Here is a 126,452-nt window from a genome sequence, read left to right on the forward strand (position 1 = left end):
GGTGGGATAAAACAGGTAATAAGAGAACAAACTAATGGACTGGATGCTGTAGAGAGTGATAGGTACCAGGAAGGAGTACCAGATAGGAGGGAGAGTGTCTGCGGAGTTGAAAGTTCTCCTTGAGGAGTTTGGGAGAGGCTTAAATGAGGAGAAGCAGACACCCATGCATGTGTAGATCTGGAAGCAGAATATTCTAGATGGAAGGGTCAGTTTATGCAGAGAGCATGAAGCAGGAGTGACCTAGAAGAACACCACCGTTGATGGAGAGAATGAGAGGAGATGTGATCTAATAGATGGGCAGGAGCAGGTCACTCGGAGCTCTGTAGGCCATGGCGCAGGGTGTAGATTTTATTCTAAGTGTGATGAGAAGCCACAGAGCTTGGAGCAGAAGAGAGACATGACATGATGCACATCTTGTACAGTTTACTTTAGCTGCCGTGGGTGGAGATGCAAGAGGGCATGCTGGCCCCTCTGGTGTGAGTGGTACGCATTAAGAGATGAGGATGTCTTGGGCAAGGGTGGTCTCCGTGGAGGCAGAGAGCCCTCAGTGGGCTCAGGGTGCACCCTGCAGATGGACCTACAGGACTTGACCAACTCCATGCGGGCAGGAAGAGAGGAAGGGAGTCGAAGGAAATCTCTTGGATTTTGTACAGTACATGGTGATGCCATGAACTGAGACTGAAGGACTGGGGACAAGAGAGAAAGACTTCTGGGGAGGAAAAGGTTTTGAATTAGCCATATTACATTTGAGATGACAGTGGACAGGCAAATGTAAATGTCAGATTTGCAATTAGAGATTTGAATTTGAAGCTCAGTGGGGAGGTCAGAGATAAAAATAGAAATTTGGGAGGAATGGATGTGTAGTTGGTTTTTAAAACCATGACACTTGGTAAAGTCCCATGGAGATTGTCTGCTTTTTTTTTTAACAGGCAATATCTAAATCAAAATGAAACAAAACACCTGCAACATTTCATTTCAGTCATTGTTTTACCTTCAGACTTTCAAGTACCATTCTCTTTCAAGGCCATTGCTGTTAAATACATATGTCATTGGATGTTTTCACATCCCCTGTTACTTACTATCAGGAACGTCCTTCACTTCAAGTCTTGATCGGTTTCTCTATCTCTAGTTTTGTTTCTGTACCTTCAGACCCTCAGACAAAGGCAGCTGATGCTCCATAATTCCCTGAGGCCACGAGTGTCTTAATGAGGACCCAGAAGAAGCATCTTAAGAGTTAGATAATAATTTATTTGAGCATAAGCAGGAAGATCCATATTTAGATAATTCTCTTCCCACAGCATCATTATCTCAATGCTTCTGCTGACAGCCTTAGAGATAATAGCATTCAAAATGTAAATAATGAAACAATACACATGGTAATGAGGGAGACTCAGAAAATACAGTAGTAATGAAAAAATAACAAGATAGTGATTCTAATATTGTAAATACACAAGTTTGCATTAGTGACAGATTATCTCTGTAATGCCAAGCTGAAATAATTTCGAAGCCAGTGTAACAACTGCTGAACAACATACAAGGTGTCAATCCAGTTCCAGTTAATACATTTAGAGAATTAGGCAGGCTCTGAATAATTATGAGCATAGGCGGATCTGGAATGGGCAGGTTGCTGCAAAGTATGGGAGTGGCAGACCGCACAGCAGCTAACATAAAGAGCACTTCTAGGCAGGTGCATATAGGAAATCAGAGGCAGAAAAATATAAAAAAAAAAAAAATCAAAAGCCACAGACTTGGTTACATATGCAAAAAACCCATTGGAACCACTCTGTTGAATAGGCTGAAATCTGTTTTCTACAAATAGGAAAGGGCTTAATTATTTTCCAACCCTACTCTTCCAATGTGCTCTGTTGGATTTCTGTTTCCCTATCCCTTGGTTGCCTTGCTGGCAGAATTCATGCTTTTCCAATATTAGCAGAGTCACATCTTATTAATAGAGACTCATATTGGGGTAGTAAAAGTTTCAGTGTTGTCTAAATCAATCTCACGTTTAGTTCACAGCCTCTCACTTCCTGTTGTCTTAGGCCTGATCAGAGGGCCGGGCTTGTTGTGTTCTCTCACTTCTCTTCGTTCTTCACTTCAACCCCAAATATCACCCCTGGGTCTTCCAAGGGGAAGGAGAAGGCTGACCGAAGGAAGGCTTGACTTGTTGGGATTCAACATTGTTGTCTCTGTGGGGCAGAGGTTCAGATGTTGGATCCTTCATGGGACATATTTATGTGGTACCTTGGAAGTCCTCTGAGAGCTCTGACTTGGGCCATTTGTCCTCAGTCATTTGAGATGCACACACCCCAGTATTATACCTCCAAGTTTCTTAATGCCGGAGTCCCTGTGACCCAACAAGCTGCCTTCTTGGGCAAGATATATCCACTTCCTAATCCCTGGAATCTGAATGTTAATGGTAAATGGGATTTTGTAGATGTGAATAAATTAAGGATCTTGAGATGGAGAGATTAGCCTGGATTATCCAGGTGGATCCAGTGTAATTACAAGGGTCCTTATGAGAGGGAGGTGGAGGGTTGGAGTCATATCGAGAACATGTAAAGACAGAAGGAGAGGTCAGAGAGGACAGAAGATGCTACACTGCTGGCTTTGAAGATGTAGGAAGGGAACATGAGCCAAGGAATGTAAGCAGTCTCTAGGAGCTGGAAAAGACAAGTTCACAGATTCTCCCCTAGAGCTCTAGAATGAAAGTGGCCCTGCAGACCCATTTTAGCCTTCTGACCTGCAGAACTCTAAGAGAATAAATTTGTGTTGTTTTACACCAAGAAATTGGTGGAATCCCTTGCAGTAGTAATGGGAAACCAGTACAGGTACTTTCCAGATGGCTTGGGTTTTGCATGATATCCTTCTGAGCTGGCCTTGCCAAATGATCAGAGCACAGACTGGTCCCACAGCTGCTCCCCCTCCTCACCCCAGTACAACGGCTGTGGTTGATCTCCATATTCAGAATCCTGAAGGGAGAGGCAGGCACCAGTTTCAAGGTGCTCCATTGCCTCCCAAACCCAAGGGAAGCATGTCAAACTCTCCCAAGAATATTTTCACAGTGGATTTGAACTGCAGCTTATGACTACTCACAGTGAAGGGAAATGGGCATCTCTTTTCCTTGCCCGTCTAATTATCATGAGTAGTCTGCAGAACCTTCCCTACTTTCTTTAAAAGGGGAGAGTCCTCTCCACTTCACCCTATTGAGAAAAGAAAAGTCAAAATGTGTCCAAGACCTGGTAACTACTTAATCTCTATGGTTCCCCTGGGAATTGCTAGTCAGTTAATTATATGGGCTCTTTGGGGTGTTTGGAGGTGAGGACTGATTTTTGTCAACTCTTAATAATTCACATGGATGTATTTGGCAGCTTTTTTGGGTAAGATTTTATTTATTTATTTATTTATTTATTTATTTATTTATTTATTTAGCGAGTGCACACAAGTGGGGGAGGGGCAGAGGGAGAGGGAGTGAGAAAATCTCGAGGAGACTCCACACTGAACACAGAGCCGACACGGGGCTTGATCCCACAACCTTGAGATCATGACCTGAACCGAAATCAAGAGTCAAATCACTTAAGTGACTGAGCCACCTAGGCACCCCTATTTGGCAGCGTTTTATAATATAAGGCAATTTATTGGTTTTTGTCCTGTTTAGGACTGAATCTCAAATTCCAAGGTAACAGGACAAGTTCCATTTAACATGTTGTTGAACAATTTGTATGTTAAGTTCAAGGCTGATTTTCTAAATAGAGAGAATGGTTGTATACCCTGGGATTTGAGAATTCTAGGAGAGTCATTTTTATTTAAAATATGTATATTTCTGCTTAAAATTCTTTAGCCAGTGTCTACGTCTTTGGGTTAACAATCTACAAAGAACTTCTTGAAAAATGCAGCAGAGTGGGATTGTGAATAACTGAGTAAGGATCGATCTTTCTTACTACTGTGTTCACCAACTTGGTGATGGTAGTATTTTTCTAGTGACTAGCATGGTACCTGATGCTAAAGAGACACCCAGCACATGTTTGTTGAATAACTGAATGAATAAATGAATCATTATATCTATTTGTGTATGAATAAATAACCTACCAGCACCTCTAATAATGTGTCATACAACAGCTTGATCTGGGAATGACTACTTAGGCTGAAGGCTGAAATAAGACATTCTTAAAAGCTGGCAGGAAGCCAAAGGACTCTGGAATGCGGGATGTTGGGGAGAATATGCAGGAGGGAGGTGTGAGCCTGATGACAACTTCATCTGCTTTGGACTTTCCTTCTTGTTTTTGACTTTGGCTGCTAAGAATCTGCAAATGTTGATCGACGCATTTATTATACCATGCCTAGAACAGTAGTGAGAAGGCTTTGGGTAAAACAAAACACTTTAAAAATAATTGTGTTATTTCCCCCACCACCTGAAAGACTAAATTTGGGTTCCGTCTTGATCTGGAGTATTGGTGTCTGGCTATCCAGCCATTTGGGAGTCATTTCCCTAGAAACTCTGTATCATCCATAGGTGATGGGGCTAGAACTCTTGGCTGAGCTTCTGGGGACCACAAGGGGTCATTTGGAAGCTTTTATTTGGTTTATTTATTTATTTATTTTTTTCAAATGCTTTTATTTGGTTTAGTAATGAGGCTCCTTGCTTTATATTAAAAGTGAAGCACCGTAGATGTGTTACCCATGTTTCTGTCTTATCTACATTCTGTCCTTCCATGCCATCTTACAGTTTTTGACTCAGATTTTTTAGACGATTGTAATATGTAAAAAATTCAATACTATAAAGGTTTCTAATGACCAAATGTTTTAACTAGGATATTTAGAGTATTCTAACCAGTCAACACTTAGATCAAGTTTTAAGTCAGAATCATAATTATTAATCAGTGTGTAGGAACCAGGCACAGATATATAAGATTATTTTACTTTTGAGACATTTATTTAAGCTATGCTCTGAGGATAGCATTTCATTATGTTTAATACTTAATGTAAACATTTTTTCTCACTGATGTGTTTAGCTATATCACGAAGTTATTAATGTCTGATTATATTGATAATTTAGTGATTTAAAAAACTGAGCTCAATTTGTGTCAGAAAAAAATAGATTTAATTTTCTATTTCATGTCATGCTTCCTAAAGTTAGTGAGTGATATATTGGTATAATTTCATATTTTGCTTAGATAGATTTACCTTAGTCCATGTATGCATTACTGGTTTTAAATTATTTAAATATAATAAAATCAACTTATGCTTAGAGTAAAATTGAATATAATCAAAGCCTTTTTTGAAAATGGAAAAAGACCCTTTGTCTTTCTTAAATGTGAGAATTACCTTGTGAACTCTTTTATAGTCGTACTGGCAAAGCACAGATATGCTGGTTAATAAACACTGCTGGATGCTATTACTACAATGAATGAAATATTGAACTAGTTGAAATGTATCCAGGAAGTGAATTGTAGTACATATTGTGAGGTACTAAGTCAAAGAATTTTTAAACTTGTCAGTTACCCTTGACACAGCTACATGTACTATTTAAACAAGATATTATAGCTCTAAATTACCAGATGTTTTACCATGGGGGCAAAAAGTAAATAATTAAAAGGGTATTAAATTTGTGTAGCTGTGGGTCAATGAATGATTTCTGAATAATAGATTTTTTTTATGGAGGAAAGAAGAGTAGGGGAAGGAGATTAAAATTTAAAAAGTGAAACAACATGCTCAGTGAGAGATCTTGGGCTTTGGACCTGGCAGATGGCTTTTCACCTTTGCTTGCCTCTTAGTAGCTGTGCGTACTTGACAATTTATTACTCTCTTGTGCCTTAGTTTCTTCAGTATTAGAGAAAATAATTCCTGCCTTCCAGGGCATTTATAAAAACTAAATAATGTATATAAAGTAAATTGCTCAGGGCCTAGCACTATACTTTTGGCATAAAAGTATTCCTTTCTCCCCTCTGAAGAAGCCTATTCAGTCCAAAGGGAATCATAAAATTATAGAATTTTAGAGATGTTTGGCTCATTTAGAAATTACCTATTGCAATTCCTTTTAATGTGGAGATACAAAATAGGCTTTGGGGGCCAGAAGCAGTCCATGAAGAGAGAAAGAGGAGGAATTTATCTGCCTCGTCTCATTTCACATATCATTTCTCAGTGGTGAAATTTACTCTACAGGAAGCTCAGGTTCTCACACTTCCAGGTGGGCTTATCCAGCAGCCTGGTGTCCATTCAGCAAGCTAGATCCCTAGGGTATGGATTTCACCCAACCATAAAGAGGCTGTGCAGCTCAGTGAGGGGCTGACCAAGAGAAAGACAAATGGAGGCAGTCGAGGGCATCTGAAAAGAAGATTTGTACCCAGTACAGACACGTTATCAAATTGAATCCTTGTAACAGTCTTAGGAGATCAATATTATTATCCTGTTCATTGGTGTATGCCAATAATGGTACCCTGTGGGCAGTCCGGGTACCCTGGACTGGTGGCAGCAGTGGGCAAACACTCGCACCATGAGGAGTGGGAAGGACGCACCTGTGGACCAGCTGGGGACTGAGCACCACTATGATCCCAGTGTACCCCCCAAAGGGGTGGAGGTACCAGGTGCTGCTGTCACTGATACTCTCCAGTCAAACCGAAGACCAGCTCGGGGCCTGACAGTGGACAGCATCCTGCAGGCAGATGACAGCATGCTGGGCACGTTCATCTACCCCGTAGGCTTCTGGAGGAACAAGGTAAAGTACATCAAGCAGACCAGTGCTATGTTGCAGCAGCGCTATGGCAGGGAGGGGCACTGGGCCCAAGATGGCACCCTTGGCCATGGCGGTGGCCTAGGGCGCCGTGTGCGACATTGCTGTGGACACGCACGTGCACAGAATTGCCAACAGACTTGGGTCGACCAAGCAGCAACCAAGTCCCCGGAGAAGACTCCAGCTGCCCAGGAAGAGTGGCTGCCCTGGTGCGACAGGGTGGGGGCTGGCGGGGCTTCTGCTATCTCCCCTGACCTCTCACCTTCACAGAGAGCTGTGGAGGGAGATCAACGGACTGTTGGTGGGTCTCGGCCAGCAGACGTGTCTGCCCGTCCACCCACGATGCCAGACCTGCCTCAACCGAAGCCTGTGCCCTGCCGCCCGGAGCCTCTGCGGGCGTGAAGCTTCAGCCCAGCCACCACTCTCGCCAGTCTGTGGCGTTCCTTTGCTGGGGAGCCACAGTCTGTTTATAATAAAGCTTGGGAGTTGTTTGCAAAAAACAAGGGCAGGGTCATACATATTGGTCATCTGAATTACTGAATGATTAAATGATTAGATGAATGAAACACTACTTCCTATCTCCCAAATCAAGACATTTCCCATTTTGTTGTAGTCTCCCATGTCAAAAGGATTCCATGTTTGTGTTTTTTCAGAGTCTGACATAAACAAGTAAGCAAAAGATCCAGAGTCCCATTCACTTGCCCGGTCTGTCTCTTAAGAAAACGTTTGGCTTCTCAAATAGATCTTCATTTAGAACTGGTGCATCAAGCTCAACTGCCTTCAGCGTCCAGTCAGAAAATGTAAATGAATAAATCCAGTATAAAAGCAATAGGCCAGGGGCACCTGGGTGGCTCAGTCAATTGAGCGTCTGCCTTCGGCTTTGGTCATGATGCCAGGACCCTGGGATCGAGCCCCGCATCGGGCTCCCGGCTCGGCGGGAAGCCCGCTTCTCCCTCTCCTCCCTACTTGTGCTCTCTCTCACTATTTCTGTCACTTTCTGTTTCGCTCTCTCAAATAAATAAATAAAATTAAAAAAAAAATCAATAGGCCTCAGGCAGTGCAAGTGCCACCTAATGTCATTCAAATTTAAATTTTAGCCCAATAAAATAGGTCTGAAGCCAAAGTAGGCCCTCACCAATTAGATCTTCACTTAACATCAATTGTCCTTATATTCTTACAAATAACTTAGATGTCTACATCCAAAACAGGAAAGTTATTTTTTTAATGAAAATTAAGATTACCTGATGTTAATACTGAATTAGTAGTATGTACAATCACCAAAAGTATCTTTCCCAAAATGTTGCAAAACCTTATTAGGACATCTACTGGCATTCCTGGCTGGACCTCTTTCCATTCTCACCAGAGTTCGTCAGCACAGACTTGGAGCTTGGGATCTAACATATTACTGCTAAGAAGCATTGGTATGCATATTAGGAATATGTAATGAATCTTAATAGCATTAACTTATTATCCCAGAATGCGCGGTCATACTGATGCAGGTTCACACTGGCATACACACGCTCATAATTACGGAAGGGATATTTCTTTACCCTTCGTAACTGGCCTTCTCTGATAAGTTGTTATGTGGCTGGCATTCAATGCAAATTGGAGTTTGCTGGCTTCTGATATGCATACTCTTACTAATCAGCAGATTACTTGTGTGGAGGCTGCCCACCTCTAAAGCTATGCCGTCACATTTGGAATAAATAATAGAGTCTTGCCTTGAATTTATAAAATACTGAATGGCCTAGTTTAGACTCATTAAGTAGAGCTTGGTGAGTATGGTTTTCATGCGTAAAAAGGATATTTGCTGGACATAGTAAAACCTGGGAAATGAATACTACCATATCATTATAATAGAGATTACCATTGAACAGAATTTGGGATAAAGTGGTTACAGCAACTGAAATACAGAAAAGTTACAATATGGTCCCTCTGGTCTGGACCAATAAAACCTTTACTGAAAATGCTAAATATCCCCATTACAACTAGAGGATTAAATTTAAAATACCTTTTCAAATTTACTTTAAGCTACTAGGTCTTCCTTATAGAAAGTGTCCTTAACTCATACGGGTGAATTTAGTGTTCATTCCTTGATAATGAGGCAAAAGAACGATTGACAAAAGCAACAGGTTCTGAATAAATAACAGCAAGAGAAAAAATTTTGTAAGTGCAATTGAAGAATTTTTTGGTGAAACTTGGAATGAGCTGGAGAGATCAAAACAATTCGATTTCAGAAAAAAATACTAACAAAAATAGGTACTATGAATTAGATTAGAACAGTGAAACTCTGGACTGATTTTAATCCTCATCTTGGCTCTAAAAGGAACTTCTTAAATGAGAAAACTGAGGTGCAGAGGTGTTATTTATTCAACTGATAAGTGGTAAAGTTGGCATGTATACTTATATATTGTGGACTCCAAAACCTTTGTTCTTGTCCCCATCCATAATCAGCCGGCTGTCTTGGTGGCAGGTTGAGAACAGTTAGGTAAACAGAGTTATGCGAACAAGGGCTCTGAGGAGGGCATTTGTTTTTTTCAGACCACTGTTTACAGCTACAGCCTGATGTTAAGAAGGAAACATGCTTTTAAAATGTTAAAAAAAAAAAATGACTCTCTGCTCCTGGGTTTTCAATAAGGATCTTCTTGTAAAACAATTTAGCTAAAACCAGGTTGTTCAATACAGTGAAGGCAGATGTCGAATTTACAATACTCTGACACCTGTGCAGAATACATATGTACTAGCAGATGTCAACTTTGTCCCGAAGAACCAGATTCTTTTAATCTTTATAAAAAAGATTCACAGTTTCTGTGAGTGAACTTCAAATAAGTTACCATCATGTACCAACAAGTTTACCTTTTGCATCTTCAGCTCCTGAGGGGCAATTTCCACTACTCTGGTTTCAATACCCCTTAGACAGCCAGTGTCACTCTAGATTCTTGACATTTTATGCTGCTGATTATAAATTTAAATGTATATGTGTGAGAATAAAAAAAGGCATGTAGAGATTTGTGAGAAGCTTTTTTTAGACAGCATGTGGTCAGGATACTTTTTTAGATCATCCCATCAACTGACTTTTGAATAGTAAACAAGAGAGATTATTATTTTTTGAAATGTGGAATTTGTAGTACTATATGTATTCAGACCAAGCAGGTGGCCATTACCCAAACCACCTTTATCCTTGGTAGTGTAGTTCATTTTTATGTCTTGGCTATATTAGTTTTCTATTGCTGTATAACAAATTGTCACACACTTAGTGGCTTAAAACAACATCCATTCATTAGCTCACAGTCTTCTATGTGAGTAGCCCAGGGCAGAAAGGCTGAATTCTCTGCCCAGGATCTTGTAAGATCAAAATCAAAATGTTGGCAGAGCTGAGTTCTTGTTCTGAGGCTACAGGGGGAGAATCTGCTTTCAAGCTTATTCTTGTTGGCAGGATTACATTTCCTGCAGCTATTGGACTGAGGTCCCTATGTCCTTGCCGATTGTCAGCTGGGAACTATTCACAGCATCTAGAGGCTTCTCTCAGGTCCTTTCCACGAGGCCCCTTCTATCTTCAAGCCAAGAACCTTGTTTCAACTCCTTCTTATGCCAGAAATCTGACTTCCTCCTCCACTGCTCACTAGAGAAAACTCTGCTTTTAAAGTGCTCATGTAATTAGGTCAGGCTCACCTAGATAGATTTCCCTTTTGATTAGCCAAAGTCAACTGATTATAAACTTAATTACATCTGCAAAAATCCCTTTTGCCATTGTATTACAGTTCTCTAGAGAAATAGAACCAATGGGATATTGAATCTAAACATAAGCCAAAGCTGCTTGGTCCACCCCATCTAGCTCAAATGCTGTCAGGAAAATCATGGTCAGGCCTTAACGACAGTGGAATAGGAGAGTGCAGAAAGGGTTAACCAAAGGTGAACTCAGTCTAGCTGATGCTCTATGGCTCAGCCTCAGCTCACCCAGACTTTGAAAAAAATCTAAATCCTTATCCACTTCTTCCAATTGCCAAACAGAGAAAAAGGCTTAAATTCTCTAGAAAATAAAAGCAAAAAATAATCATATTTCAGCCTCTATTCTTTTAAACACAATGCCTAGAACTCAAGTAAAACATATGAAACATTCAGGAAAGCAGGAAAATATCACCGATAATCAAAAGAAAAAGTAGTGAAGAGCAGACTCACAAAAAATTGGAGTCCCAGAAAAAAAAGTCCTGTAAAGAATATTTCAAAAAAAATAAAAAAATTTCTAAATTTTTATTTTTATTTTTTAAGACTTTTTATTTATTTATTTGACAGAGACAGAGACAATGAGAGCAGGAACCCAAGCAGGGGGAGCGGGAGAGGGAGAAGCAGGCTTCCCGCCTGGCAGGGAGCCCGAAGTGGGACTTGATCCCAGGGCCCCGGGATCATGACCTGAGCCGAAGGCAGGCGCTTAACGACTGAGCCATATGACCCAGCAATTGCACTACTGGGTATTTACCCCGAAGACACAGATGTAGTGAAAAGAAGGGCCATATGCACCCCAATGTTCACAGCAGCAATGTCCACAATAGCCAAACTGTGGAAAGAGCCGAGATGCCCTTCAACAGACGAATGGATAAAGAAGATGTGGTCCATATATACAACGGAATATTACTCAGCCTCATCAAGAGGCAACCCATCAGTTTACTATCTTTATGTGAATCATCTGTCTCGTTCCATTCATCAATTTTTTCTTTCACTAATACTGTTTTTTACTGATTATTATAACTTTATACTAAGTCTTAAAGTCAGGTAGTGTTAGTTCTCCAACTTTGTTGCCAATTTGGATGCCTTTTATTTCTTTTTGTTATCTGATTGCTGATGCTAGGACTTCTAGTACTATGTTGAACAACAGTGGTGAGAGCAGGCATCCCTGTCATATTCATGACCTTAGGGGAAAATCTCTCAGTTTTTCCCCATTGAGAATGTTATTCACTGTGGGCTTTTGGTAGATGGGTTTTATGATATCGAGGTATGTTCCCCCTATCCCTACACTGGGGAGGGTTTTAATCAAGAAAGAATGCTGTACTTTGTCAAATGCTTTTTCTGCATCAATTGAGAGGATCATATGGTTTTTGTCTTTTCTTTTATTAATGGATCTATCACATTGATTGATTGTGAATGTTGAACCAACCTTGCAGCCCAGGAATAAATTCCACTTGGTCGTGGTGAATAATCCTTTTAATGTACTGTTGAGTCCCTATTGGCTAGTATCTTGTATTTTGACATCCATGCTCATCACGGATATTGGTCTATAATTGTCCTTTTTGATGGGGTCTTTGGTTTAGGGATCAAGGTAATGCTGACCTCATAGAACGAGTTTGAAAATTTTTCTTCCATTTCTACTTTTGAAACATCTTCAGTAGAATAGGTATTATTTCTTCTTCTTTAAGTGTTTGGTAGCATTCATCTGGGAAGCCATCTGGCCCTGAGCTCTTGTTTTTTTGGGAGGTTTTGATTACTGCTTCAGTTTCCTTGCTGGTTATTGGTCTGCTCATATTTTCTACCTCTTCCTGTTTCAGTCTTGGTAGTCTATAAGTTTCCAGGAATGCATTCATTTCTTCCAGATTGCCTAATTTGTTGGCATATAGTTGCTCATAATATGTTCTTAAAAGTGTCTGTATTTCTTGGATGTTGGTCATGATCTCTCCCCTTTCATTCATGATTTTATTAATTTGGGTCTTTCTCTTTTCTTTTGGATAAGTCTCTCCAGAGGGTTATTGATCTTACTAATTCTTTCAAAGAACCAGCTTCTAGTTTCATTGACCTGTTCTACTGTTCTTCTGGTTTCTTTTTCATTGATTTCTGCTCTAACCTTTATTATTTCTCTTCTCCTGCTTGGTTTAGGCTTTATTTGCTGTTCTTTCTCCAGCTCCTTTAGGTGTAAGGTTAGCTTGTATATTTGAGATTTTTCTAATTTTTTGAGAGAGGCTTATATTACAATGTACTTCCGTCTTAGGACCACCTTTGCTGTATTCCAAAGGTTTTGAATAGTTGTGTTTTCAGTTTCATTAGTTTCCATGAATTTTTTTAATTCTTCTTTAATTTCCGATTGATCCACTCATTCTTTAGTAGGATGCACTTTAACCTCCAAGTGTTCGAGTTCCTTCCAAATTTCCTCTTGTGATTGAGTTGAAGTTTCAAAGCACTGTGGTCTGAAATTATGCAAGGAATAATCCCAATCTTTTGGTATCAGTTGGGACCTGATTTGTGACCCAGTATACAATCTATTCTGGAGAAAGTTTCATGTGCACTCCAGCAGAATTTGCATTCTGTTGCTTTAGGATGGAATGCTCTCTGTATATATTTGTGAAGTCCATCTGGTCCAGTGTGTCATTCAAAGCCCTTGTTTCCTTGTTGGTCTTCTGCTTAGATGATCTGTCCATTGCTGTGAATGGGGTGTTGAAGTCCCCTACTATTAATGTATTATTATCAATGTGTTTCTTTATTTCGGTTATTAATTGGTTGATATAATTGGCTGCTCCCAAATTAGGAGCATAAATATTTATAATTGTTAGATTTTCTTGTTGGGTAGACCTTTTAAGTATGACATAGTGTCCCTCTTCATCTCTTATTACAGTCTTTGGTTTAAAATCTAATTTATCTGATATGAAGATTGCTACCCCAGCTTTCTTTTGAGTTCCATTAGCATGGTGAATCATTCTTCACCCCCTCACTTTCAGTCTGGACGTGATTTTAGATCTAAGATGAGTCTCTTGTAGACAACATATGGATGGGGTTTGCTTTTTTATCCAATCTGATACCCAGTGTCTTTTGATTGGAGCATTTAGCCCATTTACATTCAGAGTAACTATTGAAAGATATGAATTTAGTGCCATTGTATTACCTGGGAAGTCCCTGTTTCTGTAGATTGTCTCTGTTTCCTTCTGGTCTATGTTACTCTTGGGCTCTCTCTTCACTTACAGGATCCCCCTTAATGTTTCTTGCAGGGCTGGCTTGGTTGTCACATATTCTTTCAATTTCTGTCTGTCCTGGAAGCTCTTCATCTCTCCTTCCATTTTGAATGACAGCTTTGACGGATAAAGTATTCTTGGCTGCATATTTTTCTCATTTAGTACCCTGAATATATCCTGCTATCCTTTTCTGGCTTCCCAGGTCTCTGTGGATAGGTCTGCTGCCAATTCAGTGTTCTTGCCCTCTAGGTAAGGAACCTCTTGTCTTGAGCTGCTTTCAGGATTTCCTCTTTATCTCTGAAATTTGCAAGCTTCATTATTATATGTTGGGGTGTTGATCTATTTTTACTGATTTTAGGAGGGGTCCTCTCTACCTCTTGGACCTGAATGCCTGTTTCCTTCCCCAGATTAGGGAAGTTCTTAGCTATGGTTGCTCAAATATACCTTCTGGCCCTCTCTCTTTTTCGTATCCCTTGGGAACCCCAATAATTCTGATATTGTTTCATTTTATGGCATTGCTGACTTCTTGAAGCCTCCCCTCATGGTCTATTAGTTTTTTTTCTCTCTTTTTCTCAACTTCCTTCCTTTCCATCATCTTGTCTTTTATGTCACTTACTCTCTCTTCTGCCTCATTTATCCTCATAGTTAAAGCATCCAATTTAGACTGCATCTCAGAACATTTTTAATTTCAGCCTGATTAGATCTCATTTTTGTACTAAGATATTCTCATGTCTTTTATGCTTTTTTCAAGCCCAACTAATAACTTTAATTGTTATCCTGAATTCCATCTCCGACATTTTACTTATATCCATATCGATTAGATCTGTGGCAGAGAGTATTACCTCTGGTTCTTTCTTTTGTTCTGAATTCTTCCTTCTGGTCATTTGGCCCAGAGAAGAATGGATGAATGAGTGAACAGATCAAAAATTTCAACCACAACCCAAGCAAAATACATACTAGATAAATCCAAAGAGGTCAGAAACCAAAAAAGAAAAGCAAAATAAAAAAATATGGAAAAAGAGAGAATATAATCTCACAGGGTGGACAAAAGAGGGTGATCCACTTGTTCCTGAGTGTATTTTTGTCTGTGTATTAGAAGACACTAAATCCTAAAATTGTAAAGAAAGGAAAACTTTATATATATATATATATATATATATATATATATATATATACAAAAATAAAATTGAATAGAGTGAAAGGAAGCCAAAAATGAAGAATATATCTATAAAATGTAAATGTAAAAAATGAAAGTTAAAAAAAGACTTAAAAACAAGGGATTGATAAAAGAAGAAACTAGTTGAAAAGGGAAAAAAAGAGAAATGGACAATTTTAAACTGAAAGATAAATCATGAGAAAAAACTTCAGTTCTATGAATTCTATATACTATTTTCCCCTAGCGCTGGAGTTTTACAGTCTTATATGGTCCATAAACTTGCTGTGCACCTGTTCTTCCAGTTGGTCTTCTTGGGGAGGGGCCTGCTGCCCTGCCTCTCATGTGTCTTTGCCTGGGCAAAGTTGCACTGCCCCTTTCCAGAGGGCCAGGCTCAGTGTTAGGTTGTCCTCTGTGTGGCTTTTGTCCCTGAAGGCTTTCTATCCCTTTTTAGAGGATCAAAATTAAAATGGCCACTCCTCGATCTCTAGCTCCAGAGCCAAAAGTTTGTGGTCCTTTCTCTTCAGTAAACCCTCAAGGATAGACAGTCTTCACTTTTGTGTGTGCCAGGCTCTGCAAACACCCGCAGTGTGCACCCTCACTGATTTTCCTGGCAGAAGGCGGGAAGTCCTGAGTTACTGCACTTTGTGGGGCCCTGGCGGGGAGAGCGGTGGTAGAACTGTGTGTGCACCCAATCCGCGCCCCCTGGGGGAAGGCAGAGGATCAACCATTACTGTCCTTTACAGGGCCCCTGCCCTGAGAGCTGTTTCCTGGTCCTGTGAGCACCCACTCCCTTCCTCCCAGGGGAAGGTGGAGAGGCCCCACGTTCCTGTCCTTTGCACGGTTCCCACACGGAAAGCAGTCACCCGATCAAGGTTTATGGCAAACCGAGCTGAGAGCCCCCTCCTGGGCTTGCTGACTGTAACCAGTTTCCCCACTTCAATGCTTGGGAACTTTACTGGCTCAGTCACCCCCATTATTTCTGTGACTCTGGGGATCACGATGTCCCACCTAGAATTCTGCCCCTTTTCACCACCTGAGCACCTTTCAGGCAGGGATGTCTCTCATTAGAGCAGATTTCTGAGTTCTGATTTTGCACTCTAGGGCTATATTACTTTCCAGTAACTGGCTTACTTAGGCTCCCTCCCCCTTATCCCCTCAGATTCATTTCTCTGCACTTCTTGTCTTGCAGAAAATGTTTGCTTTTCTACTTGTAAAATTCCAGATATTCTTTTCTTACATCTCAGGTTGAATTCATGGGTGTTCAGAATGATTTGATAGTTATCTTGCTAAATTCAAGGGACCAGATGCAACGAGGTCCCCTACTCTTCCGCCATCTTTCTCCTCCCCTCTCTCATTTATCAGAGTTTTGTAGTTTTCCTCATATAGATCTTGTATTTTGTTAGAAATACCTAAGTATTTTCTTTTGGGGGTGCTAATGCAAACGGAATTGTTTTAAATTTTAAATGTCATTTGTTGGTATATAGGAAAGCAGTTGATTTTTATATATTAACTTTGTATCCTGCAACCTTGCAACTAATTTCTTATTAGTTCCAAGAGGCTTTTTTATTGATTCTTTTGGAGTTTCTAGTTAGGCAATCATGTCATTTGTGAACAAAGAGAGTTTTATTTCTTCTTTCCCAGTCTATATACCTTTTATTTCCTTTTCTTGTCTTATTTCATTAGCGAGGACATCCAACCTTCCATTTCCTTCATAGAAGGAAAACTTCTAGGTTCTCACCATTAAGTATAATGTTAGCTGTAGATTTTTTGTAGATGTTCTTTATCAAATTGAGCAAGTTTCTATTCTAGTGTGCCAAGTGTTTTTGTCATGAATAGGTGTTATATTTTGTCAGATGCTGTTTTTGCATCTGTTGATATAATAATGTGATTTTTCTTATTTAGCCTGTTGAAATAATGGATTATGTTAATTGATTTTTGAACATTGTACCTGCTTGCATCCTTGGGATAAATCCCATTTGGTCATGGTGTATAATTCTTTTTATACCTTCTTGTATTCAGTTTTCTAATATTTTGTTGAGGACTTTTGCACCTGTTTTCATGAGAGATTTTGGTCTGAGTTTTCTTGCAATTTCTTTTTCTGGTTTGGTATTAAGATAATCTGCCCTCATAGAATGAATTAAGAAATATTCTTTCTGTTTCCATCCTTTCAAAGAGATTGTAGAGAATAGATATAATTTCTTCCTTAAATGTTTGGTAGCATTCACCTTTGAAACCATTTGGGTCTGATGATTTCTAATGTGTTGGAAAGTTATTATTAATTAAATCTCTTTAACAAATATAGGCCTGTTTAGATTATCTATTTCTTCTAGTATAGGAAAGAAAGGCACCTTCATTATAGGACGTTTAGAGATATTTTTACATTAATTAATGCTGATTATCCTGACTAATAAATGACCTTGGGCAAATTCCTTAACTTCTCCAAGCTTAACTTTCCACATCTGTAAAATGGAGATAAAATTAACACTTATTTCATAGGGTCACCACAAATATTAAAAGCAGTAAAACAACAATTGTTTTAATTTCAATAATTCTGTGAAACAATAACTTTCATTTTCAATTTTATATACTAGGAAACCAAAGCATAAAAATACTAGGCAGGTTGTATCAGTCAAGATTCTCTTGTTGCTTGCTTAAGCAAATGAGTATTTTGATCTTTTTACTAGGAGTTTTGATGGATGAATCTGGCTTTTTGGCACACACAGTTTTGAAATTTAAGCAATGTTATTAGAGTTCTTTCTGTATCTCTCTACATGTAGAGCCTCAGCTCTGCTTTCTTTTGGTGGCTTAACTCTCATGTGTAGGCTGGCTCAGTAACAAAAATGACCATCACTGACTTAGCAATTATATCAGCCATGGAGAGTACTCTTCTTGTCCTTGCCTGGCTCACATTCTCATTCTTAGACATGTGGCGTATAGGTATTGACCATCTTGGCCTTGAACTCAGTCTATGACAGGCAAGGTTGGAATATAAATTCTACAGTCCCACCCAGACTGTATGCTATCAGGGTTGGAGGACTCTCCAAAGAAAATGAAGGCACTATGACCCAAAGACAAGGTGTGCAAGCAAAGCAAGATACTTACTGTAAAAGTTGTCAAAGGTCTACATCTCATAGCACAGACTTCAAACTAGGCCTGTACAATTCTGAGACCAAGCTGCCATAGACAGATGTTTTGGATGGTGACCAGACTAGCTTTGTGATTTGTAAGTATCCTGAGCTTATCTCTAATACACATCTAAAAGTTAGATTGAAAGGATATTAGTGACACAGAGTCAGATAGTTGATGGGGTTTTAGGTATTCAAACTGATGCTTTTCCTGAAAGGATAGTTGCTTTGCTCTTACCATGCTCTAAAACTATAATCATAATTAGTATTGATTTATTCATTGCCTACCACTGTTTATGAAGTGAGGAATACAGCTTATACATATTAGTTTCCTAAGACTCAGCTATCATCTTTAAGTACAGAAGATTAGTTTAACACCTTTGGCATGTATTCCAAGCAACAGAATATACTCTAATTAGGTCTGTAAAAGCTGTTACCTTAATTACCAGATATACTAATTATCTTGTCAGTCATTGATCTTATAATTATGAGAGAGGATGCTGTTATTTTCAAATGATCTGGACTAAATTCTGTCCTTGAGTTCAGGGGCTTTAATTGAGTCCCAGCCCAGTGGATGTTTAGCCTACCTCTTGTATATACAGCAATTAGCTGCATTTCTTTATCCTACAGGCTTTAAAATTAAAATACTTTCTTGCCATACCAAAAAGGCTCAAACCACCTACTCCCACCACCCCAACATAATGATTTAAATTGAAATCCATAAATAGTGAGAAAAAGCTTTATATTCCATCTCTGATTAATTAAATTAGCTTAATTTTAATCAGTACACATTATTTGTAGATTTTTCTTAGTGTCTATCACAGTTTGCACCAAGTGTTTTATATTGTTGATTGAGATGGTAGTAATCTTTATTTTTCCTTATCTGGGCTATATAAAGAAGTGTATTTAACTCTATTATGCTGTGTATTTGCTTTTAGAACATCACATGTACAACCACTTTCTGCAGGTATAGACTCTAACATTTTATCATAATCAACTTCAAGGTGGTGGTTATGTCTTTTTCATCTTTGCAACATTCACAGGCCTTATAGCTGTACTTTTCACATTATCGGGGCAATACATGTCTTCTACCTCTTTATAAAGTAGGAGTGATGGCTGGACCCTTAGAGACAAGCTGCTGCCACTGTGCGCCTAATCTAGCTCCTCCGTCGCTTCCCCTGTTCTACTTTCTCTAGCTTGTTGGCTTTTACTTGGTCACTATCAATAAGCAGCTTGTTTCAGGAAGGCCTCATTGTTTAAGTAGTTTTTTATGTTGAGCTAAAAGTCTGATTTGCTACAACTTCTACCTATTGGTCTACTGAACCTAATATGACTCCAGTGGAAGGACACAATTCAAGGCTAAATCCTCTTCATATTACATTGTTTGTGAAGAAAGGTCATAAATGTGCTTGTATCAGAGGAAAAACATGTAACATCATGAACAAGCTTCAGATGAGGGTTCAGTGATCTCGACTGAAGCCTTGCCACTGCCATCCCCCCCCCCCCCCCGCCCAGGGTGGTTTCTAACAGACCATTTAGACTTGTTTAGCCTCAATTTACTTATCTAGATATTAAAGCAGTAACCAGAGATTCATTTTAACTCATGTTTATGGTTATGTAATTTTCAGATGGAAAATTCTACCCTCCAAAAGTATAGTTTGTCAACTTTTGAGAACTTTAGAGCTACCACCACAATCAAGATATAATCTTAAAAAGTTCTCTTGTGTCGTTTGAAATCAATTCCCTCTACCAACCTCCAGCCATTTTGGTTTTCACATCTGGGAAGCGAGATACGTCACTGGCATCTAGTGAAGAGCTAGGGGTGCTATTAAACATCCTATAATGCAGAGGACAGCACTGCTCCCCCCACTTCTCCCAGCAAAGAATTATCGGATCCAAAATGTCAATATCTTGAGGATGAGAAATGCTGAGATAAAAAGGTAGATAGAGAAATAGATGTGGATGTGGGCATGCATGGGTGTTTTAAGTTTTTTCTTAGCTCTCTCTGCTGAGAGTGCCTAGAAGTAATGACCCACCTACAGGCCAAATCTTGCTTTCTAAATACTACACTAATAGGAACCAGGGCTCCTTAGAGAAATGGCTAGTTCTAGGGAAGGGACATTTTTTTGTGAGTGCCATAAAATAAAGTTCTCTGAGAAATAAGGATAGGGGAACCAACATGAAGTGGCTCACTAAGACCAAATCTGGGACCATCTGGTCATCTAAATAATGATAGGTAAGCATTATAACCCACTGAATAAAATAAGAATTCATGACTCCCACAAAGAAACACACACACACACACACACACACACACACACACACACACACACGGAGAAAAAGGAAAAGATCTAACAGTAGAAAGCCAGCCAATGAGTGGGATGGAATTTCAAAAGTCACTGTTTGTCAATCTTCATAATAATATCTGATTCAGTCAAAAATCAGTTGATACTGGGGTGCCTGGGTGGTTTTGTCATTGAGCAGCTAATTCTTGGTTTCAGCTCAGGTCATGATCTCAGGGTCGTGAGATTGAGCCCCACATGGGGCTCTGCACTCAGTGCAGTCTGCTTGAGATTCTGTCTCTTCCTCTGCCTCTGCCCCTCCCCCTGCTTGCAAGGGTTCTCCCTCTCAAAATAAATAAATAAAATCTTTAAAAGAAGCAATTGTTACTAACTAGTGGTTGAAAGTGTGAAAAGTACTAGGATATTTACGGAGCCTCAACCTATGTTTCCACAAGATACTTATTTTATTTTTTTTTAAAGACCTCCCATGCATGTGTGTGAGCAAAAGGGAAGGGGTAGAGGGAGAGAGAGAAAAAGTATCTCAAGCAGGCTCCACGCTCAGCGGGGCTCAATCTCAGGACCCTGAGATCATGACCTGAGCGGAAATCAAGAATCAGACACTTCACCAACTGAGCCACCCAGGCAACACCCCCACTCAAGATACTTATTAATTAAAAGGCCAAAAATAGTAACTTTACAGTGAGGAACTCAACAGATACTACCTGAAGCAAATGAGCAAAATTAACATCACCAGCAGTGAGACAAGTTGACATCATGTGCATCTTTATATGTTGTACTTAAAAGAACAAAACATCACTTCTATGATATTCTGGCCCCAAAATGCATGTTTTGAATCTAATCATGGAGAACCATTAGACAAACCCAATTTGAGGGGCATTCAACAAAATCACGAGACTGTACTTTTTGAAAATATCCATGAAATGAAATAAACATTACAACTAAATATAACACATAAACTGAGATTTTCTTTTGTTATAAGCAACATTGTTGAGATAATTGGTGAAATTGAATGAGTTCTATAGATTATCTGATAATATTTTATTGATGTTAATGTCCTGACATTGATAATTGTACTGTGACAATATAAGACAACAGTCTTGTTTTAGGGACATACACATTGAAATATTTCAGGGTATATACAGTATCTTGTCTGCCCTGAAGCAGTTCTAATACATAGATTAAGAGTTGGGGTGATAAAGTAGATATGGTAAAATGTTAACATTTATACTATCTGGATGAAGGGTACATAGGAATTCTAATTCTGGGTATTCTTCTTCTTCTTTTTTTTTAAGATTTTATTTATTTATTTGACAGAGAGAGACACAGCGAGAGAGGGAACACAAGCAGGGGGAGTGGGAGAGGGAGAAGCAGGCTTCCTGCAGAGCAGGGAGCCCGATGCGGGGCTCGATCCCAGGACTCTGGGATCATGACCTGAGCCAAAGGCAGATGCTTAATGACTGAGCCACCCAGGCACCCCTGGGTACTATTCTTAACAATTTTTCTGTGAGCCTGAATTTATATAAAAAATGAACAAAGAAATCTTGTTTTCTGTTTCAAAGAATCTGGGAAATACCTCTGTTCTCTGTATGTGAAAATAAGATAACAATAAAGAAAATACTCATGCTTTCTATTCATGCTTATAAAATAAAATACATATATTATCAATATCCAATTAATGCAAAGTGGGGTTTTAAAAAATAATCTCATTATAAAAGAATATTCACGTTATGTCTTTGCCACTTTTAATAGCATCATTAAGGAAAAACTTTATTTATTGCTTAATACATTTTGTATTTTCTTGACTCAACACATTGTTTCATTTTATTCACACCTTTCAGTGATAGATATTGACACTGGGTCAAAAATCTATGGGTTTTTCTCTGAAAACTCTGGACTGTATTTTGAAAAATATATCAATTTTAGCACCAAGGAGGCAAATGGATTGCTTAGTTGTTAAATAATCTTAATGAGATGTCAACAGCAGAAAAATATTCTCAATCCTCAGCAAGGTCTTAAGGTAATGAAACATTGATTTTTTTTTTTAAACCTCTACAGCCGTTTTGCTTACTGTATGGGAAGTAAATGAAAAATAGTTATTTGTTTCCAAGAGCACAATCCATTTTAGGTACTTAATTTAATATTTAAAATTATTTATAATATTTCTATCTTCATTAGCTATTTACTCTGCACCATTGCTTTTTTGAGTAAACATCCTGAGTTCATTCTCAAAGCAAGTCTCAGACCAAGATTCTGTTGTAAATCATTAGGGAGATTATGCTTGTGGGGAAGCTTCTATATTTTAGTCAGAAAATGCTTTAGGAAACCAACAAACATGATGTAAGAATGTATTGTCCTAACCCATTTATTTTTCTTTCATTCATTTAAATATTAGTACAATTGAAATTACTTTGATATTTGGGTCAAAAGTTTACAGTATTCATGAGAACTATTCAGCATCCAAGGTCTGTTTCCCCAACTTGAATTTGCTAGCCTCTGTTCTATGCATTAAAACAAAACAAAATAAAAAATATGCATTATTTAGTAAATTGAAAGTATAGTAGTTATCCATTGACTACCTTGTCCATCTTGTTAAATAAGAATCAAACATCTTATTTTTGGGAAATAGCATTGTGATTCTAAGTGACAGATGCAGATTAGCTAAAGTGAGCTATTTTCAGAATGGGAAGGACCCTCTGGTCTCTAGAGAGACATTTCCAGAGTATCTAAACTTTGGAAATTACTACTTCAGCAGAGATGGGAAACCATGTTTTTCTCAGCAAACTCAACAAATATGGACCATTTTCATCTACTGTCATTTCCAATAGAAGCTTTTTCCTCTACATTTGAGGATGCTAAACATAGTAAATTAAGACAGGGTTTTTGTTTTTGTTTTTTGTTTTTGGCCTTGTTTTAGACTCCAGGAGAAGTCCAACACATATATTTTTAGCTAGTCTTGTTCCTGGTTTTCACAATGAAAGGCCAATGAATCAGCTAAGTATTGTTGAATAAGAACATACTTCAAAATTCAGTGGCTTTAAACAAGAATCATTATCACCCATGTGTCTCTAGGACTTTGGGAGTTCGGCTGATCTAGGCTGGGCTTGGCTGGGCAGCTCAGCTTCAGATTGCAGAAGCAGAGCCTGGGGCCACACTGCTTCTCAATATTCCTTTGTGGGTCACCTGGGGAGGTTCTGTTTTTCCCACCTGTCACTCATCTTCCTCGCATGGACTAGCCACAGCAAGCCCTTCTCGTGACAATGAAAAAAGTGGGAAAGAGCAACTGGAAAACTGTCTCTACTCATATCACTTTGGCCAAAATAAGTCACATGGTCAAGTCCAAGGTCAAGGGACAGAATTGCAAAATTACATGACAGAGTATGGATATAGGAGGGATGAAGAATTGGAACAATAATACAGTCTATACTAACATGAGGAAATATCTGATATACTGCTTTAGAAACTGTTCCTGTTGTATATGTTATCTTATAGCAGTGCTTTTTGATTTTTTTAAAAAAAGATTTTATTTATTTTAGCAGTGTTTTTTGAAAATAGTGTTGGCTCACCAAGTTACAATTATGTCACCTTAAGAGAAGGACTAACCTTTATAGAAATCATGAATGTCTTTTTTAGAACTAGGAGGTATCAGATTACTTGGTATCTGATATTGATTTGATGGCCAAATTTTGTGAGAGATTCAATTTTAATACTTACAAAAGAAAGAATCTTATAGTTCATTTGAGGCAAAGAATATCAGGAAGTAGTGAATTGGCAGGACAACCATCAGCTCTGTATTATTAGGACAGTGGGCAGCATGAGCTTCTAAGGAAGGTTTGTCTCCTTATATTTAGAACTCACACAGCCTGGTTCTGGTGATAAGAAGTGTCCCCCTCTGTTACCATGGGAGAGAGGAATATTCACTCCAAGTGACAAAGAAAGACAATGACAAAGTGAAATCACTTCAGAGGGCAATAATTCTGACAGGTTGTTGTATATGCAGAAAGAATAAAATGTTTCTTTCAGGATTTAGTGATGATTTTCAAATTTAAACATATTGCAAAATAATTTAAGACCAGTAAACATTCCCTTTCTTGTTTGATAAAATGTTGTAAATGCCAGAGATGGTTTTGAACTATTAGCAAATATTTCTGAATTCTTTTTATTGCTGAGAGTTTTTAATGCTTCAGATGTCTGAATATGAACAGAATGCTTATGAGCTTGTTATAAACACCTGAAGAGAGAGGATTTACAGTGACAACACATAAGGAATCTTAACAAAGGTGCTAATATACTGCAGTGACAAACAGCATCCATTCCTAGCAGTGGTGCTGTAGTGATAGTATGCGTTCACGGGATCTGACTAGGGTAACTGCTAACTTGTCATCTGTCAAATCTGAGTCACAGTTAACATTATTCATAAGACATTGATTTTTCTCTTGTTGACAGAAGCATTTATCATGTTTCTCTCAGGCTGGGTCTGATTTAAGCATATACATTATAGTCTGATTATACTGGAAATCAAGATTCCTGGGATCTGGGATCTAGTCTTTAGTCTTCCAATATCTACCTATGAGACCTGTGGCAAGCCCAGTTTTCAGTTCCTTATCTATCTAAGGAGAAGATGAGAAAAGATAATTTCCTAGATCACTTTCAGGTCTACTATTTCTCTAAATCTGTGCTGGCTCAGTGTTCATGGGGCACTCCCTCTGACCTACATTGGGAAATCTTCCATTGACCCTTGTGCTTCCTCAAGTAACATGTAAGTCATGACAGAACTAGTCTATAAATGGGTGATAGTGTCATGGAAATCCTATAAAATTAATGTTTCAAACCTTTGGGAAAAACATGAACTATACTCCTGTTTATGAGAAAAATACAAGGAATTTTCTTATGGTCTTTGAACAAGTTTAATAAATGGAAAACACCCTGTGTAGTGACAAGGGGAAAGACTGAAGAGTCACTGAATTTAAAGATCAACTGAATCCTTCCTCATTTTGGGGGGATGAAAAAGGTAGTAGTTATGTATTATGACTTTCTTTGCTAAAATAGAGAAGAGTATAGTTTGTGTAACTGGTGTTTAGGGCTGGTACATGAGAATATGCAGATGGTATGCCACACAATTCCAGAGAATGCAGTTCCCCCAGCCTCTGACGTGAATGCCCTTTTGTTGTGCAGTGTAGAATCTGTTTAAGTGAATGTGGAGGCCCCGCCAGGTACTAGCTGGAAATGGCATTTCTATGTACTTGACCTCACCAAACTCTATTGGGGTGGGGTGGAAGCCGAGCTGGCTTCATAACCAGGTAACATGCAGTTGCAGAAGTTCCTGACTTAGAAGGTCCCCATACTTGGTTTGATGCTCTTTTGTCATCATCTTGAAATTCTTAATAAAGGTTTTAAACAAGGAACCCCATATTTTCATTTTGTACTTGGTACCAAAAATTATGTAGCTGGTACTGAATGGTTGTGGGAGTGGTTCAAGACTGTAATAGCAGGAATATAATTTAAGACTGTAAAGAGAGAGAAATAATTACTTTTCAACTTTTGACATCCAAGGTAGAATTTTACAGTACGGCAACTGGCTCAAAAGCCAGGCTTCTTGAGATAGTAAATTATTTTTCTACTTTAGTTTAGCATATCAAAGACCACATCTGCAGGATTCAGGTGACACGGTCTCTCCATAAATATAGAGGAAATGCCCTTTTCACATTTGAGCCATGTCCCAAATGTTAATTGTCAATGTTTACAACTATTTTATATTTTTAAAAGATTTTATTTATTTGACACAGAGAGAGAGAGACAGCTAGAGAAGGAACACAAGCAGGGGGAGTGGGAGAAGGAGAAGCAGACTTCCCGCTGAGCAGGGAGCCCGATGCGGAACTTGATCCAGGCCCCGGGGGTCATGACCCGAGCCGAAGACAGACACTTAACGGCTGAGCCACCAGGCGTCCCTATTTTATTTTTTAGTATAAGTGGAAAGTTCCCTGGACCAGAGAATACCTTGTGTTTGCCTTTGGCACAAATTTACATGGACTTTTACTCTTGCCATTTGGCCTGTTGAATCAATCCACAGAATCAAACCAAATAAAAAATTTTCCTATATGATTCTTCATATTCAAAAAATATAAGTTACTCTATTTTTTACATGCGTACAAAGAAACTAAAATCCATTCTCATGGTTGGTTTGAACATTTTCCTTGATTTTTTTTTTCTGAAATAACTTTAAACTGAGGAACACTTAAGTTGAACATATTGAGTTGCACAATAATATATTAACATGGCCAGTTCAAATAGTTATGGCCCAAAGTGACTTTTTAAGCTGGCATTTTTCACTTTTCTTTAATCATTCAACTCATAAGAAATGCAAATACTAAGACATTTAAAAATGGCCAACTAGTCATATTTCTAAAGAGGAGTTAGCTGTGATTGCAGTTTTTGAATCATTCTGAGTGGTAACTGAGTAGTCTGTTTCCCATATTTGGAGCAAAGGAGGGAGGGAGGGAGGGAAGGAGGACGTTAAGTATGTTATTGGCCCTAAACCTGTCAGTGACATTCTAGTTCTTGTGGGCTAGATCAGCGTTTCTCAACCTCTGCACTCAACTCTGCACTCTCAGCCTCTGACACTGACCGTTAGACTGGACAATTCTTTGTTGAGAGGGGGTGTCCTCTGCATTATAGGATGGTTAGCAGCATCCCTGGCTTCCACCCACTAGATGCCAGTGGTATACCTTCTCTTCAGTTGTGATAACCAAATATGACTCTGGGTATTGCCAAATCACCCTCAGTTAGGAACCAAAGGGCTAGATTTAACTAAGGCTATCCTGGGAAGACTGCATCTCCTTAACTATAGTCGAAAAGCAGGACAACTAGTTGGCTTGGTTTCTTTCTCATAATCTAGTAGCTTGATGTTACACCTAAAACGTTGAAGAGGTAACCCAAAGAAAAGTGAATATGTTCTCCTAAGACTGAGCACTGAGAAATAAGGTATAGAATTTTTGAATCACTATATTGTACACTTAAAACTAATATAACACTATATGTTAACTATACTGGAATCAAAATTAAAAAGCTTAATAAAAAAAAACAGCTGACATAGACTGGCTATCCCAGGGCTTTCTCAGAATACTTGTTTGTGTGTGTGTGTGTGCTTGTTGAAGGAAGGGTAAGAAATGACTCTGAGCTGTAGGTAGCTCCAGTCTACATATTCCTACCTCATAGAAACAAGTGACATAGTAAATGACCATGATCTTGAAGAGCATTGACCCAAAAATGCAGTGAGTTAATACCATATTAATGTAAGTTTTCAGGTTTGTTAGTGATTAAATAAAAAGATCCATTCCCTAGGGTTTTGGTTGTGGCTAAATTGCTATCCTTTCTTTGCAGAGTGCTTGATTCAGGATGTTTGGAAAGATCTGAGTACTCCCTAGACATTGGGGTTCCTGAGAACTTGAAGATATAGCCTAAAGAAAAGTGAATCTTTTTTTTTTCTTTCTAAGTCTTAGAACAGCCACAATCAATCCTAACCATGCTTAGTTACCTGAAAAATTTGAGTTATTTGCTCCACTTTAATTCATTCAAAGTCTTCAACAACTAGTTTGCCTTTTGATTATTAGCATTATTATTAATTTTTAGGGCCTGCCATTATTTACTATTGGTTCTCTGCTTCTCTGACATTGGGAAAATTTACTAACCAGGTCACATTAAAAAAAAAAAAACCCTCCTGGCCAATATAGAGAAGAAAAGAGGTGTAGTATAGATCCTTTTAAGTTTCAGCATAAGGAGTTCTATACAAATAACACCTTTCAGTGGTTCAATCCATGAGTCGGAAATGGTTGTGTACCACTTTATGGGGCAAGAGTACATATCTTAAATTGCCTAACTGTTTGCTGTGAAGTGTTTGACTAGCTGCTTCCATCCTATGGAAAAAAAAATACTGTCAAAATAAATAATGCAGGGTAATGCAACATAATTACTCAAATATTCCAGAATCAGACTAAGGCATGCTATGTAACAAGACTTGTTTCAAAGTATTTGATTTTTCTCATTTTATTTTCTTTGTAGGATAGATTTTTTAATTCGAGAGAGAGAGTGAGCAGTGCTGGGGGGGTGGGTCAGAGGGAGAGGGTGAAGCAGGCTCCCTGCTGAGGCCGACGCAGGGCTTGAGCTCAGGATCCCCGGATCATGAGAGAGTTGAAGGCAGACGCTTAACCAACTGAGCCACCCACACACCCCATAGGATAGATTATTTTTAAATAAGGTTTTACTATCTAGAGGCTTGGCTAAAATTTGTTTCAAAACCTAGAATAAGCTTGCTTGTATGTGGAAGTTACATGTTACATGTTACATGTAACACGTACATGTTACATGTTCATTTTACATGTAAGGAAAATGCAAATAGGTAAGTGGAGAGATTTGCCTACATTTGTAAAATGAGCTTGGAAGCTCTATTCCAGGCAGATGGTGCATTTAATGACCATTCTCCATGTTTAATATCATCACTTTGGCCCCCATTTCTGGAAGCAGCATGAGAGGACATGTTAGACTTTTACCCCTTTCCACTTGATGAAACACTGAAGTATCCCTCATATTTTACGCTTTGTATATGACCATACTGCCTACCATTAGGGTCATAGAGCTGAAACATCAGGAAGCTAAGAGACTAAAAGAACTAATTTGGCTGAAAGATAACAAAATTTTTGTTTTGATAAAAAATGAGAACTATCAGCATAAGTCCTTTTACTTAGTGTCTTCAGGCTGTGTTCAAACAAAGGAAGTAACGCTGCAAATTAGAAATCCACAGTTCCTAGCTTTGCGCAGTGGCGGTATCTTAGCCACGGAGGTTTATCTGAGGTGCGATTATTGCTAATAGAAATCCACAGTTCCTTTACCTGTTCTGGCTTTAATAGACTATGTAGTTCTAGTAAATTATTTATTCTGGAATTACCTTCATTCTTCAGTCTTGTTTCTTTTGGAAAAAGTCCTAAAACATCCCATTATCACCATCAGAATGCCCAGAAGTGATCATCTCTAGGGCTGGTGAGACTGTGGGAAAAGAGATTTTTATTCACTCTTGGTTAGACTATAAACAACCTTCTTAGAAAGTTATCTGACAGAACTAAATAAAATTTAAAATATATATGCCCATTGAACAGCAATTCCACTTCTGCTTATTTACTAGATATAGAAATACCAGTATTTAAAGACACACATATAAGAAATTGCTTTTGGCAACCAAGAACTGGAGACAGGCTCAATTATTGTTAATAACTGGATAATTGAACAAATTAGATAGTTCATATTCTGAATACTATGCATCTTTTGGAAGGAATAGATATAGATCTATACAAATTGACTTGGAAAGATATCCATGGTGCATTTATAAAGTGAAAAAACAGTTTACAAAATAAAATACAGTATCATCGCATTTGATATTAAATCCTTATACTTATGTATTTTTTTAATAAGAAATTTTAATGAATTTCAAATCTGGTCAATTTTAAGCAATCAGGTGTTGGTTATGAATATCAGGTTAATACACTTGATACAGTTCATGTGTTTTTCTGTATATCAGTTTCCATTCTAATTAAACAATCAGCAGTTTCCATATAACCACATTTTCAAAAAAGAGAATAACAGTGCTATATCCTGAAAAGCCATTTCCCGCTACCTTTGATGAGAGTAACCCATCGTGTACAAAGTCTTTATAGACAAACTCTGGTCTAATCTTCTTTTCCTTTATTTAAAAATTTATTTATTATTTTTATTTTTTTATTATTAACATATAATATATTATTTGTTTCAGGGATACAGGTCTGTGATTCGTCAGTTTTACACAATACACAGTGTTTTATATTTGTGATAAACAAGGAAAAATATGAACGAATACATCCTAAGTTAGCAGTAGATAAATCAGAGAAAAAATTATTACTTTTTTCAAAATATATTAATACTCTTTGTATATTGCAAGAAGCACATACTTTCTTTTAAGGAAGAATATTACTTTTAATGAACAATATTTTTTCCAACATTTTATTATGAAAAGTATCAAACATACAACAAAGCTGAAATAATTTGACATTATGCATCCATATACACACCTCTTGGAATCTATCCTGTTAACATTTACTTTACTTGCTTTATCATATATCTATTTATCTATTCTTCTATCCATTCCTCATTCCATTTTATTTTCTTGATGGATTTCAAAGTAAAGTGCACACATCAGTCCATTTTCTCCTAAATTCTTCACCCTGTAAAATAATGACATTTTGGGGGCGCCTGGGTGGCTCAGTCGTTAAGCGTCCGCCTTTAGCTCAGGTCATGATCCCGGGGTCCTGGGATTGAGCCCCACATCGGGCTCCCTGCTCTGCGGGGAGCCTGCTTCTCCCTCTCCCTCTGCCTGCCGTCCCCCTCACCCCCCTGCTGCTTGTGCTCTCTCTCTCTGTCTCTCTGTCAAATAAATGAATATTTTTAAAAAAATGACATTTTTATTTATATTTAAATACATTTAAAGGAAGTTGCCCTGGAGCTCTGGCTGTGGCCCCACTCTCTAGGCACCTTGGATTCTTCCTTCCTGCCTCTGACATAACAGATCTTTCTGGGGGTCTACAAAATAAACCGCAATTCGGTATTGATGTTTGAGAGTAGGATCTTAGAAATATTAGAAAAATGAATACTCTTTGGGGATCTAAGACTGTCATATCTCTTAGTAAATGTTCTTTGGAATTCAATGTAAATTATATGTGCATCATGAAAATGTAAGCCAGAGATTTCCAAGGAGATTTCAGGCTTTTGGAAACATAGAAAGTGTATTGCTCATGAAGTTAACCAGACAGAGAAAGACAAATACTGCATGGTATCACTTATTATATTTGGAATCTTAAACAAAAAATGTCAAACTCATAGAAACAGAGAGTAGAAACATGGTTTCCGGGGTCTGGTGGTGGGGAAATAGGGAGAGGTTGATAAAAGGGTACAAACTTTCAGCTATAAGATGAATAAGGTCTGAAGATCTCATGTAAACACATGTAACACTGTATTGGATAATTGAAATTTGCTGAGAGAGTAGAACTTAAATGTTCTCTCTCTCACACACACATTATACATATATGTGTGTGTGTGTGGGTGTATATATATATATATATACACACACACACACACACATATATATATATATAGTGATAGATGCGTTAATTAACTAGATGGGGGAATTTTCACAATGTATATGTATATCAGATCACCACAATATACACTTTAAACATCTTACAATTTTATATTCCAATTATACCTCAATAAAGCTAAAATTAAAAGAAAAGAGTGTTTTGCTTAGAGTTCACTTACCAAAAATAGAATCCATTCTCTCTGAGCAGACAAGGTGTTATTATGTGGTATCATGTGACTTATAAAACCACTGCACGGGCTAAAGAAAATCCCCATGCTGAGATTTCAGGAAGCATTTCCAAATCCATGTGACAGAATTGGGCCAGGCAAGGTGTTGCCTCTGCCATGATCAGAAACTTCATGATACAATCAGAAAGATGTCATCATGACTATTGGTTCCAGAATGATACCTTAGCCTTTGCTAGGAATCTGCCAAAGGAGGAAACTACCTGTGGAATCAGGAAATCAGTGCTAGAGTTGCTTGTTCCAGAACCAGGCTGCCTTTGCCATACTCTGTATGAGCAACATGGAAAGCTCTTTTCCTGAAATGAATCAGTGTGCAGACTAAGATGACACTCTGAAATCTCACTACAAGGGGCTGTACGAAATGTTTTATGAAAAATGCTGTTGTTGACTAAAATCATCAGTTTTCTTCTTTTTGAGTACATGGCTAGACTATGTTTTTCAGTCTCCTCTGTAGTGGTATGTAGCTGTGTGTCTGTGTCCTTGCCTAGAGAAGGTAAGTGGAAACAACATATACCTTAAGGCAATGGTCATAGCTTGTCCACATTTTTTCTCTTCATTGTTGGCTGAAACCTGACCCAGCTTCAACCTGACCCAGCAAATGACAATGCCAAAGGATATAGAGGTACATCCTGGGTTCCTGGATGACTTTGTGGAACAAAGTCCATTTGACCACTTTGGATGATTACATGAGTGAGAAAAACTTGAATCTTCTTTAAGTCACTGGAATGTTGTTTGGTTTTTTCGATTATAATAGTTCAGTCTTACCCTATATAATGCATGTGGATTTTAGCTCATTAGCTTCTGTCTGTACCTGGAATTGTTGATTGGGTTTGATGTTGAGCCAGCCAATTCACAGCGCCCTCCAAAACAGGACTCCTCCCCCTCCCTTCAAAACACATCCTTACTCTCCTCTTCTCACTCTCCTACCTCTCATTGCATACAACCAAACGCACACGCACGTACACACACACACACACACACAGTCTGTCTTGTTCATTGTTGAATCATTAGTGCCTAACACAGAACCTGGTATATCCTAGGTGTTCAACAAATATTTGGTTGATGAATAAATAAAAACATCCTCACAATTAGAGAAATCGTATGGGGCTAGTTTAAAATATTGTCTTTGACATATTTCAGTGGGAAGTGTGGTTTGAAGCTTGGAAGGATTTCAACATATAGAGATGGGGTAGAGGGCATTCTGGGTGACAGAGAAGAATGCCTGAGGTATGGCAGCATGGTAGGGGTGAAGGGAGCAGTGAGTTTGCCATTGTGTTTGGTGGGAAGGCTGAAGAAAAGGGGTTTGGAACTGAGGTTAGATTCTGGCTAAGTAAATTCTTGAATGCTATGCTGGGGTAGTAATAATTTTGTAAGCCAAGAAAACATCAAAGGCTTATTTTGTCTCTGTCTTTGATTTTTACTTTAGCATTGTACTGATATGCTTGGCTCTGTCTTTTAGAAAACAAAGTGCTGGCAGTGTGGAAGAGAAGATTGGAGATGAGGGAGACAGAGGTGATTTTAATTGCCCAGGAAGGAACCATGGATGTTTAAATTGGGCAGAGGGGAAGGATAGATTTAAGGGATATTTTGGAGATAAAATTAAAAGGAATGGATGACTTCTTAGATGATGAAGAGAGCAAATATCTCATTTCTAGATTAAGATGACAATACTATTTTGACTTAACACAGGAAATAAGAAAACAAGGAAATAAAATGGGGGATGAATTAGAATTTATCTTTCATACTGTTACATTACATTTTAAGTCATGGAAGTATTAAGTAGCCAGATGGAAAGATCCATTTAGAAGTCAAGAGGCAGATTAAGATACCCGTGATTTGGACTTGGAAGCCATGAGCAGGAGAGGTTAGTATTTCTCAAGATGTGATCTGAGAACTTGTGTATCAGAGATACTGGTCTTGGGGTGTTTGTAAAAATGAAGATTCCTGGGCCTTATCACAGAATACTTGATTAGTTTCTCTGGAGGATGGGGTCCAGGAATCTGTTTTCTAAAAATATTCTTGGGTTATTTTAATTCTTTAAAACTTTTGAGAGCCATGGGTAAAGGTGACAATTAAAGCCTAATGGTGTGTATATAGAATTATCTGGGAGAAAGTGAAGAGTGAGAAAGGAATATGGAGCAAGACATGGATGAGAATGATACTGGACTGAGAAACTGCAGAGTTAAAAAATCTGTTCAAAAAGGAGAAAAGAGAAGAGATTCCTGAGAACGTGGAGAAGTAGCAGTGGGAAAAGAAATGTTTTAGGGAGGTAAGGTTGGGGGAGGCTCAAGGGAGAGCAACATCTGTAAAGAGCCCACCTAGAATGAGACAGAGAGAGGGATACTGGTCCCGTCGAAGTGTTGGTCATCACTGACCCTTGAAGCAGCAGTTTGAGTAAACTGATGTGAGTGGAATAATATGACACCAGTAAAGCATTGAAGAAACTGAGAATCGAGACCTAGACTATGTTGATATTGTTTATAACTCAATGTAATTTCTATTTCAAATTCTCATGGAAGAGAAAATGTCAGATTAGTTAAGGATTTATCCTTGTACCTCTTTCTCCCAGGATGTACGACCTCCACTTTGTGCTCAGGTGGGCCCAGGTGGCTCTTTGCTGAGAGGTCTCTTCACGGACCTTCCGACCTGGCAGCTTTCTCTCTCCTCCTGGTCATCCTCAAGTTGGGGCGTCTGTGGGGCAGGCATAGCCTGGAGTACATAGATGCACCAAACAGACATTTTGTCTTGGAGTAAAGCCTCATTTTGGGGTTTACTCTTGAGCATCATACACCCATCCTGGAGTTCTGTTGTATACCAGGGCTATGGTGAAACACTTTTCAGACACGAGTTCTGAGTGCTTGTTTCTTCCCTGGAAGCCCTCTACATTTTTGCTTATCTGGGGTGTAGTGAAAAAAATAGATGAAATTGAGGAGCAAACTGCAGTTCAGAGGATTAAGCTCACTTGTACAAAATTCCGTACGTGGCTAATGAGTTGTGGGGTGATCTGACCACTCAGGCTGCCATCTTCCTATTTGGGGGAAAGCAGAATATGCCAAGGGAGAAAAACAGATGGCTGTTATCTGACAATAACCGATGGCAGGGTCTTGGATAAATTAGGAGAGGATAGGATTAAGAGTATAGCTGGAGGAATTAATTAAGACATTTAGTAAATGGGATGTAAGAAACTCAAGCAGAAGTATTTCAGGCAAAAGATTATAAACATATGGAATCAGATAATAAAGCTAACTGAATCAGCATGCAGACAAAGTGATTAGTTAAAGAAAGACATCTGGAAGAGGAGAGAAATAAGAGAAACAGAGGAAATAAAAGGTAGGGTTGAGATCAACTAGAATATGTTGGTAAAGTCAGATGCTTTTTTTTCTCCTTTGCTTTACCTATATTATGTCTTTCTTAACCGTAATCCCTAATATTGCACAATTCAACATGTTATATTTGTTTCTGGAAATATCTAAGAGCTATATAAATACATTTCCCAAAGCAAATGATTCAAAGAAGATCAGTGTTTTTCATGGCTAACTTAACATGTGTTTGGCTTCCCACCAAAGTCTAGATCTTATGTTTGTGATTACATATCTTGGGCCACAAAAATAACAAAAATGGCTATTTAACATGGTTTTCTTTGTTTTTAAGATTTTATTTATTTATATGTCAGAGAGAGAGAGAGAGAGAAAGAGTGCACAAGCAGGGGAATCATCAGGCAAAGGGAGAGGGAGAAGCACACTCCTTGCTCAGCAAGGAGCCTGATGCGGGACTCGATCCCAGGGTCGTGGGATCATGACCTGAGCTGAAGGCAGACGCTTAACCGACTGAGCCACCCAGGTGTCCCTTAACATAGTTTTCTATAGCAACAGGAAACAATATCTAGTAAAGTGCCACTACAAATATCTTTCATCATGCTCTTCTCATCATGTTAAAACGTGGAATAAGGCAATTTTTATGATGAGGGATTGAGGTGCATTATCTTTTTGTTTTTTGTTACTCTGAGAAGTAATAGCATCTGTATGAATGATGAGAATATCTCATTTTCCATGGATTCTTCTCATCTGCGTTTGAAGTGTAGTTTCAGTCTGTGGAATGTTTTTGGTCATAGCCTACACTGCATGGTCGCGTAGATGGCTTCTGATGTGATATGCCTGGGAGGAAGCACCGAAGAAAGGCCTGCAGCCTGCAAACATCCTCCCCTCTAGCTGGCTGGATTTCAGAATCACTGATTGCTGTCATTTTCCAAAAGGACAAGAGACCCAGCAAGCGAATAGATTTTATGATAAAATATATCCTCTTTGCCTTAAGAACCTGTTGTTGACTCACAGGGACGTTGGGAAACCAAGTCCTTGGACGGGAACATTGTATAGCTCAATTTTCTTTGGCACAAAAGAGAGCAACAGTACAGAATCACTCTGATCAGACAAACAAAGTTGGAACAAAGGAATCTGTGGTTGGGAGCTCTGTCATTTCCAAGTTTTACGATAAAGTATGTGTGGTACAAAAGGCTATGACTCTGAGCAAACCGTTGTCCTCAGACTGGTTTCTGAGGAAAATAATCTGCTCAAAGTATCCTTTAATGTGGATCAACACCAGATTGTTTTCTCTTTAAACTCTCAAAGACTGGATAGCTTAGGAGAACCGAAAGGACTTCAAAGTCACATTATTATAGTTTTATATATATATATATATAAAATATATATTATACATATATTTTTTTCAATAAGTATTTATTGAGCAATTACTAAGTGCCATACTCTATGCTAGGTGGTGGAAACAAAAACAAAAAAGCTGACATTTTGGTCTTTGAAAATTTCAGTGTTTAATGGGAAAAGAAGGACATGCAAACCCCGAAAATAATTTTAAAAATAAAATAATAAAATAAAGTCTTATAAGCAATAGCTTAGACTACCTATACAAAGTATTATGGGAACACAGAATAATGTTTAACTTTTCCTAGAAGGAATTCAGAAAGATTCAGAGAAATTGAGTTGGGTGAGTTTAATTTTTCAAAGGAGCAGAGGAGTTTCACTCTAGGAAGAGAGAGCAAAAGCTCATTAAGATAGTAGTACTGCAGTGGACTGAGCTTTTGTGTTGCCCTGAAATTCATATGTTAATCCCTAATGTGATGGTATTTGAAGGGGAGGCCTTTAGGAGGTAATGAGGTCATGAATGTGGAGGCCTTGTGATGGGATTAGTGCCCTTACAAGAAGAGGTGAGAGATAATTGCTTTCCTCTCTCTCTCTCTGCTCTTTGCCATGTAAAGATATAGCAAGAAGATGACCATTTACAAACTCACCGTATCAAGGATCTGTGGGTTCCTTGACCTTGGACTTCCTAGCCTCCAGAACCCTAAGAAATAAATGTTGTTTAAGCCACCAAGTCTGTGATATCTTGTTGTAACAGCCTGAGCTGATTAAGACAAGTACTCACTAACCCATCAGAACGGATGGCATAAATCATAGTGGTTAGTTGTCACTAAGCAAGGGCTAAGAGATGGCCACGCTCAATGGATAAATTTCACAAGGCTGGTATGAGGTATTTTCCAGGGAGGATGGTCCAGTATTAATGGGGGCCCTAAACATCATGAAGGCATTGAGAAACTTGGTGTGTGAGCAGCGGGCATGGGAGAAAAGGTGCTGATAAAAAGATGGGAAAGGCCAATAAAAATAAATTTTGCCTTCTTCATAATTTTTCTTAGCATCAGTTCTAATCAATTTTAGCCCACAAGAACCCATGTATCCAAATCAAGATGACATTAAAAATATGGAAAGATCAAAATCAATACCCATGGCTCTAATAAAGAGCTGAAGTCAGCATGTACCATAGAGGGTGTCAAGATCTAACTCCAGGTCTTTTAAATTCTGCAGAGTGATGAGCTTTGAAAGCATGCTGTGTCTGCTCCAGAATTTCAAGTAACTTTTGTAAAAAGTCAGAGCATACTCCTGGCACCCCAGTTGTGCCTAATTTCTTACAGACAGTGTTAGTTTATAAAGCCGTGTGTGTGTGTGTGTGTGTGTGTGTGTATTTGCTTGCTTTGAGCTTTTTGGATTGTATCTGCCTTAGAGACATGAAAGGTCACATTGAGGTCACAGAGATTTTGTCTTAGAAAAGCAGCCACTGACTGGTTCTCCGGAGAACATCTCAACAGTAACACTCTGTTAGGGGTTGTGAGGCATCATGAAAATATGCCCCCAAATCTCTCTTTCAAGAGTGCTATTTAGATGCCAGAAGTAATACTGCATTTCTCAGAATTAACAGAATTGCTAGACACTTCTCTAAGATAATAGGTAGGCGTGAATTTTTTTAATTTAAATTTTTAATTTTTTTAAATTAAAAAAATCTTAACATGAGAATTTGGCAATGTATGTGGAAAGCAAATGCAGTGTAAAACAGTAGTTTCATGAGAGGCAAAGGGACTTTACAGGTAGATAACAAGAAACAGCTTTCTTGTTCAGAGAGACAGAGAATGAGTCTATATCACAGAGTGTCCTGCTTTCTGAAGAACACAATTTCTATATCTCCTGGGTATAAAGAGAACTTTCGACCAAGTTATCATGGAATCAATCTTAGTTTCTGATAAAGGGATGTCTCGCTTTATTGAGCACTTTGAAGAGGAGAGGGCTCTCCCTGGGCCCTAGAAGTTACACCATAAGAGTGGGCCTCATTCTCAAATCTTTATAACAATCTTATTCTATATGTGAGAGCACAGAGGTTCTGAGAGCTGGAATAACTTGGCAGATGTGGATTTGAACTCATCTCGGCCTGCCTCTAGGGCTCCGAATTTCTTCCCCATCTTGCAGCTTCCCTTGATGACTCACTTTTCTGCTTGGAAGCTCACCTTGCCGTATGTCTTCTTTGTAGAACCCTGATGACGGCCAAGGCCCAATTCTGGGGACTGGGGAGAGAACACCTGAGAAGTGAAAGCAAATTTCTCCCAGGTGATGGGGGACTCTGACAGGTTCTTGAGGCACATGTCACTGTGTGATGTGTCAATGCTTTACATATATCGACTTGATTCATCTTCACCCAATCTTGTGAAGTAGGTGCTATTAGTATCACTCTCATTTTGCAGATAATTTTCCCAAGGTCCCACAACGAGTATTGGCAGTGGTGGCATTTGAAACCAGGTAGTCTGACTCCAAAGCATGTGATTTTCATCATCATGTGATACATACATGCATATAGGCAGTATGTTTCTATTTCCTTCACCTATAGTGTAAGAAAAGGACCATAAAAATGGTCTACACAAAGTCTAAGGTGGATCAACTGAGTGATCGTATCTTCTGTGAGTTTAATATAAGGGCTTCTAGAAGACTCTAGGGTATCAGAAGGATTTTGACAGTAAGGTGGTCCTCTAATGCCAGAGTGAAGTGGCTATGTTAAGTTGGGCGGGCTCTTTGGTAAAAGACCAGCCAAGGAGCAGTAGGAACATTAGCCGAAAGCTCAGCAGGGGGCAGTGTAGAGGATGGGTTAACAAGGACCCTCCATATGGCTCCTAGAGGGGATCTCTATTCAAAAACATAGTCCTTTCTCCCACTACATCTATATGAGACAGGCTTCTTCAGAGAAACAGAATCAGTAGAAGATTTATAAGATTTTAATTTTATTTTAATATATTTATATTACATGCAGTGTAAATATATTTTATTTATATAAAGGAAATTTGTTAGGATGAATTGGCTTCTAAGATTATGGAAGCTGAGAAGTCCCACAATCTGCTATCTGCAAGCTGGAGACCCAGGAGGACTGCTGGGGTAATTCAGTCCGAGTTCGAAGACCCGAGAACCAGGGGAACCAATGGTTTAAATCCTCAGTGCTGGAGAAAATGAGAGATGTCCCAATTCGAGGAGGGAGACAAGCAGCAAAAACAGGCTAATTCCTCTTTTTTTCAGCTTTTGTTCTCTTCACATCCTTAACAGATTGGATAATGCCCATCCACAGTGGGGAAGGCATACTACTTTACTGAGTCCAATTCAAATGCTTTTCTCATCCGGAAACACTCTCACACACACATCCAGAGATAATGTTTAATGTGTGTACCCTGTGGCCAGTCAGTTGATACATAAAATTAATCATCACTACATTCTACGCTGCCAAAAGATGAGGGCCATGTCAGAATATTCCCCATTCCCTTCTTTTCGGGCCATGTAGGTTAACATTCCTCTGTATAAATTTGCCAAAGACAAAAACTAGTAATCCCAACCACGTGTCATTAAATAGTGATTATTTATTTTTTATAACTAAGAAGCCCTTGTTACAACAGGACACCAGTTATATCAAGGGGAGATCAGGGGCCAGCTATGTCCTCAGCAGACTGTGCAGGATGCCCTGAGCATCCCTTCCTTCCCATCACTGTTGCATCATCTTTGCTGCTCTGACATCTAAATTGCAGCCAGAAAAAGGGGCATCATTGACAGGAGGTCTGTTGGTGAGAACCCAAACTGCAGAGACTCCAACTCAGTTCTTCACTTCATGGTTCCAGCGTCTTTGGAGTTAACTCAAAATGACTTCTGTCTACTTATTCATTGGTCAGGTAAGAATGGGATAATATGCATTATCATAATACTAACAAGCAAGGATGGAGGCCAAGTCTGCTCTCTTCTGAGCTGAAGTCAGAATGGAAATCCAGGGGCTGGATGCTACCGCTGTTTTATAAGTTGCTGCCACAAGCAAGCCTGGAAGAGAGAAGGAAGTAAAGGTTACATGAATTATTCAATGACTGGAGGGCTTAGGAGAACATTACAACTGTCAGGCTTATCATTTTCATTGATAACCTTCCCAATATCATGAGTCTGAGAATTAGGGTTGATTTTTTTGTTTATAACGACTATTTGCTAGGGTAAGGGTTACAGAATGAAAGTACCCCTGCAGGCATTGAAAATGGCAAATTGCAAAATGGTGAGGCTCTGAACATGGCAGGAATTTAAAACATTCCCTATAGACTAATACTAAAAAGTGAGGAACTGAAGACATAGAGGCAAATTAAGAGCTTGTGCCAGTAAATAACAGCTCATACAGGGATGACAACTGTGAGCATGAGAAGCCAGAGACAGATGTGAAGACGCTCACTGAAGCAGAGCGGACAAGATTCGCCAAATGGTATAACGTGGCAAATGAAAGAATTAAAGGATGCAAAAGATGATTCTAACATACTGAGCCAGGGGAAGGTGATAACTTTGATAGAAAGTAAACACCAAAGAAGGAGCAAATCAAGATGAGAGGGTGCTGACACCAGAATGAGACAGATTAAGTTCAAGACCATGAGGGGAAATCCCAGGACAAATGCCTAGAGTGCGTGGCTGGCAGTGTGACTCTGGATGTGAGAAAGAGATTCTCTCTGTGAGGAAAGTAGAGAGCTTTGGAGAAGTCCTGAGAAGAGACTGGAAGTGACCTAGCAGTTTAATCTAGATCATTTGGTGCCACAATATTAAAGAGGAAAGGACAATTGAAGCAAGACGCCAATAACCTCAAGTCTTGCAGACAAAGAAGGGGATTTGAGGGATAGAAAATTTTGCTGGATTTGATCACAATAAAAGAGGTATCTGTGTGGAGCAGAAACCAGACTGTAAGGGGTGAAGGAGTAAAACCAAGGCCTCAGGGGCCACAGGTTTAGACTAATTTTCAGTATTTTGATAATGAAGGAAAAGAGACTGCTATGGTGATTGCCTGGCGGGCCAGCCCTACAGAGGGAAAGATTTTAGACAAAGATCTAAAATCTTTTGACTCAGGTCATGATCTCAGACTCCGCCCTTGGGTGTGGAGCCTGCTTAAGATTCTCTATCTCCCTCTGCCTCTCTCCCAGCCCCACCTCTGGTACATTCTCTCTGAAATCAAAACCAAACCAAACCTTGTAATTATGTACATTATGCTAATATTTGATACACTTAAGTTATGAAGCAGGTAGGTTTAAATAGTGGCTTGCAAAATGATAAGGAATAATTGTTCCCTCATTTAGTTTTTTTATTGTTATGTTAATCGCCATACGTTACATCATTAGTTTTCGATGTAGTGTTCCATGATTCAATGTTTGTGCATAATACCCAGTGCTCCACGCAGAACGTGCCCTCTTTAATACCCATCACCAGGCTAACCCATCCCTCCCACCCCCTCCCCTCTGGAACCCTCAGTTTGTTTTTCAGAGTCCATCGTCTCTCATGGCTCATCTCCTCCTCCGATTTCCTCCCCTTCATTCTTCCCCTCCTGCTATCTTCTTTTTTTTTTCTTAAAATATATTGCATTATTTGTTTCAGTGGTCCAGATCTGTGATTCAACAGTCTTGCACAATTCACAGAGTTCACCATAGCACATACCCTCCCCAATGTCTATCACCCAGCCACCCCATCCCTCCCACCCCCCACCACTCCAGCAGCCCTCAGTTTGTTTCCTGAGATTAAGAATTCCTCATATCAGTGAGCTCATATGATACATGTCTTTCTCTGATTGACTTATTTCAGTCAGCATAACACCCTCCAGTTCTATCCACGTCGTTGCAAATGGCAAGATCTCATTCCTTTTGATGGCTGCATAATATTCCATTGTGTATATATACCACTGCTTCTTTATCCATTCATCTGTCGATGGACATCTTGGCTCTTTCCACAATTTGGCTATTGTGGACTTTGCTGCTATAAACATTGGGGTGCACGTACCCTTTCGGATCCCTACATTTGTATATTTGGGGTAAATACCCAGTAGTGCAATTGCTGGATCGTATGATAGCTCTATTTTCAACTGTATGAGGAACCTCCATACTGCTTTCCAGAGTGGTTGCACCAGCTTGCATTCCCACCAACAGTGTAGGAGGGTTCCCCTTTCTCCACATCCCCGACAACATCTGTCATTTCCTGACTTGTTAATTTTAGCCATTCTGACTGGTGTGAGGTGGTATCTCATTGAGGTTTTGATTTGGATTTCCCTGATGCCGAGCGATGTTGAGCACTTTTTCATGTGTCCGTTGGCCATTTGGATGTCTTCTTTGGAAAAATGTCTGTTCATGTCTTCTGCCCATTTCTTGATTGGATCATTTGTTCTTTGGGTGTTGAGTTTGATAAGTTCTTTATAGATTTTGGATACTAGCCCTTTATCTGATATGTCATTTGCAAATATTTTCTCCCATTCTGTCGGTTGTCTTTTGTTTTTGTGGACTGTTTCTTTTGCTGTGCAAAAGCTTTTTATCTTGATGAAATCTGAGTAGTTCATTTTTGCCCTTGCTTCCCTTGCCTTTGGCGATGTTTCTAGGAAGAATTTGCTGCAGCTGAGGTCGAAGAGGCTGCTGCCTGTGTTCTCCTTTAGGATTTTGATGGACTCCTGTTTCACATTTAGGTCTTTCAACCATTTGGAGTCTATTTTTGTGTGTGGTGTAAGGAAATGGTCCAGTTTCATTCTTCTGCATGTGGCTGTCCAATTTTCCCAACACCATTTTTTGAAGAGACTGTCTTTTTTCCATTGGACATTCTTTCCTGCTTTGTCAAAGATTAGTTGACCATAGAGTTGAGGGTCCATTTCTGGGCTCTCTATTCTGTTTCATTGATCTATATGTCTGTTTTTGTGCCAGTACCATACTGTCTTGATGATGACAGCTTTGTAATAAAGCCGGAAGTCCGGAATTGTAATGCCGCCAGCTTTGCTTTTCTTTTTCAACATTCCCCTGGTTATTTGGGGTCTTTTCTGGTTCCATACAAATTTTAGGATTATTTGTTCCATTTCTTTGAAAAAAGTGGATGGTATTTTGATGGGGATTGCATTGAATGTGTAGATTGCTCTAGGTAGTGTTGACATCTTCACAATGTTTGTTCTTCCAATCCATGAGCATGGGACGTTTTTCCATTTCTTTGTGTCTTCCTCAATTTCTTTCATGACTATTTTATAGTTTTCTGAGTACAGATCCTTTGCCTCTTTGGTTAGATTTATTCCTAAGTATCTTATGGTTTTGGGTGCAATTGTAAATGGGATTGACTCCTTAATTTCTCTCTCTTCTGTCTTGTTGTTGGTGTATAGGAATGCCACTGATTTCTGTGCATTGATTTTATATCTTGCCACTTTACTGAATTCCTGTATGAGTTCTAGCAGTTTTGGGGTGGAGTCTTTTGGGTTTTCCACATACAGTATCATATCATCTGCAAAGAGTGAGAGTTTGACTTCCTCCTTGCCATTTTGAATGCCTTTGATTTCTTTTTGTTGTCTGATTGCTGTGGTTAGGACTTCTAATACTATGTTGAATAGCAGTGGTGATAGTGGACATCCCTGCCGTGTTCCTGACCTTAGGGGAAAAGCTCTCAGTTTTTCCCCATTGAGAATGATATTCGCTGTATGTTTTTCATAGATGGCTTTTATGATATTGAGGTAGGTACCCTCTTTCCCTATACTCTGAAGAGTTTTCATCAAGAAAGGATGCTGTACTTTGTCAAATGCTTTTTCTGCATCTATTGAGGGGATCCTATGATTCTTGTTCTTTCTTTTGTTAATATATTGTATCACATTGATTGATTTGTGGATGTTGAACAACCCTTGCAGCCCAGGGATAAATCCCACTTGGTCATGGTGAATAATCCTTTTAATGTACTGTTGGATCCTATTGGCTAGTATTTTGGTGAGAATCTTTGCATCCATGTTCATTAAGGATATTGGTCTGTAATTCTCCTTTTTGATGGGGTCTTTGTCTGGTTTGGGGATAAAGGTAATGCTGGCCTCATAAAATGAGTTTGGAAGTTTTCCTTCCATTTCTATTTTTTGGAACAGTTTCAGGAGAACAGGTATTAATTCTTTTTTAAATGTTTGGCAGAATTTCCCTGGGAAGCCATCTGGCCCTGGGCTTTTGTTTGTTGGGAGATTTTTGATGACTGCTTCAATTTCCTTAGTGGTTATAGGTCTGTTCACGTTTTCTATTTCTTCCTGGTTCAATTTTGGTAGTTGATACATCTTTAGGAATGCATCCATTTCTTCCAGGTTATCTAATTTGCTGGCATAGAGTTGCTCATAATATGTTCTTATAATTGTTTGTATTTCTTTGGTGTTGGTTGTGATCTCTCCTCTTTCTTTCATGATTTTACTTAATTGGGTCATTTCTCTTTTCTTTTTGATAAGTCTGGTCAGGGGTTTATCAATCTTGTTAATTCTTTTAAAGAACAAGCTCCTACTGTCGTTGATCTGTTCTGCTGTTCTTTTTGTTTCTATTTCATTGATTTCTGCTCTGATCTTTATTATTTCTCTTCTCCTGCTGGGTTTAGGCTTTATTTGCTGTTTGTTCTCTAGCTCCTTTAGGTGTAGGGTTAGGTTGTGTATTTCAGACCTTTCTTGTTTCTTGAGAAAGGCTTGTATTGCTATATACTTTCCCCTCAGGACTGCCTTTGCTGCATCCCAAAGATTTTGAACAGTTGTGTTTTCATTTTCATTGGTTTCCATGAATTTTTTTAATTCTTCTTTAATTTCCTGGTTGACCCATTCATTCTTTAGTAGGATGCTCTTTAGCCTCCATGTATTTGAGTTCTTTCTGACTTTCCTCTTGTGATTGAGTTCTAGTTTCAAAACATTGTGGTCTGAAAATATGCAGGGAATGATCCCAATCTTTTGGTACCGGTTGAGACCTGATTTGTGACCTAGGATGTGATCTATTCTGGAGAATGTTCCATGGGCACTAGAGAAGAATGTGTATTCCGTTGCTTTGGGAAGGAATGTTCTGAATATGTCTGTGAAGTCCATTTGGTCCAGTGTGTCATTTAAAGTCTTTATTTCCTTGTTGATCTTTTGCTTAGATGATCTGTCCATTTCAGTGATGGTGGTGTCCCCCACTATTATTGTATTGTTGTCAATGTGTTTCTTTGCTTTTGTTATTAATTGCCTTATATAATTGGGTGCTCCCATGTTAGGGGCATAGATATTTACAATTGTTAGATCTTCTTGTTGGATAGGCCCTTTAAGTAGGATATAGTGTCCTTCCTCATCTCTTATTACAATCTTTGTTTTAAAATCTAATTTGTCTGATATAAGGATTGCCACCCCAGCTTTCTTTTGGTGTCCATTAGCATGGTAAATGGTTTTCCACCCCCTCACTTTCAATGTGGGGGTGTCTTTGGGTCTAAAATGAGTCTCTTGCAGGCAGTATATTGATGGGTCTTGTTTTTTAATCCAATCTGATAGCCTGTGTCTTTTGATTGGGGCATTTAGCCCGTTTACATTCAGGGTAACTATTGAAAGATAAGAATTTAGTGCCATTGTATTGCCTGTAAGGTGACTGTTACTGTATATTGTCTGCGTTCCTTTCTGGTCTATGCTGCTTTTAGGCTCTCTCTTTGCTTAGAGGACCCCTTTCAATATTTCTTGGAGGGCTGGTTTCGTCTTTGCAAATTTCTTTAGTTTTTGCTTGTCCTGGAAGAATTTTATCTCTCCTTTATTTTCAATGACAGCCTAGCTGGATATAGTATTCTTGGCTGCATATTTTTCTCGTTTAGTGCTCTGAATATATCATGCCAGTCCTTTCTGGCCTGCCAGGTCTCTGTGGATAGGTCTGTTGCCAATCTAATGTTTCTACCATTATAGGTTACATATCTCTTCTCCCGAGCTGCTTTTAGGATTTTCTCTTTGTCTCTGAGACTCGTAAGTTTTACTATTAGATGTCAGGGTGTTGACCTATTTTTATTGATTTTGAGAGGGGTTCTCTGTACCTCCTGGATTTTGATGGCTGTTTCCTTCCCCACATTAGGGAAGTTCTCTGCTATAATTTGCTCCAATATACCTTCTGCCCTTCTCTCTCTTCTTCTTCTGGGATCCCAATTATTCTAATGTTGTTTCATCTTATCGTATCGCTTATCTCTCGAATTCTGCCCTCGTGATCCAGTAGTTGTTTATCTTCTTTATTTTCCATATTTATATATGGAAATATTTATATATTCCATATTTATATATGATCTTCTATATCACAGATTCTCCCTTCTGCCTCATTTATCCTAGCAGTTAGTGCCTCCATTTTTTATTGCACCTCATTAATAGCCTCTTTGATTTCAAGTTGGTTAGATTTTAGTTCTTTTATTTCTCCACAAAGGGTTTCTCTAATAACTTCCATGCTTTTTTCAAGCCCAGCTAGTATCTTTAAAGTCATGATTCTGAACTCTAAGTCTGACATTGCACTAATGTCCGTATTGAGTAGGTCCCTGGCAGACGGTACTACCTCTTGTTCTTTTTGTTGAGGTGATTTTTTCCATCTTGTCATTTTGTCCAGAGGAGAATAGATGAATGAGAGAACAAAATGCTAAGAGGTTAACAACGTCCCCAGAAAATATACTCTAATCAAATCAGAAAAGACCTGAAACCAGGGGAAAAGAAAGGGAAATAAAGAAAACAGAAAGAGAGAGAAAAAAAGAAAAAGATAAAAACAAACAAAAACAGAACAAAACAAAAAAAAAACAGAATATGATCAAATATGATCAGGCTAGTGCATAGATCAGTACCACACACTAGATTTTGGGTGTATTTTGGTCTTTTAGAAGAAATTGCCTCCTAAAATTTTAAAGAAATAAAGACTTATATATGTACAAAATATGGGTTGATATGATGAAGGGATGGAATATGACTGTAAAGATGAAAATTATAAAAAATTTTAAAAAAGGAATTAATAAGATGTTTGAAAAAAGAAAGAGGATTAAAAAAAGGGAAAGAAAGAAAGAAAAAAAAAGGGGGAGAGAATGTGATCAGGCAGGAGACTAGAACAAAGCCATCACTAGAGATTTAGGGTATATTTTGATATGTTAGAAGAAACTATCTCAAAATTTTAAAGAGAGAACAACTTATATATATATGCCAAAAATAAGGGTAACTACAATGAAGGGATAGAATATAACTCTCAAAATGAAAAACAAAAATGTTTTTTCAAAAAAGGGATTGATAAGATGTTGGTTGAAAAAGGGAAAAAGAAAAATACAAAAAAAAAAAACAGTTAAAAAAATTAACTTTGAAAGACTAATGAATCATGGTAAAAAAGCCATGAATTCTATGTCCAGTATTCCCCTACTGCTGGAGTTCTCCCGTTCTCATTGATGGGTAAACTTGGTCTTGGCTGGCTGTTTGTGCTGATCTTCTGGGGGAGGAGCCTGTTGCCGTGGTTCCCAAATGTCTTTGCCGGAGGCGGAATTGCCCCGCCCTTGCCGTGTGGGGGCTAAGCAATCTGCTTGGGTTTTCTCTGGGGAGCTTTTGTTCCCTGCAAGCTTTCTGCATAGTGTTGGAGGATGAGAGTGAAAATGGCGGCCTCCCAGTCTCCGTCTGGAGGAGCTGAGAACTCGGGGTCCCGCTCCTCATTGCGCCCCCAGAGAAAAGCAGTCAGTCACTCCCTTTTCCCCGGTCTCCGGCCGCACTCCGTGCTCACCCGGCCTGTGACCAAGCATTTCTATCTCTGGCACCCGACCCCGTGTGGAGTCTCCAAACCCAGCAGATCCCTGCAGTGCGCTCCCACGCCACTCCTTCGGGGGGAAGAAGCGGAGTGTCCCCGGATCTGCCACTTGTTGGGTCCCTGCTGGAGGAGCAGTGGCCCGACTGTCACCGATCACAGTTTATGGCAGCCCCGAGCTGAGTGCCCGCTCCTTGGCTCCGTCTCTGCAGCCGGCTTCCCCGCTCCGATACCTGGGAGCTCTGCCGCACTCAGGCACCCCCGGTCTTTCTGTGACCCCGAGGGTCCTGAGACCACACTGTCCCGCGAGGGTTCCACCCCCCACTTAGCCACTGGAGCAATGTCCCTCAGTGGAGCCGACTTCTAAAAGTTCCGATTTTGTGCTCCGCGGCTCTATCACTTGCCAGAAGTGGCCCACGGAGGCCCCCTCCCCCGCCGTCTATCCTCCCGAGTATCGCCCCGGATTCACTTCTCCGCACGTCCTACCTTCCAGTAAGTGGTCGCTTCTCTGTTCAGAGAGTTGCTGCTATTCTTTTCTTTGATCTCCTGTTGAGTTCGTAGGTGTTCAGAATGGTTTGATCCCTATCCAGCTGAATTCCTGAGACCAGATGAAATCCAGGTCTCCTACCCTCCGCCATCTTGCTCGGCCTCCCCCTCATTTAGTTTTTAGGAATTATTTTGTATCATTGTGGACATCTTCTGGTTGTTTGAACAATCGTAAATAACATCAATTTGAGATAAATATGTAATTTTAAATGCAGGAGTTACAGCATGTGCCAAATCAGAAAATATTCATGTAATCCATGTGTCATAGTTCTAAGGTTTGCAAAGAGAGTAGTTGGACTAATGGTAACAAGGAAGCTAGATGTGACTTTCTACATAAAATATGACATTATCTCCAGCAAACCCCCTGTGTACAGAGTCAACAAATGAGTGAGGAGGCCAGCAGTGGGCCTCTCAAATTACAGCAACATCCTTCCTGTCCACTTCCATTTACTCTTAATTCATGGCACCAGCCCTATTTTGAAAGCAATTTTCTTTTTGATGGATTGAAACACAAACTTGTTTCACACTGATTTTAAGTAAGGGTCTAGGGATGTCACTTTTCTATTACATTTGACATCATCAGCTGGTTGTCTTAGACAGACCTGAACTAGCAGTGTAAGATGTTAGCACTCAGGAAGTGATGAGCTTTAGACTGAACTGAACCATTACTTACTGTTCTGCAAATGATAACAGCAGTGATGTGGCCAAGCCATTTATACAATCAGCCTATTCTATTACATTACATGTATTCCTGTCTCCTCTGAGTAGCTTTGTCAAAATGAATGGAGACTTTTATAAATTATGTAATTACTGGTTACTTTAAAATATTGTACCAATTACACAAAAGGTTACCCCCAAAGTTCTAATTGGAAGGTTAACGGTTAATGGGGTGACTCAGCTTTTAGCAGTATTGTATTTTGAGGCTATATGGGTGAGACACAGCATCTGAACTTTCCACTTTAGCTTCATTCATTTTTATAATTACGATTATTTTGATATTGCTTAATAGATTTACTATTTTACTTACCTAAATGTTCTAAGGGATGGATGCCGTGGAGCAATCAGTTTAGGAAACAAACAAATGCATTGAGAGAAAAAATATCTTTGGCTTTCATTTTCCAATATCAACATCATGCTTCAATTTCCATTGTTTATAAAAACAATGGTCTCATCTACATAAAACCCAATAAATGTGAATATAGAAAAGAAGGCTTTATAAAGGTTGCTGAGAAAGTATTTGATGCTATAGTTGTGTTGAATTTTTACCATTTCAAAAAGAAAAAAATATTACTTACATATTTTTCTAGTTGAACTTACATGCTGAGTTAATAAGATTTCCTGTGTAACTCAGTAAGCAAATTTTAGTGAGCGTTCACTTAGGAATTGGAAAAGAGTATCATTATGTGTCCATTATTTCTGTGATTTCTGAAATCTTCTTCCTACACTTGTAAACTACATGAAAATCACATGGTTAAGCAACATCTTTTTCCCAAGTTGTTTATCTTCCCTTGTGGAAATTCTACAGCAACTTCCTGGGTTGAAATTGTAGCTGATTTACCTGGCAATGCCTCCTGCTCTGAGCATCAACATTACTCCAAGGCTAAGCATGACAATCTCAAGGTTCTTGTGAAAGTTGTCATGTATTTTCATTTAGCATAATGTTTCCTTAATATCTAGAAAGGACTTTAGTCATTCAAGAAAATACAAAACACGAGCTGAATAATTAAGACTTAATTTTATTCCTGCCTAGGGTGTTTATCTGAAGAAGATGGGTTTTCCTTTGGTTTGGTGATGTGTTAGTCTCCAGAAATATAAGTGTAAACATGAGAAGCAAAAATAGAATATATTTGGCATTTAAATTCATTTATTATTCACTCATTTACCATTTTTTTTTTTAACCAAATAGAAACAATAACACCAGGGTGATAGTCTGGGTGCTGTTGTTTATGGGTCAAAAAAATCTTTAAGAAATTAAGTCAGACTAACACACCCATAGCCTACTTCTTCTGGAACAGCACTAAAATGGAGAAAAGAGAGTAGGGAATCTAAGGGGAGGCACGGGAAGAGTGACATCCTGGCCCTTTGGAAGTACCTTATTTCTTTCAGACCATAAGGATCAATGAAGGAAAAAGCACTTTCTCTTTCAGTAAGCAGTTCCCTAAGTCAGAGGTTGGCAAACTTCCTGTAATTGGCCAGATGGTGAATATGCTGCGTTCAGTGGTCTATAGAGTCTCTCCTGCCACTGCACAACTCCGCCATTGCAGAGTGAAAGCAGCCGTAGATAATACAGAGAGTGGTGTGACTCTCTTCCAATAAAACTTTATTTTTAGACCCCAAAATGTAGATTTTATGTGCCACAAATATTACTTTTTAGATTTTTCTTTCAATCATTTAAAAATATAAAAACTATTTTTAGCTCAATGGTTATAAAAAAGAGGGGGGAGGGAGTACTGGATTTGACCCTTGGGCTGTAGTTGTATGACCCCTGTCCTCAATAATAATCTTATTTTTAAAACCTCCAAATGCAGATACACACATATACATATATATATATATATATATATATATATATATTTACATTCTAAGATTATGTTTTTGTCAAGAGATTCAATCCTAATGACAGGTCTGTTTTTATTAAACACATGCTTGTGAACATGTCCAACTTTCAGCCCAAATAATAATTGGAAGGCAAATGAGGAGCCATGGATTAAACTAGCGTTCAGGAGTGCCCCAAGCCCTACCTGAGTTTCTGTATCATGCTTAAGATTTATTTGTAGTTTCACCTGCAAATTTTTAATTCACTGGAGGCACGTGCTACAGTTCCACAACCTTTTTACCTCTCCCCTTGCTCTCTTTCCAAAGCCTCTTTCTTTCCCTATTTATGTCTTATTTAGGCTTCCCAGGACAAAAGGGATTTTGATCTGATGCAACACAGCAAGAGAGAAAAATGGCAGAGAGAAGGGAACGCCAGAAAAGTGAGAGATGAATTAGGTGAAAGAGACAAGCACAGGAAGGAGGTGGTTTTCATCTCATCAGGAGAGGATGTGTGATGAGAGGTGGGTCACTCTGTTCCTCCCACTTTTCTTCTGGCTTTTCCTCCTCTTCTCCCCATTTCTCCTGCCTCACCCCCAAAGCCTTGGTTGCCCATTTCTTGCCCACACCTAATTTCCTACTTGTCTCTGAACTTCTTACCAGACTCTGTCTTTCATTTCTACTTCCTCCTTTTGTTTGTTTCCCAGCACAACCCTCGGGCTCATCCCCTGGTAAGTGTCACTACAGCTTGCCTTTCACCTTGCGCTGCTTCCAGCCACTGCAAGTAGCCACTGCAGGCAGCTACCCACCCCCCCGCCCCCCTGCCCCCCTGCCCCCCTGCCCCCCCTGCCCCTGCCTCCGCGGGTGTGACCACACTCTTCAGAGCAGCATGGGCACCCTCGATCCCCACCCGCCTCCTGCTCAGGGAGACTTCATGACAGCAGGGAGAATCATCCCCCCCAGACGTTTTGCAGAAAGAGTTAGTACCCGAGTGATGCATTTGGAAGGCAGAGCACTCTTCTGGCTCCTCTAATCTGCTTTTTAAATGCCGAATTTAGCTTTTATCACCTTTTCCCACATACTTTACTGATGTGTCTGAGTATTGGAGAACTTGCATGCATTTGTGGTACCACTTTTGAACTCAGATTCATGGGTTCAGTTATACTATTTTTTTAAATAAATGGACTCACTGATGAGGAGGATTAAAAATTATTTTATTGTAAAAATTATTAGGCCTCAAGTAAGCATACGTTGTTCACTGTTAAAAATTTAGAGCATGAATATGAGCAAACAAAAGTCAAAAATCACGGCAAACTCTACTTCTCAGACATAGCCATTTAACATTTTGTTGTATAATCTCCCAGAGTTCTATATAACCCGAAACATGGATGGATTTATACATGTCTATCTGTCACAATTTCATCAGAAGAGCAAAACTATTTGGAGATACACATAAAATAAGGGATTTGACCTTTCTCAATCATGACAGCTGGTTAAATACTCTCTGTGTTGTTGCTTTTGTGTCTGGGGCTGGAGTCTGAAGAACTTTATCAAGCTAGTTACAATCTCTGAACCGCAATTTTTTCATTTGTAAAATGGAAATAATACTTACCTAATAGAGTTATTCAATATTAATATCAATATTAAATGAAATGATAGTGTAATGTGTTTCATCATACTTCCTTGTTTGCAGAAAGCTCAGTAAAGTTTATCAATGATTATTATTAATAATAATTATTAATAATTATGCTTATTAGATTTTCCATCACTGACACTAGCTATGGACCAGCAATGTGGCTTTTCTGATGCTCGGTTTCATCACCTGTAAAATCGAGCTGTTAATACTTACTTCAAAGTAATATTGTGAGAACTGAATGAGAAAGTAAATCTAAAAATACCAGAGACCAAGTCTTGCATGAAGAGAGTACTTGGTGAACCTCTCTGGTTCTCCTAAGGCTAAGATTGTGTTAGCATTCATTATTATCTCGTGTGGAGCCTATTGTCATTTACATCCTTGGAGTTTCACCTGCACGGTGAAATAGCTCTGTTATTCTATACTTGAAAAATGTTTATCCTGCTCAGTGTAGGATTTTATATTTATCCTTGTTCTCTTTCATTGCAATAGCTTTCTATCCCATACCTCAGAATGCCCAGATTTCTTTCAAATTTGATTCTGGGTCCAACATATTTTTTCTTACTTAGTTTTTCATGCTTCCTACAAATCGATCTAAGATGTTAGGCTGAGTCTTATAATATTGACCTATAATTTTATAGGTCCAAAATGGTTACACATTTGCAGTTGTATATGGCTCAACCGAATATTTATTACAAAGTTGAATAGAACCGAGGACGTGAGTGTGAACTAACGCTTTATTAGTAGTTTTGACCTTTTTGGGTCACGAATCTCTGAGAATTTTATGAAAGCTATTTATTTCCTTTCTGGAAACACACACACAAACACACACACACACACAACTTCATACTGTCTTTTTATTGCATTGGATATTCATTTCCTTCATGGAGACAGAATACAAAACAAATTTTCTAAAAAAAAAAGGCTTCTCTTATTCTCAACTTTAATGTGAAAAATGTTACTTGCCTTAAAAATTATAGCAATAATAATTGTGTATAAAACTAAACTGTAAACTTAACTCATGTTTAACTTTGAATTTCAATGAGAACACAGGTAGTTTTCTGATTTGAATAAGAAGTAAACATTGTGGAATGACTAACATAACTGTGAAAATCACCTTTTTTTAAATCCTAAAATAATAGATATTTATTCTTTTTTTAGTTCTGGATGCCAGGAGTCTGAAATCAAGTTGTTGGGCAGTTTTTTTTTTTTTTTTTTTTTTTTTTTTTTTTTTTTGTTTTATCTCTTAGGTATTTTTTTTTTCTTTTTTCTCTCCAGCTTCTGGTGGTTATCAGGAATCCTTGGCATTCACTGGTATGTAGGTGCATGACTGCAATCTGTCTCCAGTTTCACATGGTGTTCTCCTCGGTGTGCTTCTCAGTGTCCTCTCATCTTCATATAAAGATACTTGTCATTAGATTTAGAGCCCATCTTAAATCCAGGATGATTTGATCTTAAGATCGGCGGATTAGCCCCCTTAGAACCAGTCAGCCCTCCTGTTAGGGATTCGATATCCTGTGGCAGGGCTGAACTGAGCTGTCACTGGAGCGAATCTCAGTCATAGATGACATCCTGCAGTCTTTGCTGGGCAAGTGAGAGGCTTTCTTGGGTCTCCCAACGGGTGTCTAGAAGACGGTCCCTTTCATCTAGCATATTCACCATCAGCTGCTCAAAATGGGAGTCTGAGTCTGAGCCACTGCTTTGGGACCCCCTTTGGCTCATTGGGGTATCCTCGTTAATCGTGGGCATCACTTCACACATCATTGCTGCTGGGAGCTGGTGCGGCTGCTACAGCATCTTCTCGCCTCACTTGCCTCGTGCTGTGGCTGCTGGGGCTGAAAATCATCTTTTGACAGTCATTTCTGAGTTTTCATTTCTTTGTCTACAAATGCTGGAAACTCTAACTGACAAATGTCTGGCATAGCAAAACAATGGAATCAGAACTCCCATTACCGGTTTTGCTAGATGAGAGTAGATTTGTTTCAATGAGCAACAGAATTTCCAAGGTCTTCAGGTGGGATTTCTATCATATCATGTCCTTTGCTCTCAAGTCAAGGAGATGAACTTTCATAAGGCCTGCAAGTCAGCAAAATAAGGATTATGAATCCACATTTCATTTTTAGGTTATCTGAGAGGAAGTAAGCTTCGAAAAAAATTCTGTGTTGTTTCCAAGTGTCTGTAGGTTTTGGTTTGCTTAAAAATTTAGAAGGCTTTATTGCTTTTGATTTGAGCCTACAGAATCACTTCCTCCAGCAAAAGGGAAATTTTCAGAGTTGTCTCTCTTCAATCTTTTGTTCCAGAATGTCCCTTTAGCCAAAACGTCTCCTAGTTTTTAAGCAGTATTTATAATGCTGACCATAGAGCCTTAATGGAAAGGTTTACATTATTCCCGAGGGTGAAAATATTTGTCAAGTGAGCCAGTTCAGAAAGACATGCTCTGTGCCAAATGGTTTTATGAGTGGATTTCTTCTATCAAATAAAAAGAGTGATTGGTGGGTGGGTGTTGGGGGATCTGTCCCAAGTTAATCAAGATCATATTAAAAACCCTTTCTTTTATATCATATGAAAGAATCCATATTCTGCTCCTCTATCTTGGCAAAACTTTTTGGCAAAGTGAGTCACTTTCCTGGCAGTATCCAAATATTTTAGGCTGTTGACCAGGTCTATTACATTAATGCATCCTGATGTGCAACACTAGGTTCATAATTATCGGTGGAATTTATTTCCTTGTTCCTTTTTTATCAACTCACTTGATAAATGTTGCTTAAAGACTCTCAAGGACAAGTATCACGCAGAAATGACATTTATTTGCCCTTATTTGTTACTTCTCATAGAGAGATAAGCATGACTCACCTTCTTAGGACACAAGGATAGCATAATCATTATATATCTTATTATAGTACTTGAAAGATGAACAGCAGTATACATGTTCCAAATAAAAATCTTTAATTAATAAAACATATCATATTTCTTTATTAATAACAATTTAGTTTGCAAATGATGCATTAACTGTCTTATCATTATTATAAATTATCATGATTATTGGTTCAAATATAACTATAGCAACTTTGTTCAAAATTTATCCTTTAAATTCCCACAATAAATGGCACTTAGCCAATCCCCCAGTTGGCTTAGCCCTCACCAAGATAGTTCTTCCATTCTATATTCAGTTTTATTTATGATCCCAACTTACATTGTGGTTATATGTCTTGTTTCAAATTCTTTCCTATAGGCCAATCTAATCTTAATATGGTTATTATTTCCATCTGGTTTTTACCTTTATTGGACATCTCCCATTGTAGAATTTGTCCCCTTCCCAGGCTTCTTCCTCCTACTCATTTAAATGTATTATTACCTTCCTTCTAACCACCCCAAAAAGGCTTGCATCTGGCCAATTGCTTGTAGTACACTTTCACGAGGTACTCTGTACATGAATCTCCATTCTTAAGTTCAGAGATTTTCTTGAGAGTAGCATTTGGGGTATAGTACTATTAATTATTCCCCCATTACTAGATCTGTTTCTGTCTAAAAGTGATTTTTTCCCATTCTGCATTCTTACGCATGAATGCCTACTATAAAATGTGAGCATTTCATAAGACCATATTTACTTGTTAGAATCTAAAATTTAATTTTAACTGTTTAAAACATTTATTCAGTGGGTAGCTTATAAAAATTAGAGAAAATGAGTATTTCTTATTTTGTTACTATGAATCTCCAGTATAATCATTTTTATTTATATATCATTCTTACTGCCTGCCATAATATTTCCTTTTCCCCTCTGTCCTGAAAATAGTACATTAAAACTTTTTTTATTTTTTAAATTTTATTATGTTATGTTAGTCACCATACAATACATCACCAGTTTTCGATGCAGTGATCCACGATTCATTGTTTTTGTACAACCCCCAGTGCTCCATGCAATACATGCCCTCCTTAATACCCATCACCAGGCTAACCCATCCCCCCACCCCCTTCCCCGCTAGAACCCTCAGTTTGTTTCTCAGAGTCCATAGTCTCTCATGGTTCATCTCTCCCTCCGATTCCCCCCCTTCATTTTCCCCTTCCTTCTCCTAATGTCCTCCATGCTATTCCTTATGCGCCACAAATAAGTGAAACCATATGATAACTGACTTTCTCTGCTTGACTTATTTCACTTAGCATAATCTCCTCCAGTCCCATCCATGTTGTTGTAAAAGTTGGGTATTCATCCTTTCTGATGGCTGAGTAATATTCCATTGTATATATGGACCACATCTTCTTTATCCATTCGTCTGTTGAAGGACATCTTGGCTCTTTCCACAGTTTGGCTATTGCGGACATTGCTGCTATGAACACTGGGGTGCATATGGCCCTTCTTTTCACTACATCTGTGTCTTTGGGGTAAATACCCAGGAGTGCAATTGCTGGGTCATAGGGTAGCTCTGTTTTTAATTTTTTGAGGAACCTCCACACTGTTTTCCAAAGTGGCTGTACCAACTTGCATTCCCACCAACAGTGTAAGAGGGTTCCCCTTTCTCCACAACCTCTCCAACATTTGTTGTTTCTTTCCCTGTCCACTTTTGCCATTCTAGCTGGTGTAAGGTGATATCTCAATGTGGTTTTGATTTGAATTTCCCTGATGGCTAATGATGGTGAACATTTTTTTCATGTGTCTGTTAGCCATTTGCATGTCTTCTTCAGAGAAGTGTCTTTTCATGTCTTCTGCCCATTTTTTGACTTGATTATTTGTTTTTTGGGTGTTGAGTTTGAGAAGTTTTTTTATAGATCTTGGATACCAGCCCTTTATCTGTCTTGTCATTTGCAAATATCTTCTCCCATTCTGTGGGTTGCCTCTTTGTTTGGTTGACTGTTCCTCTGCTCTGCAGAAGCTTTTTATCTTGATGGAGTCCCAAGAGTTCAATTTTGCTTTTGTTTCACTAGCTTTTGGAGATGTATCTTGAAAGAAGTTGCTGTGGTCGATGTCAAAGAGGTGACTGCCTATGTTCTCCTCTAGGATTTTGATGGATTCCTGTCTCACATTGAGGTCTTTCATCCACTTTGAGTTTATCTTTGTGTATGGTGTTAGAGAATGGTCGAGTTTCATTCTTCTGCATGTGGCTGTCCAATTTTCCCAGCACCATTTATTGAAGAGACTGTCTTTTTTCCATTGTATGTTTTTTCCTGCTTTGTCAAAGATTATTTGACCATAGAGTTGTGGGTCCATATCTGGGTTCTCTGTTCTGTTCCATTGGTCTATATGTCTGTTTTTGTGCCAGTACCATGCTGTCTTGGTGATCACAGTTTTGTAATATAGCTTGAAATCGGGCAACGTGATGGCCCCAGCTTTGTTTTTCTTTCTCAACATTTCTTAATCAAGTTAGTGCATTCCCTGGAATCATAATTCCCTTGGAATTTTTTTAAATGTTCTTTGTCCCTTTTCAGGGGACCAAATTTAATTATTGTAAGAATATCATTTTCAAAAGTTTTAAGTCATGGAATCCTTATTTCCTTTAAAGGAAATCTCACTCAGAGCCCTTAAATATAAAATAGATAAAAGTGAAGTTCTTCTAGATGAAGGGTGTATGTGTGTGGGGAAGGAGGCCTCCTCTAGGTGACACCTCTGTGGCTCCAAATCCCTTGCAGAGCACAGTTTTGCAAGCCGTGGTCACGTTAAGCAAAATCTTTATTTATGGCAATTCCTTTCTTCTGTGAATATTTACTGAGCACCCACCATTGGCAAAGCACTGTACTATGCGTTACACATATCCTACTCTCATTTCCAAAGTGATACCTTTCTATCAAGAGTACATGAAAACACAATCTACATCCTCATGTGTCTCAAAAATCACCAGGAATCTGTTCTGGGCAGCTTCTGGTGATTATATTCTTTCCAGTATAAATAGGCACACATGAAAACCAGTTTTTCTCTTTTAAAAGACTTTTTGGATCTGGACCATCAAGTTCAAACTGCATTGAGGGGGGACATGGCACAAAATGTAGTGAATGTAACTGTCACAGAGGGAAGCTCAGGTTCTCTAGTTGTCTTTCCTTCAGTGGCCCTGACCCTGAATGATAGGACTCAGCGTGCCCTGTAAACACTGCACGTCCTATCTCTGTTCCTTTATTCTCTTGTCCATTCTAGTCCACTCTCAATGGGCTGCTGGTCCAAATAGTACATTTCTGTCTTTCAAATCTTCAGCCCCTTCAGTGAAAAATCTCTGTGCCACAAATCACATATCTACTTTAAAATCACACACTAGTCCTTTTACTACGGTTATTTTTGCATACTTTACACCTGTCTTCGTACAAGATGATAAATGCCCCAAGGACAGAAGGCACTCCTCTAGGGCCTAACTGCAAGAATCAAGTTAAATAGGGACCTGGTTTATTTAACTAAAGAAATTGGGGGAAATGATAAACGGGTGCACAGAAAGAAGAGAAATAAGGCCAATGTAAGTATCATTTTTAGGATTTCTGGATAAAATAGTGTGTCTCAGTAATAGGGAGAACCATTTCCTTTCTACCAAAATGGCAACATACTCTAAGTACCTCGAGGATGGCAAAGTTTGGGACCGTTGGCAGCAAAGTCTCAGCATAGCGCTGATATTCTCCTGGCAGGCCACCAAACCACGGCAGAGGTTAGGCATGCCAGAATCCCAGGAGGAAAGGACATTGACCAAGAAGAGTTAGACCAGGGCAGGAGGAATGTGGAAAACACCACATGGTCCAGTGGTGACTGTGGCTGATGGATCAGTTCACGAACACATAGGAAAACCTGCTAGAGCTGATGGGTCAGATGGAGAAGAATTTGCAGGAGATCACAGATCCTGGTTAGCAGATGAGGATAAGATATGTTTAATTTGTAATTGTGATTAAGTTGCCCTGCATCCAAAAACTGGTGAGGTCCAGAAATGTTTGGATTACTTTTATTTTACAGAAAATGCAAAGCCTCTTAATTTATAATTATTAAAAGACTTTTAAATGCAAATATCCATTAAGACTAAGGTATAAATGACTAACATCATTGTATATACACACTATGTGTGTATTATATGTGTATATGTCCATATGTCTGTCCTCAAGAAGAGATTTTGCTAAGAGAGTAAAACTGGCTAGCCAAAATTGAAAGAAGACATAGAGAAGAGAAACAGTGGATTTTCTGGGGACTCTGAAGAATACAAATGAATCCTGTTTTTCAGTTTTGACTATGATTGTCTATCTTAGTGAGCAATTTATTTAATATAAACTTAGCACTTTGCCCAACTCTCTACAAAATACAGATTGTCTGGAAAAAAGAAAACATGCTTCAGCCTCAAAATTGAAAGTAGTTGTTCTAAAACTATAAAAATAGTGAGTCTATAAGGATGACTGTAAGCAGATGTCTCTGAAAAAAAGTGTAAAACCCACAAAAATTCTAATTTCCTTCTATCACTGGAATACTCCCTTTTGGTTTGTAGACTGTCAGTTTTAGACAGCCAGGTGGACTTGGAGAAATAGCATACATAGATTTTCCATATTTCTAAGTACAAGTATTTGGAAGCTAGTAACATCTGAATCATCCCTAAACCATCTTTCACCCAATAATTTTTGGATCAAGTTAAGCCAATGTCTGCAATCCACTGCCATTTAAGTTATTTCTGGCCCTGAAGTTTTATTGAACTATGCAGATCATCTTGCATTTCATAATGAAACAACAACTTATTATTGCTGTATTCTTCTCTTTGACTCAATCATTTTTGGACACATTTTGAAGGGTCTGACTTAAATCAGTGTTATCTATGCTCTTAGGTGACTTTTCTGACAAAATATAATTATGGAAAGATGTCTGAGCCAATAAAACCATCTGGGGCTTTCATGTTTTTAAGACTCAAAATCTTTTAGATTTGTGGATTGTGCCAATAAATTTCAAACCATTTGGATTGAACCAGGTAAAAAATGGCCTGTATCTGGGTCACTTTTTTTTTTCTTTTTTAAATATATATTTTAAGCTACAAATATTTGGATTGGGATATTCTTCCCTGAAGTAACTCTTATTTATAGATGCACAGCATATGATATTTGCACAATTAAAGCTGATGTTATTTAAACCCCAAGGGAATAAATGACAATATAAATATGTACTAGTAATTTTTAGTGGTATTCTCATTCTAATGGTCAGCAGTTCTCCTTGGAGATCCTTGTTGCTGGGGCCCCAGAAGGGTAACACTACTTCCTCATTACCAAGTACTCACTTGAGCTCAAGGTGGTGTACGGAGGTATAGATGAGAGGGTATGAGCATGCGTCTTCAAGGAACCGATTAACTTTGTGTATTTAATACTCAGATAATAGGATACTTACAGCAAGTATTATTGGATGCTGACCAAAGAGTCACTACTCATTTCTTTTTGCTGATACAGTCCCAGTTTTGTCTGTGCTCCATCATTACTCAGAAATTAGACCACAGACTAAGAATTTTAAATTAGACCTTATTGTTTCCTAAGAATTCATTGTGGGAAGGATGAAGGGAAATGTTAAACAAGCCAGTAGCTAGGCATTCATCAAGTCCCACTTCTTTAAGACATCAAAATTATAGACTTTCTTTTGTACACTGGTAAAAGCTAAGACTTCTTCTAAGAATTGTATTGTGGCCAGGGGTGCCTGGGTGGCTCAGTCAGTCAAATCTCTGACCCATGATTTCAGCTCAAGTCATGATCTCAGGGTCCTGAGATCGAGCCCTGCATCGGGCCCCATGCTCAACAAGGAGTCTGCTTGTCCCTCTCCCTCTGCTTCTCCCCCTGCTCATTCTCTTTCCCTCTCTTTCACAGATAAATAAATAATTTTTTTAAGATTTTATTTATTTATTTGACAGAGAGAGACACAGCGAGAGCAGGAACACAGGAAGCGGGAGAGGGAGAAACAGATTCCCTGTTGAGCAGGGAGCCCGATGTGGGGCTCGAGTCTAAGACCGTGGGATCATGGCTTGAGCCAAAGGCAGATGTTTAATGACTGAGTCATCCAGGCGCCCCAATAAATAAAATTTTTTTAAAAAAGGAATTACCTTGTGCCTAATGCCAGGGAAGGGTTTGGGGTAGTCAAGTAGAAGAAAGCAGAAATCCATAGCAGGAGAGGTGGGGTCAGACCCTACAGTGATAATTAAGGAAACATGATTAGAAGAATGTGAAAGGAGTTGGCCTACAATTGGTCGAGTAAGATATTAAGAATCAATTATTTTGTTGAGATTTGAACTTATCTTCTTTAATTATCATGTGTAGTGATAGCTAATTGTGGAGGGTTTGATTTTTTCCTGATAGGGGCTGATAGAAAAACAATGACTTCCGCTATTGAAGAGAGGCCTTTCTCTTCTTCTTCTTTTTTTTTTTTTTTATAAATTTTTTTTTTTATTTATTTGAGAGGGAGAGAAAGCATGTAAGAGGGGGGAGGGTCAGAGGGAGAAGCAGACTCCCCGCCAAGCAGGGAGCCCGATGCGGGGCTCGATCCCAGGACTCCAGGACCATGACCTGATCTGAAGGCAGTCGCCAAAACAACTGAGCCACTCAGGCGCCCCAGGCCTTTCTCTTCTTTTGCTCTACGTTGTCATATCTGCATGGCATACGTGTGACCCTGAGATCAGCTGGCCTTTGACACAGTGGCAATGCTGAGGATGGGAGACTAGCAATGGCAAGAGTCCCAATTGTTGATGATGTCACCGAGCTGATGCATTAATCAGGACTAGAATCGCTCTGCCTCAGGACTTCTTGCTTTAGGGGGTAATAAATAATAAAAATTCCTTAATCGCTTAGGCCACTGTGAGTTGAGAGTTTTCTTATTTACAGTCAGAAACTCTCTCACCAATACATTGTTTCATCCAAATTTCTTTGTTTAGTGGAAATAATACCTGGTATATGTAATGTCTGGTATGTAGAAAATATGGATCAAATGAGACTAAACATTTCAGGTACAGAAATTATTTTCTAAAGGAGTGGGTCAGATATATGGGATTGTAAGGAAGGAAACATTTACAGCAAGTCAGTGATGCCTTTATAGTAGAGAAACGTTTCCAGGCACGTATGGTTTAGGATGTTAATATGCACCAACAACCTAGATTCCAGAGATTCCAGCATCAGTTCAACAGACTTAGTAAATAATGGTTTAAATAAAGTTACATTTCTTTGTGGCAAAACTGCTTGGAACCTAGACTTTGCTTATATATCCTTCGAATTTCCAAGAGGCAGTAAAATATGCTTCATTTCCCCATTTAAAAATCAGAATATTTTATTTTCAAAATATGTAGAAAGATAAAACTATAGTTTCCTTTAGTGAAGAGAATGGAAATTATCTAAAGGCACAGCATCTATACCCACTGAGATTACTGAAATGTACATTAAAAGGAGCGCCCTGTTTCCTGCTCCAGTTGCTTCTTTGGTCGTATGTATTGAGAAAGGAGGCTTCTGGGAGAAGGAGTATGTATGCCTTATTCAAAATGCAGAAAATGGGAAAAATCAGGATGGCTTTTGAGAAACTCCAGTCTCGGGATACAAAAGAAAAGCTAGAATCTAACTAGCTTCAACTTAATTGGAAACAGGACTTCGGAGAAGTTTGTAAGGTTCTGGAATTTAAGACTTCCTCATGTCCGTCCTCTGTTTTCTTCAAAGCAAAGTTAGTGGTGGTGTGGGGATGCTGAAATACTGTGGCAGAGTTTTAAGAAAGGCAGAAACCAAGGGACAGGGAATGTGGGAGCAGCTTTGAGGAAGGCAGAAGAACAGGACAAAAGTAGGGAAACAGATGGATTCCATCTGAGGAGTTGCCAAGGTGCTTCTCAGGCTAAAAGGCTTGTGCTTCCTGGAAGAGAAAGCAGGATGTGATTTCTGGGCTTATCAGTTTTGATACAAAAGAAGATGAGAGAGAGAAAACTAGATGTCCAGGAATACATTAGGGACCCAGAAGCTCTGTGCCCATAGCGTCCATCAAGAGTGATCAGGGAAGGCGATAGAAAGCTGCATCAGCAGGAGAAGGGCCAATTTGTGACACAGTCAAATGAAGCAACCCGAGTCTGTCTGGATGGAAGAGTGGACTTTCTAAGACCTTGGTGTCTCAAAGCAGTTCTGTTGTTAATAATTGTGTGACTATGTTGAGGGTAAATCTTTATCCTTCCTGGGTCTTAGACTCTTAGACAAGAAGTCTCCAGGATTCTTTCCAACACCTAAAGGTCTATGATACCCCCACGTTCCTTAAAACAGACGTTGGCAAGAGGATTATGAGGCAAAAATAAAAAACAAAGACAAATGGCTATGGGAACACAATTACAAAAATTATCCTGGAGACAGAAAGATTTCTTACGTCTCTGTGCAGACTAAGATTGCACTTTAATGATAGAAGCAAGAAATAATTTTGAAGCTGCTGTATGCTTGACAAAACAATTTGGGGCTGCATAAAAGGACTTCACTTTAGGGTAGATCAGAAATTTCCACGTGCGTGTGTGTGGTGTGTGTGTGTGTGTGTGTGTGTGTTTGGACAAGGCAACCTTGGAATTTCAAGATGTCGTCCCATTTACCTTCTGGTTCTTATCATGGAGATAAAAAATGGAGAGATTGGTCAAGGCCAGGGAAAGGGAAGAAAATCAGCTAATATACGTGCCTATCTTTGACATACGACACAGCTTTACATACTCCTTCTCCCAGAAGCCTCCTTTCTCAATACATACGACCAAAGAAGAAATTGGAGCAGGAAACAGGGCGCTCCTTTTAATGTACATTTCAGTAATCTCAGTGGGTACAGATGCTGTGACTGAACCAGGAATTCCTGGGATGGATGGAAGGAAGGATGGATGGAAGAATGTCAAATCACTCCATTTGTCTGAAAAAAGAAGGAAAATGTGAGTGCAGAGCAGAGGTCTGTGCTTTGGCCTTCCTTGCAACCTCTCCTGATGCTCTCATTGAGTTTTCAATAGAGATTTCATTTTTTTAAATTGTGGTAAGAACATTTAACATGAGATCTATCCTCAACACATTATTAAGTGTACACTATAGTAGTGTTAATGATAGGCACAATGTTGTACAGCAGATCTCTGGACTTATTCATCTTATGTAACCGAAATTTTATACCCCTTGATTAACAATTCCCAATATCCCCTTCTACCCATCCCCTGGCAACCACCATTCCACTCTGCTTCTATATGGTGTTTATTTTTGGGGGGTGGTAGTGGTGGTGTTAAACTTTTAATTTGCTTTAGTTTTCTCTTCCCTTGACATTTTTAGTTACAGAAGCCAATACATTTATTTGGAGCTAGGTTTAAGGCCACTTGCTGCTGGAAGATTCCTTACTTGGACAGGCCCTTTAAAGCCTCTCCAAGTCCTATAGGACCATTTAAAATCCCATCAGGGCCTCCCAGAGTCGGTCATTCAACCTCCCTGCCTGGGCTCCTCTCCCACACTCCATGTGGACACCAGAAAGTCCCCTGGAGATCTTTGCCATCAGACAATTCTCTCTTCTGTGCCTTTTCTTACCTTTTCTCCAGGCCAATAGTGTTCTTTACCTCTCATCACCACCCCACTTCTGCATCTTCAAGCACGAGCTAGTGCATTGTCTGGCAGGACACTGAGGGCTGGACAGGCTGCTGTCCACTGAGTTCAAAATGGACTCTGTAAGCCCTCATGGGACCTCATTCTGGGTAACTGGTGTGCTCTACTGATCTGCCCTGGAAAGTGCCTTCACGGAGAACAGGATCCTTGCCCTTCCTCAGAGCCCCGTGTAGGGCCAGGTGTGCTGGGCAGGCATACAGCAGGGAATACTTGGTCAAAGGTTGAGTGCTGTTCTGTGTTGTTGCCCTATTTTTATGCCATTTACCATTCTGGTTTGAACAGCATATCCCACCCATAGCCTGGTAGTCTGTAAGTATCCAACACTTGATTCATAGCTTCCATAATGAATGGTTAATGAGTATGTCTCTTTGAAAACCATCCTTCCCACCATCTTCCTCTTTATCTTTTTCTGTTTTTTTTTTAAGCTTTATTGAGGTATAATTGACAAAACTGGAAGATATTTAAAGTGGAAAATGTGGAGATTTGGTATGTAAACATTGTGAAAGGGATTCTCCCACCAAGTTAATTAACATCCATCACCTCACGTATTTACTTTTTTTTTTCTTGGTGAGAACATTTAAGTTCTACTTTCCTTGCAAATTTCAATTATAATATAATGTTATCATAGTCACTATGTTATACATTAGATCTTCAGACTTTATTCATTTTATAACTGAAAGTTTGTGGCCTTTTACCAATCTCTCATTTCCCCACCCCCACCCTTGGCAACCACTTCTCTACTCTTTTTCTATGAATTCAACTAATTTTTCAAAGATTTCACATATAAGTAATACCATGCAGTATTTGTCTTTCTCTGTATGGCTTTTTCACGTAACATAATGCCCTCCAGTTTCATCCACGTTGTCACAAATGACAGGATTTCTTTCTTTTTTAAGACTGAAGAATATCCTATTGTATATAGATGGCATATTTTCTTTATCTGTTTATGAGTTGACAGACACTTAGGTTGTTTCCATACCTTGTCTGTTATAAGTAATGCTGTTATGAACATCAAGGAGAGATATATATCTATCTTGACATAATGGTTTTGTTTCTTTTGGATATATACCCAGAAGTGGGATTATTGGATCATTTAGTACTATGTTTAATTTCTTAGGAACCTCCATACTGTTTTCCATACTGGCTGCACCTGTTTGCATTCCCACCAACACTGCACAAGGTTTTCCTTTTCTCCACATCTTCACTAGCATTTGTTATCATTTGCTTTTTGATAATATAACAGGTATGAGATGATATCTCATTGTCGTTTTGATTTGTATTCCCCTGATGATGAATGATGTTTAGCACCTTTTCATGTACTTCTTGGCCATTTGTATATCTTCTTTGGAAAAATGTCTATTCAGGTCCTTTGCCCATTTTTATGTTGGGTTTTTCATTTATTTATTTGTTTTGCTGTAAGAGTTCCTTGTATATCTCAGATATTAACCCTTTATCAGACTTGTGGTTTACAAATATTTTCTGTCTGTAGGTTGCCTTTTCATTTTGTTGATGGTTTCCATTGCCATGTAGAAACACTTTAGTTTGATATCATCCTACATGTTTATTTTTGCTTTTGTGGCCTTTATCTTCTTCTGTGTGTTTGACTATTTTAGATACCTCATATATGTGGAATCCATGTTGTTGCACACTACAGAATTTCCTTCTTTTTTTAGGTGGAATAAATCCATTGTATGCATATACCACATTTTCTTTATTCATTTTCCTATTGATGGACATTTGGTTGTTTCCACATCTTGGCTATTGTGAATAATGCTGCAATAAACATGGGTCTTCTGGAAGACAGGGATGAACCAGGAAGCATTCCTTCACTCTCCTGCCTATCACACTGTTGCTGAAAGTCATTAACACAGAGGCTGTCCACTTTTCATGAGGTTGCCCGTATAATTCGAATAGAGACCCTGAACTTGCTCCCTGTGTAATGTCTTGTTCTAAGCCTTTCATGTAATTGAGAATAAAACAAATGACTTTTTTTATGCTTCATACTCTAAGCAACAACCTTCACCCCCAGTGAAACAATTTTCTGAAGGAAGTATCTGATTATCCAACCCTAACCCTCAACTCAATCTAGTTAATAAAATCCAAACTACTTTAAACACCAAAAAAAAAAAAAAAAAATGAGGTCTGGGGATCAACTAGCCAGAAGCTATCGAGCAGACTCAAAAGACTGGTTTTGAAAGGAATATAACAGCTTGGACTATTCTGTGAATACTTTGACTTCCTTTACATTGAAGCCTTGCTCTAGTGAAGGCACAGGAAATACTCCACCTAATGTGCTACTGAACCCGCGAGCACTTAATCTCTCCTAGTATGTTCTTAATTTAAGGGGAAGTTTTTAGTTCTGTTGGCCAACTGAATGAACTCAAGAACAGTTCAAGTTTATATTGCTCCAGGAACAAATAAGGTTATGTTTAGATGGATGCAAATCTCAGTTTAATTTAAGGGAGCATATTCTAACATTAGATCTTTGTGGAGGTGGAATGGTCCCTGCTGTCATCTTCTCGAAGTCGAAAGATTAAAGTAGGCTTCCATTTGTACATATGCAAAAGAGATTGAGTGAAAGAGTGAATGTAAATGCATTCATGCTGAGGAGGTACAGCCATTTCTCCCTCATGTGTGGAGAATATCTGTGCAATCGATGAAAGGACAGGGAGCTGACACGTACGGACTTCAGGTTGGGTAGGTGATTCCAGATATTATGCATTTAATCCCCACGGAAATCCAGTCATGCTAATATTATCTTCACTTAACTGAGAAGAGCTTAGGCTCACCTGCCCAAGGACAAAAAGATAGAACTAGGCAGGCCTTTCCAACTCCTGAAACCATGTTCTTAATAAAAAGGAACATTTATGGAGCACTTACTCTATGTAACATTTTATCTAAGCAGTCCTCCCATATTATGTCCTTTAATCTCCGGCAGCCTGATAAAGCAAGTTCCAGTCTTATTCCTATTTATAGATGAGGGTATTTAGGTGTAAAAAATTAATTAAATTGTCCACTGAAAAACATTTTGTTACTAGCAAAACCAGGATTTGACCCCAGGCAATTTAACTGCACACTTTTAATCATTAGTATATACTGTCTTACTTCTATACCAGGCTGCTTGCTGGGATCTCCTACAGTAATGATTTTTGGCATATTTTTTCTAGCAAGCAGTACACCTTCTTATAGGCCTTTTTAGAAATAAACCCGCATTTATTCACAGATTAATTTTTAAAAATCTGAAGTAATTATAAAACCAGAACTCATAAGCTCTAAATCATTTCTAATTGCCACAAGTATCATCAGAGCCATGGTAAGAGTATGTGAGGGTGAATTGCAGCAGAAATAAGGCAGTCCTGAGGTCCATGCCATTCTCAGTTCTAGCTGTACCTCCAACTCTTTCTCTCCCAATAAGGGAAGCACATGGGATTGCTCTTAAGAGTGACATTATGATAGGGATAACCTTGCAGTCTAAACAAGTTAGTTAAAAAAATTTACAAATGTTTGTACTTTATTATTAGCAACATTGTGCATGGGTGTATGTGCATGTCTGCATGTGCCTGTGTGCACACGTGCATGCGTGTGTGTGTGTGTGTGTGTGTGCAAGTGACAGCTTACAGCTAATCAAGGTATGCCATGGTCTGGCGTTCTCCAAGTACTCTTCCACTGTAACATTCCATAAATGTGTGTAGCAGATAATGTTGATTCTCTGTTCAGATCCTCTTGGATCTCATTTTTACAATTTTTGTTTCCCCATGAGAGGATTGCTTATGGGCTCGTGGAGCCCCCTTTTCCAGGGCAGAGATCCGGAAGTAGTGGCCCTTAACCGGTGACTCCCAGCTGTGGGGAAGCTCATAAGACAGTCCCAGCCCCCTTGACTGGGATGGGGATGATCAGAGGCAGAATCCACAGTCCATAATTTCCTACAGGATTAGGCTGAAGCTAGCTCCTGTGAAACCATGCCTGAGCTCACCCTTGCTCAGCTTCCTTCTCTTCCCTGGCCTGCTTTCCCCATTCCTTTTCCCACTCCCTGACTAGCTTCCCCTGGAAGCACTTTGTTAATAAATCACTTAAACTGGAATCATCCTCTTCGATTTGCTTCTGGGCAACCAGTCAGAGACATTATGTCTCCTGGTTCCTCTAACAGAATTCATGCCCTAGCAGTGATAACCAGATTTCATGAAAAGACTTGAAGTTGAATGTTTATGGACACATCTATCAAAAGATAAGAAAAAAAAAAAGGAAGAAAGACAGGAAGGAGAGAAAGAAGGAAAGAAAGAAAGAAGAGAAGGAAAGAAACTCTGTCTGGTTCTACATAGTAAGTAACAGCTATGAAACACTTTTTTCCCCAATCATTGCTTTCATTTGTGCTCAGTCAAATCTCTTTTGTTTTCCCTTAACATCTTGAACATTATCAATACTCAATCTAGTTGAAAATGCATCTCTTCCCCCACCTCCAGGACAAGCTTCAGCTAGGATGGTCCCTGCTTGGAGAGAGAGAGAGAGAGAATGTTTCTGAGACACATCTTCTACCCTTTGCTGCAAAGTGTAGTTCTTCCTCTGTGTTGATGCTGTTGGGGAGGAGAGTGAGAGAAAATAGTGAATATTCCCAAACTTACTTAACTCCTGTTGTGGTCCTCATTCTGTCAATAGTCACCTCTTCTCTGACCAGCCCTGACTGGGTGTCAGGACTATGGCACCAGCTAGGTCATGCTGGCTCTCATGGACATGAGGGTGAGTTCCTTGGAAGTTATTGCAAGGCCTCCAAATGCATAGCTCTCCAGCAGAAAGCTGGCTTTTGTTTTTTTAATTTAATTTTATTATGTTAGTTACCATACATTACATCATTAGTTTTTTGATGTAGTGTTCCATGATTCATTGTTTGCGTATAACACCCAGTGCTCCATGCAATAGAAAGCTGGCTTTAATGTTACCTATTTTTCTACTCCACATCCTTACCCCAGAAGTATACCCCCAAAATTCTTGCTCTTAGGTCCTAGATGGAGTGTCAACATGCTCGCTCAAACCCAAATACATTTCATGGGATCTCATGGATATTTCATCCTTCCTCCTTCTCCCGCACTAATTCTCCTTTCCTCCTCATTTAGGCTTGGCCTAATCTACCAGCCAGGCACGTATCCAAATGGGAAATAAAATGCAGTGTCCCTTTTTGATGGCATCTTTCAATCTCTGTAAGAGATTCCCTTGAATTCCCATATCCACACACCCCTCACACTTTAGAAAAAGTATGAAATAATCTTTGAAGACTAATAGAGCATTCCCCATGAGGCCAAGGCCAAAGAAACTAAAGGCTTCCTCTTCTTTCTCCATTCTTGAGTCTTTAGATAGAAATAGACAGATGGATAGATGATAAATAATAGATAATTGAGTTTTTTTCAATTACAGATGATCAATGAGGGGTAGATAAATGATACATAGATGATTAGTTGTTAGATGATAGATTCACAGATAGTTGGTCCAGTAGATTTTTTTTCCCTTTAATTAAGCCCTGAAGAAATGAGTCTGGACCCGTTGTTGAGGAAATTTTTTACTAATCCGTGCTCTAGAGCCAATTTTGAAGCAATAGGGAAAGTTTTTCTCAACATCCCACTACACATTTTTTTCTCACTATTCCAAGAAGAAGAGTGAGGATTTATCATTTCTCATTTGCCCACCCAAAAAGATGAAATTTTAATTGTAATTTAATTAGCATATACTGTTAAATTTAGACTGTGTTTGGTGACAAAGTGGTACAAAAGAATATAAGTTTATAGGAGCAGACCTCGAGGAACTTGCAATCTTAGGAATACTTAAATTGTATATGTCATGTGTTAAGTGATAATAGGAAGCAGTCTCTGATTAAGTATCTTAAAGAAATGGCTCTAGTAGTAATGGTTGTGGGATTAAGACAATTACAAAGTCTGTGCAGGTTGAAATAACCAATGAAGAATAAGGCTTGGTTTAGACTTTCAGGCATGTTTAAAAAGGTATAAATTCCAAAGAATGGGGGAGCCAAGATTCGAGTGCCTGTGATTTCACGGCGCCGGGGAATATCAGAACCCAGTGACCCATTCAAATATTGTTTGTATTTGTTTCTTGTTTATTTATATCCTTTATTTAGGAGTCCCAACTCCAGAATAGCTAAACAGTGAAAATTGTTCTTAAAGGATTTTGTGATTGATTACCAGCAATACTACTTTTAAACATGATTTGCTGTATAGTTGGTGGTGTGGTAATCTTGAACTACATGTACCTTTTGGTGATATTGCAAGAAACCAATCCCAAGGCTGCAGACAGCATTCTGAGGATCAAAAAGTATGGTCACAAAACTGTTAAGCTTTCATACAGTTTGGGGAGTAACAACTACTTTACAATGTTTAATATTGGCAAAACTGTTAATCCACATAATGAGAAGAAACACAATGATACAATGCACCCACAAGATGCTAGGGCTATAATGAGTCTGTTTTAATCATATGCTGGATGAAGTCAGGTCCTAGATAAGCTCAACAAAAGATCTTTCTTCTTAACTGGTTACTAGTTTCAATAGCTATTTATATCAAAATTTTCAAATGTAAATGCCTTCTATTGCTCATTTATCTAGTGAGGTGCCAGGAATGACTAGTACTTGCCATCTGCCAAACATGGGAACATGAAGATTAATTTCTGAAGTGTTGGGTGAAAAATAATTGTCAAATACTTCCTTGTATAATTTTATCACTGTATTTGTCAACAAAGCAATTGGCATATGGGCAATATTTGATGGACTTAGCAACCTCACTGAGGTACTAGGATGAATACCCAACATTTACATTGACATGGATGGAATTGGAGGGTATTATGCTAAGTGAAATAAGTCAGTCAGAGAAAGACAATTATATGGTTTTACTCCTATGTGGAATATAAGAAACAATGCAGAAGATAATAGGGAAAGGAAGGGAAAATTGAATGGGAAAACATCAGAGAGGGAGAAAAACCGTGAGAGAGTTGTGCCTTTGGGAAATAAACTGAGGGTTGCTGAGTTAGATACAGATACAGATCTCTCTCTCTCTCTCTCTCTCTCTCACACACACACACACACACACACACGATGTAGAGTTAGATACAAATACGGATCTCTCTCTCTCTCTCTCACACACACACACACACACACACAATGTAGAGTTAGATACAGATACAGATCTCTCTCTCTCACACACACACACACACACGATGTAGAGTTAGATATACAGATTTCTCTCTCTCTCACACACACACATGGACTTACCATGGGCATTAAGGAGAGCACATGATGTAATGAGCACTGGGTTTTACACGCAACTGTTGAATCATTGAGCACTATATCTAAAACTGATGATGTACTGTATGTTGGCTAATTGAATTTAAATAAAAAAAAATACAGGGTGCCTGGGTGGCTCAGTTGGTTAAGCGGCTGCCTTCGGCTCAGGTCATGATCCTGGAGTCCCGGGATCAAGTCCCGCATCGGGCTCCCTGCTTGGCAGGGAGTCTGCTCCTCCCTCTGACCCTCCCCGCTCTTGTAATCTCTCTCTCTCAAATAAATAAAAAATAAAATCTGTAAAAAAAAATAAATAAAATACAAAAAAAAAAGAATCACCTTTTATCATCTTAAAGCAGGTTCATGTCTTGGCTAGTTTAGATATGCCAGTACTATTGTCTTTGAAAGTAAGAGGTAAGTTCCAAATTATTGGACCCATTTGTGTGTGTGTGTGTGTGAGAGAGAGAGATCTGTATCTAACTGTACATCGTGTGTGTGTGAGAGAGAGAGATCTGTATCTGTATCTAACTGTACATCGTGTGTGTGTGTGTGAGAGAGAGAGATCTGTATCTGTATCTAACTCTACATCGTGTGTGTGTGTGTGTGTGTGTGTGTGTGAGAGAGAGAGAGAGAGGGAGATCTGTATCTGTATCTAACTCTACATCGTGTGTGTGTGTGTGTGTGTGTGAGAGAGAGAGAGAAAGAGAGAGATCTGTATCTGTATGTAACTCTACATCGTGTGTGTGTGTGTGTGAGAGAGAGAGAGAGAGATCTCTCTCTGTATGTATCTCTACATCGTGTGTGTGAGAGAGATCTGTATCTGTATCTAACTCTGTATCATGTGTGTGTGTGAGAGAGATCTTTATCTGTATCTAACTCTACATCGTGTGTGTGTGAGAGAGAGAGAGAGATCTGTATCTGTATCTAACTCTACATCATGTGTGTGTGTGAGAGAGATCTGTATCTGTATCTAACTCTACATCGTGTGTGTGTGTGTGAGAGAGAGAGAGAGAGAGATCTGTATCTGTATGTAACTCTACATCGTGTGTGTGTGTGTGTGTGTGAGAGAGAGAGAGAGAGAGAGATCTGTATCTGTATCTAACTCTACATCGTGTGTGTGTGTGTGAGAGAGAGAGAGAGAGATCTGTATCTGTATCTAACTCTACCTCATGTGTGTGTGTGTGTGAGAAAGAGAGAGAGAGAGAGAGATCTGTATCTGTATCTAACTCTACATCAGCATTAGTGTCTATATCTCTACCTGTACCTGTAATTTAATAATTTTAATACTGCTCCAGTAGTTTTTAAAGAATTTTTAAAAGGTGCTGCAGTGAATAACTACTTAAGATAACTTGGGGGAAATTTTTATTTTGGCCAAATATACATTTTTCTGAAATCTCTCTGGAGGGAAGTAGAGCATTACAACCAGAACCTGGCTCTGGGAAATATGACCACATCTGTATTTCATAATCATTTTCAGCCTAGATTCCAGTTGTAGGGATTTTGTCTATTCTGCCAGGGGTATTACCATACTAACTTCTTGTTTAAAAAAAAAAGGAAAACACCTGGCAAAGCTAAGCAGACTAGCTTTCTTATTTGCTTGGCTTTTAAAATATTCTTCTGAAACCCTGAACTGACCATTGTCTTACTTGTTTGTAATCAAACGCAAATGGTCGAACCATGTTCTGCTAGCACAACTTCTAAAAAGCAAAAGAAAAAAAGCTAGTGACGGGGATCGGAACATGCCACCCCAAAATACACTGTCTCGGCACAGTGACTCTTTCAAGCTGAAGGTACTTGAGAAACTGCAGATGCAGAAGGGCTCTCTGACCTTCCCCTTTCTACCTAAAAGCAGGTTGATCACAACATTTCCCGTGAGAAAAGTGCCCTCCTTCTACCAGAAAGAGAACATCTTATCACCTGTGACTGGGAGTCAACACTGCAATGGACCAGTACAAACAGACCTACTAAAATCACCCTTGATCTTCTATTTGTTTCCCTCATGCATTTCCTGTTCGCTGTCCCACAAGTCATTGTCCCAACCTCAAGCCTCTTTGTCCTGTCACATCTCCACAATTTATCGTTCTTTGTGTTAAAAGGTACATAAGATTTTAAGCCTCACGGCTTCTTCAGGTCTTCATTTTTCTTCTGAGGACTCTCAAATACACATCAAAAACAGTAAATAAATGTGTATGGTTTGTTTTTGCTCTTCATGAGTCATATGTCAGTTGAAATCTGAGGTCCTGCCACAGAACTCAAGAGGATAGAAGGAGATTTTTAGTCCCTTCCATCAGGAACACTTCCAGAACATTCACTTGGGAAACTGTTGCTTAAAGCAGCAAAGGAGCTAGGCACCTGATTTTTACTGACTATTCAACAAATCATAACACTTAAAAAAAAAAACAACTCAGCATGATACATTTTCCAAAATATTGACATGATGCATGTGAAAAAGGGATTCAGAAATCCATCTTACATTTCTGAACAAAGGATTTGATTTCTTAATTTAGAGCAGGTTTTCAATAGATTTCAGTCAAAGAAGCCTGATACCATGAAGGATGTATGGGATTTGAAATAAGATTGAATCTTGCTTCTGCCACATATTTACTGTTTGCCCTTGGGCAAGTTATTTCACAGCGCTGATCTTATTTCCTCATTTATAAAATTAGGGTAATGGTCCTACCAAGTGGAACTGTTCTGAAAATTAAAGGCAGTAGTATAGATAAAATTTTGGACACAGCAGATATTCAATAAGAATTAGCTCTTCTTTTTCCCCTCAGATTAGTTGCCATGAGTAGTAATTTAATCTGGAAGCAGTGCTCAGAACACAGTCTAGATTTTATCCAGTGAATTCAAAAACCACACGGGAATACATATATTTCAAAACAATTTATGCATATAACCTTGCCATCCCTATGCAAATGAACTTTTCTTCAAACTAATGTGAATAACATTAAACTGGCTGATCATCTGGCCTTTGTTATAGAGAATCTTTTCTTTGTTTATTGAATTTCAGAGTTTGAAGCAGGCTAGATAAGAAGCAAAGACCATGAGTTAGGAGTTCACTTTGTTGAACTTCCTTTGGCCCTTATGTCTTATGTCTATTGGGATTAAGTTGTCTCAGGAATATTGCCTGTGTTCCTGCAGAGAAACACAACCATTTACAGATGCCACCAGACTTTGCTTCTTTCACCTAGAAACAGAAAGTAAGGGAACTCACAAAATTATTAAAGCAAGCCAATTTCCTCTCCCCCACCACAAGAACCCTCTGGTGTTTGGTGTGAACGTGGATTATACCACTTCAGAACAAGTTTGTGGGAAAACACAGATCTGAAAATGTAACACTATGGAGTTTCTTCCAGAATACTTCTCAGCCATGAGGCCTTCCGTGGTACATTTCTGTGAATCGTGATGTGAGAATACAAAAAAATAGATGATCAGTGGCTCTTCTATCTTCTACCCAGAAAGAGATTTACTGGTAACACCCCTAGTCTCCTGGGGGAGAGAGGGGGAAGGAGGAAAGTAATTGATAATCCCTATGTTTACAAACACAACACTGAAAAAGGGGGTTTATTTTTAAATATTGATTTTAAAATCATTTTAATTATGTATGTCATATGACTCCATAATGGAAAATTGAGAAGAAAACAAAGTGACCATTTATCCCACTACCTTAAAACAACTATGGCAATATTAATGAGCTAGTGCTTTATACAGTTCACATAGCTGTTAATCACATTGTAAATATCCTACTTTTCTTTTAACATTTTGAACACTTTTCATCTTGAATATAGATTTTATAACTATTGATTTTAATACCAGTATGATATTCCATTTGATGTATGTAACACATTACTTAACTACTTTCCTACTTTTAGACATTTTAGACATTAGGTTGTTTCCAAAGAAGCTGTTGATGGGTTATTGGCAAGAGTTCTAAATATACAAGAGTGTTTAAAAAATAAAAGTATTTGAAAGCAAAAAATGAAAGCAACAACAAAAAAACCAGAGGCTCTTTAATGACAGAAGTGGAAGGGTCATCTAGTCCTCTGGTCCAGGGTCATCCCACCTCTGATTTAACACTGCCAGTGGGTGACCAGCATCAAGCCCAAGATGCAGGGGGTCTGGTGGGTTTCCTCGAGTCGATTGTCTTCCAAATGGCCTCTGAAGTACTCTTCCACACGTGTTCTGCTAAGGAACTGTTGATTTCTGCCTGCTGTTTTAGGAAGATCAAGTATTTTCATTGTTCAGAATTTTTTTCCCTAGGTTTTTTTTTTTTTTTTTTTTTTTTTTTAATCCCAAGGACAGTTGTTTTCTCTTTATCAGGAGTTTCCATAATGTACAGAGCAGAAGTCTCCCAACTGGCAGCCCAGGTGCTCATTATGGTTGCAGAAATGTTTGGTTTAGCCCAAGCAGTGGAGTTAAAATTATATGTTAAATCAGTTACCAACTTTTGAAATCAAGAGATTTAACATACAGATCTGCATATTTTGTATCTTTGAACAATTGGAGGATCTGGTAACATAGAACCTGGATTTTTACTTTCCAAAACCAACTTGGACCTGACTAGTGTCTGCCTAAAAGAAGGGACATAAATTCTTCATTTTTTTCCTTTACCTCTAGCCTGCATCATTTATTTAAGTTTTTGGCCTGGCCTCTGTGACATCTGAATTTGCAATTCCCTTGTGCTGGATATCTTTGTCTTTGTGCCTTTGTATCTGCACAAAGACAGAAATACAAATGAGGAACAAGCTACGGGGGCCAGATTGATTTTCATTTAGGAGGGAAAGCTATTAAACATTCATAACCAGACTTAGTAAATGCAATAGTCATGTGTGATCTTGACAAGCACAGAGCATAAAAGAAATATGCTGAGGGCGATAGAAGATGATACAGAGCCCCAACTAAGCAAGTCTGTCATTTTACAGAGAGAAGGGATTGATGGTCAAGGTGGGTATGTGTTTACTTGTCTGCACATCCAAATTAGCAGAAAGAGATTTGCTGAAGAATGCTCATCCTATGAAGAACTTAGCTTTTCTCAATTATTCTGTTGATTGATTGATTGATTGATTGCATTTGGATTAATCTCCACTCAGGCATTCATCTGTAGGAAAAGAAAAAGCAAAAACATCAGCTAACATCAAGTCGCCTATGGTGATAGAATTGTCACCTTAATGGAAATATGGAAACTGATGTGACATTTTTACTGGGCTTTATTAAACTAACCCTAATATCAGTGTAATCAGACACTGGCTTCAACAGATTTTTATGAATTATTTCCTACATGCGCACACAAAAAATGAATACAGAATAATGTGATAAAGTCCAAGGTACCCAACCACCAGTTTAAGAACTAATCCATTTACAAAAAACAGTTGAAGCCCTCTGTGCAGTCTTCTTCTATTAAATTTTCTTTCTTACCCCGGCCCCAAAGTAATCACTATCCTCTATTTAGTGTTCATTACTTTTAAGGATGACTTTATGTTAGATGGATTCACTAGTCAAATATATTTCTTCTCATACTTTAAAATTCATATAAGTGGCATCATACTTACATATTGTTCTGTACTTTGGTTTTTTAAACTCAACTTTTGAGATTCAACCATGTTAATACATGGAGTTTTAGGTCATTCATTTTGGTTGTGTTACTATTATAAGACTATACTATATACTATATAATATATAATAAATATATACAATATTTTCTCCTTTTTTACTAAGTACAAATATTTCTGCATTGAATATTTGTGTCCTTATTTTTTTATGCACTCCATAAACCTAAGAGGGCAGTTACTGCTGGGTCATTAGATATGTATCTATTCTGCATCACTAGATTTTGCCAAATTCTTTTCAACGAAATATATCAATTAACACTCCTCCTACTATTATAAGACAGTTGTTCTTGCTGTAACCTTGCCAATACTTAAAAAAAAATTACTTAACAAAGCTGATGGTTATAGAGTGATATTTCAGTGTTGATTTAATTTGCATTATTAGTGAAATTTAGCATCATTTTGTATGTTTTGGGTTTTATTTTTGAGTTGTTGCTTCAAACCCTTTGTCCAATTATTTTTTTCTCCTAGATTTTTTTTAAGATTTTATTTTTTTATTTGAGAGAGAGAGAGAGAGAGAGAGAGAGAGCACAAGAGCACGGTGAGGGGCAGAGGGAGAAGCAGACTCCCTGCTGAGCAGGGAGCCCGATGCAGGGCTTGATCCTGGGACGCCGGGATCATGACCTGAGTCAAAGGCAGATGCTCAACCAACTGAGCCATCCAGGCACCCCTCTCCTGGATTGTTAATTTGTAAAAGAGATTAGCTGACTTTTCAATAGTGATGTATTTTATGCCAGTTAACTGGCTATGTGCACTGACATGATCTCAATTTCCTAGGTCATACCTTTTGAGAATGATTTCAAAAAGCAAAATTTAGAAATACATCTTTGGGGGTGCCCGGGTGGCTCAGTCGGTTAAAGTGTCTGACTTCAGTTCAGGTCATGATCTCAGGGTCCTGGAATTGAGCCCTGCATCAGGCTCCGCACTTGGTGGGGAGTCTGTTTGTCCCTCTGCCCCTCCCTCAACTGGTGCACTCACTTGCTCTCTCTCTTTCTCTCAAATAAATAAATCTTTAAAAAAAAGAAATACATCTTTGATGCCATGAACACATATAAAAACTACTAATTAGGTTTCTTTAAAATCATCACTGTATTCTCTTCATATATGCTAATACCCACCCTAAGTTTTTAAACTGGTCTCAATGATATTAAAAGATATTTTACCCAGTTTGCCACTGGAAATTTCTGAAGGAAAATTACAGTTTAGACTGATTTATGTAGCTATGTTAAACGTAACAAAAAGTTTCTTGGATTTGTCTTTGGTGGTTTACAAGTTTTGTCCACATTATGTTTATGTAAATTAATACCTCATTGAATTATAGTTGGAGCTAGATCTCTTTAAGTATTTGACATCTGTTTTCTGCATCAACCATTATTTTTAAAGAGCATTTCCTATATCCTAAATTGTTTATTTTTGTCATAGATGAAAATTTCTTTCTTGTTTTTCTTTTTTTCTCCCTCATTTTTAGATTGTGGAAGGCAGTGTTTGCCATGACTGATAAAGTCATGTTTCTCAATTGTATTCTGCATTTCAGCAAAGCCATTCAGCTTCAAGAAGTCATAAATCACCTCAAATTCTTCCCTTGATATAATTTTGAATGCACAGACATAGTTCCCATTCATTGCTGCTGTGTGTGTAGAGAGATAGCCAGAGGTAATTTGGATAAGTACACAAGTACTGCATTTAAGGTGTTTTATTTGTTGATAGATACACTTTGAGACAGAGTACATCTATCAAGGTCTTCTTAATAGTAGGAGTTCAGTAACCGGCAAATGCTAACATTTCCTTGATTTTTATAAATAGCAAGGACAACTGGAAGTCAAATCCAGAGTAAACATGATCAAACATAGACAGAGGGCAAATTGAGAAGATTTTGAAGCAGATGTGAAGGTGTGAGTCTATTTTCGAGACAAATCCAAAATGTAAAATGCATAGAAATCGGGAGTAGTTAGAAAGAAAGGGAGCTGTCCAAAGCCACTTCCTGGAGCAAGACAAAAGATGCATAAATTCAACTAACACAACCAAAGTGTGTCCTCAAGATGCTTGAGGGTCGATGATTAAGAATCATAATCATATTGCTGCAGCGTAAACAACGTCCTTCTGATCTAGTAGAACCTTGTTGGAAATCACTCCGCAGACAATGAAGATGAAGTGTGAATGACAGAAAGCTGCAAATCACAGTCAGTCTGAGTGCTTTTGAAAACAAAGAATTCCACAGTGAATTTCCAAAATGAGCCAAGCTATCTGGTCAAAGAAAGAGAGACAACTAGGATATGACATAGGTTATGTGAGTGCAATAATTTTTGGTTAGGAATTTGCCACAACACATTGAAGCAGCATGACAAAGGAGAAACGTGCAGAGGGTAACAGAGGATCAATGTGCGAATATATCGGTTAGCATTAGCAAGAGTACTTAACCATTGAAACCGGATTTAGAGCAAGTCATTGAGATATTATTCCTGAATCTAGACCGAAGTATATATTGTTAAAACATCAGTGCAGGGTCAGGAGAGCTGACCCAGGAGACCTCAGGAGCCCCTACCGTCTGCAACTAATTTTGTGAAACATTAAGCAACTCTTTACCTAATCTCATCTTATAAATTAAAACCCTTTGCGTTTTGCATTTTATAGAGCTGTGCTTACGGGGTCCCCATACATTGTCTAATTCTCTTTGTTCGGATTTTAAGAGAAAGCAGTAGGAACAATTTCTATATAACCTCATAATCATCCTTGAACTTGGACATACATTTCTTTACATGGGTCTGTGAATAAATGTAAGTGTCTTCTGTATTTTCTCTCTGGCAGCTGGTAGCACCTAGGAGAATAGGGACCATCCAGATTTAACATAGATCCTTGGGGAAAGCGAGGAACGATGGTGCCTGAAGAAACTCCCTTCACGTTAACATTTAGGTGAATTTTGCTTGCACACGAAAACGAACCAAAGTTCGTTTTGACATCACAGCATGTTTTAAATGAGTAAAATTTGTGCTTTAGCGAAATGCATGGCTTCTCCCATGTTTTGTTAGCCCAAGCATCTGTGTGAACCCCCGGAGGGCCGCTGCACCGGTGTGTGAAGCCCAGGAGTAAAAGGCCTGACTCTGCTGCTTCAGATCATTCCCTTCCTAGATCCTGAATGAAGACTCACTCTGGGCCTGCCACTGGGTGAGGGTGGGGATGCAGAGGTGCACAAGATACAAGATTAGAGCTTAGTATTCAGGGGGTAGTTAGTACCTGCAAAGATCTCTTCCTTGAGTGTTTTTTTTTTAGATGATTTTTTTAAAGATTTTATTTATTTATTTGAGAGAGAGAGAATGAGAGAGAGCACAAGAGGGAAGAGGGCCAGAGGGAGAAGCAGACTCCCTGCTGAGCGGGGAGCCCGATCGGGACTCGATTCTGGGACTCCAGGGTCATGACCTGAGCCGAAGGCAGTCGCTTAACCAACTGAGCCACCCAGGCGCCCTTCCTTGAGTATTAACACCAATGCAAACAGATCAAGGAATGTACTAACTCCTGGAAGGAATGAGAATTGGTTTGGAGGTGGAGGAGATCTGCAAGTAGGAATAAACACTTAATGACACATAAACAGAAAAGCTGCTTGTGAGTCTCAGTTAATAAATAGGATTGACCCTGCAGTGCAATTCTTTTTAGGGCTTTCAGTTTCTTCAAGCACTAGCCTCTCCTGTTGGACAATGGTATGGACTAAATTGAGTTCCCCCCAAAATTTATATTGAAGTCCCAGCCTCCAATGTGATTGCATTAGGAGGAGATAGGGCCTTTAGGGATGTAATTAAGGTTAAATGAAGTCATAAATGTGAGACGCTAATGCCATAAGATTGGTGTCCTTATCAGAAGAGGAAGAAACACCAGAGATCTTTTTCTCTCCACATCATCACAGAGGAAAGGCCCTATGAGGAATCTGTAGGAAGGCAGCCAAGGATGCAAGGGTAGAGGAGAAAGGGACAAGGACTGAGTTCTGAGGTTCCAATAATAAGAGACTGGGGAGATGAGAAGGCATGCGCAAAGAAGACTGCACAGGCTGTCTGGAAGCCAAGGGACATGTATCAAACAGAAGGGGTGAGGTCCTATGAAAAGGAATTGGAATCATTGGATTGGAGGTCCCAGATGGGTTGAAGGATTACTGGAGTCAGGGCACAACAATAAGGCAGAAGGAAATTAGATGAATGCATTAAGAAATTGGGGTGCTTGAAACTGAGTTGATAGAGGGGTTGCAGTTAGTTGTTGGCTATGACAGAGCATAGGTGGGAGTGAGCAGCTGAAGTTGTGTAGAGGACAAAGTATACCTTCCTGGGCATTGCAGACAAGAGGCAATTGATCTGCAAGTCTAGCATGTTGGAATGCAGGTACTAGAAGTACTGAAATGTAGGTAATATTTGAAGTCTGATAGAGAGCCAGCCGCTGAAGTCATCAGAAATGAGGGGGATAATCTGTGAGGTGGTGAGTGGTAGAGTTTGATGACATTGGATGCAAAGCTGGGGTTTTAAAGGAAGATTGGAAGAAGAATGGTCTGGAAGTGGAATAAGGAGCAAAAACAATATTCTGTCCATTTCCAGGGCCCATGGTACAAGCAGATGGGAGAGAAAAGAGCTGTCACTTTCGGGGATCAAAGAGAGAGTCCTCAATGGGAGCCAGATCTCTGTTAGCGCAAGGAGGTGAAGAGGACCTTCGGAAGAATTTGAGGATGAGGGTTTTATTGATCACTAAAGTGAAGGTTCTCCAGAAAGCACTGGAAGGGTTTCAAGGGTTGGAAAGTTGGGGAGGAGGGTATACAGAGCCTGGCATGGATTTGATTCTGGGGGCTGAGGGGCGAGTTGAGAGTGCAGGGTTTCCTCAGGTGGCTAACATTATAGAACTGGGAAACATAAAACGCTGTCTGATGATCTCAAAGCAGATAGTGGAGTTTGGTAGCCTGGAGAGGAAAAGCAGGCGGAGGGAGGCAGAGTTTTGCCCAAAGGCCTCTGACTTCTCTTCTAAGAACACATGTGATGGAATTTAGGGTCCACCTAGATGATCTAGGGTAAGCTTCTCCTCTCAGGACCCTTAAGTTCATCACTTTTTTTTTTTTTTTTTTACCCCATAAAATACAGTGTTCACTCTTTTGCCATGTAAGATAACATTCATAGGTTCAGGGATCAGGAAGTAAACATATCTGCAGGGGATCATTTTTCAGCTTAATATGGTTCTGACCCCCAAAGATTCACATTCACCTCACATGCAAAATATAGGCACTCCATTCCAATATCAAAGTCACAACCCATTTCACCATCCACTCAAGCCCCAAATCTCATCTAAATCTCAGTCCCACCATTTAAATCACCTACACCAGATTTAGGTGAGAATCTGGGTATTATTCATCCTGGGGCAAAATTTCTCTTCGTGTATGCGTGAGACTAGAAAACAGTTTGTTTCCAAACTACATTAGTGGGACAGGTATAGCAGTTTTACACATGTCCATTCCAAAAGGGAGAAAATGGAAGGAATAAAGTTCTAAGTAAGTTCAAAATTTAAGTATGTCCTGAAGGGCAAATTTTACTAGGTTTCAAGGCCTGGGAATAATCCTTGGTAACACAACTTGGTAGCCTTCTGCACCCATGGCTCCATGCTTCGAGTGGTTCTTCCTTTTTCTTGAAGAGTAGCACACCAGTTTGCAGCTGGCTAGTTTTATCAGCCTGTTTTCTGCTCGTAGAATTTTGGGAGTCCAACAGCCTTCTTTCCGTGTTGTCGTATCTCTGTCTCTTTCAGGCCAACCTGACAATTTCTCTTGATAGAATCTTCTCAAAAGCTTTGTTGGGTCTTTACTTGTATGTTACAGATATTCATACCATTAAACAGAGGGGCTTGCACACGTCTTTCTTGGGTAATCCCATCTTGATTCCTGGTTTCCTTGAGATGATTGATTGGATCCGTGAGTCACACACCTAATCTCTTCAGCTAAAGGTTGTCCACCTGTATCTTTAGCCTTCTCTCCAGAGCATGTTTTTCTAACAACGAATCTCCCAATTTTGGCATCATTTGTAATCAGGATAGGCTGAGAATTTCTCAAATCATCAAATGCTGGTTCCTTTCCACTTAATAGTTTTTCCCCTTAATTTATCTGTTTCCTCTTTCATTTTACTATAAGTAGCAAGAAGAAACCAGACCACATTTTCAACATTTTGTTTGGATATCCAATTTTATCATTTATAAATTCTGCTTTCCATGCAACTGTAGGATGCTATTCAGCCAAGTTTTCCAAAACTGTGTAATAGGGATCATTTTTACCCCTCTTTCCAATAATGTACTCCTCATTTCCTCTGAATCCTTGCCAGCCGTGCCTTTAATGTCCATATTTCAACCAACACCCTGTTCAAGTCAACTTAGAATTTTTCATCTTCAGCCTTTAGCCATTATCCAATTCCAAAGCACTTTCAAATTTTTAACGTATTGTTACAGTAGGCACTGCACCTCCTGTTACCAAAATCTATCCTAGCTTCCTGGAGTTGCTATGAGAAATTACCACAAACTGGGTGGCTTTAAACTATAGGAATTTATTCTCTCTCGAAGTTCTGGAGGCTAGCAATCCAAAATCAAGGAAAAGCAGGAGCACCTTCTCTATAGAGGCTCTAGGGGAGACTCCATCATTCATTTCTTCCAGCTTCTGATGGCTGTTGACATTCTTTGACTCCTGACCACACCACTCCCATCTCCGCCCCTGTGTTCATATCCCCTCCTCCTCTTTTGTGCATCTGTGTCTGATTTTTGTCTGCTTCTCTCTTATAAGGACATTGCCATGGCGTTTAGGGCCCTCCTAGATATAATAAGGTAAGCTCTACCTTTCAATATTCTTTTTTTTTAAAGATTTTATTTATTTGACAGAGAGAGAGAGACACAGAGAGAGAGGGAACACAAGCAGGGGGAGTGAGAGAGGGAGAAGCAGACTCCCTGCTGAGCAGAGAACCCAAATGGGGCTCAACCCCAGGACCCTGGGATCATGACCTTAGCCAAAGGCAGACACTTAACGACGGAGCCACCCAGGCGCCCCTCCACCTTTCAATATTCTTAATCACATCTTTTGCCATCTAAGTAAAAGCTTTTTCTTCTTTTTTCATCATATAAGGTAATATTCATACGTTAGGAATTAGGAAGTGGACAGATCTTGGGGCAGCATATTTTCAGCCTACTATACACCACGCAACATTATCACCCTTCAGGGAAAAAGGGTTTCTTGTAAGACTGTGCCACTAGAGGTAGATTCAATCCACCTGATCATTAGCTCTTGTTTAGAAAAAAAGGTTTTGATTTTGAACCTGAAAGATACTCTACACAGATTTCAATAGAATAGGAGAGAAAGGAAAGCATGTTTTTTATTTCATAATGAGGTCCGTGCTTATTTGTACAAGGAACATATGAGGATTTGTACATCACGGGCTAGTGTAAGGAAGAGGCAGAATTAGGCACACTGTTGCTATGGTGATACAATTAGTATTTCCTTTGACTTCCCTAAGAAACCCTGCAGCCAACTTTTCTACATACAGATATTTAGCACAGTTTGAATTCTCTTCAGTTTCCTTTGTTCAAACAAAACTTATTCCCCTTCTCAGCAGAGAAGCATGTATTGAATTTTTTCTGCTTAGTAAAGGTCTCTCTGCTGTTCTCTTCCTCTCTCAACACGTAGGCACATACCCATACGCCTGCCTGTCTGGTAATAATCTGCTTGCCTTTAGCTTTCCATCCTTGTAATCCAGTAATTTCAAATAATGGATGCACATTATAATCCCAAACTGAGTTCTTTAAGAATATAAATGTCCGGGCTAGCCATGAAACAGCCACATCAGAATCTCTGGAGGTCCAGGCACGAGTGTGTGAACAAGCTGCTTAGGAGACTGTAATGTCCATCATCCTATGATGAATGTTTTGTCCTGTCAACCTTGGGTCACTGTTTTAAGTCATTACTTAATACTCTTTCTCTCCTATTGTTGTTGAACCTAGTTTTCAACCCCTATCATTGGACCTCTCAAACCAGATGCCCGCTGCTGCATTACTTTGAAGCCAGCTTCTTGCTTATAGCTAATAGCTGCTGAAAGGTTGTCCTGGTGGCAGAAGCTCATCAGCTGCTGGGGCATGCCTGTATTGCCTGGTCTATATCCCGCAGAATGTTCCATGCCTGAATTCCTCCTATTGCTTCATAGTACACCTTCCTCTGATCATCTGTGGAACTTTGAGAACTGGGTGTTATTCCGACTCATGGTGATACCTGAAATTGTCACTAAGTCCTGTCCTGAATTCAGGAAGCACTGGCTGGAAAGTAGACAATGTGTCCACCGTTATGGCTCCAACAAGAGCCACCAAACCCAGAACTCTGAGCCCATTATGGTCAGTCATCTATATTATCTTCCCTACAGAGGAAATAGGTACTGGGATATGTGTCCCATGAAACACGTATCACACTATTACAATTGTCTACTTATCTGTTTTCCACTAGATTGTATATCCTAAGGAAAACCCATCTTGTTGTTTACTATTATATTGCCCACATCTTGCATAGTGCTTAGCATATTATAGTCAAACAAAGAATATCTTTTTGATAAATAAATGAATGAAGGATTAGCTACAGTTGTAGTAAGACTCTTCATGATCCCTACCTCCCTATGTGGTACTTAACTTCCCTCCCCAGTGACCGCATTAAGTGAATTCAGGGATAAAGTTCATGCAGTGTGTGGCCCCTACATGTAATATAGTTCTAGGAACCAGGACTTCTCATCTAATTAGTCCTATCATACCCAAACATAGATTATCTGTGGCCCATGGAAACTTCCATATTCGCTCTATCACGCTAGGCTCTGTTCTCTCCAATGGATGAGCTACCATAGGTCTAGAGCATGAGTAATGTCATTCAAGAAGTGCAGAGTTTCTCCCAGTGAGGTTGCCACTGAACCCTGTAGATCTGTATTTATTTACTAGGGTTTCCATAAGAAACTACCACAGACTGAGTGGCTTAAAGAACACATTTATTTCTGGATGGTAGAAATCTGAGATCAAGGTGTTGACAGGGTTAATTTCTCCTGAGGCCACTTTCCTTGACTTGCATTTAGTTGTCTTCCTCATGTGTCTTCACATGGTCCTCCATCTGCTCATTTCTGTGTCCTAACCTCTCTTATGAGGGCACTGATTGTATTGCATTAGGATCTACCCTAATTGCCTCATTTTAACTTAAGTACCTCTTTAATCACCCTGTCTCCAAACACAGTCAAATTCACAGTTTGGGACTGAGACTCCAGTGTGGGGGTGGGGTGGACACAATTCAAACCATAACATCTCCAAATGCCACACCAACAGCCTCGATCATTAATTGGCACACAAACGTTGTTGGGCCTACCCTTTTCCCTGCCCTAGAATAAGGATCTAGTTTACCAGATGAAATAGAACACAAAGTAAATTTTTAGCTCAGTCAGCTGAAGCTCTGTCGATAGGGCACTTACATTTAAGATAATTCTGAAGAGGTCAGAATCAGTGGGCTTTCCCAATGTTTTTTGCTAATTATTGGCGGCAATAATTGCTAGACTCTAGTCTTTGAAGATTCTCTAAAGATTTCAGTGAAGTCATTAAACTTTAGTTTCTTTGAATTCCACAAATCATTAAATACTGTTTTGCAAGTCCCCAAGAACTTCTTTTAAAATTTCTGTTAGTGCCCTGAATCCACAGAACTCTCCTACAGGGCTTCACCAGGGTTGACTCCACTTAACTCAGAATTCTAAATATTCCCACCATTGCCAGTCATGTAGGGTACAAATGGACAACAAATTTCAGGTTTCCTTGACCCATCCCTACCACTATTTCTCCTTCTAGGGAGCTGGTGGCCATTCATCTACCAGGGGCAAAATGGGACTATCTTTGGCTTTGATAAATCAGATTTTGCCCCTGGTAGACGAATGGCCACCAGCTCCATAGAAGGAGGAATAGTGGTAGGGATGGGTCAAGGAGCATATATGTCCTACTTCAAGGACCTCTGAAATTTCACCTCTGAAATATAGTAGGTATATTACTTCCAGCTTCAAGGTAAGGCCAGAAAATTATGGGAGAAAGAAAAAGATAATAGGGAAGCGGCATGGGAGTCTAACATAACAGGTCTGAGGCTGCCCTATATCCTGCTTCTTAGAATATTAAATTAAACACGTTCGGGTTTAGCCAATTTCCTTCATACTTTCTGGGTTTTGTTTGTTTTGTGTGGGTTTTGTTTGTATGTTTGTTTTTGCAGCTCTTGACATTTTAAGTGATTCATTAATTCAGTTAACATAATCCTGGGAGCTACTGTGGTAAGAGAAAGTCTCCTGGGTTGAGGAAATACCGTGAGGACAAGACAAGCTCCCTCTCAGAAAGACTGACCTTAAACAGATCAATTGTTTCCTTAAATTTAACTGATTTTTATTGAGAAATACCACAAGATAAAAGTACAGAATAAGATAAGAGTATAAAAGAGAGAGGCTTACCTCAGGTTGAACTGTGGTTTGGTGTCAATGAGAGCTTCCCAAAGACAGTGATTAACCTTAGGTAAGAATACAGAGTGTTTTCAGGATTCTTATTCAGGAGTGATTCTTTTCCTTTCCAGAAACTGTGGTATTTTTCTCTTGAACAAAGTGGATTCACAGAGAGTTCCTAGTGTCCTTCTGTTGTCAAATTCTGAACAAAGATAAGAAGCCAGAGGCGTATTTTGAGGGAGTATTCAGGAGCCAGTAATTGGTATTGAGAAGATCTCGGTTTATGTCCTGGCTCTGCCACTTAGCTGGCTGGCTCCTTAGATCAGTTTTAACACAGCTACGAGCCTTAGTTCTTTATTCTGTAAACAGGGATGAACATACTTAGCTCACAGTGTTGTTGTACAAAGTAAATGAGAATAAATACAGAAAGCGCTTACCGTAATGGCCAATACATAGAAAGTGCTCTCCAAATGGGAAAAATTGTTATTTCTACTTACTGAATGCCTCTTATTCTAGGTGCATGATATAGTGTATCTGTCTCTGCATATGGAACGTTTTGGTACAGAAATCCTAATTTGAGATAAAGAAAAGTTGAATGAAAACTGCAGTTTTCCCTAACTCCCTCTACTGATCTTACCATACTATTTTTTACCACATACCTGGTATCGCTCTCATTCAAAGACGATTAACAGCCAGGAAAGAAAAAAAAAAATCACCTATATGTAGAAACTTGAGGGGAAAAAAGTGAAGAAAAATGAAACAGAAAAGTAGACTGAGATTATATAAGTCAGTATCGTAGGGAAGAGAGGAAATGTTTTGACAAACAGTTTTCTGTAGTTTCAGCACATCGCCACACTCCAGTGCTGGCCAAGCTTGAGGAAGCCCATCACGCTCAAGCTCTCTCACGGGTCACAGCTAAAAACTGGACAAAGTACAGGAAGCAACTATCCCAACGCTGAGGAGTTAACTAGCAGAGAGACTGAGAAGAGGCCAAATTGGAAGAACAAACTTTAGGAGGTGAGGATCTAGCTTTAAGTAAGGGGGATACGATTGAGCAAATGTGAAAAAATTAAATTAAAAACAGTTGAAAAAGTGATTAAGAGACTGGAAAGCAGGTGATAGTTATCTAACAAAATGAAGCCTGTATAATCTACAGATATTTGGAAGAAACGTAAACTATTTTTAAAATATTTAAAGGTAAAAGTATAAGAAAACGTTCCTGAAATGAAGGAAGTTTAGAAGTGAGGGTTAAAGAATATTATAGTAACAGGAAAATTCACACAAAATGATCAAAACCAAGATATCATTGTGGTAAAAATTTCTGAACTGCAAAGATTAGGAGAGACTCAGGGCATCTAGGCAGAAATAAAAGGTGTTATTTAAAGGGGAGGAAAGATCTGATTGACTTCAGACTTGCCAAAAGATAGAATTATTTGTAAAACTGTGAGGAAAAAATATATGATAGAAATATGTTATATTCTGGCTATGCTGTCCTTCAGAGAAACATATCTCAATCCGAGCCCTGAGGAAATGTGGGATCTCTGTGCCCTTATGAAAAAACTATTCGAAAAATGAAAGACAACGAAGGATATATCAAACGTAGTTACTCAGAAATGAAGATAAGAGATAAGCACGACCTCTACTTACATATTATACAAGGACAAAAATAACTGTTGGAAATAAGTTTGAAGAATAATAATGTCCTTAATCTTGACAATGTAAAATAATAAGACATTTGAAAAAATCTGGAAGATGCATGTGAGAAAGACTAAGTATGCCAAATTTCTTATTTTAATATCAGAGTCAATAAAAGTTGGAAAATGCAGTTTGAAAAAAAACAGTAGCAATACCTTAAGTATTCTTTATCATTTTACCTTTTCTTGTACTTTAAATAGTATTTTGGGAAATAACATAGGTGTTAATAAAAATTTATTTAAAGTTCAGCAATTCTTTTACTCTCTTTTATTTGATTGACTATGAATTGAAAAAGATAAAAGGAATAAAAATTTTAATTAAAATCGGTAAGAGTATGATCCCATTTGCTAAAACTTTTTTCATTGGTATGAGTTACTTATTTATGCATCCATCCATTCACTCACCTAAGTACTTATCTACCTACCTATTCTTCTATTCTTATTATTAATAAATACACTTCTGAGTTGATTACATCATAATTACTTAAATGAAGAAGAGTCTTTACTTTAGGAGGGTTAAGGAGACCTCCAAATTTTGTGACTTTGGCATTGTTTTATTCCAACAGCCCAAAGTACTTAATATACCAACCGATATTTAATAGATATGTAATAGAATCTCTTAAATATCCAAGAAACCTTATGGATGTTCCATAAATATCATAATAGAAAAAGAAGCATTCACATCCTTATTTTGTGTTCTAAAAAGTGTTTTATGGCTCAAAGTTTGCAAATCACAGAAGAGTGATTTTATTTTTATAAATTCTAAATCTAAGTGATTTATGATTTGGGAATTGTGGGAGACTGAACTATAAGGAAACGTTTGCTTCAGGAATGTCACATTAAAACAGTTTTGTTCATAATTGCTTTAGCTTACTGTGAGCTCAGTCAGTGACTTTAATGGGGTTTTCTCTGGCCCTCCCTTGTTAACTGTGCCTTTGCTGTTGGGCATGGTGCCCTGATGTTCTCTGGAAGGATAACCAGGCTTAGTGAGGCAACTGTGGAATGTACCTTACCTCTTCTGTAATTTAAGACCCCCTCTTATTACTAATATTTTATCATTTTTTTTCAATTTGAATGGTGGAAATTGAATTTGTTTTTTATGAAGTTGTTTATTTTGTTGAAAGATAATACATGTGCTTAAAATACTTTCAAAGAACAGAAAAACAAATACATTGATAAATAAGTACTCTTTCCCACTTCAGACTGAGTTTCTCAATGGCAACCAGAGTTAATATATTCCTTTTGCTTTTTTTCTGAAAAAAGTTTTTTGCTTCTTAAATGTTTATATATTCTTAAACATATAACACACATATGCTCCAAAAATACAAATCAGAGCATATATTTGCACTGCTCTGAATTTTGATTTTTTCATTAAAAATACACCTGAGATCTGCCCCCAGTTGGCTTGTACAGAGAGCCATGACGTCATTCTTTTTTTTTAAAATATTTTATTTATTGATTTGACAGGGAGAGAGAGATAGAGAGAGCAGGAACACAAGCGGGGGGAGTGGGAGAGGGAGAAGCAGGCTTCCCGCGGAGCAGGGAGCCCGATGTGGGACTCGCTCCCAGAACCCTGGGATCATAACCTGAGCCGAGGGCAGACGCTTAATGACTGAGCCACCCAGGCGCCCATGACGTCATTCTTTTAAATCATTCTTACTCTCTTCAGTACTTGTACCGTAAGGAATTGAAACAAGTTCCTTGTTGGAGGACATATTTTTTCTTCAGTTTTTTTGGTTATTTCCAAATTTTGAAGCAATGAACATCCACGCACGTGTCCTTGCACACATGTGTGTGTGAGAAGCTATCCAAGTCAGGGGCCACATTCTTGTGGGGTGGCAGCACATAGACTGCAGGGCTGTCCTCAGTGGCTATGAGTAGGACAATCTCCTAAAGATGACATGTTGAAGTTCTAAGGTTGGAGCGCTTAAGATGTTAATGTATATCAATTTACAGTGCCATTAATAGTGCGTGTTTGAGGTGGCCTGTTTTCCCTGTGGCTTTCACAATGTGCAACATACAATCCTATGTGAATGATGGCTCCTGGGAGTGTGCAACCAGGAAAACACGGCAGCCCTGATGTCTAAAAACTCTGCAGTCAGACTGAGTTAGGAGACTATTAAGTAAAAAATAGTATCCTTTTTTCATTTTAATTTGCATCCATCTAATTTTAAGGGTGTCTCAGCATGTTTTTATGTTAATGATCCACTTCTTGGTGTGTATGTGTGTGTGTATATACTTTTATTCATGCTGTTTGCCTGTTTATTTTCCTATGGCTTATAGATCAAAACTCTTTATATGTTAAAGACTTAAAGATTAAAAATAATCATTATTTTAAAAGTGCTGCATATAATTTCTGAGTTGCATGTCACTCTATTGATCATGAAAAATCTAATACAGTTTGAGTTGATTGTCTTTAATATAAAGACCTTTTCCATTCTATGGTAATAAGAAATAATCCATGGTTTCTTTCTCATCCTTTTTAGCTTTTGAAGTAATTTAAGGAATGGAGTCGATATCCAACTTTTTCTTTTTTCTCCAAATGGCTTGTTATTTTGATACCATTTATTGAATAACATATATTTTCTTACTTACTAGAAGCGCACTTTTCTTTTATGCTACATTCCCATGTGTGTTGAGTTGGTAATATCTTTATAACTGAGCTAGAAGACCAAACTAGGTACAAAATATATACAAAATGGGGGGGGGGAGGAAGAATAAAGGATTCTTTCAGGGATATGTTCCTTTGAATTATATTTAAAACAAAGAGGTGAAGAGATTCATGAGGTGATTGGGAGTTCTGTGTTCAACCTCATTTTAAATCAGACTCTCACAGGAATTTAGCTGCCATTGCTTGCTTGGTTGAACTGGATTGCCTCCAAATATTTTATCTTCTGTGTCACCATGGTTTGTCTCATATGGAAGGGACTTTCAGTCTTGGCTATAATAGTTTAGAAAAGTAAGATGGTTCTAATTCCAAGCGGGTGGGCACATAATTCATCCATGATCTTTTAAATTTTGATTTTATGTAAAGAGGTGTATAGAAATGTGCCTTTTTTGAATGGACAGTTCTAGTAGCTTTGTTATTAACAGGATAGTTATATTTAGTGGTAAAATGGCTGAATTCTTTTTGATGTCTTCACTGTTCCATGTAAATAACCTGTCCAGGAGGTAGCTCTTCGTGGAGAATCTATGTAAACAGTTGTGTTTTTATAAACTCATATTAATTTTCAGAATTCAAAGACTTGGTTCTCACAAATTTGTTTGTATAAATTTAGCAATGAGACTGGCCTTAGGAGCTTCAGCCAAGAATCCTTTTGGAAAAAACATTCCCTGAAGAAACCAAAAAGGTTATTGACTGTCTACTTCCAATTTAATTTGGACCAAGTCAGAACATTGGATGATTGTAATCTTCTGAAACCTTTTCATTCTTAGTTAACGTTTAGCTGAATCTTTCTTCTGTGTTTCCCCTGCCTATGAGGTATAACCTAATATCCAACCAATTCATTTCTAAATTTTAATTAGATTACCACCTGTCCTTATCACATTTACATGAGTCATTTTGGAATGGATGTATACATACTAAGCCAATTTGTATGAGAGATAATAGTATGTAACAATCAAGATGTAGAGTATTGTTAGGTTATAATTCTCACTTCTACTCAAATTTTCCAGGCATCTAGATTTTATGACTGGATTTTAAATTCATCCAGGAGGGATCCCAGTACTTGGAAATTATTTGAACCTAAGCATATGATAGAAAGGGATGGAATGAATTATGAACAAAACTCATCCAGTGTCCAGAAGGCTGGTCCCTTGGCAAAACATTAGAAGATTATGAATAAACTCAGAATGAAACATGTTTAGTTCATTATTTTCAAGGCACTAACAAAATAAAACATTTTTACAGGAGAATGGCTTTAGGGGCTCAGGCAGAATTCTAAAAAAGTGTAAAATATTAAATGTGAAACTGGTATACACAGTCTGGGACATGACTGAATTTATAGATTTGTAACTTAAACTGGGTCTTCTTGCCTGGGTATATTTATATTGGCCCCCACAATGCTAACTGAACACCTACCCATTGGCACATCAGGCCAGGAGAGCCTAAATGAAGATCTTTAAGAACAATATGGAATAATGCAACCTAGACTTGTAATGCTAGGACTTAGTAGCAGTAGCCAATGGAGCAATTGAACCTGTATCTAGTAGTATACCTTTAAGGTAGTTTCCAATCATGAGGTTTTTATCATCTCAGGAAATGAGATGATTTTCTGAACAGACTCTTCGTGTTCCGAATAGGTGAAACTCCAAACTTCCAAACAATAGCAGTGTCTAAAAATTGTGTTGTCTGAAATTCAAAACCCTCAAATTCTTGATGAGACCTACCACTGTGGCAGGTTCATGGAGAAGGTTCCCAGAGTAGACAATGCAATGTAGACTTTCATTATAGTTTTCAGACTTGGATCCTTGGTGAGCTGGGCTTGGACACACGAAATCCTTTTGAACATCTGGCTGAAGGTGTAGGCTATCGCAGAACTGGTACCAAGTAAAAATTTTTGCCACCTTGGAACTTTCTCCTAGGCCCATATTCTCAAGCTTTTTACCACTCCCACAGTGAGGAAAAGCCCAGGAAATCTCATCCAGGAGGAAATACAAAAGAAACAGCCATTTTTGCCCAATATTTACAGTCGCTCTCTAGGCCTCCCTGGAGGGTTTTTATTTTGTTTTGTTTTGTTTTGTTTTTCTAAGCCAATGCCAAGTCTGAAGTTGGTTGTGGTTACAAGTTACACTAGGGCATCTGCAAGAAGCTATGCTTCACTTTATTTGTGAGTCAGTTGCTACCTGCACGGTCAGAATCCTCCCCTTTTCCTCAAGTCCTTCGTGGGTGAGGGCTTGGTGACCATGCTGGGACTCTCCTGGCTGAGGTCTGAGTAGCCATTGTTGAGAATTCTCCTTGAGGTAACATGGATTGGGAGAGCCAGAGGTTAAGCCGCAGCTTGACTGGGAGCAAAGTTTTAGATTTCTAAGAAGACGCAACACAAACACCAATCCCAAAGGGCCAGGGGCCAGGTCCAGTTCTAGCTGAAGATCTAAGACTTTGAGGCCAAACAGAGCTCAGATCAGAGTAGCAGTTTGTAGAGACCCAGAGTTTTGTTGTTGTTGTTTTCCCCAGGTTAAAAACTTTCTATTTGGAAGAAAACAAAACCAAAAACCACTCCAAAAAAAAGAAAAAAAAAAAAGGTCAGGGGAAGAACACTGTAGAAAGTCAAGCCGCTGACCTCTGGCAGATCACAAAGAGCCAGCAGATCCTCATCTTGGTGCTGCCACTTTTCTTCCTCACCCAGATCTCATTGGCTCCGTCCGACAGAGCTGATCCCACAGCTCAGTTTCTGGCTGTCCTTTGATTCCAGATAGATGGCTCTTATGGTACCATCTTTCATCACAGTACAGTTTCCCATCTTCTCTCCCAGCTTAAAATCTCTGGGCTGGAGACTCTGTCAGTGTGGCAGGCAAGTGTTCAGGAGAGGACAGGGATGCTGGTCTCTTGGGTGACTTAAACTTCTTTAACGTTCTCAGATCCTCCATGATCTGTTCATCTGTTGACAAATAGTTTAGCTGGACAGGAGCCGGTTTTCTCCTTTGTCACGAGCAAGTGTTTCATGTAGCTTTGGGTGTCTGTGGCTGATATTTATTTGTTACTTTCAGCGTCGGGGGAGGTTGGACTTGTTTAAGGTCTCCATGACAATACCGAGTCAAGATGAATAGGGTAGGTTTAAAATAACAACTACAATAATAATTACACTGTAATATGTCACCATTTGGCAAACATTATTCCAAGCAATTATTACATAAACACACTTTAATCTTCACAACAACGCTTTGAGGCTGGTACTATTAGCGTCCCTCATTTACAGATTCATACAGAGGCTTAAAAAGTATGTGGCAGAGTCCAGATTCTGTCAAAATGCTTGGAGTGTGGACCTTTAACCCCTGTGCTATACTGCCTCCCATTCATTGCTGAGGTAATGGATAGTGCTGATCTCACAGACAATGGGTATGTAATGGTGGGTTGTGGTGGTCAGTTGGAGGTAACTTTATCGGATCCCTCTGGACAGACTGAATCACATCTCTTAAAACCTTCACTGCAAAGAAATGGCTGTGAAGTAGTTAGCATGGGGTTGTCTGTCATTTATAAAATGCTGTCTGGAGAGTTAGGTTACTAAGCAGAGCACAGAAAACTGACCGAGCTAGACCCCTGGAAGCATTGCCTTGTGTATCCAAATCAAATCCTTAAAAAGTCTGCATTATTTCTATTTATTGAACTGTTCTTTTGTTCACTTGAGGAGAGATCTATGTCGTGTTCATTCATTCAACAATGTGCATTGAGCCTCACTCTGTGCCTGCAGTATTCAAGATGCTGGGGATAAAAATGGAAAGAAGGGGTCCCTGCCCTCATGTAACTTAAACAGAAGTGAGGGAGAGATGCCATCAAACTATAGGACGCTTCCTTTAAAAAAGTAAGCGCCGGGGCACCTGGGTGGCTCAGTCAGTTAAGCGGCTGGCTCTGGATTTCGGCTTGGGTCATGATCTCAGCGTTGTGGGGTCAGGCACTCAATACGGAGTCTGCTTGAGTGTCTCTCTCCCTGTGCCCCTCCCTTCCGTGTTCTTTCTCTCTCTCTTTCTCAAATAAATAAATAAATCTTTAAAAAAGATAAATAAAAATGTAAGTAAACCAGAGAAGTGGCACAGCAGGCTTTTTTGGGGGAGTCAAGGGAGCCTTCTCAGAAGAGGCAGCATTTTAACTGCCTTGCAGAAGGAATGACTGTCAGGCACACAGGCAGGGGAGGCTGTCCAGGGAGAGCATGTGTAAAGGCAGGGTGCCAGCACAGAGCTTGGTGCGCTCAGAGAACTCTAAGTAGTTCAATATTGCTGGCTTGCAAAGAGCAAGGCAGGAAATGACAGATGAGACTTGACATTTAGGCAGTGGCCAGATCTTAAAGTTCCTTATATGCCAAGGAAAGGAGTTTACAGTTTATTCTGTAGACACTAGGGAAGCATTTTAAGGGTTTTAAGCCAAGGTTTCACGGTTAGATTTTTCATATTGGAACCATCACTCTGGCAGCAAGTATAGGAGATGGATTGGAGGGAACTGATAGTAGAGGCAGGGGGCCAGGAGGCATGTTAGTCTGCCCTACTTCGGGGCATTTCCTGGCATTGGAAATAGCAAAAGCCTTGAGCTTTCACGGTGGGTTGGGTCAGACCTCATGGAATTGCAGAGATCGGTGGCAGGTAGGATCAGAGAGGTACAAGGAAACGATGGTGACTCAGTCCGAGCCAAGGTGCTCAGTGTAATAGGCAGAGTTTGGAATTCGAGCCAAATGTATTTGCAGTGTGGAAAGTCTTCTCAGTCACCCCCCCACACCTTCAGGTGACTGCAGCGTCATCCTCAAATGTACAGTTTCACTTTAGAAGCAGTCCTTTTCATCGTGGTGCCATAGATTGCACATGAAGGCCAAACTGACTCAATGTGGTTATTATTTTTTTTTTTGACTTCAGCAAGTCAGCTCTCTTGGATTGTGTCCAAGTTGAATTTATAAATAAGTTCTACATTGCAGGGAGTGTGTTTGTGTTGTGTATTTTACTGTGAAATGTACTCTTACTTATTTCAGAGAATTATTGATCAGATTATCTGTAGTTTTGTAATATTTATGCTACAGTTTCCCTGAGTTGGTTGACAGGAGGTTTATTCCCCTCTTCTCTTAGAGGATTTATTTTGTACACACCTACACACAATATACCCACACACATCTCAAAAATACAGCCGGAGCTAGACAGTATAATGCTAAGTGAAAAAAGTCAGAGAAAGAAAGACATATACCATATGATTTCACTCATATGTAGAATTTAAGAAACAAATAAACAAAGAAAAAAAGACAAGACAGAGAGAGACAAATCAAGAAACAGACTCTCAACTACAGAGCACAAACTGATGGTTACCAGAGGGTAAGGGGGATGGGTGAATTGGGGATGGGGACCAAGCATACACTTACCATGATGAGCACTGAGTAATGGATAGAATTGTTGAATCATGGTATTATACACCTAAAACTAATATGACACTTCATGTTAACTATACTGGAATTGAAAAACTTAATAAAAACTTTTTAAAATTATATCCACACATATAAAAGATAAAATGTCTGTGGGTTTTGTACAGTCTCTAGAAGGCAAAGCCCTGATTTGCTGATCTTAAGTCATAACTTAAAATTCTTCCTCTCTAATGAGAATAATTCCTCCAAAATACTTAGAATATAAGGCTTATTTCCATGCCAATTTCATTCCATTTGCATTTGTGCTGTATTTCTTACTTGTCATCCTAAAATAATACTTCTGCCAGAGGAGTCCGTATTAAAATAAACACCATCGATAAATGCACTTGAAAGGTGCTGGGACCCTGGCTGGTTTTCTTACACGAGTCATTCCATTAGCATCTGACCTGATGCAGCTAAAACTACACTGGCCCCGAACTCTCTGGCACTTTAGAGGTGGTACTATTAATTGGCAGATTTCTCCTGAACAGTATGCATTGTCTTGATGCTTTTACACTTGGATTCTGTGTATCTGTGGGCACATGCATGGGCCACATGAGAACTTCTGTAATCTAGACAGCTGCTACGTTCTATTTTCATGTTCCTGATTACACACTCAGGCATCTCCCCTAATAGAGGGAGCCCATCTGCAATGAGGTGAGCAAAATGGAAAACGTATAAGATGGCTGGGCGCCAGGAAGCTTATATGTACATTCCAGTAAGCTAATACCTCACATACGGTATTGTGTTGGCTGTCACAACTCATGAATCTCAATTGACATCACCTGGTACCATTTTTTCCTGAATGTTCTACCTCATTCATTGTCTTCAAAGCTAATCTGAACTTGTGGTAATTTTGCCATGTAATCATTTCAGAAGACTGAGATGTGCATGTGACCAGTGTAGGGTGGGGGGAATTTATTAGATAAAAAAGAAGTTATGTGATTCTGATGTACACTGACTACCAGAGAACTCTAAGTAGAGACTTTAGGGTTAGACTCCCTGGGGCGGTTCAGATTCCCCCCACTTATTAACTACGTGACCTTGAGCAAGTTGTTTAACCTTTCTGCGCCTCAGTTTGCTTGCTCATAAAAATAGAGATGGAAGAGATCCTTTCTAGTAGGTTATTATAAGGACTAAGAGAATACATGTAAAGTGTTCGTCACAGAGTTTCAGTGTTTAATAGCTATTTTCTCTCTTGGCATTCAAGTATCAGTGTTTGATTATCCTTGGGCCCTCTGTGAAAACTAATGCCTCTTAGTTTATGCAGGCTAATTAATAATCTGGGTTATCACAGATCATGAAGGTGAAAAGCTGTCTTCCAGAGAGGGTTACCTGAATGAACCCGACTGAAAAAGTGTCTTCCCCACCCCAGACAAGCCCCCAAGCCCTACCGGAAATGGTTCTACTCCTTTGTGCTTTTAACAGCCAGTGGTTGTTAATAGAAAACATGTAAAATATAAGATCTGTGCAAAAAACAGCTATTCTTACAGCTACTAGAAGTCGACTGTAATTGTAATGGAGAAGCATAGAGCCGGGAATTCTCCTGAAGCACCTTGTAAATATGCAATTAACCGTTCGGTATCTCATAAAGTCATCATAAAGCACATCCTGCAAATGTGAGAAAAAGAACATATAAATACTAAATAATTATTCCCAGAAGAGAGTAATTTTTTTTTTCAGAGCTGCAAATACTAGCGGATCATAAGGAATTTATCTATTCACTAAAGAATGTTTTTACAAATGAACTAATTCCAGACAGACATAACTCAATTCAGATGATTGAAACAAAGTAAAAGTTTTCCTGCTGCATCTAAGTAGAGGATTTAATTTTGTTTTCAGATGTTGTAAACTGTGTTGTAATTATTTTTCTATTCCTCATTTCACATAGTGCTTTTCAGAATTTGAGTAGCAGTCCTAGAAGAAAGATGAGACTAAATTTTACAAAATAGAGTTGCCCAAACTCTTTGTATGTGTTTTAGAAATAAAAACTGGTATCTGAATATATGCCCCGGCTTGAGAGTGAGCCACTGCTAATGCATACAGAGTACAATGTGATAGACTCCATCTCCTTTGTCCCCTCAGAGGTAACAATGGTTACAAAGGTGGTCTATTTCATTTGGCATTTCTTTTCCACTTCCTCTACTACTTGAATTTGCTAATTTGTATCTAGCTGTAAAGTCATCTGGTTCATGTTCATTAATGGATTATATGACTGAGCAGCAATCAGTTCAAGTTTCTTATTATCTCTGCCATCCTGTGATTTTACCCTCTTTTCACTCCTGATGTTTTTGTATTTTTCTCTGTGTTTTGGCTTGGTCAAACATGTCTGAAATTTGTTAACATTTTTCCATGTCCTTTCCAAAGAACATGATCTGGGTATGATCAATCTATTTGTTGGTATTTTCTATTAGTAATAATAATGAAAGTGCCATTATACACATGTCTGAAGATTAAATGAGATAATGTATATAATGACTTGCATGAAATGAGCACTTAATGAAGGTTTGCTCCTTTTATTAGTAGTACCGTACGTCTGACTTTATTCATGCCTTGTAGTTTCAACACTTTCAGTTGATGCAATGCTTTAAAATTTCTAAACCCTTTCACATATTAATTGCACAGTAGGCTTCTGCTGTGTACTGAATGGTTGTGCCTGCCCCCCTCCCAGATTCATACGTTAAAATTCTAAACTGCAGTGTGATGGTATTTGAAGATGGTGCCTTTGGGAGATGATTGGATCATGAAGGTGGAGCTGGTGATGTGATTAATGTCCTTCTAAGAAGAGACTCCAGAGAGCTTGCTTTCTCCCGATCTCTTTCTCTCTCTCTCCCCCGTGTAAGGGTATATGAGAAGACAGCCATCTGCAAGCCAGGTAGAGGGCCCTCACCAGGAACTGAATTGACTGGCACCTTGATCGATTTCCCCATCTCCACAACCGTGAAAATAGGTTTCTGTTGGTCACACCACCCAGGCTACCCGTGGCATTCCGTTATAGAAGCCTGAACTGACACCTTCAGAATAGGCAATATCAGTTCCATATTTCAGATGAAAGAAATTAACAAAAGTTACTAGGACAATAGGATTTTTGTGAAAGAGAATTTTTATTATTGAAGTATACAGGAGTAGGTGGTGATCTTTCTAGGAGCATTAACACCCTGACAGACTAGTCGTCGTGCTGTTTAATGATCAATAGTAGTGTTGCCCCATAAAAAATAAAGAAAGAAAAGAGAAAAAACAATATTTGAGGACAGAGGTAATACAGGCTTAGGAGGCATAAATGGGATAATGCTTGAATAATAAAATCACCCATCTCTTTGTGCAGTCTTTCCATTTTATTTCATTTAGCATAGAGATAAGAAAAGGAAAGTGTTTTAGTCATTGAAAATGCCATCTTTTATGTACACCTTGAATGATAAGGTGGTTATCTGGTCCTTCCAAGGACTTATATTACTTAAGTGACCTCTCTCTGGAATAAAGACTTTCAATAGAAGGAGTGAAATTCTTGGAAAATGTTTGGGGAAGAGAATGAAAATTCCTTGGTTTATTCTCTGAGTGGTTTCTGAACTTTGTTTTGACTTCAGTTATTTCTAACATGTTTTGGTTTTTAAGATTTTTGAGACTCTGACAGATGCTATGATCCCTTTTTCCAGAAAAGTATGGAGAGACGCAAAATGTTGTGTGATATCTCATAGGGATCAGGAAACCTAGCCTTGGGCCCCAAGATTAAGAAACATGGTTTAGATTTTAAAAAATATGTGTTTTTATAAAATAACTTCTTTTTTTAAACTCCCAAGTCCCATTTTTCTGTCTTTCAGGTGCTTGGTAAGCTCGCTTATCTGTAAATGGATCATTTTTTTAGTATATTTGCTGCCAAAGCGAGCATTAAATGGGCCCATATTTTATTTTATTTTTTTTAAAGATTTTATTTACTTATTTGACAGAGAGAGACACAGCAAGAGAGGGAACACAAGCAGGGGGAGTGGGAGAGGGAGAAGCAGGCTTCCCGCTGAGCAGGGAGCCTGATGCGGGGCTCGATCCCAGGACCCTGGGATCATGACCTGAGCCGAAGGCAGACGCTTAACGACTTAGCCACCCAGGCGCCCCTAAATGAGCCCATATTTTAAATACAAGCTCTCATCAATACATAAAGGTATATTAGGCTTTAAATGTCTCTATATGTTAGTGATTGCATTTTGAAGTATTTTAGCTAAGCATGGGCATGAGGTAATGGTAATATATTGATCATATCAGCCACTAACAAGATTGCCAGATAAAGTGCAGAAGACCCAAATGCATTTGAATTTTAGATAAACAACAAATAATTTTAAAGTATAAATATTTTATGCATTGGAAATTTCCATAAAATTCAAATACCCCAATGCATGGGCCATACTATACTTAAAAATGATTTATTATCTGGAATTCAAATGTAACTGGCTATCTTGAATTTGTTTTATTCTGGCAGCTCTAGACTAACAAAACATTTTTTCCGTTGTTGCAGTAATAGGTTCACATACCTGTTTCTGTCACAATTCCTGTTCCTTCCCAAAGGCAGGAATATATTATCTCATGTTTCATTCCCTGCCACCCCTCCCCCCACTATCTATTAAAGGCCCTAGAACATAATAGATAGTCATGAAATTTGCTAAATGAAGAAAATGATTCAATTTCTAAGTAAAAGGGACTTGGTATTTGGGTCAAGTATTTCAAGGGACTTTTTACTATAGAGTCAAACTCCAAGCCAGTCTTAATTTGAACAGCTTGTCTAAAGTCCAATTTAAAATTAGAACTCAGCTCTCCTTAACTCCAAAGCCAATGTTATATTAACTTCTTATTAGTGGTTCCCAAAGGAGGAAATACAGTATCTTTTTTTTTTTTTTAAAGAGAGGGAGCACAGGAGCAAGCAGGGTGGGGGGTGCAGATGGAGTGAGAGAGAGAGAGGATCTTAAGAAGGCTCCCCTCCCAGTGCCCAGAGCCCAGCAAGGAGCCCCGGTGAAACTCGATTTCATGACTCTGAGATCATGACCTGAGCTGAAATCAAGAGTCTGACGCTTAACGGATGGGGCCATCCAGGTGCCCCAGAAAATACTGTATTCTAAAAAGCATTTTAATTAATAGAAACAATGTGAGGGGTGGGGGTTTGGGCGAAAAAGCTACTGGAATTTAGTGGGTGGGAGCCAGTGATGCTATGTATCCAGCAATATGTGGGGATAATCCCACACAACAAAGAATTATTCTGGCTCCCACGGGACTTTTGAGATTACTTCCAGGTATTCAAAAAGGGAATAAACTCTTAAAAATGATTTCAAACTAGAACCTAACTCCAGTGACACATATACATAAAGTTTTGTGTTGCATTAATACACATTGAATTTTCTAAGAATGAAACTAGCACCTAAATCAAGAGGAGATGTCACATAAAACTCCACAATAACTTGATAAGCAGAGTCTAAAAAATCCAATAGTGTATAAAATGCCGGGTGACGTTTATTGCAAATTAATTAAATGGCCAAGGTAAAACTGTATAGTCATCTGGGAAGTAATGGTTCCATTGGCTTAAATGCAAGAGCCACAATCCAAATATGTCCTGGTCTCAGATGCAGTATGGTTCTACCTGCCGGCACTGTCTGCTCCAGCTTAATATTTTGGGGGACAATTCTGGGTTCTGAGGCTGGCTGGAACTTCCAGAAGAGCAGCAACAATTCCAGGAACCTCCTGAGTAGTTGGTGATTAGTTCATGACCTCAGTAGAACAATGCACCTTTTCCCCTAAATAAAGCTCCCTGCTATATTTATGCCTGGCTTTGCTCTTGTATGTCTTCACCCGTCAATAAGATAAGAACATCAGCCCACCTTCAGCACTGAGAAGTGGGTTGGGCAGAAGATGGGAGCAAATTGCCTATGTTGTTTTACTCACGTTTGCTAATTAAGGAATGAGTTATCTTGTCTTTCCCTGCTCTTTGTTTAGTTTGGAACCTTACTAAGAGTTTTTTACTATTTTAGAAGATTCCGTCACTGATGATAATCCCCTTATGATATTTGGTTCTTCAGTTCAACACGTTTGTATCTATCATCTTCATGGCAATTTTATGGAGAGAAGAAAACATCTGTTTCATTTGCTTTCTATGGAAATCACATTGAAATAGTAATTATATTACTATAAATTTTAAAAATTCTTCTTTACAATATAGAGGTGACATTACATTCCTTTTTGAGATTATACTTGTAGGTAAAATTTATATTACTTATAAATATCATTTGAAAATATTTATTGATTGGTACTGCTCTGAGTTATCTGATGGAAACAGATATTTCAAAACACCAGCCAATCCGAGCAACGTCCAATATTCAGATAAAGTATACTATTCACATGTTGTCAGATTACCCAGTATCAAATTGTATCTGAGAAAAACAATGCCAAAAAATAATAGTAGTAAATAGTATTTCTTTTTTTAAGATTTATTTATTTTAAAAGAGAAAGAGCGTGTGTGCACACATGCACGCTCAAGTGGGGGGAGGGGCAGAGGGAGAGGGAGAGAGTGTGTGAAGTTGACTCCGCACTGTGTGCTGCGTGTGAAGCCCCATTTGGGGCTCAGTCTCACGACCCTGAGATCACGACCTGAACTGAAACCTAAGAGTCGGATGCCCAACTGACTGTGCCACCCAGACACCCCATTAAACATTTTTAAACACAGATTTCCTAGGGAAAATCAGTACACATTTATAGAAATTTGCAATTGGCAATTTACTTTTTATAAAGTTTTTTAAAGTTTTCTTAAGTAAGAGAGAGAACTCCTTATCACTTCACTATTTCCAATATAAGTAACATTTGGACGGAGTACACAAGAAAATGTAAAGATTTCTTCTGGAAGCCTTGAGGTTGCATTGGTAAAATGGCAGGCTTTTAGTTCTTGTTGAAGGCCAACAGACATATCTAGGCCAGATATTACGGGGAAAGAGAGCACCTTCTTTGAACACTGCAGGACACCTTGGTGCATTTTAGTAAATACAGGATGTGACTAAGAGCCTTGTGTGGAGTCAGACTGGGCTAAGTTCAAATCCCCTATAAGCCGCTTCTTGGGGACTTAAGCATTTTACGTAATCTCTCTGAGCGTCAGCTTTCTTTTTTGTAAACAAGGGTAATTAGAGGCCCTTTTATCCCTATGTAAAGTAACACATGTAGGTGCCATATTAGTCTGCTCCACCTGCCATAACAAAATACCAACGACTGAATGGTTTCAAGGACAGACATTTCCTCACAGTTCTGGAGGCTGAGAAGCCCGAAATCAAGGTGCCAGTGCATTTGATTTCTTGTGAGGCCCCTCTTCTTGGCTGCGGATGGTTGCATTCCCTCTGTGGGCAGTACGAAGTGGGGGACTCTCTCCCTGTAAGGACACTAATTCCATTGGGTCGGGGCTCCGTCTTTAGGACCTTAGTTAGCATTTATTACCCCTTTAAAGGCCTGACGTCCAAATACATCAGATTGGGGGTTCGGGCTTCAACATATACTCCCTGGCACAGTGCCAGATCCTCAGTAGTGCTGGCGAACATTGGTTATTATTAGCATCCTAGATCAGGTCTAATCTTCACAAAACCATGTTGGGACGTAAGCATGATTATCTTCATTTTAGACATAAGAAAACTGAGGCTCGGAAAACATGGGTCCCTTACTTTGGTGGAAGCATTCAGGAAGTGGTAATACCAGAATTTAAACTTGGTTCAGGTTGTGTATCAGCAATACACGGGCTGATTGTATTCCATACTACACTGCTTCTCAGAATAATGATGTTTTAATTAATTATTAACAACCCACATTCTGGGGCGCCTGGGTGGCTCAGTCATTAAGCGTCTGCCTTCAGCTCAGGTCATGATCCCAGGGTCCTGGGATCGAGCCCTGCATCGGGCTCCCTGCTCCGCGGGAGGCCTGCTTCTCCCTCTCCCACTCCCCCTGCTTGTGTTCCCTCTCTCGAGATGTATCTCTCTGTCAAACAAATAAATAAAATCTTAAAAAAAAAACATTGTTACAGTACTTTATAAATTATAAAGTGCTTTCCCAGCCTTTAATTGTTACTGCGGAGAATGTTAGGAGGCTAGTTAAAAGGGATGGAAAAGGGAGGCCTGGGTTCCTCAGAGGCCAACAGCAACAAAGGTGCTGCAAAAGAAGATCCCATTTGAAGGTAAAGCAAAACTCAGAGGACTTTTCAATCAGAGAGGTAGGCAAAAGGTGCAGGAAGGTGAAATTGAAGAAAGGGCAAACCTTAAGGAAAATCGAAGAAAGGACAAAGCCTTCAGCAAAGCAAGAAATGAGAGGAGAGTTGGCATCACTGAGATGAGAGGCTGCAAGACATACTGCAGTCAGCTAGCTACCTCGGACAATGCCAACAGGCCGGGAATGGTTCAGCGCGAATTAGCGTCACTGTAGTCCAGAAGTGGGAAGTGAGCAGGATGGTTTTTCCTGCGTGAAAGAGAAGTTCATGGTTGCTAAGAGTACTGTGGTTTAAGGTGCTGGATCTGGAGGTGAATTGCCTGGGGTCACATTCTGCCTGTGTGAGCTTGGGGAAAATGTAGGCTTCCCCATTGTGGTATGGGGATGATGGTACTCCTTGTCTCATAATATTGATGTGTTAAATAATATATTGGGTGCTGTGTGCTTAGCACTGTGCCTACGACTCAGTAAAATGTTACAATGATGATGATGATATGATTATTTTATCTCTAGAATAATTACATTTTGGCTAATTATGTACATTGCAATCACGACTATGTCTCTTACACTCCAGATGAGAGGTCAGAAGGTACAATATTCCTATAAAACATCGTTGTCTGTGTACAACCTTTTCTAGGAAATCCTCAGGGAGACGTAGCACCCGAGTTCCTGAGGAAGTGAAACCAGGGTCCATCAAAACCTGAGCAGAGGGGCACTTGGGTGGCTCAGTCAGGTAAGTGTCTGTTTTGGCTCAGGTCATGATCCCAGGGTCCTGGGATCAAGCCCCACATCGGGCTCCCTGCTCAGCAGGGAGTCTGCTTCTCCCTCTGCCACTGTCCCTGCTTGTGCTCTCTCTCTCTCTTAAATATATACATAAATAAAATCTTTAAAAATAAATCAAAAACCCTCTGGTGAATGGAGCAGGCAGGCTGATCCTGGGAAGGCTGAGTTAGGTATCAAAGCTCTGGGGACATATTAGCAGGATGATTTCCTAAGGAACATCTCCTGCTATCTTGTCTTTGTTCTCCTGTCCACACACATTCACTACAAGTCCCTTTCCCTGGGCCAGGAGGTAGTGGCTGAATGTTTCCGATAAGGAACCCCTTGCTGCCCTGAGAATATTGGTCCCAAGGAGAATGAAAGAACAAGTGAGAGCAAAAGTGACAACAAGGAGAAGGAAGGAGAAGAGAAAGAGAGTGAATAAGGCAGAGATCGCTCAGAAAGTTTCTCACAGCCAGGACCATACGAGAAAGGGGTTATGATTCCCATGTTATAGCTGGAGAAAATGAATAGGGCAGGAAATGGGTTGTCCATGCAGATCTACTAACTCAAAATTTCTTGCCCATTGTACTAAGTTCTGCTTTTCTCCCCGCAAAGCATGGGGATACCTAAAATTCCAAAGAGATCATGGGTTTCTTTCAACTACCAGCTGCTGTGCAAAGACAACGTGGTTGATCCAGCATGGTTGTTTAGAAGACAAAAGGCTTTATTTGGAAAAAAGAGTTATTGTCTCATGTAGTATTATAAGTAAAACTAGTTTATTGAACAACAACAACAACAACAACAAAAAAACCTAGGTCTAAATATGAAAGATCATTCACAAAATAAAAAGATAAACTTCATGGCTTTTCTGTTTCCCTTTGTATACATGTGCATAAAATTTTCTACATTTATCTATAACATTTTTCTTAATTTCGCATCAGGGAAACTGCAAACTCTGATACTTTATTCTGTGTGTAATTGAGGTCAGCCTCTGTAGAAAACTGGGACATCTCAATTATATAAGCCCTGTTCCGTCCACACCATCCTTATTATTTACTGCTTCAATCATATTCTGTATTGTCCATTTCTAAAATAAGAGACATAATATGTACTTGTCTAATATGAACTTTGATGATTTGTTACTTTAATTAAAAGAATTTTTAAAGTGTTGATGCAAGACAACATTGATGATTTCGAACAAAATTCCTGAATAAAGTAAGCCATAAATCTCATATGAGACTATCTTTAGAAAACAACTATTTTGATCACATATCCTCTAGTAAGGTGTTCACTTTTCATTCGAGTGGTCAAGAAGTCCGAGTATCTTTTGTTTCCTCGAGGGATGTATATATTTGAAATCAGGCACAGTCCACCGAATGGCAGTGCATCAAATATAGGGGGAGGAATGATGAAGAAAAAGAAAATATATGAAAATAGACAGATGAATTTGGGAACCTTACTTGCCTTGGGGGAAAAGAGCCATGAAATAGCTGCTAACACCCTTGAAAATACTGTGTATGTGTCTCATTATACCACCTAGATTTCCAGCCTATCACATTCCATGAGGTCTTTGCAAGCCAATGATGCTAGGGCTGTCAGCATGATATTCTCTAACTTGAGATGGCTCCCACCCCCACCATTTTGTAAAACTTCCTGAAAAGCAACGGAGGGAGCCTTGCCAGATATTCTTTCTAACGCCGTTTAATAAGAGTATTTTCAGATTTCAGTCAGAACAGCTCAATGCTAGTGATATGCTGGGGCATCCACTCCTCAGCCACTCATTTTATTTTCCCGGAAATTACATTTGATTCCACCCAGCCGCTATCGTTGTATATAGTGCCTTCAAATTCACCACCCTAGTTGCAAGTTCTGCATTCAGCTTGATCCATTTTCCCAGTTAGGTTGTCCCTCTGGTGAGATTCTGGCTGTCCATATTAAAATTAGTAATTAATATTGATAATGCTAATTATCAATATTAATAGCCTTGGGTTTGTTGAGAGTTGAGAGAGCCTTCTTAGAGAAAGTGTGCATTGTTTAGAAGCAGGGCAGTGACTGCTTTGGAGCATCTTGAGTTCCTCATGAAATGCTGGGAATTCTGTGCAGTCCCAGAGGGAACAGTGCATTCTTCTTTCTCTTAGCGTGTGCTCACTGATGTGGAAGTGAGTGGAGCTGGTTTCCCTGAGCCCCTCACAGATTCTGTCCCTTCCTTGGCTTGAGTGCAAAATCACAGACAAGAGGACACAGAGCATTCTATAAGATGTCCACTGAAGCCTCCAGAATCCTGGTGGTGAAATAAAGTCATTAGGGGAGTAAAGTGCTGTGATTGAGCTCTTGAAGGAACTAGCAGCTGACATCGCCAGAACCCCAAACTATGGGAATCAGTGAGACAGAGATCATTTAGAGGGCTACTTCTCTAAAGAACAGGATGAATCACCTTTCTGCCTTCTAACCTACTCCCCAAATTTCTCTCCAACTTGAGAGGACAGCCACCTCCCACTTGCCACCCCCATCCCTTCAAGGACAATCGACTTGGACTTTCTATTTTTTTTTTTAAAGATTTTATTTATTTATTTGAGAGAGAGAGAGAACGAGAGATAAAGAGCACGAGAGGGAAGAGGGTCAGAGGGAGAAGCAGACTCCCTGCTGAGCAGGGAGCCCGATGTGGGACTCGATCCCGGGACTCCAGGATCATGACCTGAGCCGAAGGCAGTTGCTTAACCAACTGAGCCACCCAGGAGCCCCATGGACTTTCTATTTTTAATGGATCCAGAGAAACTATTTTGTACATAGGGCTCCTTTTCTCACCTCTTATTTTGGCCAGTGTGATATATGTTTGGCATGGGGATAAATTGAGATTGAAATCTTTGAAGTGTTGCTGATGCGATCACAGCAGAATGACGACAGAGGAAGGGAAGGGCGGACAAGAGAGTCTGAATACAGCACTCTAGTCATGGCACCAGATTATTTTGAGAACAGTATCTTCCTCTTCCTGCCTGTTCTCTCCCTCAATGTGTGTCCTTGTTTTCTTGCCTCGCACAAATATTCAGATGCTCTTAGTGCCCTCCATTCATTTATTTTCATAGCTATACAAGAGTAAGGATTTCTGTTCACATTTTTTTCTTACTGTTGCTTCTCTCACACCATTTGGTTACGCTGCTAGTACATTCTAAGGACTGTGCACTCGGTTTAGGTATATTTTCTGGCAATATTGTTCTTCCTGCTTGATCTAAGAAAAGTCTCTCATTTGCTCTCCTGCTTTCTCTGACACTTTCTCCCTTCAGCTTAGTACAAAGACTCTGCAATCTGCTTTCAGTCATCACTGTTGACACATCAAAGAAATATGACTTTAATTTTTCAAAGAAAATATGAATCATGTAGTGTTTCGCACACAGACAGTACCCTTCTCTGTTAGCTAGTGTGCAATCTAAAATTCTTAGCTGTATTTTATACACAAGCAATGGTCATATTATTGGGACTGTACCACGCAGAGCGCCACCCCACCAGGATATGAGCTCATCTTCTCTGAGAAACTAAGTGGGGTTGAGCTGGGTCAGTGTTTGGAGGAACTCATTTCCAATGAAATCCAAGAGAATCTCAGGAAGGGACAATTCCATATTCTGGACAATGGCCTCCTTATTTGATGAGAACATTTCAGCTGAAAGTTAAAAAGCAATGATAGACTCATTATTGTCACAGGAAAACCGCTTAATTGAAAATAAATCCCCATTTTATATGATTACCAAACAACAAGAAACAACAACTAAGTGGCACAGAGAGAAGGTTCATTCACAGTTCACCTTTGTGTGAGTGACACAAAGTAAATGAACAACGATAAGATTTTTTTCTCCAAATTAACAATTTCTAAGGTGTGTGGTATGGTCAGAACAGTTTCAACGCGTTTTCTGTATGTATAATACTTTACACAAAGTGTTGGTTTTCCTGAGGATGCCCCTGTCATTGCAAGACCTTGAATATCTTTGTGATTCATCCAGGTATCTGTTTCCAGAGACTTACGGTAAAATGCGGAATGTCTGTGAATCCAAATTAACTATTAAACTATGGTGGCAGTACCCAGGAAACAGAACATTTGATGCACCAAAACATCCCCTTCTCTAGTTACTCGCATAAAAATCTTTATTGTCTGGTGATGATGAGACAAAGGAAGGAGACAAGAAGTGGCAAAAAATGAATAATCAAGAGCAACATGTAAGCCTGAATCCTGTAATTACACTCTGCCCACTAAAGGTTCCTGTACATATCACTTGGATTCAACTCTCTCAATCTCTCATTACTTATGATTGTGTCCCCTGAAGGCTTGTTATCCAACCCACAGTGAGGGGGATGTATTCCAAAGCTGGGGGAATTGTTTCTATTGGGTTATGCAGGTGGGTGGGTGAATTTACAGTTGCAGGCATTCAGGAATGTACCAGTGACAGCAAGATTCCTGCAGCTTCATTTCAGCTGCCAAAGAAATGACTCTGCTGAATATTGACTGTGTTCTGCTTTAGGTATTGCCCTTGGAGGCAGTCACCATTGACAAACACACACGCAGGCTCGTCCTCATGCATCCCGCATGGCAACTGCACAGTGCTCCCAAGTAAAGTCAAGTGGCTACGTCTTCTGGGATTGTCTCTGGACAGATAACTATTCTAGATTGCGTGTGTGTCCTGGTGGTGGAGAATGGAGGATGCTTATATAAAAAATTGAGAACATGTTTTATTAACCTAATGATACTGATGATTTAATGAGAAATGTAAAATAAAAATAAAAACCTACTAGTAAATACAATAAAATGGGCAATACGTGTATATGTAAATAACTGATCTAGTAGAGTGGAGGCATAAATCCCAAGTGTTTTCATAGGAAGAGTAAAAGGAAGAAGGAGAAAGGAAAGGGTGGCTTGGAAAAGACAGTAAGTAGGATGACAGGCTTATAGTTAATCTCAAAATAGATTATGGAAAAGCAGATTTTTTTCCTGGTCTTAGAAGAGAGACACGAAATCAGTGTTTTTAAGGTGAGTGGATGCCCTGCGGTAGCATGTTTAAAATTGTCATTCTTAAAATCTGTGCGATGTTCAGGGAGGAGAGGGTTTGAGATGGTGGTATAGGAAGACCCTGAACTCAGCTCCACACATGGACCCAACAGCTACATATAGAACAGCTCTCTTGGAAAAAGACCTGAAAACTAGCTGAACAGCTCCCCCACAACAAAGGATAAAAAAGCCACATCGAGATAAATGGGAGAGGCAGGGACAGTTTCACCAAAACCCCCACCCGTGGTGCAGCAACCCACAAGCCAAAGGGATCTCACAAATATGGAGTGTATCCCTGAGGAGCAAGTGGTTTGAGCCCCACATCACCCCAACCCTTGGGACTTGCAATTCTATTCCTAGTAATTAATTTTATAAAAATGTCCCTAAAAGTGTGTTTAAATGTGTATAGAAATGCATAGAGATGTGCCCTGCAGCATTATTTGTAATAATGAAAATGCAGCATTATTTGTAGTAGTGAAAAATTAGAAGCAATCTAAATGCCTATCAATAAAAAATTACTGAATAAATTGTGGTTCATTCATATAGTAAGAACATCAGTAAGCCACTAGAAGAATGAAGATCTGCAGATCATGACAAAGAAACATGTTTATGATATGTTGCTAAGTGTAAATCACAAATAACAAAACAGTCCATATAATATGATTTTATATTTTAGATAAATACATGTGTATATTTGGCGGTGCCTGGGTGGCACAGTTGGTTGAACATCCGACTCTTCGTTTCAGCTCAGGTCATGATCTCAGGGTCGTGATTTCAGGGTCAGGATCAAGCCCCGTGTTGGGCTCCATACTCAGTGTGAAGTCTGTAACTTTCCCTCTCCCTCTCCTTCTGCCCCTGCCCCCCACCCTGACATCTCTCTCTCTCTCTCATATTAATAAATAAATCTTTTTAAAAAATACAAATGTATGTATCTAAATGATGTAGTTTTTTTCTATGCACATTTGTATTTTTAAACTTTTTTTAAAAATTCAAAGTAAAATAAAATACTCAGAAACACCTGAGATGAAATTGTGACCAAAGAAATGCCATTTGGCTATACCTATGCCTTTTCAAAGTAGTTTTCCAAGTCAAGCAGTAGGTAGACTCTAGCAGATTTAAGGTAGCTTAACTCCAAAACTCCACAGTCATTTTGCAATGGCCATGCTCAATCAGTAGCTTCTCATCCTTCCCCCGGATTACTGCCTTGACCTTCAAACTGGTCTCCCTGCTCCTACTGTTGATCTACAACAACACCCATTTTCGACACAGCAGTCTGAGTAATCTTTACAATATTTAAATGATATTCATATCACCACCTTCAATGGCTTCCTGTCACACTCAAGATGAAATCCAAATCCCTAACCTCTCCTATAAGGACCTCTGTCATCTTATCCTCCTCTAATGGCGTGCCACCCCTACCTCACTGTGCCACAGCCACTCTGGACCCTTTCATTTGTTCGAAGGCACTGAGTTCTTTCTTTCCACAAGACCTTTGCACATGCTTTTCACTTTTTCTGGAATGCTCTTTTCCTGCCTCCAAACCTACCCCAGCCCTCCCCTTTTCTTGGCTAAGGTACAGCCAGTAAGTCTTTCTCAGAGAGGATTTCCCTGATCATCTTCACTAATGAAATGAAATTCCTATCTTTTTCCCATATTTTCTCATATTTCAGTTGACTCATTACAATATGTAATCTTATTTTTATACTGTTCTTTGTTTAGTGTTTGCCTCACTACCAGAGCAAGATTAATGCGAGCAAGATTAAAACAACCTATAAGATCATTTTCCAGTAGGATACCTGGCAGCATAATATATATTTTTGAATGAATGGATAAATGAAGGAATACTCCTAGACCCCTCGTATTGATTCTTATTTTTAAAAGGGCTTTTTTAGTGAACTTCGGTGAGCATATCAAAATATTCTGAAGTAAACCAGAACATAAAACCAATCAACTGTAACACAAAAGTGTTTTTGTTAATGAACTAAAGTACTGAACTAAGTAGAAACCTCCTTGGGTGCCACTTACAAAAATAGGCTGCTCTTTTCATATGCTTTCAACCTGTAGGAGAGTAGGTGTTGCAACCCTGCTAAGCATTGTGCTGTTAGAATCCCAGTTACCAGGGAAGCCAGCAACACCCGTTGGTGAAGCTGTTCTGTCTCAACTCACATGTTATCTCCGGTAATTGAAACTACCCTGTAAGTACTTATGTCATCTTGTCCTCCTCAGGCTTTCAGCTTCCTGTAATGGCACACCACCCTCCTACCTTTTTAAATAGGGCCACAGCTGATCTGTTCTACATCCTCCACATTTAGAATTTTCCCTTTGAGGAAGGAGGTGATAAGATGGAGAAATGCAAGAAAATCTCCCTACCAAAAATATCAGTTCTCTGGGAGGAGAAAGACAAGCTGAAATCTAATCCTGTGTTCATGAGTCAAGTGTTGCTTGCCTTTCTTAGATGAATTTTGTGAGGAGTTTTATTAATGTGCAAACTTTCTTTCCAAGCTCCCAAGTTACGTTTGTCTTGCTCTCATTTACCATTTCCACTAGAAACATCTGCATCTACAACTGATACCAGTTCTAAAGTATTTTACTCTTGGAATTGATTAAATTTCTTTGAGTCATATGCAACAGAACCAGAAGAGAATTTTTTAAAAGATAAGAAAATACAAAAGAAATCTGTTGGATAGGCTCTAAGACATCAAAGGAAACTTGGACAATGAAGTATTAGAAAGGATGAAGACAAAGCTGGTCCAAATTCATGAGCTTTTTCTCTAAAGTTCCAGAATGAACATATGTCGAATCCTTTCTCCATATTGTGTGCTGCTTAAAAGTCTCAAGGCAAGTTTCTGATTGGACCACTTCGAGTTAGGTATCCGCTTCAGTATCCAATTAGGTATTACCAGCCAGACCCTCTTCTGTGAATGGAGTAGGCATAGAAAAGTACTTGGAAGATATCTTAACGGATGCTCATCATACACAGCATATTGTTGAAACTATTTGTTGATTGATTTAAAAAAACTTTAAATATACATGGGTAACTCACAGAGAGGCTTTGAAAGAGACATATTTTTATTAAGTTTTTATTTTAATTCCAGTATAGTTAACATACAGTGTTGTATTAGTATCAGGTGTACAATGTAGTGATTCAACAATTCCATACATCACCCAGTGCTTATCACAACAAGTACCCTCCTTAATCCCCATCACCTATTTCACACATCCTCCACCCACCTCCCCTCTGGTAGCCATCAGTTTGTTGAAAGAGCCATATATATATATATTTTTTTATCTTTAAATTTTTTATTGTTATGTTAATCACCATACATTACATCATTAGTTTTTGATGTAGTGTTCCATGATTCATTGTTTGTGCATAACACCCAGTGCTCCACGCAGAACGTGCCCTCTTTAATACCCATCACCAGGCTGACCCATCCCCCCACCCCCCTCCCCTCTAGAACCCTCGGTTTGTTTTTCAGAGTCCATCATCTCTCATGGTTCGTCTCTCCCTCTGATTTCCCCCCTTCATTCTTCCCCTCCTGCTATCTTCTTCTTTTTTTTTCTTCTTAACATATATTGCATTATTTGTTTCAGAGGTACAGATCTGTGATTCCACAGTCTTGCACAATTCACAGCGCAAAGAGCCATATTTTAATAACAGGGTTCTAGAGTGACATCCTTTAACTTTGTCCAAATACAGAGAAAGACATAGGAAACTGAGGCTCTCAGAAAGTCCTTATGTTTGGGTATAGAATGCTGACCTTTAAGCAATATGGCTTCACATTTCTTCAGTCTCCTGTTGGATAAAAGAGTTGTCTAGTGCGCATGGTGTCTTTTTAGTTTTGGTTGCCTTTCTCCCTTCTCACTCATCCAAATTCTCGTCATCAGTTCTTTTTGTCCTCTTTGGTTTGTCATTTCCCACACCGCCCACATTATCTTTGTACCTTTGCTCTTATCACCTTATTCCCAAAGATTGACATTGACTACCAAAGTCTTCTTGCCTAGAGTTATTTACGTCCTTTATTTCACCTTGCATGTGCTACAAGAGGAATCCTAAATTCCTAAAACACTACTTTTGTCATGATGTTTATCTCCCCCAAAACATTTAATCCCCTCTGTTTTCCTACTTAATAAATTCTGATCTCCTCTGCTAAAACGTTCAAATCCTTCAATAGTTTGGCCATTCTTTACCACACTTTGGTTTCTATTCTTCCTTAGCCTGAATGCCTGGGTCTATCATTTTGACCTCCTTAATGTCTTCCTTCAACTATGTCCATATACCTACTCACACTCCTGACTCACTTTTGGTCTTTTACTGCCCCAGAACACGATCTTTCATCTCTCTGTTCACCTGTTGAAATTCAGATTGTTTTTCTAAGCTCATCTCAAGGCTCAACCTCCCGTGAAGTATACCTATGCTTACTGTCCATCTCATTTTTTAAAATATTTTCTTTTTGAATATATTACATGTGATAGCCTTATGAAAGACTATCCTATTTTTAATGTCTGCCCACATTTTGCAAATATAACATATCAAAATATAAAAAGGATCTAATACTCTGCTATTCATTCATTATTTGCAAGAAATATTAATCGGGTACATCCTACATGCCTGACAACACATATGCAAAGAGCAAGAAAGGTAAAGACATCTGCTCTCATTGACCTTAATTCTGGTGGGAGAAGATACGCTGCACCCTGGACAGGGGACGAAGTCATAGTAGGTAACGTAATTATGAGAAATAGGTAGGCGCAGATTGTGTAGGAATTTGAAAACTATGAATCTAGGGAAATAGCATGATGATTTCTCCTCCCCCTCCTCCTTCTCTCCCCCTCCATGACAAGGCTAAACAGTGTGGATTTTATCTTAAGGGCAATGGATGATCACTGACTTCTGTGCAGAACAAGATTATAGGAGGGCGAAAGGAGGAACAAAGAGTACATGAAAAAGAATCTAGGGATTGGATGATGGCATCTTGGGCCAGGGTGATCGTAATGGAGTTGGAGGGATCGTTTTGTGTGTTTATGTGTGACCTCGGCTACCATATTAAAAAAATACAGAACAAAACACCAGAGACAAACGGCATATCTTAACCCAGGAGGTATTACGCAGGTAAAAGCACATAGCAAATGTTATATATATTGGCAAATGGCTGAATTTAATTTTATCCTTATCTTCACTGTAAAAAGAATGATTTGCAAGATAGAAGATAGAAGACTGGTGAATTGACAATTCTTTTCATTGGATATTTCCCTTCATCATCACAATGGATACCTAACAGTTTGTTGGATTTTGCAGGCACAATGATATTCAGTCAAGATAGACCCAAACTACTAAAGTGAAACTTCCCTAAGTTCTTCACACTTTGGATGTGTCCCCAATGTGTCACAATAATTTAAGGATTTTTAATAAGAAAATCTCAAGGCAATGTGAGATATTTTGTCATCCCACAAGTATGTTTCTTTTTAGCCCAGTGTGTTTGCTTATATATATATCTAAATACCATGGTGATGGTGCAAATAATTATATAGTCCCCAATGTATAGTTTTTGAGTAGGATGTGCCAGTGATTAAGAATCTATGTGTGGAAATAAAACCGCTGCTTATGAAGGCTGCTAAGTCTCAAGACTGTGCTTGGGTGTGTAATTCATATTTCTTTTTTATAACTAAAACTTGGCTATTTGAAAGTGAACTTTTCCCAAGTAAATTTAAAAAAAAAATTAAATGCCCACAAGAGGAAGACATTCATATAAGTAAGTTGACCCAAAGATCTAGGTAATCTCCTCCTCAGAGAGCAATGATATGGCTGATGGAAAACCTGGAATATCAGGTTCCTAGTGCAGGGCTCTTCTGAAAAAGTTACAGGCAAGGCAGAGAAAATGAAATAATAGCTACAAAAGCACTTTGAAGAATTCAAAAAACATCTGGCACTCCTTATCACAACAGCTTCTCAATTCTTCATTTGGACCACCTCTAAGCTCTTGGATTCTAACGAGTTTATTTGGAATATTCAATTAAATATCAAAATGCATTTCACCAGCCTGAACATCTTCTAACACCTTGCTTTAATTTACAGAAGTAATTTTCAGTGGGAGGAGCGTCCTTCAACGATATCTACAAATACCATTTGAAGAAATACTTTTCTAACCAAGTAGTTCACTATCAAAATATTTCCCAGGCCTGAATTATGGTCCCGTTGGAATCACAGTGTCACAGAATTTTAGAGATGGACAGGGCACTGGAGACCATGTAGTTCAATTCCCTCCTTTGTCATATGAGTAGCAGAAAGCAGGCTGCCTTCCTATGGGAGAGAATGGACAATTGAAAGGGGATCCATGTGTTCTGTCTTCACAGTAAAAATAAGTCCAGTTTACTGACTTACCTGAACCTTTTTTGCAACATGCTAAGATTTAACCTCAAGTCTCCTGAAACTGAGGCCAGTTCTCCTTACCCACAACCAGCTTGTTTACACTAAATTTATTGTAGTATTGAAACCATGTCTCAACTGTAAAAAATCAAATAAAAATGTTTCTGTGAATTTTCTGCATTCCAGGAACTATTCCAAGCACTCTATTAAATTGTTTGATCATCACCCTACCGTCCTATGGGGTACATACCATTATTATTATTGTGCAGATGAAAAAAAATTGAGGCGTAAGAGCTGTCTGGTTATTCATCAAAAGCTACTGAGTGACAGAGCATAAGTATGAGTCCACACAATATGGAGGCTAAATGCTTGTCCATTACTTTATGGCTATCCAAAGTAGTTAACTTAAAATTATGTAAGACTTAGGAAATCAAACAAATTGTTAAAAAGAAACTGTATATGAAGTTCTGATAATGACTGCTTCTTGTTTTAGAACAATAATTTATCTTTCAGCATTAAAAGTTTAAATATATCATCAAAGAGGAAGTCTGAGAGATACTTGGTAATGTTGGGAACATATTTCCTAATTCATGTATTCCTATGAAGCCTTCATCTGTTCCAGTCTTGTCTCTGTCCCTACTTATCAACAGTATTTATAACATGGTAGGAACTCCATAATATCTGTTGACTAAGTGAAGGATTTTAGTGTTGGATGAATTATTGAATTATAAATAAGTTTTATCCCTAAAATTGTTAAAGATTTTTATTAAGGCAAATCTGGAACCTGAAATGATTCATGTAGCTTCCACAAATATTGCCTAATTCCTAAAATACACTTTACAGAATGAGTTTAAACATTATAGATATTGTTAAGTAAGTTTATAAGTAATTTTAATGTCTTTCTGTGAGTATTATATGAGTTGAATTGTACTTTTTAAGTTTGGGACATCGTAAGTACTTACTCTGAGAAAACAGAATTTTAAAAATTGAATTGTTACTATCCAGATTTTTTTTTCTTAATAAATCTGTTTTCTACCTTTGAAATCAAGCAAATTTAATAATGGCAGATCAGTTTAATCCACAGATTGAGAAACTTTTGCCAAGGAAAACATAAGCAAGATCCTCCTCTCTCTCCTTCCCCTCCCCACTCCAAGCCCCACTCAGTCTCTCTTGAAATCCAGAGTGGTAACGCAGGGTATAAATAAATATCTTTACCAGGGTTTGTTCTATGTTCGCCACAGAATATTTAAAGTTTAGTTACTGAAAAAGAACCTTTATCAGGAATTAAGTTCAGAACCCTTGCAGATGTTCTGGACTGAGTCCTACTATTAGCCTTCGTGTGATCCTTTTAGTCAGAGTTTCCTTCTTCCATTCTTGGAAAATGATTTTCTGGTTTCAAAAAAACATGTGGTGTGCAATTTTTTAAAAAGTGAATTTCCCAACCATTTTTCTTCTTTTCCCATGGTGTAGGAACAGCTTCCCATGTTTCAGGGAAGGATCTGCCAGACAAGACCATAAAGGCCAACCTCATCTGCCTGGTGGCCCTTCTGAGGGGACCTTGGTGCTGTTGACAAGTACATGCTCCACAGATGACACCATTTTATCTTCCAGAAACTCCTGACCCTAGTATCACTGGGTTTTAACCTTACAGGAGTAGCAGAAGTGTGAACATCCTTCCTCTGATCAGCAGTAGGGCATGCTGCACAGGATCTCAGAGCTCATAAAAGATGTCTGCTGGCCAGTTCATCGCAGTGTCTGTGTGCACTCCATTAGCTATGCTGTAAAGAATTCCACTTGCTCTTTGTGTTCTATGAAGCAGAACAATAGGTCACTCTCCTCTGGAATAGCTGCTGATGCCTTCAAAGTTCAGTCAAAGCCCACATTTTTTCCCCTCTGAATAATGTATGAGTGTAGTTCACCCACGTGCTGCTAATCTAGTCGGGAGGGAACTTCCAACAGCTTCAGCCTTGTCTGATGTCACTGAACAAACTCACTGGTTCAAACAGGAAGACCTTGTGATCCGACTTTGTTTGGCAGAGGGTTGTGATGAAAAGTTAGAAGTGGGAGAAACCCAGATGCATATGCATGAACATGCAGCAATCTGGAATGCTGATCTGTGAGACCACATCCAATTCAATATCACTCACCTCACAGGCTCTTTCTAGATGGAAAGGTGAGCCCTGCTCCCCCATGCACAGCAGTAAGTAGATGTTCTATTGAGGAAGTACCTCCTCCATTTCCCTTTCTGAAATTCCAGGCCCAGTCAGTGGTCAGCTCTCAGGCCTTATCATCCTACCTAGTCAGTGGCCCCAGTGAGAGACCAACTTCTATTATTTACCTGTGGATTTGTTTCCTAGGGCCGCCATAACAAATGACGACAAACTGGGTGGGTCAAAACAACAGAAATGTATTCTCTCACAGTTCTGCAGGCTATAAGTTCAAGATAAAGATGTTGATAGGGCCATGCTCCCTTTGAAGGTCCTGAGGGAGATTCCTTCCTTGCCTTTTCCAGCTTCTGGTGGCTTCTGGTATTGCATGGCTTGTGGCAGCATAACTCCAATCTGCCTCCATCCTCACAGCTCCATCTTCCCTGTGTGTCTTCACATACCTTCTTATAAGGACACCAGTCACTGGATTTAGGATCTACTGGAATCCAGCGTGTTCTCATCTTAACTAAGTACACTTATGTCTAATAAGGTCACATTCTGAGTTTCCATGAGAACATAAATTATAGGGGGATGCTATTCAACTTTTATAAAAGAAGAAAAATGACCCATAATTTGTAGTACCCTGCTCTTGTCTCTAGAAAAGTCTAAAAAGCATACTTAATGCCTAACCATTCGTGAGAAGGGGAGTGAAGAGGCTTCTAAGGGTTAGATCCCATTCCCACAGGCAGAGGGGAGCACATCCATGCCTGCACACCTGCTGATCACCTAGATAGAGTGGCTTTCCCTTCAGATGTGTTATCAAACACACTTCCTTCAAGGTCCACCTCTCATACCCTTTCCCTGAAGCTGCTTTCTTCAGAGGGTATTTATTCTTCTTTTAACCCCATCATTCAAGGAAGAGTTTTATGGATTTGGAACTTCTTGAAGTCCCCAAAAATCCACTGTCCCAGGATTTCTATGTAGAAGGGAACATTCAGAGCAGCCCATGAAGGATTATAAAAACTCCAAGTTTGAAGGAACTTTAGGGGCCAGGTAATCAAACCTTTATGTAAGATGTCACCTTGAATTTTTAGTTAACACTGAAAGTAGGAATGACCAAGAATAGAATCTAAGATATTTACCTAGGGAAGGTTCTCTATCATAAAGAGAATAGGTGAGCCCCGAACAAGCCTCCTTTATTTTATAATTTTGCCTCAAACTTTCCTGAAGCTCACAGTAACCTCTTTACATTATCTCAATTCTTGTGCACCTAAAAATCAATGTGGGTGTTGTGTTTATCCCCTGTGTCATAGTTTGCCAATATCTGCCCCCCTTGAACTTGTTAAGTCTTCTATGAGTGGAGGAATGTGAGGGGGTGGAGTGTAAGTGAGGGCATTGTCTGTGCTTGGGTGCAAATGAACACACTGGCCCTCTCATGCCCTGCAGAGTGATTGGAGAAAAGCAGGCACTGCATTCTCTAGGGGACTGACTATAAATTTGAATGTCAGAGCAAAACTCCTCTAGCTTAACACCATTCTTGTCCCTTTGTAGACTTTGTTCATCAATGTGTAATTTTTCCCATCAGTTAGAATACTTCTAATTGTGACTAATGAAAGACCCAAGTAAAAGTGGCCTATAAAACGGGATTTATTATCTCATATACCAAGAATTCTTAAGTCTGGGCAGTTTTCAAGGTTGAATAATTTGGTAGCTTAATAATGTTAAAGACCTAGGTGCTTTTTGTCTTTCTTCTTTAACTTGGTCATGTTCCTCTTAGGGTCTCAAGATGGCTGAGGCAGACTCGCGTAACACATGCAGACACGAAGATGAGGGCTGGCTTCATGGGTATGTAGTCCGGATGCTCTGTTGGGGCCCCAGACTCAGAAGAGTGCCATGCCTAGGGGCTAATGCTCTGTGGTCGCCATCTTGAATTTCTTAATAATTTTACTTTGGATTTGTGTTTTGTAAGTGAAGTTAAATGGAACAAAGGAGCATAGGACCAAGGGCTTGGAGCCTTGACTCATGTGCAGTCCTGCCTCACCAGGTGAGCTGAACAGGTTTTAGATCACCTGCTCTCTGGCCCCTGCCCAACAATACTGCCACCCCTTGCCTCCAGTGGGGTTCTGAACATAGATGTGGGTAGAATCAGGGTCAGGGTCATGTGAGAGCTCTGTATGCTGAGTTGCAGGGTGAAGCTTCAGATGCCTATGAGGTTATCCATGCCAAAAGAGCAAGTAAAAAATACCATGGCAGGTGGAGAGAGACAGGTGAAGAAAGGAACAAGGATCTTCCCATTTTAAGTCTTTCCTGAGCTGCACAAATTATTATTTTTTTTTTCATTTAAATTTTAGTTAACCTACAGTGCAATATTGGTTTCAGGAGTAGAATTCAGTGATTCATCACTTACATACAACACCCAGCACTCATCACAACAAATGCCTTTTAATACCCATCACCCCTCCAGCCCCACCTACTTCCCTCCATCAACCCTCCGTTTGTTTTCTATTATTGAGTCTCTTATGGTTTGTTTTCCTCTCTCCTTCCCCCCCTTCCCATATGTTCATCTGTTGTTTCTTAAATTCTATATATCAGTGAAATCATTTGTCTTTCTCTGATTGACTTATTTCACTCAGCATAATATATTCTAGCTCCATCCATGTCATTGCAAATGGCAAGATTTCATTCTTTTTGATGGCTGAGTAATATTCCATCGAATGTATATGTCACATCTTCTTTATCCATTCATCAGTGAGCCCCACAAATTATACGGCTGGCCCTAAATACTGATTTCCAGCATAGGAAACAGATTTTACTGTGGGTCTCTTTTTTCTAGCAAAGGAAGTCCTTTGCAATCACTCCCAAGAGATTCTAGTTCTACAAAGCCCAGAGTAAGAGCATATATTCATGCCTAAACCAATGACTATGTAGTGATTAAGACTGCTGTGATTGGCATAGACCAATAGAGATTCACCTGTAGGCTAGGAATGGTCTATCCCTGAACCCATGGTTGCTCCAAATCTCAGAACAAAGTCAGAGATCTGTGAACAATGAAAGATAAGAGTGAGGTGCAGTGGAGTGTGGGATCTACATAAAAACCAGGAATGTCTGTCACGCTATTCTCTCCCTGACTCATCTCTTTTTTTATTCTGTTATATCAACTACAGAGGCCATAAGGATCCTCAGAAATAAATGAATCCAATACTTTTTTCGTTGTTTTAACAGTGGGTCCTATTTTTTCCATGAAATCACGCCGAGATCCTCAATATCAGGAGGCATTTAAGAATAATAAAAGGGAGCTACTTTGGTTGAAACAGATGAGTGTTGCTTGGGTCCTAGTAAATTAGGAAATTGTTATCCCTAAGTGAAAGTGTATCAAGCTAATTCGATGGTGTCTACTTAAGTGTTGTGTGCTCTGAAACATCTTTCTGTGCTACTTAAGTTCATTTTCTTAAGGTCTCAAAAATATCTTAAAAATTGGTGTTTGGCAAGATACATGTGCCCTACAGCATATTCCATTTTCTAACTGAAGTGCAACACTTTTCCTCTTTCAGGGCATGTAAAATAAACTAACCCATTAGGAAGTGATATTACAACAATTAATGTTTTTCTAGTCTAATTCTTGTTTTACCTAGGATTTAGTATCTCACCATGCCTTCTGATGGTTGACTCCTATACTTAATCTCTGGAACTCCAGAATTACATTAAAATCATTAAATGTTCAGGTTTGGATGACTTGTTTGACCAAGCACAATGTTACTGGGCAAGTTGGGAATTGATTTTTATTTTTTTCCCACATCAAACTCAGCTTCTGGGCAGGAGATCTTATATCTTTCTTTCATCATTGTCCAAGAAGATTTTTACGCCAACTCTTTAGTACCCAACTGCTCAGGTACACTCCCACAGAAGTACAAATGCAACCAGCTGAGAATGTTGGGAAAGGAAATCCAAGCCTGACTGTACACTTGGGCTTTACAGAAAACATTTGGCACTTGGAAAGGCCTCGACAGAGTGCATCCTAACCCTTCCACATTCCATCCATCACTCAAACACGGTACAAATTCATACACTGCAAGCCTCGCCCCAAAGATACACACTGTAATCCACAAAACTGCACCCCTGTGTCCACACAGTCGGAAACACACTGGATTTCTTCTGCACACAGATTCTGCAAACAAAGGCCAGAGTCTGAGGTTTTCACCACAAAGATTCCGCCAGGATTAACGCTGCAAAGACTCCGCCTGGGAAAGAAATGCCTCACACAAATTGAACTGAGCATGGCTAGTGGAAGAGGAGGAAGGACTCTAAGGCTCATACAGGTTGCAGTGTCTTACTGGCCATTTTGTAAGTCTCAGAATTAGGCTTTAGTTCAGCAAGGTCTGGTGCACTGAGGCTGGAGATCTTTTTGTGGTGTCTGCCAGGGTTTCTTAGCTTTGCTCTAATCTTAGGTCTATGGCATCGACTAACTGAGGCTGCTGACCAGGAAGGAGTGTACAAAGAGGATGGCGTAAGCGGCGGCCACAGGTTGGTACTGGAAAACAAAGACAATCCAAACCCTTAACATACTCTGCTGCTTGAGCAATACCTCTGTTATATAGAAGGACACGGTGGAAAACAAGAATCACACTTTGACCTTCTCTTTCTAGACCATTGCAAGGCTGCCAAGCTGGTTCCAGCATTTCCGGTGGCATTTAAGTATGGCAGAGATGCGTGACATCTCAAGTCATAAATAACAACATAGGATGACACTTGTGAAACTGCTTTGTAAACTAGGAAGAACGTTTTCTTGTTCATTGGTCCAAACTCCTCATTTCCAGAGTCAAACTGAAACCCCAAGGGGGCGAGTGACTTGCCCATGACTTCCAGTCTCCTGGCCTTCACTCTAGTCACCACAAAGCAGACAGATCTAAAAACAAATGCGCGGAGCTGATTTTTCTTGGCTTAGCTAACTCTGTCAGATACATTGTTATGCATATAATACTGGTAATTACAATCTATCTGGAAACGAACATCATTAACCACAGTAAGTTGTGGATGGGAGTTCTTGGAGATAATCATTTTCCTTGCATCATTCAAGTGATTTTGGAACTCATAGAACGAAAATGTGTATCATTTGCCTTCTATGTCCAGTCAGCATCTGCCTGAGTCTTCTTTTAAGACGAAAGGCACAATAATAGTCACAGACCCGTGATGCACATGTGGCCCAGAGCTTGGGGAAGCTTGTTAGTGTTGCCCTTTAAAGGGCGTGTTTAGAATGTGTCTTCAGCCTCTCCAGGTACTCTGGGCTATGCCAGTGTCAGGGTCATCTTGGCTCCCGGCCATCAAGTGTGGGCTAACAAGTCCTGCCAGCAACCACAGCTTGAATAAAGAGGATGAGTCACAGAGAAATTAAAGTTCTGTGGTATTGCATGGTTAGTGTTGCGGAGAGTGATAGTGGGTCAACAGGGAACGATTTCTAATCAAGGACAGGACTACTTTTCGGAGGGGTACTTCTTTGACTTTGGTTTCGGGGGGGTACTTCTT

The 126,452-nt window shown here is 39.1% G+C and overlaps 1 non-coding gene and 1 pseudogene across 1 annotated transcript; both read left to right on the top strand.

The window, feature by feature from the left end:
• Positions 1-6,490: 6,490 nt before the first annotated feature.
• LOC112810682 (endonuclease III-like protein 1) lies at positions 6,491-120,905 on the top strand (annotated as a pseudogene).
• Positions 29,043-29,178, top strand: LOC112813190 (U4 spliceosomal RNA). Its single transcript, XR_003205465.1, has one exon. It is a non-coding gene; the product is annotated as a U4 spliceosomal RNA (small nuclear RNA).
• Positions 120,906-126,452: the final 5,547 nt, after the last annotated feature.

This window comes from Callorhinus ursinus, unplaced genomic scaffold (assembly GCF_003265705.2).
Source record: "Callorhinus ursinus isolate GAN/ISIS: 27379988/994484 unplaced genomic scaffold, GSC_fseal_2.0 scaffold2, whole genome shotgun sequence".
Lineage (NCBI taxonomy): Eukaryota > Metazoa > Chordata > Mammalia > Carnivora > Otariidae > Callorhinus > Callorhinus ursinus.